This window comes from Apteryx mantelli, chromosome 2 (assembly GCF_036417845.1).
Source record: "Apteryx mantelli isolate bAptMan1 chromosome 2, bAptMan1.hap1, whole genome shotgun sequence".
NCBI lineage: Eukaryota > Metazoa > Chordata > Aves > Apterygiformes > Apterygidae > Apteryx > Apteryx mantelli.
The window spans coordinates 52,709,057-52,853,235 of record NC_089979.1 but is presented as its reverse complement, the minus strand read 5'-3'; the positions used below and the strand labels follow the sequence as shown (position 1 = coordinate 52,853,235).

General features: G+C 39.3%; 4 protein-coding genes and 1 long non-coding RNA gene across 7 annotated transcripts; 3 read left to right on the top strand and 2 right to left on the bottom strand.

Moving 5' to 3' along the window:
• Positions 1–30,727: 30,727 nt before the first annotated feature.
• On the top strand, positions 30,728–82,069 carry YES1 (YES proto-oncogene 1, Src family tyrosine kinase). Of its 3 annotated transcripts, none has more exons than XM_067290671.1 (12): positions 30,728–30,790; positions 64,029–64,301; positions 68,898–68,997; positions 70,022–70,120; positions 73,099–73,202; positions 73,384–73,533; positions 73,751–73,906; positions 74,185–74,364; positions 76,778–76,854; positions 77,192–77,345; positions 77,879–78,010; positions 78,831–82,069. In XM_067290671.1, the coding sequence occupies exons 2-12, from the start codon at positions 64,037–64,039 to the stop codon at positions 79,037–79,039; spliced, it is 1,626 nt and encodes a 541-aa protein (XP_067146772.1). In that variant the 5' UTR covers positions 30,728–30,790; positions 64,029–64,036; the 3' UTR covers positions 79,040–82,069. The 3 variants fall into 3 exon arrangements, with proteins under 3 accessions (XP_067146772.1, XP_067146770.1, XP_067146771.1); XM_067290669.1 differs by lacking the exon at positions 30,728–30,790 and adding an exon at positions 30,986–31,162; XM_067290670.1 differs by lacking the exon at positions 30,728–30,790 and adding an exon at positions 31,648–31,828.
• Positions 82,070–89,188: 7,119 nt separating this feature from the next.
• On the top strand, positions 89,189–107,054 carry ENOSF1 (enolase superfamily member 1). The gene is given in 17 exon segments (XM_067290028.1): positions 89,189–89,225; positions 89,854–89,938; positions 90,005–90,113; positions 90,324–90,410; positions 91,727–91,753; positions 92,274–92,349; positions 92,548–92,586; positions 93,039–93,121; positions 94,188–94,222; positions 97,774–97,855; positions 98,986–99,126; positions 99,760–99,801; positions 103,326–103,455; positions 103,818–103,847; positions 103,850–103,911; positions 106,345–106,431; positions 106,944–107,054. Coding segments are annotated over 17 exon segments (1,263 nt in total).
• Positions 107,055–108,057: 1,003 nt separating this feature from the next.
• Positions 108,058–117,248, bottom strand: TYMS (thymidylate synthetase). Its single transcript, XM_067290668.1, has 7 exons — positions 117,000–117,248; positions 116,543–116,616; positions 115,160–115,334; positions 112,981–113,082; positions 111,616–111,791; positions 109,768–109,839; positions 108,058–108,779 (listed from the first exon to the last, which is right to left on the bottom strand). Exons 1-7 carry the CDS (start codon positions 117,154–117,156, stop codon positions 108,642–108,644), a joined length of 894 nt encoding a protein of 297 aa, XP_067146769.1. The 5' UTR covers positions 117,157–117,248; the 3' UTR covers positions 108,058–108,641.
• LOC136991264 (uncharacterized) lies at positions 117,027–132,113 on the top strand. Its single transcript, XR_010883322.1, has 3 exons — positions 117,027–117,105; positions 131,542–131,629; positions 131,941–132,113. It is a non-coding gene; the product is annotated as an uncharacterized lncRNA (long non-coding RNA).
• On the bottom strand, positions 121,073–134,133 carry CLUL1 (clusterin like 1). Its single transcript, XM_013939777.2, has 7 exons — positions 132,100–134,133; positions 130,636–130,784; positions 128,040–128,207; positions 125,508–125,952; positions 124,139–124,276; positions 122,402–122,616; positions 121,073–121,267 (listed from the first exon to the last, which is right to left on the bottom strand). Exons 1-7 carry the CDS (start codon positions 132,200–132,202, stop codon positions 121,100–121,102), a joined length of 1,386 nt encoding a protein of 461 aa, XP_013795231.2. The 5' UTR covers positions 132,203–134,133; the 3' UTR covers positions 121,073–121,099.
• Between the last annotated feature and the right edge of the window lie 10,046 nt (positions 134,134–144,179).

Here is a 144,179-nt window from a genome sequence, read left to right as displayed (position 1 = left end):
CAAATTTTCGTTTCCCCTATCTCCCTAAGCTCCAAGGCAAACAGTGAGATTGGCAGTAACACCCAGAAGGAGCCAGAACAGAAAGGGCAGGTATCACAGAATCACAGAATCACAGAATTGCTGAGGTTGGAAGGGACCTCTGGAGATCATCTAGTCCAACCCCCCTGCTCAAGCAGGGTCACCTAGAGCACATTGCACAGGATTGCATCCAGGCGCGTTTTGAATATCTCCAGAGAAGGAGACTCCACAACCTCTCGGGGCAATCTGTGCCAGTGCTCCGTCACCCTCACAGTGAAGAAGTTTTTCCTCATGTTCAGATGGAACTGTCTGTGTTTCAGTTTGTGCCCGTTGCCTCGTGTCTTGTTGCTCAGCACCACTGAAAAGAGTCTGGTCCCATCCTCTCGACACCCTCCCTTCAGATACTTGTACACATTGATAAGATCTCCTCTCAGCCTTCTCTTCTGCAGGCTAAACAGGCCCAGCTCTCTCAGCCTTTCCTCATAAGAGAGATGCTCCAGTCCCCTAATCATCTTTGTAGCCCTTCGCTGGACTTGCTCCAGTTGTGCCACATCCCTCTTGTACTGGGGAGCCCAGAACTGGACGCAGTACTCCAGATGTGGCCTGACCAGGGCTGAGTAGAGGGGGAGGATCACCTCCCTCGACCTGCTGGCAACACTCTTCCTGATGCACCCCAGGATACCATTGGCCTTCTTGGCCACAAGGGCACATTGCTGCCTCATGCTTAACTTGGTGTCCACCAGCACTCCCAGGTCCTTCTCAGCAGAGCTGCTTTCCAGCAGGTCAACCCCCAACCTGTACTGGTGCATGGGGTTATTCTTCCCCAGGTGCAGGACCCTGCACTTGCCTTTGTTGAACTTCATGAGGTTCCTCTCCGCCCACTTCTCCAGCCTGTCCAAGTCTCTCTGAATGGCAGCACAGCCCTCTGGTGTATCAGCCACTCCTCCCAGTTTGGTATCGTCAGCAAACTTGCTGAAGGTGCACTCTATCCCTTCATCCAGGTCATTGATGAAGAAGTTGAACAAGACTGGACCCAGGACTGACCCCTGGGGGACACCGCTAGCTACAGGCCTCCAACTAGACTCTGCGCCACTGATCACAACTCTCTGAGCTCTGCCATTCAGCCAGTTCTCAGTCCACCTCACTGTCCACTCATCTAACCCACACTTCCTGAGCTTGCCTAGGAGGATGTTATGGGAGACAGTGTCAGAAGCCTTGCTGAAGTCAAGGTAGACAACATCCACTGCTCTCCCCTCATCTACCCAGCCAGTCATTCCATCAGAGAAGGCTACCAGATTGGTCAAGCATGATTTCCCCTTGGTGAAGCCATGCTGACTACTCCTGATCACCTTCTTTTCCTCCACATGCTTGGAGATGGCCTCCAGGATGAGCTGCTCCATCACCTTTCCAGGGATGCAGGTGAGGCTGACTGGCCTGTAGTTCCCTGGGTCCTCCTTCTTGCCCTTTTTGAAGACTGGGGTGACACTGGCTTTCTTCCAGTCCTCAGGCACCTCTCCTGTCCTCCATGACCTTTCAAAGATGATGGAGAGTGGCTTAGCAATAATGTCCGCCAGCTCCCTCAGCACTCGTGGGTGCATCCCATCAGGGCCCATGGATTTGTGGGTGTCAAGTTTGCTTAAATGATCTCTAACCCGATCCTCCTCGACCAAGGGAAAGTCTTCCTTTCTCCAGACTTTCTCTCTTGCCTCCAGGGTCTGGGGTTCCTGAGGGCTGGCCTGAGCAGTAAAGACTGAAGCAAAGAAGGCATTCAGTAACTCTGCCTTCTCTGCATCCTTCGTCACCAGGGCACCCACCCCATTCAGCAAAGGGCCCACATTTTCCCTAGTCTTCCTCTTGCTACTGATGTATTTGAAGAAGCCCTTCTTGTTGTCCTTGACATCTCTCGCCAGATTTAATTCCAAACGGGCCTTAGCCTTCCTCATCACATCCCTGCATACTCTGACAACGTTCCTATATTCCTCCCAAGTGGCCTGTCCCCCTTTCCACTTTCTGTATACTTCCTTCTTCTGCTTGAGTTTTGCCAGGAGCTCCTTGCTCATCCATGCAGGTCTCCTGCCTCCTTTGCTTGACTTCCTACTCATAGGGATGCACCACTCTTGAGCCTGGAGGAAGTGATGTTTGAATATTAACCAGCTCTCTTGAACACCCTTTCCTTCTAGGGCCCTAACCCATGGGATTCCTCCAAGTAGGTCCCTGAAGAGGCCAAAGTTTGCTCTCCTGAAGTCCAGGGTTGCGATCCTACTCGGTGCCCTGCCTCCTCCTCACAGGATCCTCAACTCCACCATCTCATGGTCACTGCAGCCAAGGCAGCCCCCGATCTTCACATCTTCCACCAGTCCTTCTTTGTTTGTTAGTATGAGGTCCAGCAGCACACCTCTCCTTGTTGGCTCCTCCACCACCTGTGTCAAGAAGTTGTCACCAATGCTCTGCAGGACCCTCCGGGACTGTTTGTGCCTAGCTGTGTTGTCTTTCCAGCAGATATCAGGGTGGTTAAAGTCCCCCATGAGAACCAGGGCTTGGGATCGTGAAGCTACTTCCAGCTGTCTGTAGAAGGCCTCATCGACTTCCTCTTCCTGATCAGGTGGCCTGTAGTAAACACCCACAACAGTGTCACCCATGCTAGCCTGCCCTTTGATCCTTACCCATAAGCTCTTGACTCGCTCTTCATCCACCCCTAGGCACAGCTCAATACATTCCAGTTGCTCTCTCACATAAAGAGCAACTCCACCACCTCGCTTTCCTGGCCTGTCTTTCCTAAAAAGCACGTAGCCATCCATGACAGCACTCCAGTCATGCGAGCTATCCCACCATGTCTCTGTAATGGCAATGAGATCATGGCCCTGCGACCGCACACAGATCTCTAGTTCTTCCTGTTTATTCCCCATGCTGCGTGCATTGGTGTACAGGCATTTCAGAGAGGTGATCGAGCATGCAGGTTTCCCAGGAGGGATGCAAGAGGATCCTCCATAGCCACATCCCATGCGCACTTCCCTGGCTGCATTCACCTGCTGGAGGCATCCTGACTTGAGCAGTCTTTTGCCAACTGCCCTGGCACTATAACTCTCCCTTTCCCCCATCTTTCCTAGTTTAAAGCCCTCCTTACCAGGCTGGCCAGCCTGTTGGCAAAGACACGCGTGCCCCACTTAGTGAGGTAGATCCCATCTCTCGCCAGCAGTTGTCGATCTTCAAACAGGGTCCCATGGTCGTAGAAACCAAAACCCTGTTGCCAACACCAGCGGCGCAGCCAGTCGTTAACCTGGAAAGTCCGTCTCCTCCTCCTCTCATCCATCCCCCTCACTGGCAGGATTGAGGAGAAGATGACCTGGGCTCCCAGACCCTTGACCACCATCCCCAGAGCTCTGAAATCCTGCTTGATGGTCTCCAGTTTGTCCTTGGTGTCATTAGCGCCCACATGGAAGAGCAGCAGTGGGTAATAGTCCGAAGTGTGGACAAGCCTTGGCAGTCTTTGCATGACATCTCTCACGCGAGCCCCTGGCAGGCAACAAACCTCTCTAGACATGAGGTCAGGTCGGCAGATAGATGCCTCCGTCCCCTGCAGCAGGGAGTCCCCCACAACAATCACCCGCCGCTTCTTCCGGGTGTTCCGGCAGGGCACAGGGTCTGTTGTCCCAGGTACTTCCCTTGCAGCCATGCCCATCTCCTCCTCATCCTGGAGGGCACTAAACCTGTTCTTCAGCTTCAGGTCTTCAGGAGGAGTAGGAGCCTTTCTCCTCCCACGAGCAGTGACCAGTTTCCAGTCTTCTTCTACGATGTTATGATGTACTGTTTCACACGGCACAGAGCCCTCTGGCAACTCCACTGCTGTGGGGGGTTGGGACTCCCGAAGCTGCACAGTCTCTGAGAATACCCTGTCTATCTCTTGCTCCGCTTCCCAGATGCTGCGCAGCCTACTGACCTCCTCCTGTAACTCCCTTACCTGACGACACAGCTCGTCAACAGCAGCGCACCTCCTGCAGGAGAGCTGACTGCCAGCCCAGGCCTCCCGGAGAGGCCCCAAGCACTCCCTGCAGCCTGAGACCTGTAGAGCCGCATCTACTGTCAGAGGGTCGGTCTGGGTCGCAGCCTCTGACACAGCAACTCCAACAGCCACTGGGGAACGCGCTGTGCGGCGTGTCACGACCATACTTGAGGAAACCTACCCTCCTGCAGTTGTCCTTGCCTAGCTTCCCCTTTCCTGTTCACAGCAATCACCTGCTAGTTCCTCGGGCGTCCTCAGGAAGCCCACAACTTCCAACAAGATCCTCAAGTTCTAGTCAGAGCCCAAACACTGCTGCGCAAACTGCTGCGTCTGTTCGCTGCCTCTGGGAGCTGCGCTCTGAGGTATGATAGAGGTCAGGCTCAGGTGTGTAGCTGGAGTTTGACTTTACACAACAGATTCTCTTCCCATGTCTAATGAAAGACTAGCACTATTAACTCTCTATCAGAAGTCAGTCAGATGAAAAACAGGCTTAGACTGTTTCCTGTGATTCCTGTGTATTAAAACAGACTTTTTTTGTGAAATCAGGACTTCTTTTGACTATGTTTAATTTAACAGTTGTAAATCACCTTTCATCTAGTACTACCCAATGTATTTTAGGAACCTAATCCAAAACTGACTGTTGTCAAAGAAAAGGTAAATGAATAGATACTGAGAAGTGTCCACCTCCCACTTGGGCATCAGAAAGAAGTACCTAGATTTTCAAGCATTCAGAACTGGGTGCTGAGTTCATTTGAAAATTGGAACGCAAGTACTGCAAAGGTGAATTTCCAAGGTCTTTGAAAATCATTATCTTTTTTAAGGGGGGGAATCTCAATTCTTTTGATAATCTGTCTCTTAATAAGTACATGAAAACTGAAATGTTCAATGACATGTAGAATAAACAGCATGGCAGAAAAGCCAAATTGTAATAAATTGTTAAGTTGTCACCAATGCTCTGCAGGAACCTCCAGGACTGTTTGTGCCTAGCTGTGTTGACTTTCCAGCAGATATCGGGGTGGTTGAAGTCCCGCATGAGAACCAGGGCCTGGGATCGTGAGGCTACTTCCAGCTGTCTGTAGAAGCTAATTTGAGCTAATTAGAGACCTAATTTGACATGGGCATGCACAGAAAACCTCTATGAGTCTTAAGAATCTGAACTGTCAGAAGTTAGCATTACTTTAAAGCTACCTGTTTTATATTAACTACAAAATAAAACCCTATAAAATGTCACAGCAGAGTCGGTTAATATTTGAATGGAAACTATGTATGAAAAAGGTGTAAAGCGTGATAAAACAGAAATGCTTAAAAGGAAATCAGACACTATTAACAAATGAATTCTGTGGGTTTCTGACTAGAAAGGGCACAAAGAAATATTCATGCAGGTTGTGCATATACTTTCAGGAAAACAGATGCTTACAAACTTTAAGATAGGAACCAGCTACTGAAATCCTTCAGATACTATAGTTACTTTGGTACAGTTTGAATGGACCTCAAGTTAGCAGTTTTGAACATGTCAGAGTGATAAATAAAATCCTTAGCAGAATGTAAAACTGTGATAGTTTAAAAAAGGAATTCCTTGAGGAAATCTCAGAGGCAGAACAGATGTTCCACTTACCAGATAAAATATGTTCAACAAACTCATGTATTCACTGTTGTTTAATTGAAGATCATTCCTTCCTCCATTTTCACAAGGTGAAGGAGATGCTTGTTTACTGATGGAAGACAGTTAATGGTTACTCCTTTTTTAATAAATATTTCATTATGTAACTACAAAAAGCGACAAATGAAACCTCCAAATACAAGCTAATAGGTCCAAAGCTTAATGGTTCTTTACAAAGCGAAGGACACATGACAGTTCTTTCCCACATTTGCTTAGAAATGATTAAGCACCACAGTTCCAGGAAAAAAAAAGTCTTATTCTGGTAAATTACTTTTGTGAGATCAGAAAAAAAAATAGACTTATTTGAAGACATACAATAATCTCTAAAGACAAGATATTTATTTTCAAGTAAATGTAAACAACAAGCTTGGAGTTTGGACAATTCCCAGTTCATTTCAACAAACAAAGCCAGAGACGAGAGCAAAAAATAGGAAGTCTCAGCCGACAGTAGACAGTGGCTCACCTTGATTTGGAACTTCAGAAATGTAAGAACCAAGTTTTCAAAGAGGCTCTGCTTTCACCCCGGGGGTGGTATCAGTGTAGTCACAAATGGCTTCCTTCTGCCCCCGCTTTCGTAGGGAATGAAGGACTATGATTCATACCCACATCAGTGGGCAGGAGACACTGTGGCTCTGTTCTTGGCGGTTCTGATCCCCCTCTTTTTTTTTTTTTTTTTAACATATTTGCTGTTTCAGGCCAGAAAGCAGAACTGAATTGTTTGGTTTCACTTCTTCAGTTTCATTTAGTGAACAAGCCAAATATAGAACCAAATAAGTTACGATTTGGTCAAACTTCACTTTTTTTTTGGCCAAATAAACAGATAAGGCCCTTGATTTTGTCGAAAGACATTCAGGAAGAGCAAAACTCATCGTCTCTTCCCACAGGTCCTGGAAAACCCCAAATGCAATTTGACACAACCTAAAAAATTATCCAGGCAGTAAAGAGAAATGTGATGGCCTTCCTCTTATAGCAGGCCATAATCGTCCTGTCTCCAGTGCTCCTCCTTCCATCACGCACTCGCCAGGGAAGAGCCAGGCTGTCCCCACCACACTGCTAGAGGAGACCGACCCTTCAGGCATCACGTGAACCACATTTCTGCCTCAGTTAATTAAACCAGCCCCGCCACGGTCTTGGCCTCGGCCTGGCCCGACCCGGCCCGGCGCCACCAGGATCAATTTCTGCTAGTTTTACCTGAGGAAAGTTGTAGTATACCCTTGAGGTGAACGTTTCTGAGGGGTCCCTGTGCTGCTACTTTGGTGGCACCAGTAACGCATGCGCTTCACTTGAGAAGCATTGAGTCCAGTCCTTCTCTTCTTAAACTTTCAGTTTCACCAACTTAAGAAAATGAGTAAGGAAAAAATGTAGTTATGAAGTTGCTGTCTTCTCTAGAAGGCTAGTTTCAAGCTTTTTTAATATTTGCAAGTCTTTCTGAACCATCTGTCTGATTAAATAAACACTAAGGAATCCCAAGGCCACAGTAAAAGTTGTAAGAAGCAGCAAAATCGAGGAAACTTCTCTGGTCCCTGTTGGTATTTCCACAATGGCTGAAGTCTGCTTAGACTGACCAACCTTCTCAGCATCAGCAGAACTGCACTAGTAGCACTGAGGCAACATATGTCAAGATAAGGCAACCAGAGTCTATTACTGACCCCAAGAGACTTAATGGCCCCAAGAAAGAAGGCTGCATTTACGCAAGGAATAGGGTACAAGCTGTGACATACTATTCAGTAAAATAGGAGTGTTGTTGATGAATCATTTGAAAGAAGGTCAAGAAGAAATTATTTTAATTTTCAGCAAAGATTAGCTAAGTTAGTTATGTGGAGAACTTTCTAACTGGAAAGATAATGAATCTCTGGACCAAGCTGCAGAGAAATGCTGAGGGACCTCCTTCATTCAAGGCACTTAGGAATAATTCGACAAACATTTTTGCCAGTGGCCTAGATATACTTGACCTTGCCTTACACCAAAGTATTAGACTACATGTTTATTGAAGTCCTTAAGGCTGTAGATTTCTATGATTTCTACTTCTATTACTGCTAAAAGCAAGGTATTTTTTCACAGCTATTAAACTATATCTTTTGCATAGCTCTTATGCAGAACCTAAACACATGCCTATTTTGCAGCCTGCCCCCACTGGAAGTCCAAAAAAAAGTGAAATAAAAGCATCTTTTGCTTCTCCCACTCCTAAAAGAAGGACTGTCTCTTATACTTTTGCATTAAAACAAAATTGTGAAGAGCAGAAAATTCTGCAGGCTCTCACCTGCAAAAAAGAAAAAAACAAAAATAAAAAATAAAAACCCAATTGAGAGGTTGGCTTATTCTTCTATTTAAAAGAAGAAAAAAAGGAAGCAGAAATCATCTTTTCTGAAAGTGCTAATCCCAGTAGCATTGTAATAGCTGAAAAATATCTTCTTCAAGTTCTCTATGCAAATAATCTCTATCCACTTTTAGATAACAACATTTGGGTAGAGAAGAATAGATTTCCTGTGGGAATGCTTTTATGTCACATGTGGTATTAGGTTCCTGAAAACATCAATTGATCTGTGAGGGTGAAATCTACTTAAATCATGTTTAACATTACCAGAAATTAGTCCCTCAATAGTTTCTTTCTCAGACAAAGTACCAATAACTAACTAGTTTATTTTCTGTATGTACATAAAACTATATTGCTTTTACTTTGCAGATTTTGTATTTAGCATTTTTCCTATTTTTTAGATGTACAGTTTCATTGGTCTTAGTAGATATAAGCCCATAAAATGAATTTTAACCAAGATTTGTATAACCTATGTGGCCCCAGGCCATGGGTTTTGGCAGTTTTTATGCTGTGTTAGCAAAGGGTCTCTCTTGTTAGCAAAGGTGTTGTGCTCAAACTACACTGTGCTCATGTAATAGCTGTTCACTATGTGCTTGAAAGAAACTATCAGGTGTATTTAAATTTTAATGTAATTAAAGTATGTAGGGAATTGTCAACAGAAAACGGCAGCTGACAAAATCTAAGCTTTCCCTAGTTGAAGACAGAGTTTTGGTGAGAGGAATTTATTGCAGAAACAGTAACAGCAGAGACAACAGTCTCCTGAGATATGAGTTTGAGACCCTGCTCTGACCTTCTTGGAGCACTCTGGCATTTGCTTCTAACAGACATCGAATGAGTTGCACAAGACCTTATAAACAGCATTATTTTCTGTATTTTTTCATGAAAACAGTTCTGCTTAGAATACTTGTGTGAAAATGCATACAGCCCAATATCTGAGGTGTCTGTCTGTCCGCAATGTGGGACACTCAGATTCAAGTCCCTTAGACTACAAGACCTAAGAGATAAGAGTTGTACAGAGCAGAGTTGGGGACGTAAGAGCTATAAAACTGCTGTACTGACTCAGACCAATGAGCATCAAACCTGCTTGCCTACCTCCAACAGCAGCTTCCGGAGTAAGCTTCAGATACTTAGGAAAGAATGCAAGAGCAGGGCAAGCGTATATTGATACTTTCTCCTCATGCACTTCCAGCTTCTGGGTATTTGTGGCTTAAGGAATTATTGAGATATTAAGCATATCAACATTCTGATGTTCTATCATTGTCTGACTTAGCCTTATGAACGTGTCTAATTGCATTTTGAACTTGTTTATACCTTTGACTTCCCTAAGGTCTATGGCAATGAGTTCCACAGCTTAAGTAGGAGCCATGTGCAACCAAGTGTCTGTTCTGGACTGGACTTCCAGGTTTTTTACCCACTCATGTTATTCCAAAGGGATCTCTGGTGTGACTAGAATTCCAAAGTTCAGTGTTTTTCATGAATCATAACTTCTGCATGTTTCATCCTTTTGCTGTGATGTTCTGGTGTATGGGGCAATACAAAATTGCACTTGGTGGATGGCAACCGCATTTTTCACTTGCATATTATTAGCCCTACAGATATGTCCCTCAGATATAACCAGAGCCCACAGTGCAGCTTGGAGGCTGGATAGTGCAGAAGTTGGTGCAGAGCTCACTGCAGGAGCCTGAAGACAAACATGCTCAGAATTGACTGTTGAGCAGGTTTAACTTAAACTACAGTTATGCTGCTGAGGCAGATGGAAAATAACAGAGCAAGTAGCGTCCAGGCTTTACACATTGACCTTGGCTACACCCCTCTTATCAGGCAAGAGGAAGCGATGAGCTAATTGTTTGATCAGCCATAGCATTTTGAGTTAATATTGTGTCAGCAATGCCTGTTTATAAGCAAAATTAAGTCAATATAGTAGCTTAGTAATATTAGTAGCTTAGTAATATAATAATGTGTATGTTTCACAATATATTAATTTATGCATATATTACTACTGTAAGAAAGGGGAGTATTGTTATTCCATTTAAATTCCATGTGATATTTGTCTTTGATATTTATCTTAACACATCTATATAGCTGTATAGCACAGTGACTAAGTAACTTGATATAGATTAGCAGACACTGTAGCAGCACAGAAAACTGAAGCAAAACATCTTAAGTCCAAGGACATGTTTATATTATGGATTTTTGAACCAGTATAGCAACATAGCTGCATACTTTCTTTCTTGCCTAGAATGAAGCTGGACTTGCATTGAGATGATCAAATGTAGTTTGAATACTTAAATTGCCCTGATTATAATACCATTTTACATAGAGCACTATGTTTCTCTGGTCACTTTGCTGATATTATGACCCTAGTATAAAATGTGTCATGTTGACAAGCAGGTCTAGCTTTCATATTTAAGTCCCAAGCAACATTTTCTAGTGGAGCCATGAGTAAACACTTTTGATCTTCTTTGTTTAGGATCTTTTTTTTGCTCTCCTCTTAGGACTTCCTGGGAAAGACTAAGAAAGGGACAGTTTCATCATTACTGAAAAATGATATCCGTTCTACAGGAACAGAGCTAGGAAAGAGGAGAAGAAAGAAAGTAGTTTGGACTGCCAGTTCCTGCCATTCCACCTGTATTCAGCCTAACCTAGCTAGCAATAGCAATGGTGCAGAGCTGCATCCCAGTTATTACATCAGAGGCAATATGTTGTGGCTAGTCTGTGCCCATGAGTCTGCCACCCTGGAGCACTTAAAGGTGCTTCTGAGACACAGGAATTCCCTTCTCATAGTTTACAAGGACTCCATGGCAGGCCCAGAGTTGGTGTAGATCAGTCGACTGTTGGGTAGATGAGAGTGAAGGCTGAAAAAGCCTTTCAGATGTATTAGGCCATCCATTTCAATGTTAGTGCTGGCTAAAAAGAAGACCATGGCCAACAACCATATGGAATGAAACTAAAGAAGAGCCTTCAGGCCACAACTCATCCTCTGCCAGAGCCTGTAGTACAAGTAATTTTTCAGAAGAGTTGGATTTTCCTTTGTACGAGCCCATCTCTTATGTCAGCCATTCCCAGCTGTTTTAAGAACTGAGAGAGGCAAATGCAGCAGAGATTTAAACAAAGGCAGATTTACCCAGCCCCTAGGGCTGCACCAAGCTCCAATGAGATTAGAAGGACCAACCTGTGTTTGTGCCATTTCCCCATCCGCACTCCAAGATGAGATCTTGCCAGAGATACATTGGCTCCCACAAGTAGTTTGCAGTCAGTTATAGAAGGGCTGTTCTTTTCTGAACCAGTGTGTGCAGAGCTTTTAGAGCTGTGTACTGTTGGGCCAAGTATTAATTGTTTTAATTTTCAAGGAAGTGGACAAAATTCAGCTCTGGTAGATCAGTGAGAGCTGGTTAATAGAGCTTGTTGGGAAAACAGTGTTTGAATAAATAATTCACTTCCATTATCATTGACACATTTGCAAAATGGCATAATTTCTCAGCAATTTCATTCAACAAAGGGAAATAAAAGGGAGAAAAGTTGTGAAAATGTTGCAAAATACAACCTTTTTGCAACCTGTGGAAACATCCTGAGTTTTTCTTCAAAAGGATTGTTCATTTAATTTTATATTTTACTATAAAATCTAAAACTGCCATATCTCAAAATGAAATATTCAGGCCGACCTGACATTAATCCTTTGTGAAATACCCTTCTGCACAGAATTTGTGAACTTACTGGTATTGTTGCTAATGAGGACAAGTGTCCAGTCCTTTGCCAAATGGAATTTCCATTTTCTGCAGGGCTCTATCAATAAACTGTGACTTCATGGCAACTGGAAGGTAATGATTTTTTTCACCACACACTTGCAAGAATCAGATTTGCTCACCATGGATAATAGCAGCTTGGGGACAAATGATTACTACATGGTCTCATTACCAGATTGCCTGGCCTGAGACACTTCTGTTGAATGGCTTCTATAGCCAGATAATACACTGTTACCCATCTTCTAGGTTTTACCTTCTGCTGCTGCTACTGTTCCTAACCCTCCTGTCATGGACACTCATTATTTCTCTACTCTCTCACAAGGTTTTTTAATAGCATAGCATGGTACAGTGATAAATTTAGAATTGCATCCATCCTTTTATTATTGTTACCTTGTCTTCCATCCCTCCTATCACAATCCACTTATTTTTCTCATTCATCTGTTCTGTCTTCTCTGATAGCTGATACGCTCTTTGAAGTAAGTACTGTCATTTTCTATACATCTGAATGGCACCTGCCATAGTAAAAAGACCATGCCAGCTGAGAAGTGCTGTAAAGTAATTGTCTAATAATTGTAATTATCATCAAAGAGACAGATTCCTATAACTAATCATAAAACCATTTAAAACAACCTTGTTTTTCTGCCTGCCTATGGTGTTCCTACCATCATTCTTCTTGCTCTTCTTTACCCTTTTTTATCCATTTTTTCTAAAGCAGATTTCTCTAAACAATTGGCTCTCAGCGGAATTCTCTCCTCCGTATTTATTGGGTACTAGTGCTGGGTAGCACTCTAATTCTAAGAATAGCCATAAGTGAGATTTAGGGAATTGGCTGAATGATGTCCATCTGCAGAAGGGGAGCATCACATAAAACAAATATCTTACTGAAGTCAAATATGAATGCAGACTCATTTGTTGTGCTTCACCTCATTTCCCATGCTCTATGGCATACTGCATCAATGCTCCACGCTGGAGAGAAAAGGCTGCAAACACACACAGTGTTAGTAAGGCCATCCCCTCCTCTAAGAAACATCTGACTACAAGCAAGCTGCAGCAGATTTCATAGGTCCTCCCTAGATAGAAGGCCGACAATGTCCCATATGCTGCTTAAAGCCTCCGTAGCTCATTTATGCCCAACTCCACCAGTCTGCCCTAGTTCAAAAATACCCTTCAGACAGATGAATAACTTTCACTTCGCTTATTCCCTGACAGTGAAAATACACCTCCACTTGGGAGGCAGTGAAAGCCTGACTACTATCCTTCGCTGCCTTATCAGAAGAAAGACTATGTACATTGCACAACCAGGTATCTGCACAGTGTGTGTTTTTGCTTTTTGACCACAAGATGTCTCCTGCAAACCATGGAAATAGCAGAGGACTGTACAACAAATGCCATATTTTGGGAACATGGACACGTGCACACAAGTGTAGTGCTGGTTTGTCTTACAGCTGCCTAATAAAAAAATGATTCAGATTCATCCCTTTTGTTCCAGCAATTCCAACAATAAATAATTTGGAGCATAGAAAGGATTTTTTCATTTTATTTTAACTCCCCTATTAGTTTTCAACAAAAGTTTACAAAGGTTACAGAGATTTCAGTCACGAGGCAGTAGTGAATAAGACATGGTAAAAAGAAAGCTTCTCACATCAAGCAGCTTCCAGGAAACTGCATGAGAGGAGCTTCCCAATGAATGTCCCATCTCCCACCCAGTAAGCAATGGCCAACCTTGAAAAACAAGCAATGTCTGCTTAAACTAATCTTTGAAGGGAGAGACTAATTGAAATAAGCTATAAGCATTTTACAGAGATAGTTTAGAAATACCCAGTGTGCAATAAAAGACCAAAAGACGGACTGACACAAGGTGCTAAGAAACTGCTGTGAAAAACAGCAATTTGCACAAAAACAGGAACTTCCTTGAACCATAAGACTGCTGGAATAGAAAGAAGCTTCAACAACAGGCATGAATTAGTCTGTGAGAACATACGGAGTATTTAGCTTTTCTTTCAGCAGAGTATTTTTAAGCTTGGCCGATATCAGTTATTGTCTCCATCCATACTGGAATGGCTGTATGGCTAGACTGTATTCATTGTTTCCTCTTATATACAGAGGCCTTTAGCATGTAGCCAACATTTTAGTTAATGTATGTGTTCATCCATATTCTAACACTGCATCAAAGAACTGACTTGTCCTCAGACTGTTCTGTTTCTAGTATAGGTTCGCCTTTTGGAAATGTGATTTATTGTAACTTGTAATGTAACTGAACTGTCCGCTTTGAGGTTAGATCTAGTCTGCATGCTCAAGAATATTTGTTTCTGCAAACTTGCATTAAAAGACTAATGAAAAAACTCATATTTGAAAACTTAGCAAGTTTTAGTTAAAAAATAAATATATTTACTGATTTTTTTTCAGCTTGAGGTTTGGGGGATTTTTAAAGAAACTGGGCATATCAGAGGCACATATTCCTGAAACAGGCTTTACACCTGAAATCAGTATCAGGGAGGTTGTCATGGTAATTGCTCAAATAGCAAGTGCTGAGGGGAAGGAGCCTTAAAGAATAAGGAGCTCTTTGGGAACGGTGACCTGGAACGTAGCTCTCAAAGGCTGTACTTGAAACTAGAGCCACAGAGAGCAGTATAGATTGTTCCCTTCCCTTCACAAGCTCTATCCTCTTAGTTTGTTAGAGCACTTATCCCAGCAATGTTTCTACTTAACCCAAATATAAAGATGCCTAACCCCCCCCCCCCCCGGTTACTCATTTATCTGCTGTTTAGCTCTACAGGACAAACGTGTGATGCAAATAATAATGAAGGCAAAATTTTGAAGGCAATTCTGAAGGCAAAAGTGTCTATATTGCAGTGGGAAGGAGAGGGGTGTAACTTCACCTGGCTATTTTCCAAGCTACATTCCTTATTATAAAGAGTATGTTCTCTTCAATAGCATTTACTCTCATGAGCAGCTCCATTGAGGTCAGTGAGACTCCTTTATAAGCTGTAAGGTTTAACTTTTGTTGAATATAAGCAGTTACCCAAAAAACACAAAGGAAAAAGCCTATTGGCTTTTGAACAAAGGGCTTATATGAAATCTAAAGGATACCAGGAGCTGTTTTGAGGCATAACGCATAAATTGATTTGAGGTTTCCAGGTAAAATTGAATATATACCTCCAAAGTGTACTATTAAATATTATAATATGACAGAATTGCTCTAAGCACTTTTGTAAATTTCTGTTCTTGAAATATTGATTCTGCAGTTTTGAAGGGCTCCTAGGATTTTCTATAAATACCAAACCAATTTAGCTTCCAAATATATTGTATGATAAGTGCATAATTATTGCATTTCTCCATGCACTGTGCATTATGCAGTTTATTGTTTGTGTGTGATACTTCTTATTGATAATGAATCATTGTTAAAAGAAAAGATAGCTCAGAATGCTTAGAAAAAACGGATGAATGTGTTTTAATTACCAGTTAATTGGGGAAAACATATACATAAATTGGTGATTACTGATGAGTTTTATGATGGTAACTGCAGAACTTCATTAGAATTTAACTGAGTGCTCACCACTGTTTTTGCTAAAATTAAATTGGTAAATTCATTAGAATTTAAATGAGTTGTCACCACTCTTTTTGCTAGAATTGGTAGCTAGGCTTTGAGCTGAAGTATTCTGATTTTCTGAAACTTGCTGGCAGTGATGGTTCAATCCATTGATTTTCTTAGAATCCATACAATTAAACATATATGTGTGTGTGTGTGTATTTTTTATATATATATACATGCATACATATATATATATATACACACACACACATATACATATACCTATGTGCATGTCCTATATGGGATGCTAAGAATGCTGCTTAATGTTGGCTCTGCACACTTTTATATAGGCACAAGCGTGTTTGTTTTTCCTAGTGCTCTTAGCCAGCATATCTGAAATCTGATTAAAACCTTAGAACACTTAAATATTATTTATTGGGGAACTCTCAAAAAGTATGTTCACTCAGAACCCTTTCTAGCTTTAATCTCACCAAAACTGGCTTTGTCCAATCTAATCTCTCCCCTCTACCCCCAAAATACAATAGCTGAACTCCCATTAGTGGCTCCCTTTCTCTCTTGTCAGAGCTGACATGGAAAGAAGCAAACACTAACCAAAATAATCTTAAACCAATCTAATACTTCTCTCACCTTAGCATCTACAACTTCCAAGTTCAGTAGGACTGAATTTTTTAAATAAAAATAAATAATTTTGTACCAACATAGCAAGAAATTAAGCCCTGCTGTTCTTAACCTTAAATATAACCCTAGAACTAAGCATAAATCATTCCTTTGCTTGAAGCAGCTGCTGCACTTAACCTGAAGTAAACTGAGTATTTCAGCCCTCAGTGTCCTAATCCTTACACTTCATCATCATCCAGAAACTCCTAATTGACTCTGAATGAGCCATAAATTATTTGCCAGCACTGGTCAAGTTTTCCTGTAGGTCTTGCAGAATTCAGTAGTAAAATTGAGCCCTTCAGTTCCTGTTTTTCTGAATCCAAAACCTAATCTCAAATCCTTGAAATAAACCTAATTCTATTCTATCCCAGAATAGATCAAGCTATCTAGCTTTTGCTACCCTGAACTTGAATTCAGCCTACCCTTCCTTCACTCCTCATCAAATTCCTACAAGCCTGGGAAGATACTGAATTTTCCTAAATTCTTCAGACTCCCAAGAACTGAACCCTAACATTAACCCTAACCCAACCACAGGGCTTACATATATCTTCTCCAAACCACTCCAGCATGAGCCCAAACAGTGAGCTGTTTTCCCCCAGTTGTGTGAGTCTACCGCCTAACTCTTTGTGCCTCTTGGATTCAGCAATCATTTGACTCTTCAGCCCTCTTAAGTTCTGGGTTTAAGCCAACTTCTAGCCTTAGCTTTTATCAGAGATCAGAATTTAATTTTTGGTTGCGGCTAGCATCTTCATTCCCTGCTATTTTTCTGGATCAACCCTTTCCATTTGGACCTCTAGCTATAACTTAGGCCTTCATTGCAAGGACTCGCATCCGACCCTATCCTGTTACCCAGAAACTGTCCCCTACAGGCAACAGTCCCATTCTAGCTTTAAGGTTTCTGTAAGAATCCACAATAGTCCTGATTTTCATTAAGTTTCTGAATCCAAACCTTTAATTCAACACTAGGCTCAGAACTTACCCTTCTCAGATATGCTGCCACAAACCCTTCACCCTTGCCACCCCCAGCCATCGTCCCATTTCTATGATAGCAGGGCATGAATACATTAGGATCCTGCAATGTCCACCAAGAGAAGACTGGGGTTACTGTGGGAAGGAAGGAAGGAGATGGGGATTACTGGCCCATGATTCAGCCAGGATTATGATTAAAGCTAAAATTTACTAGCAATGCAGAGACCAATGAGTAACATTCATCGGTAGTCCCCGGAAGGTGCATGGTGCTAGGGTAAGAGCTTCTGCCAGGAGGGCCGAGTGACTCATGCAAGGTTTGGGAAGCCTGCACCTAGCAGGGGATGGTTCATGTTCAAGTTAGGTTTTCGGAAGAACCATGCTCAAAAAGAGTTTTGCTAAATGCTGAGTTTTGCAAAGCCCACAGGTCTTGTGCCAGGAACAGCCAATAGCCTATGGTTCACTGAAGTACAAGAAGGGATCTGTGGTTAATGTTTTAGCTGGAGGGAGGGATAGGATTATTGGTAAGATTCAGGCTGCCAATAAATGAAGATCCTGGTTTATATATGGGTTTTCCAAGGCCATAAGTCTTGGGAGAGAGAATAGCATACGCATAGGGGGATTGCTTATGACAAGCTAGGAGAAGTGGAGACCGCTGGTCTGTAGTTATTCCAGGACTGGAATTACGGTTTCTGGGTGGAAAGGACTGAAAATTTTTGTTTCTTGCAGTTCTCAAGCCAAGTACATCCTAAAGCCAAGTTCTGATTAAAGCTAGGGTTAGAAATGGCATTAGGTTTGGAGTATGGGATAAGAAGCTGGGGCCAGGGATGAGGGTTTGTAGCCAATAGAGATGCCTAGGATTATAAAGGGGAATTAACACTAGAAGTTGAAAATGGCTTTTCATTATTTATTGGCCACACACGGACCATTTTAGATACTTGAATTCACTTGTAGATCTTTGGATTTCAGCAACTGGTTTTTCTAAAATGGGACTGGACATGCTCCTTTCCCCAGGGGAGAGTGGAACCAGCTGAAATCATGCAGAGGCATGAGGTATGGCTACAGTGGTGAATTCTGGGTACGTGAGCTTGAAAAAAACTCAGATTACAGAGAACTAGGTAATGTGCCAGGATTTCAGCAGGGAGGTAGCCTCTGTGGCAGGCACCCAGGGATATAGGCAAGCTGGTTCAAGTGGGAAGCAGTGCAGTATGGGATCGTAGCTGAAGCGCTAGGAGTGATATAATTAACTTGAAAGAGGGATGCAGCTGCATAAACTCCGCATTCAAGCTCACTCTAGAGAAGGGGCTAACTCACATGATTCAAGGGTGATAAAGGAGCCCTTCTGCGTTTGGAGGCACAAAGCAATTCATGCTGAGATCCAAGAAGCAGCTTTCCCATATATGTGGGTGCTCATACCCATTTTTGCCCATCCGCCTGTGTGTACTTGCATGCCCTGTGGAAAGACGTAACAAAATTACAATGTCAACAGTCATGAGAGCACTTGACCTGTTTTTTTTTGTTCACCTTTGTGGTAACCCACCGAGTGCTAAGCTGGCTGGGCCGTGTGAGCTGTTCCTTCGAGAGACCTGCAACACTAGCTGTTCCTCCTGGGTCAGCCGGCTCAGGGCCAATCTTACTGCTGCTCTGCATTAAATACACAAAGTAGAGCTATACAGGACAAGTATAACTATCCTACAGAGATATTCAAACTAGGCTTATATCCTTATCTGGTGTAAAGTACCATATTATTGAATATAGAAATTTATACTTCCTAAGGATACCAAAGTGCCAGTTAAAGCACAGAGCAGAAGCACAACAGAAAAGCAAGTAGAAGTACAAACTTCAAATATGGTGATTGGTGTGGGAATATGAAAAGGGCAGAAGCCCTGCCACAAGTAAGACAATGGCAATATTTGACCACAGCTCCTTAAATGCAACTTTTGGAACAGCATTTTGAATTACCCGCCCTGCCCCCCCCCTCCCCCCCCCGGCCGGGTCAATGGGTTCTGTTCCACTGCTCAGTGAAACATGCTGGCAGTGTAAGAACATGTTCAGACATAAAAATGCAAATCAACTTACCTAATTAAATTCTACATAGAGCAGTGGATCAAATTGCTTTATAACCGTTACCTTTTTTTTTAATTAACCGTTTGCAGAGAGTAAGACAAATTCTTCCAGATTTGTTTGAGACAAGACCAGGCTCTGTGTTAACTCTTTGCTCTGAGAAAGAATATCAGCACTGTGCCCCATAATAAACAGCTAGTCCTTAAATGGGAGCTTATTTCATCAGAATTCTTTGTCTATTAAAATTATACAAAATGTTTCAATACTATTTATTTAAAATTTGTCTGTGAAAACTGGTATTTTCACAAATGTTGCTCCTTTTTTGTATTATTACCCTTTTATCAGTGAACATATCTGCTTACGGATGACATGATGAATTATTATTTCAACAAAATTCTGAATTTCCCTGATTTTATCTCTGGCAGAAACTCATTGTTTGCACATAAAAAGAGAGTCTGAGGGCCTTTCATGGGAAAACTGAATTTCCTGTCTACATTTTTTTTTTTAGTAAGGGAAATATTGTATGAATCTCTGTGAGCCCCTATATTGCACGATGGAACTTGGACTTGCCAGTGTGCATCTTCCAAGTTGAAGGAGCTCTTGCTGTTGCTTCCCCCATAATCAGTGCTCAGAGCCCAGAGCTTAAATGCATTCATGAATTTAAATGCACTCATTTTAAATACAGTCTTTGCAGGAATGGCAGAAAAAATGACAGGGTGAGATTTACAAGTTTTCAAAGTTAAACCTTTAACGTGCTGCCTAACCTACTCCCTTCACAAGCACATTTGCATTCAAGAACAAGTGGTGTTTCCATTAGTGTACACAGGGAGACAGATACCAGTGTTCACAGGATTTGCACATAAAGACAATGAATGTAAACTACTTTGCAAGTCTGTGCTGGATACTAACACTGAATTATTGTCCAAGTCAGTTCTAAATGTATAGCTTCGATGCATGTAGCCAAACCAAGTCTGTTTTTCTTGCAGAATATATTGTGATAGAAACTCCCACAAAAGTCAAGGGCAGAGGAGTTCCCCAGGGCGCCTTTGAAAGACTTCCCCACAGATGTTTGTCTTCAGCAGCCGTCAGAGTTCAGACATTCCTAAGCTGCAGCTCATTTTTTGAAGCTCTCCAGGAAGCCTTGTTGCAGTGCGGCCTCAGGGCACTTCTGCTGTTTGCTTTTGTTTCACTTGACCAAAAATATAAACCAGGAGGAGCACCATGAAACCAAAATCATCTACTTACTAGTTACCACAAGAGGGTGCAATTGCATCTAATGCACTTAAAATTCCTTTCAAACCGTAGCAAGATCCATTTGTAATTTGTTTTCTCTGAGCGAGTGAAGAGCCCCAAGTGCGCCAAAGGGAAGTACTCGGCTAAGAAATTCATTCTGCTCTTTTACTTTGGCTTCTCAGACATTCTCAGAAACAGCATGAAGCAAGCCAAGCATTTTCTGCTTTACCAGCATACATCTGCAATGACTTTCTGGGCTTCAATAGTTAACTGTGAATTTATGTGGGTGTGATGAAGTTCAGAATTGTTAGTGATTATTTTGCATCTGTCTGACTAACAAGGGTCATTTACATAATTATATCTCATATTACGAAAGTACCTAATAGACCCACATTGGGGCTAGCATCCCATTTTGAAAATTGTACACAAAGAACAAAGAAATGATAAGTGCCTGCAAGGACTAGAAAAATGATCACGTAATACAGCTGACCAGACGATCCGCGTACCAACAGGCAGTCACGTTCAGATACCAGGCACAGTTCTGATGTAGTTCGTTTCTGCACTCTTCATAGCCCGGTGTCACTGGCTATACTTGTCATTCCCAGAAACCCATGTCGCCCAAGGCAGTGGCTCTCCCTCTCTCAGATCACTTCTGATCAATATGGACACTTTAATACAAGTTCCTGGGCTCAGATGTGGTGTAGCTGGGTGAAGTCTGAGAGGTGGTGATATTCAGAGTGCTTGACTAGCTGATCTGTTAGTCACATCTACTCTTAAATGCAAGGAATTACATTTTTATAATATTCAGCAAAGCACTTGATTAAGTTGGGGAATGGGAAACACAGGCTCTGTCCTGTATCCACTGTTGTCAGGATGAAGCTTGCCCTGATACAAAAGAAGCAGGACAAACTTTGTCATGTTTAAACCAGAAGTTGTCCTGAAATATAGACACTGAGATGGCCATCAATTATAGAAAGTCAGAGGCCTTCTCTTCTACTTTGCAGCCTCCATGTATAGGCAGTGACTCAAGGCCTCTTCTACAAAGCCAGGGAGTACAAAGTGGCCTGGTAGGATATCCTAACTACAAATATCCTAAAACTCTGACCAAAATACATCATCCCACATCTTTCCCCAAAGTACTTACCATTGTTGTTAAAACTGATTTTGTGCCTTTTTTTGGAACTGAATTTAGCAGTATGTTTCTGAATAACAAATAAAAACAAATTTTGCTGTACATTTCTATAGCTAAAAGTAAACAAAGCTTTTGCTCTGTAGTCAGGGATCTTTTTTTTCCAAAAGCAGTGTTCAGAGTTTTTAAAAAATGCCCAGCCTAGCAAAACAGTTGTGAAATCTCATATGTGATTTTTCACCTCAAAGGCCTAAGGCTTCCACATTAGTTCTTTTTACATTTTTTAAACAAACATAGCTTTTGAGTGCCTCTGTGAAACATCATATTTTAAATGTGTTGAAACATACTAAGTCATACCACATGAATTTCATCACGTTACATTCAATGTGTATCAAATATATCTACCTTTATACCTAGTGTAAAATATGGAGGTGATATAAAATTCTTACTGCTAGGTTGGAGCAATCATAATATTCTCTAGGGAGAACATTTTCAAATGTGCTCGGTTTTGGCTTGACTCCTTTTCTTTATTGCTGCTGCAGAATTTTCTGTCCATGTTTTTTAATACAAAAGTGGTTTCTGTAATACTGACTTTTTCCACAGGAAAAAGTTGGTTATGCCAAAACAATGTAATGTCCCTTTGGGAAAATAAAAGAGAATTCAAAATGTTTTGAACTGTCCAAGAGAATCTAAATGTTTTGCTTCAGGATGGTTTGTCATTACTCACCATGAGTTTGTCATGGTTTAGGTCCCTCAATTTCCCTGTCATCTGCGGTCCCTGAATGGATTATGCTTTCCATGAGGAACAATAGAGTCCCTTCTAGTGTGTTACAATGATGCATCGTAGATGTCCCATGCTCACATTTCAAAACCAAATTATTTTGTAACTTTCCGTGTTTTATTTTTCTTCTCAATTAGAAAACAAAAGCAAAAATATGGAAAATTATAGGACAGACGATCTGATTCTCAGTAGGCTCTGTTTTGAAAGAACTAGGAATAGGATATGCAAACTCCTGTGCTTCGGAAAATCCCACTTTAACCAAAAGTGAAAGGAAAAACAAGCAGAAGGAAGCAGCATGTGAGCCACACTAATGTAATCTTCAATGCCATTTATTTTTTTTCATTAATATTTTTCTTCTTTCCTTTACCTACATTTGTTTCTGAATTATTAGCCAACATTGTCCCATTATTATGAGAAGACTGATAAATGTATGTATTTATCCCATCACTTACAATTCATTCTGTGGCCTATGTGATATTGTCTGGCTCCCATAAACCATTAAATGAAATGTAGGAAACAAAGGTAAAGAATTAAATATGATGTTACCTTTAAAAAAATCAAACGCTTAAATATTCCCTGCAAAGTTTTGCAGTTCTCTGAAACAACAGGATCAATTACTTACAAATAAAAACAAATAAATAAATAAACAGAAAGGAATAGCTTCCACCTCCATTTTGTACAATAACGCAAAACTTGGAGAAATGTATGTTGGTAAAAGCCTTTCTTTCTAAAATAAAAAAAGTCCTTTTTATGGCTTTCAGTTCTGAATTCATGGCATGTACTTAGCTTTCTCCTGAACCTTAATAGCAGCATTTTTTCCCCTTTTGAAGACTATAAATAAAAAAGTTCTGAAAAGCAGTGACAGGTATCACCTGTTTAATCATTTGTGCAAGGGAGGTTTGGGTTGGGCTCTGTTCTTGTTTCCCCATTTGAGAATCAGATGCTAGAAAAGCCTGGTGACAAAACAGCAGGATAAATCAGGAGCCCAGAAAATGAAAAGAAAGCAACTCGGAAGTAGGGTTTTCCTTATTTATACATCCCTGTATTTTTTTTTAAGAACGGGTTGGAGGAAGGAATGGCAGCTACTACTTTCCCCCAGTAATTGCTGCATGGTGGGAGGTCTGTTCCAGCCATACGTTCCTATCTAATTGCAAAGAAATTCTGACTTAGTCTTTGAGGACATGTAATGGAGCATCTCCAGTTTATTTGGCAAGTAGGACTTGTGGGAGGATATGAAGACAGAGTTTTTGGAGGACTCGGATAAGTTCTACTAAAACCCTATATGTGACATTAGGCTGTGCAGAGTCTTACTTACCACCAGGTCAAATTTGGATGTATTATTAATAGACACCACAAAAGGCACATTCCGGCCATCAAAGTGGCAGGCTTGCTAAATTTCAAATGACTGCTCCCAGTTTGGAAGAAGTAGTGCTTCTCTACAAAACAGCTGGAAGAGTTACTATTCTCTAACATGAGAAAAGAGCAGATTTTCACATTACAAGTGTTCCAACAGTATGGCAGGCTACTGCCAAGAAAAAAATTAATTGAGGAAGTTGAAGTTGGGTGAAGTTGTAGGTAATTGAAAATTCTTACAAACAGAAGAATTAGGCATCATCGACTGGTGGAAACGGTACCAGCTCTGTTTTTAATAAATCCGTGTTTCCTCCATCTCTTAATGTGTCTTTCACATTTGAAAAATCAGTTTTTCCACAGGTGCATCTTCTACAGTATATGTTACCTCAACTACCTTGTTCATGATTATCTCATTTGTCCCAGCGCAGATTCTCTGTGCAGAATGAAAGAGACCAGGACTGTTTCAGCAGTGCAAAGCAGGTAAAACAATGAGAGAACAAAAGAATATTATTCTGGAGCAGGGTGGGAACTGAAAAAGCTGCATGTAGGGCCAAGTAAAAGTTAAACATCAGGGAACCAGAACCATCTGTCTTCCCTATTCCCCACCACCACTACTGTCTCCTCAGCTATCAATGCAACCACATTTGCATTTCCAAAATTCTGAGGCCTCATTCAGAGTGCTCTGGCTGCAGCTAAAGTGGGGTAAGAAGTCACAGACTTCCTCCATATGCTGTTACTTTTTTCCTCGTATCAGTAGGCACAACTATATATATATCACTCCCTAGAAAAGTTCCATCAACATAATCTAGCTTTTTAGAAAACTGCTATTAGGAAACTTGAACTGACTTAGATCATGCTAACAGAACTACAAAACTACAGGAAAAAAATATGCTTGCCATTATGCTGGCAGATCTGAGGAGACCAAAACTCCAGTTAAAGGAACAGTGATGAGAAAATGGAAGATGGGGGAGAAACAACAGAGAAACAGGCTATGCCAAAAAATAGGCATGACTGACTGCTGTCCAACTTCTCTGAACTGTGCACAACATTTGTGTTTACCTGTAATGGTGAACACAGTGATGGTGAACAGCTCCACCTGAATCTGAAGCTCCAATCCCAGGATTTGCTTGGCATCTTGGACTGAGAGGATGATTTTTTTTTTCCTGGAACTAGTCTGAAAGTAACAAACTTCATCACATTCACCTTTAAGTTAAGAAGGAAGGCTTTCTGGTACCCAAGATTGTCACAGACAATTATCCTCAAACATTATAGCAAGATCAACAACATGGCACATAAAATTCAGAAGGTATCTTAAGGATTAATACATAATAAAGGGTACACAAGCTTGTGGATTCTGTCCGTCCTCAGTCAGAATTGGGGCTCAGAGGAAAGGACCATACACAGCTTTGAGCAACACTAGGTACAAGAACTAGCTACCACCAACGAGAAGGAGGATGAGCAAATAATTTCAGCTGCAGAGTACTAAAGGTGTTCAAAAGACAGAACAAAGTGAAACAGGAGAAACAGGGGGAATACAGCAGGAATGAGAATGATGGAGTGGATGGAGGAAAGGCTGATTAGGAAAGGCTGGTCCCACAGGGCCATCTTAGGACTATGTATGTAGTTAATACATCTTTGTAAAAAGACAGCTGTTGAATTCTGTTTCACTTTGCTCATTTGATGAAGTCATGTATCAAAGCTTGTAATAGCATGTGCATTCAAGAGGTAAAATTCAAGATCCTCTGGAAAAGAACTGAAATTGATGCAGACTGATAGAACAGCTCACACTAAATGTTGTATTAACTTGAATTTTGCAGCTAATAACATTACTAAGCGTGCTTCTTCCACAGTAATTTCTTAGGCAGTCAGCACAATGTACAGGAATACCATAATTACTATAACCAATATGTATATGTGCAAGTCTCCCAAAGTCAGCAGAAATTGCTCCTTTATACTAGCTGCCAAATGAGGTCAGAAGTGTCTTAAAGGGTATGAACAGAATCTAGCATTGATGTTAAAACTAAAGCTAAGACCAGGTCAGCTTTAACACATGTATTTCTTTTTCCTTATTGTTTCTTCTTTTCTTTTCCGAACAAGAGTATATGACCTGCTTTGTGAGGAAGGGAGCATAAGTCCCAACCTCTTAGAAGAACACAGTGGCCCGACTGAAAGCATTACGGTTTTCTGGACATGTATGATTTCACAGGCTTCAGATCTTTCATGTGTGAAATTTAAATGAAAGACCTGTATCTGTGAAGCTTCCAAGTTAAATCATAAAAGAACCAGAGATACAGGATATGCAGCTGCTGGCAAAGCAGGGTTTAGTGTTAAGTGTGCATCATCTATAACATTGCCCTTGAAACAAAAGCAGTAGCTATTTTAAGTGAACATAAGCAATACTCATGTGCAATTCAAAGGAGATCGGATATAAAGAGATAAAGATTAGAGTACAGCAATAGGGCTTCCATTATACAGTGTAATCCCAGTGTGTCTGATACAACTGGATGTGACACAAATGTAAATAGCAACAGGTTTAGAAGTGTGGGGTTTTTCTAGACAAAGTATAACAAGCATTCAAAAACAAGTTCAAATAATTTCAAAAATAATAAGTTGGAATCACTGTGTTTTAAAAAAACCCTCACCACACTTTCTAAAAGTATAATATGCGTAAGTAATTAGTCATGTTTCACAAGATCAGATGGAAATGTTACTTAAGTAAAAATGGAATATTTGATCTTGTAAACAGATGTGAGTAGCAAACAGAAAGATCCCAGCTATTCGGAGATGCTGGATCATTCTAAGGTGAAACTGGACATTTGTGACAAAAACGTTTTAAAGTTTAACATAAAGGTTAAATAAAATGCTTGCTTCAGAATAGGAAACAATGACAAATCCATCACTCAGATGTGTGACTTCACACTCTATCTCCTTACTGAACTACTATATTCATATGTAATTTTCATTACACCCAAGGAAGATGTTTGACTTTTAAAAATCAACTATTTTATTAATAGATTCACTTCTAGGAATTAACATGACAAAACAAAAACTACCCACTTAGTTAACTAACTCTTAGAATAATGAGATTCAAAAAAAAAATCTATGCTTCAATAAGAAGTTTTGCTTAAAAGTAAATATGTGAGTAATACTAATTTAGGGCATGAAGAACTGCTTTTTGTAGTATGATCACACAGTACAATAAGCAGTGGGAACTTGGCCCATGAATTTTAGGAGATGCTGCTATAAAATGCCATTATTTTCCACATCTTTAAAGAGCAAGCGATAGCTAGGACGAGGCCTTAGCTATCATAGTTGTTTATTTCTCAAAATGAAGGAATGAATTTAGGTCCAGCACAACTTCATCAGAAGGAAATTTGTCTCCCTGTCTTGTGCATTCATACTACCATGGGAAATTTTGCATAGCTCTGGCTCATTGGGTTCCTTTTTAAAAATACCTAATACTATCACATAGTGCTCTATACCTAAAGTAATGGAAAAACCCACGCAAATAATTCTATTACTCCAAAGCCACTTTCTACTCCCAAGAAAATATTGTAAAGCATTATTTCTATTTTATTCCATCAGTAACTGTTTTGAAACATTTTGTTGCTGCCTTGCAAATATAGCAAATAAAGAACAAGTAATGTCTCCATTACATAGAGCACGTTTCTACACTCAGTGGAGCATGAAACATAGCTTGCCAATAATTTGTCTTTACAACACTAAATTCATGATTACTTTAAAGCAATATGGAAGTTAGAACTTTTAGGTAAAGAAATGTTATTAGGTCTTCAAGCTTCTTTTACAAATAGCAACAATATATTTAAAAATAAACATAAGCCAAATTTGGTACCTAGGCACACATAGCCACGAAGTGATTTATAATTATTTTCTTTAAAAGAAAAATTTCTTTTAAAGGAACAATGTACCATTACAATATTCTCCTGTTTGTTCCAATTTTTTGGAAAACAAGCCCACCAATTGTTTTCAAGAATCTCTCAATGTTTCCAAGCTACTATATGCCTATAATACGTACCATACATTAACCTTTGACATGCACTGTTAAAGCTCTTCAGAAGCTCAATCCGCCCATCACCTTCAAAATCTCAGGATAAAGTTTCTTCCTCAATCACAAACCACTGAACCCACATCAGTGCCTGAAACATCTTAGTCTGCATTACTCCATCTTTATTTCTCTGCTACTTCTTTCTGCTCATATGCCTGTATTCCTCTCATAACCCTAAAAATACTTCATTTGGCATAACATGTACCTGCTTCTACTGTTCATTAGGTAATCTGAACCCCCAAAAAGTCATTTAGAACTGTATAAGCCTTCTCCAGAAATTCATTCAAAAAATATGCAAATTTTCAGATAACCTACATTTAGGAAGGTATCTTGCTTGTATTATTTGCACGTATCTTTATGGTTTTGTTAATGCCAACCTCAACAGCAGGATGTCTCCTAAGATACTGCAAATGGAATATATTTGACAAGTTAGTGAACACTAAGCCTGTCTAAACTAAACTGCTAGTCAGGCAATTGTATCCATGACTGGCAGTGCTAACCGCTAAAGCAGTAACATCTCAAACCATATTTCAGCCATTTTAAAACATAAGTGCAACTCCTCCACTTCCTTCTTGTGCAAAGTCAAAAATATTACCTGAAAGCAATAGAAAAAAACAGAGAAGAAATTCCTAAAAGCCGGCACTGGTCTTAGCTGACTCTCAACTGTGCGTGCTGCCTGTTACAGCTCATGCCTCCTGAGCAAACGATGAGTGGTTTAAGTTCATCTTTATGGCTTAGCACTGCAACAGATTTTAGAGCCCTCTCAATAATAGCAGAGCAATATGGCAAGAGCTACCATCACCTAGGTAAAATGTGGCGACAGGTTGCAGGCTGACTCACAGGCAGAAGGTGGCAATGACACTCCAGTCCCCTCCAGTGCAGAATTAAACAGATTGAACTACCAGCAGTTTGATGGTTTAAAGTCACGTGTTCGACATTTCCTGACAAAAATTAGGAAGACCCAGACTGTCACTAACAACTGCAAGACAATTTAAGAAGCAGCCAATTTTTCTGCTGAAATGAAAGCATGTCTAGCCTCCAAGACTCCAGACCAGAACCCTAATTTTTTCTTCCACATCCACACGGCATGGGTCTGAGTTTGTTTTCATTTATGAGATTCGTCATCTGGTCTTCTCCCAAATTACTGTGCTACTTTAATCACACTGCGCCTGAAATTAAGCCTGCAAGTCTCCTCGCTATTGAGAAAAGTTGATCACAGGTGCAGCCGCAGTGCTGTTTGTGGGAATATGTCCAGATAGCCAATTGCATAAATACATGTAAGACAGCAAGCTGAGGCCATAGTTAGTTGTTCAGTCTTTGAGAATCCCACCAATTCATTCCTTATATTGATCTTAAGCAGAGAAAGCAATCAGAGAGGTACGATGGATGATGGATGGAGAATCAGTCTTTTGTTCAAGTTTTCCCAGACAACCTTTCAGCACCTCATGGGCACAGCCAGGTGTTGAAAGGTCTGCTATTTAATCCCAGGCCTGCCACCTAGAAGCAAATTACAATGACAGCTGGCAAGACCCAGTCTTTAACTATGAAGCTTTTGCCTACATTTCATACATCTCTTAAAAAATGAGTAACTTTGAAACATATTGAAGATGTTTACATAGTTAGGGCTCAGTCTGTTTTTCAGATGCACAAGTTTTATCACTGTGCTGTAAGAGTAACTATGTAGTAATGCCTGCCTGCGCACAGAAAAACGTGACTGATAGTGGAGGTCCAACTTTGTTCTCACTTAGGCTACTGTAAACCCAGCCAATTCTGTGAAGCAGTGACAGACCCAGAATTTCAACCAGTCCTACTTAAGTAATTCATTCCTCAAGTCAATTTGTAAAACTCGCTGTTGATTTTCAAATTAAAAATCAATTCTGTACAATGTGACAGGACAGGAACATGATAAACTCTAACCATTCTAACAGGATTACATGAATGGGATTTATGGTAAGGAGTCTCAAAACCTAAAACACTTTTGCTTTTTTTATTTTGCTAACTGCTTAATGTATTAATGGCCCAGTAAGAGCAAATACATGTATTTTTTCTATCTTAAATTAAAAATGGCTTTATTCTGCAAACGTTGTCTAGGAGAGAAATTGGACCTCCTGTTTCAAATTTGTTTTAAAGATTAAAAATAAATTGTATTATTAGATTATCATTACTGATTAATACAATTACTGACATTTTATACTCAACCTTTGAACCAAATATAGATGCAACAGATGTAAACGTTACTCTAGGGCCAAATTTGACTATTGGAGAGCTGAAAACAATAAAAGATAATTCTGAACAGCAGTTGCCAGTTTAAATGTGTAAGCTTCAATAACTTTGGTTATTTGGGCTTTTCTTTTTTGGTACACATGCATATCTGTGTAATTTTGAAGGCTGGATGCATTTGAACATGACCTTTCTCTTTGAAGCCCGTCTTGACACAAATTCAATTATTTCCTTTTTTATGATTTCTTTAAATGTGAAACGTTGGCTCCCAGAACCGCAATTAGTGGGCAACCCATAATACGAAATATCACGGAGTTCACATTATGCCACTCATGGGCCTGTGGTTGGTGTGTGCAGTGTTTGGGTGACGGTGTGTTTTGTGGTGCAACACGCAACTTTTTCTGAGCTGCCAGCAGTGCTCCCGCCAGCCGCCGCAGCACGCCATCCATGGCAGGAGCAGGGGGGCTAATGCTTCAGAAAGGGGAGTATTGTCTCGCAGCAGAATTCAGATAAATTCAATATACCAAACCTAAGTCGTGGCCATCTGGCGATGTCTGGCTGAAGAGCTTTAATGTAATTTTGACAGGCCTTTTTGTTTTTTTCACATCACGCCAAAGAGAATCGGTGAAATCCTCTAACTTCGGCTCTTTCGAGAGAAACTCACTGAAGCCATAGACCCTACACAGGGTGAAAGAGAGGGAGAAACGGCTTAGCTCTGATGGCACCTGACGCCCCCCGACGCCTTCCCCCCCGGTAACTTCCCCAAAAAGGGGAAATTATCTCGCAAAAGGGCCTCGCCTCAGCCCCCCGCGCCACGGCTAGCAGGAGCAGCCGGAGGGGAGGCGGCGGCGGCCGTTAACCCGCCCCCGCCCCCCCAACCGCTCCGCCGCCGCCGCTCGCGCGCCTCCACCATGTTGGCTCCATGCGCGCGGCGCAGCGCAAGGGGCCCCGCCGCCGCCAGCCCCGGGGGCGCCCGGCTCCTCCCCGCCGCCGCCGCTGACTCGGGCGGGGAGCCGCCGTCCCCGGCGCGGAGGTGAGGCGAGGCGCGGCGAGGCGCAGCTCGCATGGGGCGGCAGGAGGCGGCGTGAGCGGCGCGGGGCCGCGGGCGCCCGCGGGGGCGGGGGGGAAAGGGCGGCGGGGAAGGAGGCGGGAGGCGCCGGCGGCGGCGGCCCGGCCGTGGGGGCGGGGAGTCTCCTCCTCCCCGCAGTGAGGCGCCGGCTCCCCGCACGCACCGGAGCGCCCGGCTCCCTCCTCCTGTTCCTCTTCCCTCCTCCCTCTCCCTCCTCCTCCCCCCCTTCCCTCCCCGGGTCGCGGCGGCTCCGGGAGGAGCGGGGGGGGCCCCGCTTCCTTCCCTCCCCCCCTTCTTCTCCCACCCTCAGCGCCGGGAGCGCCCGAGCGGAGGCAGGTGAGGACCCGGCCGCGTCGCCGCTCCCCCCCCGCGGGAGAGGCGGCCGCGATGGCGGCGGCGGCGCCCGCAGAGGCGCTAGGCCCGGCCGCCCCCGGCATCTCCCCGCGGGGCGGCCCCGCGCCCGGGGGCGGGCGGAGGGGGGGCCCGGCCGCCCCCCACCCCCCTCCCCCGGTAACGCCTCGCGTTGCGGAAAGTTTCTTGGCAACTTTCTCCCTGCGGGCGGGCGGGAGGGCGGGGGTTGGGCCGCCCCTGCGGCGAGGCCGGCGGGACGGGGCGGCCGGAGCCGCCGGGGCGGGGGTCGGGGCGGCGAAGGAAGCAAGTTTGTGCGAGGCTGCGGCGCTCGTCCCCCCGCCGCTGCATGTGCCTGGCTGGGTCACGCCTCGAGTTTTCCTTGCTTTTTCTGCGTTGTTTTCCCTGTGGTCGCTTCTAACCCGTGGGTATTATTTTGAGGCGTTGCTCTAAGGCTATTTGCCCCCCGACGGTGATTTTTAACTGCTCCGTTTCCTAATGACCGTACACGGTGTAGCCCAGGCCCTGGCTGTTACTCGGTGTATACAACCGAGTGCCAAAGCCCTCTTGTTAAGGCAGCGTTGGGGCTGAAGAATGTAAAAGGACGAAATTCAGGAAACTGATTTCCAAATCAACTCACTTGGCCCGATGCATGTATGTAATTATTTTCTATTTTTCGCTCAGTGTTCTGGTTTGTATCTCTCCATCTAGCAGGAACATGACTACTTTAAATTTCTGACTCATTAATTTAAATATTCAATCATCACACTTCATCAAACCTCCTCATGTTCCTTAGAGTTAAAAAATGTATTGAAAACCCATAGGCCCCCATTCCTGCAGAGACTGTGTGTAACTTTCGGTGCTGTGTAGCCCTGTAGACTTGCCGTGTGTTCAGTTATGCACGAGTTCCTTCAGGCAAAGGCTATTGTATCTTCTTTTTTTGGTGTTATACAATATGACAAATACATGGTTTTACTGCATTTATTCCAAAATGGGCCATTCCAGATGTCTGGAATGGATATGGGCCACTTGGTATGGTAAACTGGAATACAAATACTTCTGAATCTCACGATTCTTAAGGAGACTTATTCAAGTGTACCTAGCAAATTTAAACCTCAGCAGAGGCCGATTGTTAATTAAAAAATAGCTGTTTGAATTTAGTTAATCTGGCAGAATGATCCAAAAACAGTTTAAAGCTTAGAGAGTGTTGCTAAGGAAAATATATTGTTTTTATCTTAATAATTCAGCTGAATGAAATTTCAGATAAATCTTGCAAGCAAAATGCACCTTTAGTCAAAGAAGCAAGATAAGAACTTTACTTAAGAGTATTTTCTTTCTTTCATTTTTTGGAAATTATGACCCTAAAAGAGGAACTTGTAATAAAATTGCTTTGTCAGTTACATTTGTAGTATCTCTGTCCGTATGTAGTATGGTTCTGCTGTTACTACCTGTGTCTGCAGACTTCATAAATTTAAGAATTGATCCTTACCAGATAATAAAGCCATGCGCTTTCAGCTGTTTCCTATGCATGCTTGTAAATTTAGCGACAGGAGGTTCCAGCTGAGTTCATGCTCAGACTATGGGAACGTGAAGACTGTGGGTGTGTTTTGCACAGCTAGGGTGTAAGGGTTAATTTCAGGGTGAGCTAGTATTTGTGACATGAACAGAAAGAGAGCAGCACTGGCACTCAGAGGGACTGTGTTGAATTTCAAAGAAAAATAAACAATACCAGGCATGTAAAACTGACAGTGGTTGGTGACAGCGATTGCTAATGATTCTAGGGGGTTTATTAGCTTTATTTCCTCAAGTAGTACAGCACAAGGGCAACTGCAATGTTTGTGTGTCTGTCATTCCCTCTGATAACTCTCCCAGCTGTTGGCTATTATCAACTAAATTTGACAGCAGAGGTCTCAGAGATGGACAATTTCCACAAAATTTGTGAAAGTGGGGGTGTCAGGTAGAAGAGAGCTGTTACTTGCACACCAGAGAGTTCACATGAACACTCACCTCAAGTCTGAAATTGTTACAGGAAATTAGGCTTCATTGGTTTTGCTGTTCACAGAGCTATTTGAGTACTTTTCAGTAACTTTTTAATATTTAAACCCCAGTTTTACTCTTCATACCATCTGAAGAACTCAATTTGGAATGAGAGTGAGCCCAAAGTACTTTAATTTGTATTTCATATTATAAAATGGGATTTCTTTTGGAATATTTGCCAACTATCCGTCCTTTGTCTATGAAACGAATTAAACTAAAAGTATATTTAAACAGCTAAGTTGCTTGAAATAGCTTAAAAAATACTGTACTTAATAAATCTGTGGTTACTTTGGTGTGCTGCATACTGTGTAACAGAATTATTTCTTGAAAAACTGCAATTTATAATTTACTCTTTTTTTTTTAATCAATATTCTTGTAGCAGAGCAAATAAATACACTTCTGAAGAAAATTCTTTATTTTGATGTTTGCATACTTCCTGCAACCCCAGAAGAACAAATCAGAACTGTGTTCGCTCTGGTAGATGATTGTTGTCATGTGACAACGATGTGAAGGTCTGCGTTGTGGCAAATGTCAGTTCATATGGCCAAAGTTTACTTTACGAACAAAGTGCTGACATGATTTTACTTTTCTTTTACGCCCTATCTGTGGATGAAAGTATATTCAGTAGATAATTCCTTGTGTTCAGACCATTGCCAGTTTGAATAAGCTACCCCAGTGTTAATTTAAAAATTCATGTAAATTAAGAATGCTTGAAGAATACTTTAAGAATGCTTGATTATTCTGCCCTGTCATAGTAAGCATCCTTTTTCAGAGAGGACACCTTCCATTCATGTATAGTCTGTGTGGTTTTTGGGAAGTCTTTGTGAAAGGTTTTGGGCTCCTACCACTGGAAGCTCTCTGTTAGTTGACAGAACTGATTCATTATTGAGGGAGAAATGTAGTTTTTCAAACTACTGTAGCAATATGGTTTAATTTTTGTCCTGGAGGAACCACTTCTGAAGTGAACCACCCACCACAAGAAGACAGACCATTCTTGTATCATTTTCTGTATTTAATTCATTTTTGTCCCCCGTAAGAATGTCAGTGGGATGCTGCTTTATAGTGATGAATTTTTATGGCGTGTCAACCATTTTTTTTTCTTTAAAACGAACTGCCTTACAGTTGCCGTATGGTAACTTCTTTCAATCACTACAGTCTTGGGCTGCTTTCAAACCAATGACTTAGAGCTGCAGAGCTCCAGATTGCATTGCCAATTGCCAGTTTCTGAATGCAAACCTGGACAAATTTCCATGTGTATGCTGAATTTGGTAGGGAAAAAGGTAATATTGAAAAGATACTGTCAACTAACTGTAGGACAAGTTTGATTATAGTTTTTAAGAGGTCATTCTTACTGCTGTTTCTGTCTGTGGGAATATGATTTATTCTTAATGGTGCCAATGCAGCAGAGCAGAAGCTGGCGCCTAAGCAATTCAAACTGAGTGGCACTGCTCCCTCGGGTAAAGTTAGCATGCAAGATTAGGGATCAAGATGATAGTAACATTAACAATAGAAGTAAAGTAAGTAAATGTAATTATTTACATGTGGGTTTTGTTCTCTCTACCTTTAAAAACATGTATTTTTTTATTTTTTTTAAGTATGGGGTAGCTCAAAATAGCGGAATTAGAATAATACAAAGCTTGGCAATACCAAACTTCCATTTCCATCACTTCAGGCAGGTACCTACAGGGAGCACTGAGTCTCACACTGTGTCCCAAAAGTCGATAAATCAAAGTTTCAGTCAGCTGAAATGAGTCCTTGAGTTAAGGGTCTCCCCTGAGGACTGCTAACCTTGGCTTTTATCTTAGCCCTCCAGCCTCCTAGTATGCCCCTGGTGTACCTGGTAGGGACCATCAGTAAGAAAATCCTTATTTGTGTTGACTGTTATGACTAAGACTCAGGTTTTGTTTTGATTTCTTCTTGACTGCAGTGATATATAATGTTACAGGATATGGCTGGGGAGTGCAGGGAAAGTAATGACCACTAAAACCTCAGGCTGGTATTATCTGTTTTTCAATTCCTTGAATAATGTAAGGTGTCACATAGGAAATCAGATAACTTTTTTAATGGCTGATCTCACTCTCTTGTTTGGTTTTTGGAAGGCAAATGTTATATAAGATGTAGATGTTATATATACTTACTAGATTCTCGTAGAAGTTTACTTAAATTTTTGAATTCTGATGGTGCTGCTGAACTTTAAATAATTTGTCTTTTAAATTGGTACTTCGTGGGGGAGAAAAACTCTTGTGGCTTAAGATACATGTTTCCGTGGTTTTCTTCACACCAGAAGTCTAGAGAAGTCTGGGAAAAATAAATGACTCCTCAGAAGCTTTGAGCTACCCTTTCTGTTCAAATTTTAGGATCTGCTGGGCCAGGCTTACACATGTGAATAACTTCATTTAGTTCCAGACAGTGTAGTTGTTGAGTAAACATACTCATGTAAGTAAATTTTCTGTAGGTCAGGGCCTTAAGCTTGTTTCTGGGAAAATTTTTAGAAGCATTTTGTGGTAATCTGATATGTAAAGTTAGTCTTCACATTAGAAGACCTTGGCTCAGTGGGGTTAACTTCCTCTGTCCCCCAAAGCACCTTCTAGTCTTGTACAAATGAGCCCTAATGGTGTGTTAATCACAGTGTGAATGACAGAGCATGAATGCAGTCAGGTCTCAGGTCTGCTTGCAAGGATTGATGGCCTTACAGCAAAAGAAAGTTAGGAAGAGGACAGTAATATTTATGTTTATCCTGTTCTTAATGTTTGTTCTTCATCGTTCAGGCAAAGTTTCTGATGTTTCCACTAAGTGCGTGCAGTGTTCTGCTTTGGGAAGAAGAATACAGTATCTAGGTTAAAGGTTTGAAAAGTTTCAGCCATACTTAATACGCTTACAATTGTAAGAAAAAACAGTGCTTGTTGTGGGGTATTTAAAGATTAATTAGAGGGTACTGTGAATCTCTTGTCTATTGCCATTGTATAGCAGTATAACTGTTTTGGCAGTCAGCCAGGAAGAGAAGACTTAAAACAAATTAATACTGAACAGTCCTATTTTAGATAAGTTGTTTTAAGTATGGTTAGATAACAAAAATAGTATTTATGCCTAGAATTTGACAAAGGAAAACTAGGTCTGAGTTATTACGTATAGTATTTTCCTTCTTTTCAAATACATTTTGTTGGAAACTGAAATCATGACCTGTACTTGTTACCACAGAAAAGATAAAAAACCTCCAAAGTGCTTATGTATACCTTACTCTTCCTTTCTATACTATTTCTGTTTGTGCTTGTTTAGTACCAACCTGGCTTGCTCAGTGCTAGTGTTACATTCCTCTAGCAACAGTACCCCAACATCCAGACGCTAAAAGGACATGCCAAGGGTAGCATTGCCACAGGCATTCTTGGTTCTTGTACTCATTTCCTGAACATCTGCTATTGCCCCCTGTCTCGGATGGTGCAGACTGGTGGTGGACCTCTGGTCTGACTCGGAGAGATGTTTGGCCTTAGATGGACTTTTGGTGTGATTCATGACAGCTGTTCTTTTAGTAGGCTTTACTTAATGAACACGTGTATCAAAGATGAGAAACGTTAAGATTATGGTTTTGGTCAAAGCATGTTCCGTTCAAAAATAAAAATCTACAGTTAAAGTACAGAAAATATTCTAGTTTTGAAAATATCCGTGCCTTGAAAATATACATGCCTGTTAATGTTTTCTTTCCTGCAGTCTGGCAAAAGAATGTTAGAGTCAAGGAGCAATTATTGTGTGGCTGAGGAAGTAAATCGTAACCGAAATGCAAAAGTTCTGTATTTTACTGTGAGCTGCTTAAAATAAAAACAGTAAGTTTAAGAGTACATCTTCAAGGTATTTTTACAGTTCTCTTGTCTCTCTTTGCTTTAATTCTGGTATCATTTTTCTGAATGTCTGCAGTTTGAGATTAAAGCCTTATCTTAGTGGTTTCCAAACTGAGGTCTTCAGAAGCATGTTAACAGGCAAAATTTGTGACATTTCAGTAAAAAGTTTAACAGGGTTAATCTGTGAGAAACTGAGAATTAAGTGGTGTGTAGATCTGAAATATGTTTGAAGACAATCATTTTGTACTATTTTAAAATCAAAAACCTGCGCTAAACCTAACAACAATCTTCACGTTCTTTAGAGAAGTGGCCTTTAAATTCAGGTTAGGAGTAAGCAAGAGTGAGATGAAACAGGAGGAAAGCATGTGGCCATAGTAGTTAGTGTTTAGTGTCTCCTTTGTCATAACTTCTTGAACTGAAAAGAGAAGGTACCAGCAGAATGTTTTACCTTTTAGTCTTTTTACTATTACATAGCATCAGTATTTGTGATTGGCTCTGGTCCAAGTAGTTCAGTTGAAATAGTCTGTGTTTCCTTAGAGCTGCAAATTTATTTTGGCAGTATTATGAGGCCCCAAGCACATGCAAGAGTGTATCTTACACACTTTTAGAGAAAGTATTCAGGTTTTCTTCCAACAGTAGTACCTTAGAATGTAAATGCACTTCCTGGTTTCTGAGGCGTGTAATATTTGGGGGTTTTGCCAAAGTACGGTTATTTGGTTTTTGCTTTTTTTCTCTCCCCTCACCCCCCCCCCCCCCCCCCGCCAAGCTCCAGGGAGAAGATGGATTAATAGAGTGATGAAGTCCTGAAAGCAAAGAGAGGGAGGGATTTGAACTAATTCTGATGTTTAATGTGAAATATCTATTTAAAGGATAACTGAAGGTCGTAATAGTTCTGACCTGATCAGCTCATCTGTACCTAACATGCATTGAAGCGGGGGAAAAGTATACTATTCTCAGTGTGGACACCCAGGTTTAATTCTTTCTTCAGAGCAAGTTAAATGTTCTAATCGGTAACACCTACAGCTTAAAGTACTGTAAAATACTATTCCTTTTGAAAACAGTTATTCATGAAGTAAAGAGAAGAGTAGGGAGAACTAGAATAATTCTTGAGCTGTTACTACTAGGCAATTGTGGAAGTTGTCCTGAGTAATTGCTTTTCTCAGGAGCTGCAGTCTTTCAAGCCTGAAAGCTAAAGAAGTGCAGTATTGCTAAGAGATCCTGTAGGGGATGGAGGAAGGGGTTTGGGATGGGGATTGTTTTGGATGGGTTTTGTTTGGGTTTTTTTTTTTGGAGTTCTGGAGTCTACAAATGAGTGGGCAAAATGAAAAGTACAAAAATCTCATCTCTTAAAATAAGCCACAAAACAAATTAGATCCTTTATCATGGCTTTAGAGACTCAGATACAATGAGAATATTGATGCAATTTGTTTTTTGCATTTAAGTACGGATCTGCACTTAAAATATAACGTGATTCATAAATCATAGTGATTGAGGTTACTCTTATTACCTTAAAAATAGCTTGCTGAATAATTATGTATATTTTGCTAAAGAAATCAATTTCCTTTTTCATTCTAGAAAGTATTTATTAGCCCATACTCTGTAGAAACCTATAGAACCCTGTAGAACTGATTAATTCAAGCCACCATAACTATATGCAGAACATGAGACAAGTGATAGTATATAGATGAAAACTCATTTCCCTGGAAATGTGTGAGTCATTCATAGAAAATATGTATATTTAAATATTTCAGAATTTGCATTTTTATTAAATCTAGGGCTTTTTGATTATCTTTGGGGGAAGGGGTTCTCTATTTACATCACAGCTAACACATCTTTGGAATACTGTTTAAATTTGGTGTGTACATGTTGAAACCATGGCCAAGTTAATACCAGGTGATTTATAAAGTGACTTACATTGACAAGCATGAAGCCTTGATTTTAAAGGATTATTTTTAACCTAGTTTTGCACTTGCACTATTTAGTTATTTTCCTAAAGAAAGAGACTGGGTCTTACTGGTCAGTAATAGTTAAAATATGTTGACTGTAATTAATATATTGGCGTTTAGGCTAATCTAGTTACTTTTTTGCCACTGGCAAGGATACATTAAACGATGCATGCAGTGTAGCAATAACAAAGTGTCTGAATAATTCTTTTAAGCTATATATATATAATTACTAAAGCAATGAAAGCTCAATTTATTTGCTAGATAGGTTTTTCTTCCTAATTTGTCTTTAGTGGCATTTGAATGGAAATTGTGATCGAAATTCATATAAATAACCAGCACTGTATTTTAAGGTACAAGTTAATAATATATTGGCTTTTAGATAAGGATATAGAAGGAGATAGATCTAAAAGAAAACATGTTTTGAGTTTAAAATTACCTGGTTTATTTACAAAAGGGAACACTAGCTTTAATTGGTTAATTATTTTTGGTCACCAAAACTTCTAAGATTTTAGAATGAATAGATTTCATACTTGAAACTTTTTGCTTTCTTCAAGAGTATGAATAAGAATCTCTCCTGCTTCTTTTAACCTCTTACCAGTATGTTTCTCAGATTCTAATGAATTGATATTTAAATAAAATTAGTCTGGGGAGAATTTTCTATCCTTGTAGCATAAGTCGCTGCTTTAAGTATTTTGCATATCAATTTCTGGTTCTAGGTGCATGAGAGTGACTTCTGCCAGTTTGGTTTGAATATATTTAAAATTCTAGCAGCTGACACAGTTTGAATAATTTTTGAATTCAATATAAGTTATCATAATAGTAAGCTTAGGTTTACCCATTAAGAGCTACTTTAAATATTAAAAAAATGCAATCAAAAGGATAACTTTCCATTATAACATGCTATGTGGTCAGTTAGTATGTGACTAAATTTGGCTGGACAGATCTATTTTATTGTTACTGTTACACAAATACTTAGAAGTAAACATTACTTACTGCATTTTACTTAGTATATCCAGGTAACCAATAGTTCAGATGTCTGAATCATCTTGAGGCTGACAGAGTAACCTGACTAACTGTGCCAAAACTTTTGAGCCAGTGGACTACTGACAATCTAAGACATTCTTAAGGATCCTAAACATATGCATGAATATTTGAAAAGTTTTTAAAATGTTATTGCTGCATGGTTCCCACAGCTTGGAAACCATACAATTAAACTGTTGCTGCTTTTAAAATATATTCCTGGACTTGGGGAATCATCAGTTTTTCCCCTCAGTTCCTGTGAAATTGAAAAGACAAGACAGATGCATTAAATAGTAAAATTTTACATTTGGAGTATTTGAATGGAATTAAATTCATTTTTTAAACAACTGTTAAACAACTTTTTACATGCTCTTAACTGAAATGGAAATTAGATTTTTTTCCATTTTTGAATTTTTCATTTAATCAAATCATTTGTATACTTCTTCCACTAATTAGGAAGTGGAAAAATCTGAATGTGTTCTTATGCACAGATATTTTAGCCTTGCTGTTGTAGGACCTGATCCTTTTTCACACTGAAGTCAAGTGTAGAATTCCTCTTGACTTCAGGAGGAGCTGGATTAGCTTTACACAAAAGGACCACGTTGTCCTCTGAGATAAGCGGAGGCAACTCTATTGAAGTAAACTTCATTGGAGTATAAAATGAAGATCAAGTGTTGCCTGCCTTTGCTGGCAATGAAATTGGATCTCTTATCTCAAACAGATAACTTAATTTAGCAGTTGAATCAAAGAAGTTTTCCTTTTTCCGATTAGGTAGTACAATTATGCTAATTCACTTATTAAGCAGTTACTTTAGCTTGTCACTTATTTTTGTGTACAAATATTTTTATTGTATTAATCTTTTAGTGCCTGAAAGCTAGAATCTGTTCATGAATTTTTTTTTGCATGTGACATAATTATCAGAAAAAATATTTTCTAAACTACTAGCAAATGTTATACTTGGCTGAAAGAGTTCTACATATTGTTTACATTTGATATACTTTATGTTACAAGGGTTTTCTTTACAGCAATTTCATGTAGCAGCATCAGGCCAGTCTTCTGAGTGGTTTGCTATAGTCTTGCTAAGGTAGGAAGAGTAAAATTCATTTAAACCAAATGTTGGACAGTGTTTTACCCTATATACTTGCCAGTGAGCATACAGAACAATTCCACTGACTTCTGTAGTAGACAGTAGCCTCTTTGGCTTCTTTTCTTGTGCTTTACACAGTGATATTTATATTGTATACACAAAAGATTAAGAAATAGTATTTGAAAAGTGAACTAAAATATACTGATTACTTATGTAATACAGTCTTATCATTTTTGTACAATTTATCTTATGTATCAAGTTTTGCTGTTTTCTTTCAGTGCTTCTAGTATCTGTTGGGATCATGAATTCAACAGTTTGTGATTATTTTGACTAAGCACAGTATGGCTTTCTTGCACTGTCTATTCAAAGTTTCACAAAGGGAAGAAGGTCTGAAACACTGTAATCTCCTTAAAATAATTTTAGAATGAGTACTTAAATAGTGTTCAGGTTGAGTTTCTTGAATAATATTTCACATGCAAAATAAAAACCCATCAATGGGAAGAATGCAGATGCACAGAATTCTCAGCCAAAAATCTAAAAATAGGTAGCTCTGCCAAAAAAAAAAAAAACAACCCTCAAATCTTTGCTGCTGCTGCAGTATTTAGCTGGTGTGGGGTTAAGAAGCAAAACAAAATTCTGTGAAATGTTTGAGATGCTAAATTTACAAAACAGGACCCAATAATGATTTTAGGATTAGTCATAGTTAGGAAGTTTACTGAAATACCAGCTTCTCCCCAGAAATGTCCTGTGCTTTTATCATCTTCCACTAGCTTCATCTATTCAGAGTCTCACTGCTTTTAGGTTTTTAGAAACTCTTGCTGCAACTTCTTTGTGACTAAAGCACATTGTCAATCAGTCCAGTCCTCTCCATGCCAGCCAACTGTCCCCTTAATGCAGCAATTCAATTGAATGAATAGAGCTCATACTTTAAGGAGACAATTGGCTACCAGAGCGAGTGCCAAGTTGATTTAACTTTGCACAAGTGTGAAAGAGTTTTTAAATGGATGCTGTCAGCCAGTGTTGGCCCAAGGTTTCAGCTGCCTGAAAATTGTTATAATCCAATTGGGAGTATGTCCAAATTTGTTTATAATATTTTAGTCAACCACTTCACTGCAGAGAGTACTGATATCCTCAAAACTATTGTTAGACAATCATCCTTGGTCCACCAGAGCTATAGTAGATGTGTTCTGGCCAAATGTACAACATGGCTTTTAAAATGGATTTTTTTGGCAGTACATCACTAAACTGGTGAGAGAATGGGGGATTCATGTTGTAATCTGCTCTTCCAGTTCAGTTTAATGCCACAGCGTGTGTTTGAATCACTTAGATGTATAATACAGTGTAAAACCACAACTGTAGCCTGCCATTACTGCAAGACTCTGTGTTGAACTGCCATTTAGTCAAACAGCAATTGGATTATCCAATAGCTGGAAATACCTAGGACCAGAGGGAATTTAGGAAAAATACATCATATTTGTTGCCAACATTTTTGGATTTGTTTTTGGTGGAGGTTGAAAAGATACTTACCTTCTAGGTATGTAGATCAGGGAAGAAAGAATGCACGGTACCAAACCCTCTCTGCGTTCAAGTGATGGTGTGAGCATGGGCATTTTTCTAGCACAGTTATGGTCTGATGTATCATCTTCACTGCAGTCTGAAGAGAAGACAGAAGATGAAAAAAGGTAGGCAAAAAATGCGTGAAGATGATGCTCCCTAAAATTCCTAATGTCTCCATTTCAGGGAGGCCAGGAAATCTGGGAAATGAAGCTAATTCTGTCAAGAGCTGGACAAAATATGGAAATTAAACAAGATCTGTAGAAAGGATTCTGTTAATAAAATGCCTAATATAAAGGAGAAGCAAATTCTTACAAGCATGATGGTCAGACAGTATGTCTGGTAAACTTGTCTTCTTTTTCCAACAATATGCAGTGAATTTAGTTGGAGGGGGAGAAAAAAAGGATGTTTTCCTTGCTTCTCTGTGATTGTTAGGCCATTACAGCTGCAACAACATTACTACCAATTTAGATGCATTTGTGGGAGAAAAAAAGAAGCGTTGTTATTTCAGTGCCTAGCTGGAGTAAGTGCTCTGTTAAGCAATGGCATGAGATTGTTAGTTGTTTTAAGGACATCCCAATTAGTAGATGTGCAACTATGAATGAGTCAGCACATTTTTATAGACCAGAAAAAAATATTTAGATAGGTGAAGATGAAGAATAGGAGCTAGAAAGATTTACAAACCTGGAGGACAAGAAGGTGATTGGGAGCTGTCAGCATGGATTTATGAAAAGCAAATCATGCTTAACCAACCTCATAGCCTTCTACGATGAGAAGACTGGCTGAGTGGATGAGGGGAAAGCAGCAGATGTGGTTTATCTCTACTTAAGTAAGACTTTCGACACTGTCTCCCATAACATTCTTGTAGACAAACTGATGAAATAGAGGCTAGGTAAATAGCTTTCAATCCATTTCACAGACAATCTGAACTATGAGGTTCCGAGGGTTGTGATCAGAGGCACAAAGTCTAGTTGGAGGCCAGTCAACAGTGGTGTACCCCAGGGGTTGATACTGGGGCCAGTACTGTCTCACGTTCTCATTAATGGCCTGGACAATGGGACTGAATGCACCATCAGCAAGTTTTCGGAGGATGATAAAGTGGGAGGAGTGGTTGCTACACCAGAGGGTTGTGCTGCCATTTAGAGGGACCTCAACAGGCTGGAAAAATGGGCAGAGAAGAACTTCATGGAGTTCAGCAAAGGGAAATGCCAAGTCCTTTACCTGGAGAGGAATAACCCTATGCACCAGTACACATTGAGGGTGACCAGCTGGAGAGCAGCTTTGCAGAAGAGGACATGGGGGTCCTAGGTGACACCAATTTCAACATAAGCAAGCAGTGGGCCTTTGCCTGAAAGAAAGCCAACAGTGTCCTGGGTTGCATTAGGAAGAGTGTTGAGGGAGGTGATCCTTCCCCCCTACTCAGCACTAGTGAGACCACACCTGAAGTGCTGTGTCCAGTGCTGGGCTCCCCAGTACAAGAGAGACATGGAGCTACTGGAGCTAGTCCAGCAAAGGGCCAAGAAGATGATTAAGGGCTTGGAGCATTTGTCATATGAGGAGAGGTCAAGGAAGCTGGGAATGTTCAGCCTGGAGGAGAAAAGGCTCAGAGGGGACCTGTTTGATCCATGTGCATAAATACCTGATGGGGAAGAGTAAAGAAGACAGAGCCAGGCTCTTCTGAGTGGTATCGAGTGACAGGAAAAGAGGTCATGAACACAAATTGAAATACAGTGTTTTTTACTGTGAGGGTGATCAAACACAGGAACAGGTTGCCCGGATAGATTGTGTTATTCAAAACCCAGCTGGACACAGTCCTGAGTAACCCGCTCTAGTTCACACTGTTTTGAGTGCAGGGATGAACTAGATGATCTCTAGAGGTGCCTTCCAACCTCAGCTATTCTGTGATTCTTTGAAAGGAATGAGGGCTGCAAAATGAAGCGTGGAAGTTAAGATGAAACAAAATTCAGGTTTTCAAAGGCAGATTTTTGTTTGTTTGTTTTGCCAGGCATTTTTGCCAGCTTTCATATGATAGTTTTGAGGGGGGTAGCTCTTTGCAGCTGCATACTTCTCTTGGATTTCTTTCTCTTCCACTTTTTTTCCCCTGTTAGTACAAAGTCTATATATGGCTTCCTTCTCTGTCCTTCCCCTCCTCCACGCCCCAACAGGGTTGCAGGGGAAAGGAGTTGGGTATTGCTAATTTCCCTGCTGCCTGGAACCCTGCGTAGCACCAGAGGTCTTTAAATCAAGATGTTTTCATTTCTTGGAAAAGTGTTTTTTCAACATCTATGGTAGTGTGTTTGTTTTTTTTCCTTAATTCTTTAGTAACTTACAATGTGAACTGTGTACTTGCTTCAACAGCCTCTGTACCACTGGCAATAAGACATTTTTTTATTTTTCTCCGTACATTAGAATAAACATATTGAAATGCTGAACTCATGCTGTTCTGTTGGTGTTAGTATTATGAACTTCTGTTAGTCTAATACAAAACATAGAAGTGAGAAAGGAGCTGGAACAGTTGCATGTGGATTTAAATGCACAATTACATTTATCTTTAACAGACTGAATAGAAATACGGTCACAATGAAACCTAAAATTTGAACTTGCATCACAGAAAGGTATCTGAGTAATTTAGTAAGATGGGATTCATTTTCAACTCTTTGGGTTTGGACTTGTGAGTAGAAAATAAGGTGAAAATCAACATTATGATGAAGAAAAATTGGCTAAACTTGGACTTTAAATTTAGGGGTCATTTAGAAACCTTGTGAAGCAGAGCTGCAATTTCATGCAATTGATAAGGACAAATTTCTCATGTACATTTAAGATTGGCTTGTTTTAGTCCTCGTCTTAAGATGCCTAGTTGGTGGTTATCATTTCTGCAGAAGTTCTCAATTCTAGTCTTCTAGCAAGATGTTAAAAATTATACTTCCTTTTGAACAAAAACTCATTTGCAAATTAATAACTTCATTTTCACCAGTTCGTTTACATTTTCTGGTAATGAAGACAAAAATAGTTGAATTGCTACTACTGCGCTTTTTTTTTTTTTAGGAGCACATATTAATGAAACTGTCACTTGTAGAGTGAAGAGAGTTCTTTTGATACAACTAAAGGTTTATAGTATCGTTAAAGTAAACCTTTATCATGTACCAATCTTCTCAAAGATGCTGCTTAAACATTCTAAGGAAAATAAAAATATTTACATCTTCTCATGATTCACTCTTTAAAGAGGCTTGTATTTATATTTACACCTTAGAAAAAGCATAGCATTCCAATGTGGAAGAAAAATAACCCAAGGATCATTGTCATGTAGAGAGGAAAGCAACAAATACACCCTTTAGTTAAGCTGTAAATTAATTTATGTATGATCTGTAATGTCGTAGCCTGCATGTGACACCAATTTTTAAGAAAAGCCTTCAGGAGAGATCTTGGGAATTACAAATCATTAAGCCTGACATCTGTACCAAGTAAATCAATAAAAATAATAATGAAGAATTATTGTCCACTAGAATTTTGTTCACTGTTGCTCCACAGTATTGTCAAGTAGAATTAGTGAAAAACATGAATAAACATGATATACTGAGGAAGAGTCAAAAGCCTGTTATAAAGGGATGTCCTATTTTGCAAACCCATTAGAGTTATTTGAAGGCATCAGCAAGCACATGGCTAAGGAAGACCTGATAGAAATAGTTTACTTGGATTGCCAATAGGCGTTTGCAAGGGCCCTCACCAAAGAATCTGCAAGAAGCTAAGCAGCTGTAGGATGGGGGAAAGGACATTATGTGGATAAATAATTGACTAAAATATAAGAAGTGGACAGTTGGAGTAAACAGGGTAGAGAGAGGTAGCTAGTAACAGTTTCACGGGGTTCTGTTCATGGGATGTATTCAAGTTCATAAAGGCTGTGGGAGAAAATTTACTGATGGGTAGTAGAGACAAGGGCAGGCTGTAGCACTGCACAAGGACTTTACAGTGCTCAGTGACTGGTGTTAAAATGGCAGATGAAATTCCCCATAAATAGCTTAAAGTGGTGTATTTGGGGGAAGGAAGGAGCAAGGCTTACCTTCACATATCAAAAGATGATATCAAAGCTGACCATTGCCACTCAACACTGAGATCAAAAAAACCACCAAAGGTTAGAAATGGTTAGCAAAGAAAGAAGACTATAATGATTCTACTGTAAAAACAAGATCATTATCCATTTTATGTAGTTCTGTCCCCCCCCCCCCCCCCCCCCCTGCTCACACCCCTATCTTTGTCTCAGAAAGAACATAGTTGAAGTTTTAAGGAAGAGCAGATGTAACTAAAGTTGTGAAGCAATTTCTGTAAGAGGAACAGTGTAAATTCTTTAGGCTGGAAATGGTGCCTGAAAAGAGTGGTGTGGTAGAATTCTGTAAACCGATCAGTAGCAAAGAGGACATAAATAGGGAGTGTTTATTCACTGCCTTTTTTTAGTACACACACACTAAGAGGTATCTAATGAAACTAACAGCTGATGAATTGAAAGACAAAAGGAGGTGGTTCTGAACACAACATGTAATTAAGCTATAGAATTTCTTGCTTCAGGATTTCAAGAAGGCTAAACATTTACATCGGTGCAAAGGGAAACTGCAGTTTCTTGGAAGAAAAGTCATCAAATGCAAAGACCACCTTCTCGTTCAGGAAATCCTGCTGCTGCAGACTGTTGGAGGCTCAGGGAATGTTCTGGGGAAGTGTCACTGTGTATTTGTGCTGTTACACTCTTCTCTAGGTATCTTCTATTGGTTATTGTTAGTGAGAGGGTAGTATTTGGATGAACTTTGGATGGTCTTGTCCAGTACAGCCATTCCTTTGTTGTAAATCTTTTTGTTGTTACTTCCCAGAATCCTTTAGACCAGTGACACTACCAGTGGCACTCAGACTTTCACCCAAAATGGGGCACTAACCTCTTTAGGAGTTGTTTTAGGGTCATGTGCTACTAACTCCGTTTGTGTGACCCCATACCTGCCACGAAAATATAAAAGCTCCGTGAAGCAAGGGGCATGTCCTGGGTAGGGGCAGGACTGCAGGTGCACATCAGGCTGTGACTAAATTTTGAGACTAGTCCGGTTTCTTTTGCTTAATACTTCTTGCTCATACAATGGATGCATCTCCAGTCAAATTTCTCTCACACACTCTCTCACACACCCCTACCCCTTTAGGGAGAGGTATTTTAGGAAAGAGGCATTTTTGAGTGGGTACTGGTCAAACAAACGGGTGGTCTGGGCTGTCCATATGCTGGGTATTCTTGCTTTCCTTGAGACTGCTTTGTGGTGTTTCCGTATTGCTCTTCCCTCCCACAGACATACTAAGCCCCTTGTATCTCTATGTTGTATGTGACCATTTTATCCATGAAAAATATACTTCGTTATGACTATATGAATGACCAAGAGACCTCTGTACTTGTTAATGGGGAGGGTAATATTAAAGAGGACATATCTTGTGCTGGATGGAAATACTGCATTTGAGAAAATTCTTGCTCTTTGAAAGAAGATACTGCTATTTAATATAGCTTTTGTTAGGATGACAGCTGCACAAATCCTAGAAAATTTTTACTATTAATTATTTCAATATAATAATATACTTCACTGTATAAAGCATCACTGGTTTTGATTCCTAAGTCCTCATTTTCTGAAGAAACACTCCTAAAGCTTAGGCTGAGTTTAGATAATTGGCAGTCTTAATACTGTATTTTGAGCCAGTTGTGTATAATTTTATGAAGGTACAAAATTCTGAATAACTTCCTGTATATGGTTGCATTATTTTTAAACAATTCTTTCATAGTCAGTATTTGTTACAATTTGTACAAAGATGTCGGATGGGCTTTTTATTTGACATATGTGCTCATTTTTCCATGAACAAAACTCTAACCACTCCCTGCGTGAGGGGCAAATAGTAGAGCCTGCTAATGTTTACATATAACTTAAACTAATTCCACATGTTAATTTAGGATAGTGCTGTTTCTCACCTTAATGCAGTAAGCTTCCTAGCCTAATTTTTTGGTGATTCAGTAATGTAAGAAGAGCATCAGGCATGCTGTGCAGCTCAAACTGCAGCATTAGTTACTAGGAGGTAGATTGGTGAATGCCAGCTATAGCTGTCTATATATGAGCTAGTTCTGTAGGCTCCCTTAATAGTCAGTGGAGAGAAACAAGCACTTTTACAGCATGATTCATCTCATCCTGAGATAGATATCTAAATTTGGAGGATGAATTCCATCTGAAGTCCATTGCTGAATATAAATGTCATTAGTTTAAGCTAGGGAGTTATTTAAAAGGACACTAGCTTGACTGGGGTGGCAAATGAGTAAAGTCTTCTTTTTTCTCCTCTGAGTTAGTTTTCAGAGATTTAGTATCAGCATCCTGTAGCCTGTTTTGTATTTTGTAATATTTGAAGCTGCTCTGCTTATGCCAGGTTTGAAACTTAACAGATTGTACCTTATTCACATTGCGTGATTTTAGTCACCTACCTCAGGGTATGGCCACCTGAGTAATAGTGTTGCCAGCTGGTTTGATTTTTTATTTATTTATTTTTTTGTTAGACTAGCACAATGAGAAGAGTGGGGCGTATGACATAATCATCCTTCTGCTGTAAACTTCATGTTAAATGATAGAGATGGGGGGTGAAAAATCTTTAGGCCTCCTTTATCATGCTCTGAAGTAGCCTGTGTCTTTCCATTGGTTATGCAGGAAGCCTGTTTAAGACCAGCCTTCCAGTGTTCAGCACCTAGAGTTAGGCAGTGCAGGTAACTTCCTTCACCTTTGTTTCTGCTTGTGTGGAGTTGACACTTGAACGGATAGTATCCTTTTTAAGTACCTGCTGTGCTGTGTCACACTCTCTCGTTCTGCCATGCTTGAAAACTCTAAATTTCTCCCCCTCCTCTTTTTGTTGTCTTCGTTCCCTTCAGCAACAATCTCCTGTTCTCTTTTCCATTTCATTCCTATGGGGATTTCTGTTTTTCACGTCTTCGTTTGTGGCAACTTTTATCTTCTTGATCACACTGATCAAGTCCTGCCATCAGACTCTATTCCAATACCTGAATCAAAGATAAGGAATTATTACAATCCCATTGCCATTGTACCACTTCCACTTTTCTATTGTATTCATTATATTTGTGTTCAGTTACATACCAGAGGCTACTGGGTTTCTATCAAGTTTTATTACATTAAAGTGAGTGTTCCTAATTTCCCATATCAGCCTGAACAGTCTAGGAAGGGAGTTTTAGAGTAGAAAATATTTAAAGCAGTGCCTCAGGTTGTTTTGTATATCAGAGAAAACTGTATTCAAACATTTTCCTTGCTTTCTATGAATTTTAAACCACCAGATGCAGATTGGGATGGGGGGAAAGGGTGCATGTAGAAGAGGAGTTCCTGATTACAAGCTTAGGGGAAAATACTGCTTGGTAACTTGGAACTGAAGGGATCAAGTAGGTTGCAGTGGTTCATAACAGGGAGAACTGGATGCTGTACCAATTTTGTGTAGACTCCTTCCATCTGCCAGTAAGGATGTTAAATAGTTTTTATCTTCCTTACAAAAATAGTAAAAGACAGGAGTCACAACTATAACACATAATGGGAAGATAAGAGGACAGATTAAGTGCATTACCAAGAGCATCTGTTAAATAGAAATTACCAGACATCCTAGAAAAAGTGCCTTCATGCTGCAAGGCGGGACAAGAAAAACCCAATAGTCTCTGCTAATTTGACGTGGCCACAAAATTCCCCCACCCCAAGTCTGGCAATTTAATTCTGGGTGTTGTATGAGCAGGAGATGCAAACCTGAGAGAGAGAGAAAAAAGGAGCAATTGCAAAGGTCTTCACTTGATACAGACAAGGCCTTCGCTCGGGGATGGTATCCCGCCTTCATATGGAGTTACAAGCAGTTATTTAGTAGAAGCATGAAGGGCTGCCTACTCTTTTTTGTTGACTTCTCCAAGGAAGTTACTCCCTTCTGATTCCCTGTTCTTTTTACAGTGTATGTGGGGTGTAGTGCTGTCCTGTGCAGATTTTACCAGTCTTTAGACCAGTTACCATTGAACTCTACCAGTCCTCCTCTGGTGGCTGAAGATGCAGGTATTCCACTCATTCTGCTCAGTCTCAGGGTTATCATGCTATTATGATTCTTTATGACTAGCTCTGAATTGCTTCAAACAACAGAACTTGTTTTTTGCAGTTTCATTTAGTGTTTAGACTAAAAGACAGTGATGTTTAAAAATATGGAAAATTGATTCTTAAAACTAACCTGTGGGATGATAGTATTGCATTGCTTCCTACTTGAAAGATGACATTTAGAAGGATAAAGGAAACTGATGGGGAGGTCAAATTCCTTAATTTGAAGTTTAGAGAGAAATGGGGCTTAGCAAAGAAATCCCATTCCTGCCAGAGAGGGAACACTTCTAACTTCCTCCTCTTTCAGATAGGCAAGCCCTTTATTAAACAACTCCCTGCTTCAGCTTGGAGAGATATGAGAAATACGAGTTTTGAAGTGCTTGTAAACCACCAGTTTAAATTAGTATAACAAGACCTGGAACACTGACATGAATAAGAAAGCCATACAAAAGGACTTTAAAAAAAAAACAAACAACTTTCTTTCCCCTTCTTTCCCCCCTTCCCTCCCCCACAAAGACATGGAACAACATTTTCTTCCCTTTCTTTGGTTTTATGGTAACATGGTTAAAACCGAATTATTTAAAATGCTTGTGTTTTTAGTTTTGTTTCTAATCAGGTTTTTTGGCTTTAGTGAACTTTTCAGTTGGAACTCATATCTGCTGCAAGGTACATGTGTCAGCTCTTTTAAGCATGCTGCTTTTGTTTGAAGATTAGGAGTCCTGTTGTTACAGGAATGTTTTATGCAGCATTAGTTTTCCTTAAATGTTGTTAATCTGTTGTTTTCCTCACTATTACTCATAATATAAATCTTTATGACCTGTGACCAAAATTTAAATTACTCCTGGAAGTTACTGAAGAATAAGTTGACATGCATGTTTTTGCTAAATCCCTAACATTTTCCCCCCACCCTCTAGTGTTTATACCTTTAAAAATTAATTAAAATGAAAATCATCCTTCCTTCTGGTAATACTCCTGCAGTCAAAAGAGTATTTCTAAAAGCTCTGCTTTACCAGTTAGAAACAAGAAAATTTGCTACAAAACAGTAGTTAGTTATTTAGCCTGAAGTGAATCTTAACATACAAATTGTGTACTCCTGGAAACAAGATAACAGAATGATTGAGAACACAAAATGGCCAAAGTGTTTTGCTTACTCATTTAAAAGTGCTGTCTGAACCTATAGATAAAAATTGAAGGATGCTAGAATTGTGACAGAGTATACTTTATTGTAGATTAACAGTATTTGCCTATATGAAATACATACCTCAGAATAAAACTATTTTCTACTGCTCTTTTCTTTGTTCATTGATTACTAATACTCTTTCTGATTCTTTTTTCCTTTCATTTTTAGAGAACCCAAAGCACTCCAGTTTTTACTGTAGTACCTCTTCACATTCTTCTTCACACACTTCTCTCATCTGTTCCTGTTTTCTGCTTGGCAGAACTATCAGTTTTGTTCACTTTGCACACTTTGGAGAACAGTGATTGACAGTGGTTTATGTGCTGCCAGCTAGTTCACACTTGGATTGTGCTGCCTGTGTGGTAGTGAGTCATACGAGCTGGAGAATGCCAAAATAGAGGGAAGGCCTGTTGACTAGTATGAAACACCCTTTAAAAGGATGAATAGAAAATTGATTTAATTTTTAACGTATCTTTAGAAAATGTTCAAAGACTTCAGTGTTTTTTGAGTTGTATTTTATTAAACTTCCTCATAATAGGAAATGCTGAGTTGGTTCCCCTTTGTTTCACTCCATCAAATAAGAACACCCAGGAGGCTTTTGTGTCTCTCAGGAAGTTTGTCTTTTTTCTTTGATATCTTTTTCTGAAATGCTTTTATGAACTTTTTAAAACTCTTTCAGCAACTTTAAATGATAGTCGAAAAATCAGCCGATCTGTGTAAAGGAAAACCAAGAAGAAATGGGAAGTGAACACTATGTGGTTTTCCATTACATACCATCATTGCAGGCTTGGTACACCCCATACATGCCACTCTAATTGCTAGTGCGGAGTTGGAAGGAATTGAGTATTTTGATTCCTTTGGCAAATGAATCAACAGGAGCATGAGGGAAAATGTCACCTTGTTTTTGAAGGCAAAGAAAATTAAGACTTTTTGGTAGTGGTAGCAGGCTCACAAATCGCTTGCCTGCACTCAGAACAAAACTTCTCTAGTAAAGACAGAGGATACTCCTACTTTGTAGGTGACAGCCCTGGCCTAGGACAAGTGACTTTGTAGGTTACAACCTACAAAGGGCCAGTTTTGCCACCTGAGACAAGAGAAAAGTGGGTACTTTTCTTCTGTGGTGTGCTTTCCAAGATGCAGAAGTGTCTTCCTCCCATAGAACCAGCTGAGCTTGGGAGGTGGATGCTCTGCATGCTGAGCTCCATGTGTGCTGCAAAATGTAGTGCTAGGTGCTTGCGGGAAAGGTTATGAATGGGACAGTGGAGGAAGATTTGGAAGTATGCGCAAGAAGCCCTGGGTAGGGTAGCAGTGGGACTCCACTCTTACCATGTCCTATTGGCTCCATTTTCAGCTGATAGATAGCTTTTCCTTTTTTCCAAATTTGTGTCACAATTCCATGAGTGGAGTAATCTGGATTGATTGAAAGTCTGTGAGTTTAATGCAGCAAAATATAATATCATACTTGTAGCAAGAAGAATGTGGGCTATGCTTTTGGGATGAGGGAATTTCTATTCTAGAGCAGTGACTGAAAAAGACCTAAGAATCATAAGGAACAGTGACTACTGCCAGAAGATCTAATTAAATCTTTGGATGCCTCCAAAGGAGAACCTCAAGGAAGGATTAAGAAATATTCCTTTCCTGAAATACTGTATCCACTTCTTGTGGTCACTGTGACCAGGGAGACACTGAAAAAATTGAGGGGATTTAGAGAAGATAAGATTGATGAGTGACTGGAGTCTAGTAAGTCTTATCAAAGGGAAGGTTAAAGAGAGATGTGATCTACGTGCTTATAAAGGGAGTAGAAACTTGATGGTGATAGGCGACTCTTCGACCTAAGGCAAAGGTGTAACAAGATTGTTGGCTGAATGTTGGAAATAAATTCAGATGAGACATGAGGCATTTATTTTTAATGGGTACAGTGTTTAAAATTTAGGACTTGTCCAATGTGGGTGCACTTTCCATAACAGTTAATTTTAAAATGAATGAATTTGAGCTTGTGTCTACTTTCAGAAGCATAAAAAGATAAATTAATTTAGGGAAGTCTTGTGGCCTCTGTACAAGAAGCCTGACTAGCTAATTATGATAATTTCTTCTGGTCTTCTTGTCTATGAATACTATTATAACTCTATCAGTATAGAAAACAATATAACAGCACTAATGATAGCAATTAGGGATAATAATTCTTGTTTAGTTGAAATGTGATCCAGTTCTTCCCATTCAATAAGGGTGTCATCTTTAGCAGGTGTCATCTTACATTTTTTGTTTAATTTTGAATTTCTTTACAATTTAGTTGTACTTTTCACTTGTTTTATGAACAAAGGAAAAAAAAAGCTATTGAATCATGAAGAACAGTGTACTTGTGTGGTTGTAATTGTTTATGCATACTTTAACTTTTTGTTTTAGCAAAAAAGGTTGATGTTTTCCAGCTGGCTTCCTGAAATTCCTGTTGTCCTGAAAAAAACTAATTGCTTAAGGAGATCTGGGGATATGGCCTTTGAATAAATGAGTTGCAAAATTTTATCAGTAATTGGATTTAAATGCTTTAATTACTGATTTTTGTTAACATACTAATCACATCAGTTCTGTTAGGATAAAAGAGCTTGAGCATATAGGGAGATGTACTTTTAACTTAGAGTGACATGGCGAACTAGCTGTGAAAACTCCTCTCTGCAAAGCAGGTATGTGCAAATGCCAGATAACTTTGTGTCAAACACACCAAATTAATTAAGTCTAAGTTTCATGTGATTTCCTAGCAGTGTTCCTGTGATATAATTTGGGTAGATGTAGCAAACATTTAACGCAGGGTCTTTTTTTGGTTCACCTTTAAAGTTGCTGTGACTGTTCATTTCCTTTATATTTTGAAGCTGACTGACACAGACCAAATGAAGCTGTAACTGAAGTAAATCTAGCAGATACTGAGTTCCTCTATTTTGTTGTCCTAAAATAAATTGCCACTTCAGCCGTATGACCCAGATGAGAAGATGTTACTACATAAAAAGTCCTGTGGATTCATATGAATTTGGAGTTATGAACAGAATTCAGGATCTCCAAACTTCTGTGAGCTTGCAAATTTTATAGGCCGTGTTTTATGTGTAGTTCATTGTTGAACTTTGGAAAAAAAATTACTACTTAAATTTTTGTAGAACTTTTGTTCGGAACAAAAATGCTGTAAATTGTTCTTCTACCATGTAAATTTCCCTTTGCTTTAGCAGAGGCATCCCTTGGAAAAGCAGTCGTCGTGCTTCCTGCTATGAAAGCCAGAAAACAGAGTAATTCCTTTATTTACACTATTTAAAAGTTGCTTTTTAAATAACCATTGGGGGCATCCTTTTCAGAGAAAAATATACTTGGATAGAATGGTTGAAAACTGAAGGTATAAAATTATTCTGTGGCACCAGACACACTTTTTGTTCTTGTCCAAATAGGGTTCAGAGAAAACAAAATCTTTCTATTTATAAATCCGTTCATAAATCCTGTCCAAAATAGACTAGATAGCTTTGACAAGTTATGACATGCATGTTACTGTAATCTGAAACAATCTTTTGGACTGGCCTTTTGTATACATCAGGCTTTTAATTTTTGAGAAAATTTTAATCATTTACAGATTAATAAGTATGAACTGCTATTACACTAACTGAAAAAAATTTGAATTGTCCTTTTCTGCTTGCATTTATTTATTGACTGTGCACTTAAATGTTCCAGACAATGGAGCAGCAATAATTCTGTCTAGACAATATATTGAGTATTTTTGTCTGTGGTATCTTCTCTTATCAGAGAAAATTTCTTTGTGTGGTAAAGGCTTGAAATTGTAAGGCTAGACATTGTAACTCTGAATGTTAAAAACGGCCTCGTGTATATTTATTACATATTCCAGCACATAAGATTGCTTTTGCAATTCTGGTATTTTAGTTAATCTCTCCCTTGCAGTCCTGAGTGTTGGAATAAAGAAAATTAATCTGTCAGTGTTGTGTAATTATTTTACGTGATCTGCCTTAGGTTTTTTGGCAGGTTTTTGGTTTGATGTACAAAAAAGCACAAATTATTTTTCCCTCTTTCCTGAATACAAGAAATATTCTGACTTCACTGAAAACTTAGAATTGATCCTGAAAACATTAATGGTCTTAAAATCAAAGTTCTATTTAGCGGTTAGTTGGTTTTTAATATCTAAGCTTAAACATTTAAATCTGATGGAGTGTTTCTCTGCTGTACCCCAAAAGTTAGAAGCAGCTCCCTCTGGCTGTGAGTCAGGTACCCCCATGCAGGCTCTGGGCCTAGTGCAGTGTTTCAGGGGAGTATGGGGGGTTGCTGTTGGGGTGTGTGGTGTTTTGTTTTGTTTTGTTTTCCCCCTCCTCCCAGCATCTGCTTGCTGTCATGCTTTCTGTTACCTTGCTCAAGGTAGGCAGTGGAGATTGCTCATGATAGCAGCGGGAGTGCAAAGATGAAGCCATGCTTTTAGTCAGGCCACTACAGTCGTGCTTGGAAGATCTCAGTCTAGGTCTTGGCTGTGACATGTCTCCTGTGGGTTTCTGAAACCTTGTCTAGAACAGAAAATTATACTGTTTAAATCTATGTAGTTATATTAATCCTTTTCTTTTCTTCGTTATGGTTAATCTGTTTTAAACCATGCAACATAAAATAATTCAATTAAAGACATACTAGAAGGAAATACCTGTGCAACTGTTACATCAACATAACTACGTTAGCTTAAATTCATAAATCAGTTTATACCTGTAGGACTTTTCCCATGTAGGTGAGTCCTTAGTGTCTGTTTGGCTTTGGAATTCCTGAGCTACAAATCACTGAAGGTTTGGAAAGTTTCAGTCTGTGCTTGTCCTGTTCTTGTGTCTTCATAGCCATCTGCTGCTGGTCACTGTTTCTGCAAAAAGCCAACTTTATTTGTTGTCAAAATCCTATCCCAGGCCCATGGTTAAGGAGGAGGTCCTGGTTAGAGGCTAAGGCCACTGTTGAAGACAGGATACTGAGCTAGGTGAGTCTTTTTGGTTAGAAAAGAGGGGTACCAAATCAGTCTTTACTGACAGTATGCTTGCTTTCTTCTACCTCTGGTCTGTCTTTCCTGAACATTTTCTTGTTTGATTGGAAAAGACACCCTTTCTTGCAGTGTTTACATACAATATCTGATAAGAGGAAACACACAATATATTTGAGATAGTGTAGGCAAAACTGTGCTCAAAAGTACAATTTTACAAGCAATAACAGCATATGTTTTGCAGAGCAGATCATGTGTCATCCATAACATGATCTTTTTCTCCAGTATGCTCCTGTGGCGTTTGCTTGCCTTTAAAATAGAAGCAGACAGATACACCTGTCCTAGTACACCATGAGTAGGAGGAGATCCTACATATTTGGTCCTAGGCAGCTGAGAAGGAAAACAGAGTATTTACCTCTCTCTCGACTTTGCCTCATTGCTAATTCTTAATTCCACATTGATTGTTAGAAGTTAGTGTTGCAGTAGTTAATTTTTCCTTTACATCTGGAACAAGAGTGGAACATCCAGTGGGAGCTTGCAGTCAGATGGTAGGGCCTGTTGTTGACTAGGATGTGAGTGAGGGTTGTACTGCCTGCTGGAGCTGGTCCTATCTCCTACCTTCTAGAGCTCCAGCAAAAAACAGTAGGTGTTTCTTCAAGAGAGAAGCCTTTGCCTGAGAAGATTCAAGTGGGAGAATTGGAAATCCTCAATCTCCTTCATAGATATTATGTCCAAAGTCTGACAGAGCTGAGCAAGGCTTCCATGTCTAAGTTGTTCAAGGCTCAGCAGTGCACTTCCATCATCCAACTTCTTGTCTTTCATTTCAAATGTTAGGAAATCAAGGAAGGACATGAAAGGCTGAAGGACTTTATTCTTTCTTATGAAATTCCAGCTTATGCTAATTTTCCAGGTAGTGTTGCAAGATCTGGCATTCCTTCAGAGTACAGTCATTATCATAATCTTGTCAGCCGGGTAACTAGCTCCTGCAGTAGAAGGATCAGTCACCCTCAATAATTAATGTGAATTTTAAATCTGATTTCTGTAGAAAGCATGAGCTAGAACCATAGATGTAATAATTGCAATAGCTTTTAACTCTTTGAAAGGTATTTCAAATATAAAAGCAATTTTATACTCATTTTTTTCCTCTCTCTGTGCCATGTCCTGTTTGCTATACTATTTTTGCTAGCTATAGCATTATTAGCAGCAACAGAATTGCTCCTTGAATATGTTTGTACAGTCATGTTGAAAGCAGGATTTGGTCTGTAGAAACATTAGGATCAAAAATTTCAAATTGTATTAGTGATAAAGGAGGATGTCTCTTTATTGTTAAATATATTTTAGTGTATGGGTAACCTGAAGTCTAATAGTGCTGTTTTATAGTTATTTTTCTGGGTAGAACCACACTTAGATGAGTGCTAAACATTGAAATTCTAATAACCTAAATCCTTCTTTCAGTGTCTTTTTTTATGCTTCTTTCTTTATCTTCACTTTTTGTTCCTTATTTCATCACTAATTACAAGGTCATTGTCTGTTGCACTTTAAATTCATAACAATAGACTAAGGTCTCGTTATGCTAGTTCTATTGCTAATTGTAAAGACTGAATCCAATAGAACGTCATTCTTTGAAATTTCATGGGTTGTTCTTCGTAGAATAAGCAAACTAATTTATGGCAGCTCATAAAAAATAAATTGTATCACATGATAACACATAATTTACAAATAAAAATTGTGTATACTACATAAAGAATGCAAACCACTTTTGCTCATTCTTTAGTGTATTTTCCTTTACGCACATGGTGGATCACTGTCTACAAAAAAAAAAAAATTTCTTTTCAAAGTATTGACTTCTTTAAAAGGTGAACGGAATTAGTTGGATATCATAGTAGTGGCAAAAAGGATTGTTAGTCTCTTTCTGGTTATCTTTGTTGCTTCCCCTCTTGCAGTCTATGTGACTTCTAATAAATGACTTTTAAATACTACTCTCTGAAACCACCTGTTTGACAGATGCTTTGCATTGTTTGCCTAGCTGTACAAAAAGCAAGTATAGGTTGCATGTCTCCAGTGACATACAGAATCAGCTCTGCACTTGTTTAAGCAAATAGTCAGCTGTTAGCTAATGGATCCATTAGTGAACTTTCTGCAAAATATCCTGTCTTCTTTACTGCATGAAATTTTAATAACTTAAAAACATGACTCTGGTTGAAACATAAGTGGACCTTTTATAAAACATTAGTTTCACATTTGCAAACTGAAATGCTTTTTTTTTTCTTTCTGCCAATACTGAGAAGTAAAGGTGGATTAACAATGGAAATTTCTTTTTATTGTCTTTTCATTAGCAATTGGTAAACCGCCAAGGGCATTCTTTTTTATTATTATTATTATGTAGCACAGTTTGTTTTTCATGTGGTAGGATATTTGCAGTCTCGCTTTATTCTTCCGAAGGATGATTTGACTTGCTCATTGTTCATTTGACTTTTCATAGCAAAAATTGAATTATGTGCTCTTTTTGACTGTATAAACACTTTCAATAATTGAAAGGAGGGGAGAAAAGAAATGCCATTTTCTCCCCTTTATTAATTTTTTCCCTTCTCCTACCTATTGCATTTAGTTCTTATATGGTTTAGTACTGGGTTAATCTAGAGGTTGAAAAGAGAAAATTTTTGAGAATGTCCTTGTGTCATGTTAGAGCTTTTGCTCCATGAGGCTGTCACTGCCATACTTTTTTTGATGAGGTCTCCAGAGGGCATCTGAGGACGCGATGAATCATAACAAAAGTGAGAGATGAAAAGAACACCTCCAGCTGGCCCCAGGAAGAAACTCTTCATTCTTCTTGATTTTTGTAGTGAACGGTTTTTGTTATCAAATCTGACAGAAGTGAAACAAGCATGAGGCTCTTCCAGCTTCTGGTCTTCAGGGTTTCAGAGGCTAACCTCTGGCCCTCAGAATCTTGATGCCGATAGGTAGGATCCCCTTTATGGAAAAAATAAGTAGTTTCAGGTTTTTTGAGGCATTGACAGACTGCTTTGCTCTGAGAATGCTAGTTGTAAAAGATTGTCTGAGTTAAAATCACCTCTTTCAGAGAAACCTCTAGCATATTCCTTCAATTCAACAGGAGAACTTTCTTGATGTATTCGGAGAACCCTGTTTTCCAGAGAACCAACAGGTCAACAACTTATGCAACCATTAACTAGTCAGAACAAGGACATTTGCTGGATGAGGGGTCCCTTGCAACACCTGTCCTTCAGCACTGAACAGAGAAGGTCACCAACACTCCTAGTAAACAGTTGCTCAGTATCATAGAATATGATAGCTCTTGCGGAAAAAATTGTATTTCTCAGACTGATAGAGCATCTTTTCTGAAATGAAAGCAGGAAAAAAAATAGCAAAGAGCTTACCAGCCACACTCTTAATCATTGCTGAGCAATGTTTTTTCTCATGGTACTCTGCTATAAAACTGAGTTGGGAAAGAAAAGATGGCAGCGTTGACTTTCTTGGAGCTCTTAGTTAGGCAGAGGGTTTAGGGGGCCTTCCTTATTGTCTGAGGTGTTTGTAGAGTGTTGAATCACATTTGGCATGGGCTTTTCAGAAAAGTCATCCAAAGGCCAAAGTTCAGTTAGGTCACTAAACTCTCATCTGATGACTACCTCCTAGAGTACTCTCTCTCTTCTATTGATTTTTTGGGCATCTGCCTGCTAACCTCAGCCATCCTTCCAGTAATCATTTTAGCTGCTTCTTGTTCTTGAAAACGCTCTAATATTGGATTGTTTTCGTCTAGAAAGCAGATCAAGACATCTGTGCTTTTTGTCCATGCCTCTCAGAACAATTTCCTGATAGACCTCCAGCAAGCTGACTTCCAACCCGCCCACTAGACACATTTGCACAGCAATCAGAATGAACAGAAGAGTATTCATTTCAAAGAAAGAACAAGATACTCTAAGTTATTCAACTAGTTTGTTTCAGACAGCAGACTGAGCTAAAATAATGATTTAACTAATGGGAGTGGAACAGTGGTTTGTGAATAACTTATCTTGGGCCAGCATTTCTTTGAATAGATAGACTTCTACAGAGCAGACAAAAACTTCTCATCTATGTCTTTGCCTCTGAAAAGAGTTCAGTGCTTCAGAAAGAGGGTTGATGAGCTTTGTCACAGAAATGTATTCCTTAGTGTTTTGTTGCTGGTAGGAAAAGGGGGGACGAAACTAGTTGTGAGCTTTTTCAGTAACATAAGTTTTTAATAACAAATAAAGTACTAGAACAACCAAATTTGACACTGTATACTAACTGCTTAGTGTAGGGGGGGCTGCTTTATCCAGTGATATATTGCAAGACTAAACCCTAATAAATCTTTTTTTTCTTTTTTGTACTGTGGGCAATCATTTTTCCCTTTCATACTACTCACCGTTTGCTTCTGTCATCTCCCCTCTCATTCCTCTACTCCCTCCTCGCAAAAGCATGCACAGTATTTTATAGGAACTTTCCATCTATGTTTTTGACTCTTAAAAGCAGTGTTTTGCTTCCCTAAAAAAAATTTTTGTCGGTATGCAGTTGTAAAAGTAGAGCTTCTAGATTTTAGTCTGTTTATTTCTTTGTCTTTGAAGTGCTGATTGAATCTCTGTTGTTAATCTCTCTAACCCCGGGAAGAAGATTATGCTAACAATGTAATGGGTGGGGAGGGGAGATGCCGGGAACGAGACTGTTGACTGTGTTTCTCTAAAACAAATTCACGTTTTCAGTCAGTGCTTGTCTTTGTCTGGTTAAAGTAAACCAATGGTCATATTTTGCTACTAAACATACTGAAGTGTGGGAGTTACCCTAGTTATAGTGGCAGCAGGTGGTAGCATTGACACTGTCCATTTGGTTGAAGGAGCAATTCCATGGGCAGCATCCCGCGGTATGGCCAGGACTGGTGGGTTTGCTTCCATCTTCTGTCATCTTGGAGTCTTGTCAGCTTGTTACAAGTTAACAAATGCCAGAAATGGGGGGGGACGACTGTCTGTGATCAGGACAAAATTATACAAATGTTCATACCTTTCCTTTTTAATCTACTTTATTTACCAAAATAGTGTGGTGGACTTCTGAATCATGTATTATGCTTAACTTTTAACCAACAGTAGGTAAGTCAACTTACATCAGTACTGTTAGCAAACGCATTTTCACAAAGATGATTGGACTTATGTTAACCTTTAGTAGAAAACTGTTGCTTACGGTTGTTTAAAGAGAACCAAAGAAACAGGCCTCAGAGTAAGGGAAAAATTTACCGTAGACTATCACATGGGCAAAAAAATGTGGTTTAAATTATAGTGTTTGTTTTTCAGTGATGGAGAGATTAAAAGGATGTGTTTTGTTACATGATTCACCTGTATCGTGAATTAATAATTAGCTTTTCTACTGTAGATTGTAAGGTTTCTTTTGTAGAGTATTTAGATGCATTAAATTCTTGATTTATGTCTTTGAGTCTCAGTTGCTCTATTAACATTCATGCACAATTAATATGTTGGCAATAATAGTATCAGAAGTAAAAGATTAGATAAGCTGTGCTTCTGTGATTATTCCTAACTCTTCCCTGTAAAACTCAGACAAGATGTGTAAAAATGCAGTTATTTGTCTTCATGGCTGCTAATTTCTGCACCAGTAGTTGTCTGTAGTACTTTACACTGTTAGGGACTGAAGTGGCAGGGTGAATATTCTTAACTTTATGATCAGTAAATGTCATATGGTCACTTATGGTCATTCTTTCCAGAAACTCAGATTCACAGTTCTTGAGGAAATCACAGTATCTTTAATATTGTAATCATAAGTTATATAGAGGAAATCAGAAGACAGTTTGTCCCAGTTTTGTCCCAATGTGAGTATATTAGTATTTGTTTAGTAAGATTTATTTTATTCTGGATGCCTGTGTCTAATAGCCAAGAAGGTAAGAGAGAATTGAAATGGAAAATAAAAATTGGACATAAAATGGGAACCTTTTCCTGATTGTTTATCCTATATTGTTAGTTACAGAATCTGTGAAACTGTCATTGCAGTTATCAAAAACCGTATTTTTAATGCTTTCAAATTGCTGCTGTTTCTGTAACAAATCAGTTAAAAATATTAGTATTGCATCTAGTACAGATTCCTGTTTCCTCCCTGACTTGCGTCCCAGTGGGGGTAAGTCAGAAGAAGCCTACCATCAGTTGTCACCACCTGACAAATGACAGATGGGGACTTCTTAAGCAGCAGTAAATTGTTTGTGGCATATCTCCTCTGATAACTATCACCAGGAACCAGCTACTCCCCCAGTAAACAGCTATTCCCACAGGAATAGTCTGCCTGTAGCAGAAGTTCGTGGCAGTCTTGGGCAGTTAAGGCTAGAAAATTGTCACCTGTCAGGGTGTAGTTCCGTTTCTAAACTGCTATGGACTACTATACTACAAACTACTACTACTAGTTACTCTTGTAAAAATTTTTTTCTAACTATTCTGCTTAGACTCTTGAGCTTAGTCCTGTCCCATGGCAGTGAATATTACAGGTTCATTTGCGAGCTGTATTTGGGGGGAGGAATGGATGAAAACTTCTCTATTTCTTTAAAGCTATCCTTAATTGTAATACAAGCAGCAGATCAGAACCTCATTGCACAGGTGCTTAAAAAAGAAAATAGGAATTGCCCACTTTTTTTCTTGTATAATTGTGTATATTTGTCACCTCTGCTCAGAATTCCTAATCTTTCCGTTCTCCCTTGCTATACAGGTCTTCAGTGTCCCTGGTCCTTTCCTTGCCTGTTGTCTCTCTGACTCTCTTTTCTTTTTACCATGTGCAGTCCACCAAGGAACTGGGATGAAGAATAATCCAAATGTGCTGCCAGTGTGTGTTCTTGTATGGGAAAATAATTGTTCTCTCTAGTCTGAATGCTTTAGATTTTCTTCCAGAACAGTTTTTCACCAGAACGTGTTACCTGCATGTAGTAGCAGTTGCTGGGGGTTGTCGTCATTTTTACTGTTTTTTTCTTTTAACAATAATAAATCAATATTTACAAGAACTTTTTGTGAATCTTCTGTGTTATCTATCAGAAGATGCAACATAAAGATGAACTCCTTTTTTTCCCTTATTGTCACAGAAGCAACCATGGGGTGCATTAAAAGCAAAGAAGACAAAGGTCCAGCCATGAAATACAGAACTGATAATACTCCAGAACCAGTTAGTTCCCATGTCAGCCATTATGGATCAGACTCAAGCCAAGCAACACAATCACCGGCAATAAAGGGATCAGCAGTTAATTTTAATAGTCATTCCATGACTCCTTTTGGAGGACCTTCAGGAATGACACCCTTTGGAGGAGCATCATCTTCATTTTCAACTGTGCCAAGTCCATATCCTAGTACGTTAACGGGTGAGTGTTATATAATTTTTTTTTAACTTATCTGTAAGCTTGACATTTGTCTTTAAGAAATACTATTACCACTTGTCATCCAGAAATAAAATACATATTTAAAATAAGTTGTTCTTTAGAGATTTCTGATTTTCATTATCTTTACTACTCAGATAATAATTCAGCCCTTATCCACCATTTGTGGGGTTGGGAGTTTTGTATCTGTTTTTTTATTTGGGTTTTTGTGTGTTTGGTGGGGGGTTGTTAAGATCAGAGCACAGAGAAATTTAACGTATGTTAAAGGCAGTAATGGGAATAGATGATAAAAGCATGTTAGAAATTCTGAGCTGTTAGAGACACACATGAAGCTTTAAACTTTAGGAGAGAGATGCAAAATGAAAAGGATCTCAAATTTCAGGAAACTGATATTTTAATTTAAACTAATTTTCAGACTTACTTGATTAGCTATAAGTTATTTATATTAGCGCAATATTGAATCTGTTCATTTATAAAGATAATAAGGATATGCAGTGTATGCTTAGTACTATATGAACAATATGAAATGAAAAAGCAGAAATCTCATGTTCATGGTCCTATGAAAACTAAAGCTGAAAATGTTAAAATGTAAAAATTTGCAAGATGCAGAGACCTTCTCAACTGAGATATAAAGTCTCCGCAGGTATGGCATTTTAAAGCAACACACATTTGATGGTGTAAACCCCTTCCCCCTTTATATCAAAATCTTAAAACTTCATTAAAAAAAACTTGATTTGGTGCCCCTGGCCAATCTCAATAGGTGAGCTTTTCTTTGTGTTCACTTAGTTTCACTGAATTTTTTTTTTGAGAGAAGAAAGAGTAATTTATTCTAGAAACTTTGCACAGACACTTCACAAAATACCATAAATAATTCTTTCTTAGTCTATTTCTAGTTTTCCCACAAAACTCTAATGTTAGTACAATTACAGTGCTTTAATGTTTGCTTAGTTACTGTGGCATTTAAAGGCTTTTAAACACAAGAGATTTGAGATCCATGAAAACCCCGGTGACCTTGACATTAAGCAATTTAGGAAACCAAATATGAATTGTCAGATAATGATCACCTCCTATCCCCTTTATGGGAATCCATTAAAAAACAAATAATGAGCATCTATCTTGTCTCAAAATTTTTGAGCCAGCTCTGAATCCCAGTTTTGGATTAACATATGCAGGAATGAAATATGGCAGCATTTCTTTTTATTCATTAGCACTAGTAAGTAGACTTTGGTATGCTTAAAGAAGTCTTCATCTCCACCAAGAACCTCTGTGTATGTCCTCGTACTAGATCTGATTCCTCGTTTACATCAGAATCTCCTGTAGCACATGCAAGCACTCCTGAGCATCACCAGACATCGGGAATGCCACCCCCAAATACCTTAAATCCTTGCTGCAGAGACCAGAAAGGATGTTCGCTTGCCTGTCCCTGTGCCAGTTAGTAGTTAAGCATGTTATATATCTTGGACCAGGATCAACAGGAGAGATTTCTCATGGGAAGATAGTCTTGAATTTCGTCAGTGTGGATTCAGGTATCCTCAGGCAGGCTGATTTGGGTGAATGCCCCATCATTTTGTGATCAGGTAAAAATGATACTGCCTATGTAATCGTTTCTCGTTGTTTTATAAAACCAGCCCACCCACACACAAACCCACACACCTCTCTTTTTCCTTTTCCCTTTTTCTTTTTTTTTATTTCTCCTTCCCCCCCCCCCAATATAAAAAATTCACCAGCAATTATTTGGTAAATTCAGTTCCAATTTTTAGATCCAAGTTGCCTGTTTTTGTGAATGAATAAAATGACTTTGTTTGGCTGTAACAATAATCAAAGCTGTGGGTAGGTATCATACAGCTCAGGACAGTGAACTGGGCCTTCTAGGCTTGCCTGTTCTTGTCATATTATGAACTAGAGTAAGTCTCGATGAGTAATTTGTTTACAGAGGCATCACACACACCACAGCTATCTTTGTGCAGAGATAAGCTTTCTGTAACTGTGACAAATAAAATATTGGATCCTGTTCTGTGGCCTTTTGCTTAGGAAGAGAGAGAATAGATGGGCTTGTCAAACAGAAGGACATAAGTGTCAGTAGTACTTAAACCAGTCCATTAGTGATGCCTGACAAAAGGATGATACGGTTTTCATTGTGGCCTGTAGCTGTAAGGTTGAAGAGAGCTGGGCCATCTTTTATTCCCCTGGAGCAGAAAAAGAGGAGAAATCTATGTAAGACACATTGCTCCTATGTTATACATTCTCTGTCATCAAACACTTAGAATTCATGGGGTATTATTGAAAACAAAAACAGAAAAAGTGACCATCATTCTTCTTCCCTTCCATGAAGCTCTGTGAGCACTAGTGTTCTGTAATCCTCATGCTGAGCAAGAAAGCTTGCTCTTCTCTCCAAAACCACTTCTAGATTAGAAAAAGAAAATGATGCCCTAATCAAAGGATACCCTTTAAGTGAAATGTTAGGTCCATAAACAGCTTTAAAAAACAGATCACCTCAGAGTGATCCACAAAGATGACAGCGGTGAGAGCCTTTGAAAAACGTTTTGAGATGTATCTGTTTGAAATACTCTGTGTTGATGCTGTTGTCCTGAAATCTTTTTATTATTTTTTGTTATAAAATAATTACATTTGTGAGTGAGAATAAAAAGATTTTGTTAGCTGAAGTGTTGAAATCAAAACAAAACTTTACAAGGATTATATACTAGCCTTTTCAGTTCTCTTAAATAATTCAAAGTACACAAATAATCTCTCTTGTTGCGTGGATTATATTTGAATCCATTGTTTCATTTTCTTGAATAGTGTTATGCTGTTTAGAGAAGAATTATTATCTGTCTTGTTCCCATGTTGAATTAATATCTTTCTAGATATAGTACAGTTTATTCTCAAGTGGAGTCTCCCAGTTGCTTTATATGCAATAATATTGTGACTTCAGAGTACTGATTTTCTTCATCTTCTGAACAGCTCAATGGAGATGGTTTATTTCCTTAACATTTGGTTTCCATTTGTGTGAATATGGTATATTATCCCACAATTTCTTTTTGCATGCAGCAGCTTGTGTCATCAGAATAATAATGCAGTAACACACAGGAAAAACTGTAGAACTGTGTTAATTTTTAACTTAGATTAGTTGTTAACTTCTCAGAGATATTCTAACTAAATCTTGATATGTAAATCACATGTTTAAAAAAATCCACCTACTCTAACCTCTTATGGGGATTTTTTTTGTTCTGATTTTCCTAGATGAACTGTAAATTCATTTCCAGTTTTGCCCTGCTGAGGTAGTGTAATCTCAGGAAGACTCTAAATCAAATGAAAATATTTAAGTGACTTGGAACTTTTCTGATAGAAAGTATCCATCATAAAATAGTAACATTAGAAGTAGAAAATATCCATTGCATTATGTATTCTTCCTTTCTGATCACGGGCTGTCATGTTAATTGTAACATCTAAAAATAGAAATAATGTATTTCTGTAGGTCTTCTTCCATGTGTATCTAGGTACACATATACGCATGTTAGAAATGTAATATTATACTTTTGAAAATAAATTATTTTACTGCTTGGTCTATCATTAAGCTTCCTAAACTTCCATTAGACTGTGAAATAGCCTTTCTAGATCTTGAGAAGTCTTTCTGAATTGTCCATGAGCAATTTTTCTATTTTAAATTTCTTCTAGTTATGATATATAGTTATTTTTGCCTTGTACATGGCATATAGCCTGTTCTCCTTTCCCTCCTACTCCTCCTTTAGTCCAGTTTTATAGATTAGGCTTTTTAGGGATAGAAAATGTTTTCCTATAATAAATACAGGACCCTTCTTACCATCCTTCTCTCATACTTGCATCTTGTTCATGGGACATGCAGCAACATGCTGCGCACCAGAAGAGGGGCAGGGGAAGCAAATTCCAAAGAGCTGGTGAAGTGTGAATGCTCATTATATGAAATATCTCTAGCTATTGGTCTCTACAGTAATGCAGTTACGGATCATCCTCAGCAAAGGTCTGCTTCACTGGTTGGGAGACTGGATGGAATTTAAAAAAACATTAGTCCTAGAGCAGTGAAATGTCTTTGTCCCTTGTGGGATACTTCTGTTTCTAGTTTCTTTCCTTGAGTAGACCTTGATGTGTAGCCTCAGAAAGTTGGGAACACATCAGTTAGTTATAGAGAAGTTTAACAAGAAAATTATTTTGTAAAAATTTGTAGTTGATAGTTTAATATGATGCTTTCATGGTGTTGTAGGATCTTCTAGGGTTGCATTTGTTAAAAATAAATTAGCTTAATTGTTAATGTGTTGTCCACGTTTCATTGTATAAGTGCTCTAATTATTAATATACTTCCAATGATTTATCTAGCTGCTTTTTTGGTGTGGAGATAATCTGCTTTTTTAGGGGTATCTGTTCATAGGCCTTCCTCTGTCTTAAGAAATTAGCTGATTATTGATCCAGCTTCTACAGTGAGATGGAACCCAAAGTGTTGATTTGCTTCCAAGTCAAAATTGATGAGTTCTTTTCATGGATTAGTCCTTAAATCAAGTGTTGCAGTATTATTGCTATATCATATGCTTTTTTTTCCCTTTTCCTAAGGTGGTGTTACTGTATTTGTGGCCTTATATGATTATGAAGCTAGAACTACAGATGACCTTTCATTTAAGAAAGGCGAACGGTTCCAGATAATAAACAACACGTAAGTTTTCTCATTCACAGACTTCACTGGGATGTTGTTGGGAATAATACTAACCCGACATTTCTTTAAATCTTTTTCAGTGAAGAGTAAATGGATTTTTTTACTTGAATAAGAGAGTTCAACAGATAAGGGGTAAAAATAGTGATACTGATAAGACAATAACCTGGGGAAGCCCAAAGCCCTCTTCTCCTCTGTTAATAGGGTTATATCCTTTTATTCCCTCCTGTAATGAGGCACAGCTGTCCCTTTTGGGGCTGCAGAGGTGGAAAAGCCTGCTACTGCAGACTCTGCATGTTGCAGGTTCTCTCTTACAGGTAGGTCAGTGTGGGGTGTAGGAGGGAACCGTACTGGGAATGCAGGAGTTGAGCACCCTGGCTCCAGACAAGGAGAGCTCCGAGCAGAAGGGGGTCTTACCAGCCTCCTTTGTAAATCCACACTAGGTTATCTCAGCAGTTTGATATTCTAGTTTAATTGCAGTAATGTTACAGTATTATGATCTGATTTCTGAAAGCCTCTTAAAGAGAAAATTATTTGTTCACCTTGGAGGTTTCTTTACACACAGCTTTTGGCTGTGGTAACAGTTCTAATTCATGCGTGCAGTAGTTTTCATTCATCCAGTTCTCCAATTTTATTAGCTGACTTCCTGTTTCCTTTGTTGCTCACTGTCAACATTCAGGCAGAGGGATCTAAGTTAGGCAGATTAAGGCTAGAGTACTGTGAAGTTTGTTTACAGCTCTACCATAAAACTTTTTGTTACAGACTTGTATTTTGCATATATAGATAAATGCTGCTTTTTATATTAAAAAATATATATATATATAAAATTCCACTAAGAAGCACTCACATAGCTTACAATAAAAACAGAAATAAATTTAGGTGCAGTGCAAATTATTTTGGATGCCTTCTTAATTAAGATAAAATGTTATCTAAAATTTAGCCTGCATTTCATATGTGAGGATGTTACAGCTGTTAGGGAATGATGTATTGTTTATATGTTGAAGAGATAATTGATGTTGCATTGCAGGGAAGGAGACTGGTGGGAAGCCCGATCCATTGCTACAGGAAAAACGGGCTACATCCCAAGCAATTATGTAGCTCCTGCAGACTCCATTCAAGCAGAAGAGTAAGACATTCAGTTTCCTGTCAATCTGTTCTTATTATCTATTCTGCACTTACAGTCCTATGGTGATAGTGTTCTCTTAAGTCACTACATGTAACATTTAATGAAGAAATAGGATAATACTACTAACTCAAGGATAAAAATGCTACTTAGATGGTGTTGGAGGTATAATTATTAATAGGTGTGAGGTGGATACTCACATAAATGTTTTATGCCTGCTTGCTCTGTGTAGGGCTAAAGCAAAAATACATCTTTTTCAGTCAAGAGTTCACACACCCTCAGCTCCAAGTTTTTACATATATTTTTGCTTGGCAAACCCTAATTCAAGGTCAGCTATATCCTTGATAGCATCTAGTCTCACATTCTGAAAAAACATTTGCATGGTCCGTTACTGCTAAGCTATCAGTCTGTAACAACTTTTTGGTACAAAATCCTTAGGCATGCTAAGGACTGATTTGAATTGAGAAAAAAACATTGTTTGCAGTACCAGCACATTCTACATTCATTTATTCCTGCAGCACTTAAAAATTGCATGGAATTATTTGGGGAATTACGAGTTGGGATGCAGTTTCAGGAGGTACTTGTTTCAAGGGATTAATTGCGTTTATTGTACTAGAAACTATAAAACTCCACTGCTCAGTATGCAGGCATGGTGCTGCCAATAAGTGATTCCCTGATACGTGATCTGGGCACTTCTGTGTTTCCTACTGCACTTCTGGGAAAACAGCCCAATTTCCAAGATGTTTCCTGAATCTCAAGCTGCGATTTTAGTATGTTGCTGCTGCGCTCACCTGGCTCTTTACTATTGAAAAGTGATTGTGTCAAAGTCACAGTGTTGCTTAATGTCCTTGAGTTTCAGTTATTTTTAAAATCATGATCTGTAAGTCAAAAATTTGAGATTTTTTTTAAACTATGTGATAAAGACATATTGCCATTAGAGCTGTACTAGTGGTACCAGTAGAAACCATAGTCCTTTGCTAGCTAAGAATGCAGTGTTTCTAGAAGGAAAATATTGCTCCTGAATACTGGCAAAAGGTGGGGAGGGCGATTTGTCCTAGATTTATGTGATGGCTGGAGGTGGGACTAAGAGGCAATGAGTGAGGAATTTTTTTTTTAACTGAACATTTTAAAGAACTAGTGCTAATTTTATTAAATGTTACCACAGCATTTGGAATAGTGTTCATTTGCTTTAAAGTTCACTTGTTAGCCCTTGGCTTTGATAGCATTTATAGATTTTTGTTTTATTATTGCAGCTGGAGTTACAAGTGCAAAAGCAATATACAGCCACAAAATTGTTAGGATTTTCTTTCTTAAGTTGTCTTTTCTAAGCCTGAAGGCATTTATATTGCAAACTACTTGTGACAGGATCCATATTATCCCTTTGCCTTTTGAATGCTGCCATATTATAAATGCTGAATGCTCATAAAAAGGACAAATAGACCCTTCTGTTATTTTATAGGTAGTAAAATAAAATAGCACTTTACAACATAATTTGTAAATTGCCATAGTAGTCTAGGGAAGAGGCATTTTCATGTGAAGTAATTACTGGGGTTGAAGTTTGCTTCAATAAGATTATAGGTTACATCCAAATTGTCCGAAACAGACATACTCCTGTAACTCATTCTAACTTTGCACATCTACTTATACAGTCAAACTGCAAACTTAAGAAAATGTAAAAAAATAAGTTTGATGTTCCTAAATGATTGCATAGGCCATTCTGATCACATGCCAACAAAAAGATCCCTTTTTACCTACCTTTTTTTTTCCCCCCCACAAAATGTTTCCGCCACAAAACCACTGTTTTGCAGTGGGTTTCTGATACTACTTTTCTTCTCCCTGCAGTGCCAGGTTTGCTTGGTACTGTGACAGTCCCAAATGTTTGAAATTTACACTTTGCATCATTTTATGATTTCTGAGGCGCACAGTTCCAATAAAATATGGTTAGAAATAAGTGTTCTTCCAAAGCCTGGAGATTCACTGGAAGCTGGACGATAAAATTAACACTGGCCCAGGACAGAACTTTGTGCATAATGTTTATGAGGATGAGCATGCTTTGGGAGCACAGAAGAAGAAATTCCTTCTGTGAAAGAATTTTAGGCAAGAGAAACAGCACAAAACAGCCAACAAAGATGGACTGTTACACATAGAGCACAGAAGAGAAGTGAGTGATACTTACTACAGGGGTGTTTCTACATGAACAGCAGAGAACAGCGCTGTTTTTACTGCAGTGGACAGCAGGAGGACAAGAGACAATGGACGTAAGCTGAAAAAGGGGAGGTTCCAACTGGAAATAAGGAGAAAAAAAAAATTCACTGCGAGGACAGCCAGGCAGGGGCACAGGTTGCCCAGAGAGGTTGTGTACTTTCCATCCTTGCAGGTTTGTCAAGAACCAGCTGGATGTAGCCCTGAGCAACCTGGTCTGATCTCAGAGCTGACCTTGTTTGGAGCAGGAGGCGGGGCTAGAGACCTCCTAAAGGCCCTTCCTACCCGAATGATTCTGTGATCCAGTGATATTTGTGCACACCCACCTGGTACCAAGCAATGCTTTTTAACACATAACTGAAACGTCTGCAAAAGAAAACGTAGTTAGGGGTGCTGCAGTGCTCTGAGTGTGCGACCACAGTATTTCACTGTCATCTGATTCAGCCTGTCATTCAAACTTCTTAACCACAGAGAGTGTTACTTTAGCTGGTGAATACTGTCGATGTCTATTGTTAACCCATCAGAAAAACATAATATTTGTGGATAGAGGCCTCTTTACGTAGATTTTGAAAACAGTAGAAATTAGAACTGTGTTAGAATAAAAATAGGTCACCTTAGTCTTTCAGTTATATGGGAGTCATAACTTTTGTTGATGTGTAACTGCTTTTGGATATAAGTAGTCCTGTCAGTACTTCAGATTTCTAAATCTTTTTTTCTCTATCTGATTACCCAAGCTTAGGAAGCTTTTATTTACAGATATTTCCTTTAACTTTTTTTAGGTGGTATTTTGGTAAGATGGGCAGGAAAGATGCAGAAAGGCTGCTTTTAAATCCTGGGAACCAGCGTGGTATTTTCTTAGTAAGAGAGAGTGAAACCACTAAAGGTATGTATATTTCTGCATATTTCCTTTCCCCTGCCTGTCCCGGTCCCCTGAATATAATGACCATTTTTATGTCTTATTACGTTATACCTATACACATGTACATGTGTAACAAGACTAGGGGAAATGTATTAAATATGCTTTTCTATTTGGTTCTTCACCAAAAATTTAATTTGTTTTCTAGGTGCTTACTCCCTTTCCATACGTGACTGGGATGAGGTCAGAGGTGATAATGTGAAACACTACAAAATCAGAAAACTTGATAATGGTGGATACTATATCACAACCAGAGCACAATTTGAATCTCTACAGAAGTTAGTAAAGCACTACAGAGGTAAGCCTAAATTCCAGTGTTCCAGTATTGCTTTGTGCCTAATGTGAGGAAGAAAAACTGCATATATAGCTTATTTTTTAAAAATTCACTATTATAAAAATTACTTTTTTACTTTGACAAACAGTAAATTAAATAGTTCTTTTATCAACATTAGCATGTTCCTTTTATTATAGTTTTATCTCTATTTAGCTACAAAACTTACTTTTCCATTTTCTAGAACACGCTGATGGGCTGTGTCATAAGCTGACAACTGTGTGTCCAACTGTGAAACCACAAACCCAGGGACTAGCAAAAGATGCCTGGGAAATTCCTAGAGAATCTTTGAGGCTAGAGGTTAAGTTGGGCCAAGGATGTTTTGGTGAAGTGTGGATGGGTAAGAGCATAATGTAACACCTCTCAATTGTTTGTAAGATTGTTTTAATAATATTTTAGGTAAATCAGTATTAAAATCTGAAAAGATAATTTGATAAAGAATTGAGGGGGAAAATAGTAATTATGATCAATCATGTAAAGTTAAAACTAATTTTCAATATAGTTACTAATTTATAATTATTCTATTAACTGACAAAACAGAAGCAAAAAGCAAATGGTTTTAGTAGGAAAACCTCTTCAGTGTTCTAGCAGAGAATAAAATGTAATTTGGTTCTCTAGGAACATGGAATGGAACCACAAAAGTAGCAATCAAGACACTAAAACCTGGTACAATGATGCCAGAAGCTTTCCTTCAGGAGGCGCAGATCATGAAGAAATTGCGACACGACAAGCTTGTTCCACTGTATGCTGTTGTTTCTGAGGAACCAATCTACATAGTCACTGAATTCATGACGAAAGGTATGTGACTGAATAGCTTTTAGATACTAAATTTAAAAGATTATTTAAAGTCCCAGCAACAAATTAAATGTTTAATTAACATTAGGTTTAAACTGACTTGGAGTATAAATGGTAATTTTGATTAAATTAAAATGAGCAACATTTGACCTACTTGAAGCGGTTCTGATTTAGAGCATGGGTGGAGGCATGATTTTTTTTTTTTTTTTTTTTTGAACATCTGTTTCATCCTTGCTAATCTTTCAAGAGTTTTTTCCTCTCTTTTTTTTTTTTAGTGTGTACTGCCTGTACTTTTCATTTAAATTAGATAGTATAGTTGGGAATACCGTTATGAGAATACACCTACCTATAGCCAGGTCATGTTCACAACCACAGAATCAGTTGGGTTTGTTTTCTCTCTAGTAGAGTAATTGCAAATTTTAAATAGCTTGTTTTTTCCCAGACTCCTTCTTTTCTCTCTTGTTTTCCATTCCTTTCTTCTTCCCTTACTCTACATCATTTCACCCTCCCCATCCCCTCTGGAAAAAGAGATTTAGGCTGAGTGTGGAAGTAAACATTGTAAGCATATTAGTGTTAAGAAGAAGCGGTTTCTCAAATCAGTTATTCCAGTTTTTGAAAAATGCAATCTTCTGCTCACCTCACAGAAAACTTTTACTGTCTTGGTAAGAAGAAGAAATAATGTCAAAGTCAAGGGAGTTGCAATTTATGTTCAGTGCTGTGCCACAAACATTTTTTACTTTTCTGTTGGATGGATTTTTTTTTTTAAGTATTTTTCTAAGGCTGGAAAGGTAGAAAGGAGTAGAAAATGTAAGAAGTTTCTTCTGTGTTGGTTTTATTCCTGAATAAAACAAGACAGTCTCTCTGTCAGACCTTACAGCAGTCATGCAAAATCACTTTGCATTATTCAGAAATCAGGTTTTGGCAAGGCAATCAGGATAGGCAATTGCTTTCGAGCATTCCATCTAAGAAAAAGTAAAGATTAAAATTGGAACAGGGATATTACCTTAAAAAAACAGAAGTAAAGAATTGCAGAAGCCATTGCATGTTCATCTAAATTACAGATCCAAAATGCCATTGCAAGTTTTTTTTCATTTGAAAAAAATGCTTAATTTCCCCAAAAAAGTAAAAAGTACTGGAGCAAAAAAGTATATATTTTTTAATACTTTATAATGATGCCATAAAACATATGGACATACGGTGACACTTGAATTAGGTGGGTCTTATTTGTGTGGCTTTCCCTACTTCTATCCCATGAGGTTTCATATGTTTTCATACCTCAAAGACTGCAACAGTAGAAAAAGGGGGTTTTTTTCTTTTCTTTTTCTTTTTTTCCTCAGGAAAAAAGCTGGGTAGGAACTGTGTAGTACCCCAAAATAATTTTTGCAATGTGGACAGATTGCTGAAGTCTGTGTGAAATCTTTCCTTTTCTGCATTCCTCTGAGCTCATAATCTGAGATGGGGAAAAGTCTGTGCTAAATCCCCAAACAAACATCATCAGCAACATGGATCTGGCCTGTCACACTTTCACTTTTGATGCAAAAGTATAGCAAATGACTAACATATCAGTGATATCTAATTCATGGCTGCTGCAATAAATTCCATTGCAAAATTGCAATTTAGTGACTTTTTTCCCCATGAACACCACACTCTTCATCTTTGTAATTTTGAAAGATTGATTAGTTACTAGTCTTTATTCAGTCTTTACCATTTTCTTAAGAAAAAGATCATGTTCTTGTATCCCTAATGACACCTGTGGAGAAAACTGTTATGTTAGAGACAGAGTTTTACCATACATGTAAAGATTACTATTTTGAAAGGCACACAGGTCCATGGAACGCACTTCAAATACTACTAATGTTGTGATATTCTGGATGCAATTGCATTTTATAATGGGAGAAGATAATACATCTTAAAGAATGGAAGATGCTTTTACTTGCCCTGTGAGAAAGAAAAAGCAACAAAATGAAATCAACAATTTCACAGTCGTTTTTCTAGTATATAGTGGGAGCTGACAGAAAAACTTAGTAACTAGGAAAAATTTAATTTACATCTAGGGATTTTGTTTTGTTTTGTTTTTTAATTACACAACTCATTCTGAAAAAAGTCCAAATAGGAGGGGCATTGAGACCAGGAATACTGGAAAATCCTTATGTACTGCCATATAATCATCAAGTGGCAGTCTATTTTATTAATGTTCAGTTATCTAAATTACTGAAACTGACTCCAAAATGTTTGGATAAAACTTGCACTAACCGATCATAAGGGCAGAGTCAACTATAGGTGTTGATTGGGTTGTGGGTTTTAGTAAATGAGGGTTTTCAAACAGCTTGGGAGCTGAATGTGTAAATCATCATGTCTAGGTCAAGTTTATGATTTTTACCATGTTTTCCCAAAATGTTTGTGTTATCTTTTACAGGCAGCTTGCTAGACTTCCTAAAAGAAGGAGAAGGGAAGTACTTAAAACTCCCACAGCTGGTTGACATGGCTGCACAGGTATATTGTATAAACCAAGAAAAGTGTATTTTGTGCTTAGAGAAGAGACTTGAAAGTATATCAGATACCAACTAGAACGTTATGGCTATTGTTTGCTTTTCTTTACATCTTCTGTTGTAGATTTGTAAGTTGTCGAAAGGAAACTGTCTAGATCCAAATTAGCAAATATTGTATAACCAGACACCCTATAATTCGTATGTGGTCATAAGGTCTTGCTTTGTGATACTTCCCATGCTTATATAAAGAGAATGGAACTAAAAGAAAAGGACATACTTTAATGCTTTGGACAAATTAATATAGTCATCAAAATAATTCTTAATAAAACTTTATTTTTAAGATTGCTGATGGCATGGCTTACATTGAAAGAATGAACTACATCCACAGGGATCTCCGGGCAGCTAACATTCTTGTAGGAGACAATCTTGTGTGTAAAATAGCAGACTTTGGTTTAGCAAGGTTAATAGAGGACAATGAGTACACTGCAAGACAAGGTAAGACTGATTTATTTACTGAATAAATAAAACCAGTTACCTTAAAGTTGTTATGAACTGTCACATTTAGCAGAATGTGTCCATGTGTTCTGTCTATGTGACAAAACTTATGCATATAAGTGTACCTTCACAGTTATGTAAGTTAGATGGCCCCTCTCCTAGCACAGTTTTTGTAAAGTTTTTAATGTTCAAAATTATTTGGCAGATTGCTTATTCTTTCAAAAAAAATTTTTAGTTGTTTTTTTAGGTAATAAGTTGCTAGAGTTTGAAGAGGGCTGAGATTTCAGCGAGGGTGCTCATCACATCCTGAAGATCATTCCCCTTTTTCAACTGCTTAGAAAAATTGTAGCCAGTAGTTGCTGCCCTAATGCTTTTCAGTTTGAAATATTAAGATACTAAATCACCTCAAATTTGGTTCAACAAAAAAAATGTAAAATTTTTTGAGTGCAGTGTTACTTCAAAATATTCTGAAGTGTAAGCAGATGATACACAGGCAAGGGAAAATTAAGTATCTCTCTTTCCAATGTCTTTAGGAGCTAAATTTCCAATTAAATGGACAGCTCCTGAGGCAGCGTTGTACGGTCGGTTTACAATCAAGTCAGATGTGTGGTCATTTGGAATTTTACTGACAGAACTGGTAACAAAGGGGAGAGTGCCATATCCAGGTAAGGGGAAAATTTAATAGATTTTCCTTTTTTGGTTGTTTTTGCTGTGCTTTAGAAGCTTCCTTTTATGCTCTTTAGCTGCATTCAGAGTCCACAGTCAGCAAGCAGAGACAAATACTTAGTCACGCTTCGCTGGTTCTTGTGTTCACAAAGTTACTTGTTTTAATTACAGATTAACTACTGTATAATTAAAGTGTTTTAGGATAACATTTGTAAATGTGACTGATAGGTCATTGCAGACAACTTAGTATCCTTTTATTTTGCTATCCATCAGATTCTGAAATTTCTAATTTTGACATTTTCCCAACTTACAGTATCTGTAGAGCAAACTTGCTAGACCAGTTTTTGAAACCAAACATACGTCACATGTTTTGTTAGGTATTTTGCTGTTTGTGACTGGAATTATAAGACACTTCTGTCAAATATATACTGTCTCTTTCATGGTCTGATTTCAAATTAAGTGGTCCTTGAATGGAATTTAATGCAGGCAGAGGGTATTTGTGCTTGAGTCTCTTTTCTGAAAGAACAGGCCCAAGACAGTGGTAAATGACCTGTAACAAAACATATGAATAAGTATACAAATGGACAAAGGACAAGATATTGAGGAATTGTTGGTATAATGAAATAATTTTCAGAAAATGTATTTAATGGAAAATTTAAAAAATTCATTCAATATGCAGTGTGCCTATTACAGGTTCCATCATGGTAGATTCACATGCATGTCTTAACAGCATTGTGTCTGGAGAAAGAAGACCTGAAAAAAATTTGGCAAACTGTACTTTGTGTAATGTCATTCAAAGATAAAATGCTTTCATTTTAGGGATGGTGAATCGGGAAGTTCTGGAACAAGTGGAACGTGGATATAGGATGCCTTGCCCACAAGGCTGTCCGGAGTCTCTCCATGAGTTAATGAAACTGTGTTGGAAGAAGGACCCTGATGAGAGACCAACATTTGAATATATACAGTCTTTCTTGGAGGACTATTTTACTGCTACAGAACCACAGTACCAGCCTGGAGACAATTTATAAGCCAACAATCTATATAACATGCACAAATCTGCCAAATGTAAAAGACTTGCAAAGAATTCCTGATGTCTTTAAGGAATCAAAGGAAAGAAAATCTTTGCTACTTTGCATGCTTTTAATGGCAAACTGGAATTTTGTAATACAGTTGCACAAAACCACTTTTGAAGTGTTATAATCTAATTTACCAATGATGTGATTTTTTTTTTTTTCTTTTTCCCAACTTATTTCAGGGTCCAAAGGAAGCTTATTGAAAATACGGGATGGTAAAACGAGTGTTGGTGTGAAGAATAGCAGCAAAACCAATGTTTCAAATCCTTTATTTTCCCAGCATTTGATAATCTTTCTACTAAAGAGAGAATTGTCTGGAATTGCAAGTGATCTTGGGGTAGGACATTTTTAAAGCAGAGGAACTTTATGGGACCAAACAATTCTATTCCAGTTCTGTAAAACTTCCTGCATTCAAAATTACATGGGTCTTTTTCCCTTAAAGATGGTACAACCCTATTGATACATAGTCTTGATCTTTAAGCTTCCTCTTGCATGGACTTAATTAGGGTAGGCAGGTTAAAAGAGAAATTGGAACAGTGTATGACAAACTTTGATCTAAATGGTAGACCTCAATAGTGAAATTAGAGAGCATAATGCACTGTGTTAATACATATTATTGATGTAACTGGAAAGTAGCATGAGAGATTTTTCTTATTTTCTTTCTGCATAGCTAATTAAGAATAATGAAGGTAACTAGAAAATGAGGTAATATTTTATAAAGTTACACTGATAAAGTATGATGATATTTGAACTTGAAACTGTATAATAAAATTGGGGTGGGATGAAATCCTTTAATCTTCTAAGCTCCAATCTTACAAAGAGCTTTTGTATGGGAAGACTACCTGAACAAAGCTCACCATGAAAGCAAGACTGAAGCGGTAAATAGCCACTTTTAGTCCATTTTCAGAGACAGATTTGGTACTATTATATGTGGCTTTTATATTGTTAATAAGGGTGGGTGCCACAAATGTAAACTGTCACTAGTTCAGGGATTTGATTGCACTTTTGCTTTTCTTGACTATTAAGACACTCTTACACACAGTTTCTCCTCCCGCTTTTGCCCTTCCTATAGAATTATTTAACTAAAAATAAACAGAAGAAAATGTGAAAGTTTAAAAACTAAAGGGATAAAGTATATTTAATGTTGACCTAATATAGTGACAATGAACTTTTGCTGGCATTCAGCGCAGCTTACACAACATCTAGATTTATTTTCTTCAGCTACTGACATATTAAGCAATAACATCATGTCTTCTATTCAACAATTTGCATGAGGTTTTTGAATTTCCGATCAAGCTTGTATAATTTAATTTTGAAACACTAAACTCAGCTGTTGGGTTGAAATTCATATATTATCATTGTAAAGCTATCCAACAAGTGGATTCCAGAAAAGTTGGTAGTATAGTTCCGGTACTAAACCTAACATTTTTTCATGAGTTTACACTACACTGAATCCAGCTACCAAATGGATCTTTATAAGAACAGTGCCATCATTTTCCATTTTCCCTCATCATCCCCTATCACCTGTACATCTGTGGTTATCAAATTTTAAAAGGGCTTTATGTAAAAAAAAAAAAAAAAAAAAAAAAAGGAATTTTAATTTTTCTAAATATTTTAAAATGAATAACACAATCATACAAGTTTATGTATTAATACAGCTATAACAAAGAATGCCAAAAACTGACACTGGCATTGTCTGGATTTTAATTACCGAATGAAACAGTTCATTGTAGTAACACTTGTATAGTAAAGGAACAAAACACTAACTTAATGAACGTGTTCATTGTAAATGGTTGTGTATTATAAAACTTCTCCAAAAGAGATTGTATGTTTATGAAAATTTATTTGTGTTTCACCTCAAGACCTTGATGTGGTTCTTTCCCTAACAGAGTTTAAAATTCACGTTCACATTTTTTATATAAATAGTAATAAGTTTAATTATGTAACTAAGTATTTTTATAAGTATGGCATTGTTGAACTGCTTTGCAGAATTGGTTCAAAATAAATTTCTCCTTGATTGCATCTGCTTATTTAAAAAAAGGAAACAAAACCAGAGTAGCCTTCTTATGGAGGGCAGGGGGAGGGGAATAAAAGGGAAGCTGAACTTTGTAGCCTCAGTTATCTTGATGAGTTTTTAGGTGTATGTTTTTCCTCTGTAAACTATTTTAATGTACTTTCATAAAAGATGCTGAGTTCATGGTGTGTTACAAACTATTGCTGTGAAAGGGAGACTTTTTCTAGAGCAGTTCAGAAGTCCTTGGCAAGAGCTGGCTAGAACAATTCTGTCTAGACTTAAAACTGCCCCCCAGATGGACGGACAGACAGACTTGGGACTCTTGGGACAAAAATTCCAAAGTAGACCCTCGGTTGGCAATCACTGCCACACCATAGGCAAACACACTTCCTCTCTCTTACTTATCTGGCATTAGCAGTCACTGTTGATTTCTGTGCAATTTTTCAGGGAATTTTATAAATTTGTTCTTGTGGTGGTGGATATTTTTTCTCAACTATGTTGAATGTTATCTATCTCAATGAGCAGTACTTCTCAAATCTCAAATCCCAAATCCTGAAGTGTATATTCAGTGCCGCTGTAGATTAAGCAGCTAGTACTGTCAACATACTGTTTCTGAGTTTCAATAATAACTAATACAGCACTAAAAGAGTTCTTACAGAAGCTGTGAACTGCAAAGTTTACTGTACTTTTAGTATTTCCTGTAATGTAATTAATGTTTTACTATTTTTAATGACAACAATCCTGTAATATTTCTGGTAATCTGTACTCTCCCCATTGTCCATCAGACCTTTGTCATATCCATTTTCTTGTGGTAGGGCTGCAGATTGTTTCTGTCATGCATTGTTTCAAGCTGTAGTATTTGAAAAATATTTTCATATGATTTTTGAGAAAATTTCCAAACATAAAAATGTATATGATCCTACTGTTTAGATAAAATACATCCTTCTTTTAGCATAAAGCATCACAAAGAATCTTATGTGTTCTTAGCCTTGAAAGCATTGAATCTTGTCATTCACTACATTTGCGACTAGCTCTTACCACTGAAAATTAGCCGTGGAAAGGTAATTTGGGGGGGGGGGGGGAATAGTCTCCCATAACTTGCTGATGGTAGAAACAAGCCAGAGTATTATTCTTTCCCTCATTCTTCTAAGATACAGGCAATTCTGAAACGTGATCTACACCATATTGAGAAACCTCAAATGTGGAATGAACATAAACTTAACTAAATTTAATAATGAGCCCCAAACTCTTGTTATTTATTTCAATCTGTTTAATCCAATAAAATTCTCTGTTTTTAACTTTTCTGCGAAGATACTGTAGATGTTTGTACCAACTTTCCCCCAACATGCGAGACTGCTGCAGAGCTATAGTCATGTTAGATACAAACCCCAAAGACCCCCCCTTAAACTAAGCAGCGTGTCATAAACAGCAGAGTCAAATTCTCACACCCCGCTAAGGAATTTAGGGCTAAATTTGAGTAATTGATTTTGGTCTGGGTAGATAACTGCTAAAGCCCCAAATTGTGCTTCATACATTCCCTGCCTGCCTCCTGTCTTTTGCGGTAGGACCTTAAGACTCTTTGTGCAGATGCCTGGAGGTGCAGGTGCCTCCCAGCCCCGCATCTTGCTCCTGCTTCAGCCTGATCAACATGCAGGAACTGAGCTTCATCAGCCTCCTGGGCCCAGCAGGAGGCTTGTGGTCAGTGCAGGAGTGAGAATCCTCATCATGCGCACCTCTGGCCACCGCCTTTTTAAGACAGGTTGGGAAGAGATGCAACAGGAGAATGGACATACCTACCTCTGATACAGCAGCCTTGGGCAGAAAACCTGGGCTCTGATCTAGACTCCTGGATTGCCATTGCATCTTATACAGGTGACTGTTAAGTGTGAAAGAGATTTAGTTGTGGGTGCAAAACCAAGTGTAGGGCTTCATTCACAGCCACAGGCATAAGTATTCACTCTAGAGCAAGGTTCCTTTTTCCCTTGCTTTCTGTCTTCTCTCACGCCACTTATGGGGAGACGATTAGCTGGAAAAATATCAATGGCATCCCAGCTTCTCCCTTAGCATAGGGGAGGGAAAAGGAGAGATTGAGAGTGAAAGATGGAGGTGAGAAGCTGGGATGTTACTTTAAGCACTTAACAGGAAAGAGGGAACAGTTGAGGGGTGTAAAGCAAAGATAGCAGGGATCATCTGTTTTCTTTGTCATATTTTGGAAAAGAGGTAGAAACAGGCATGCAGGGGAACTGATGAGCATCTGCTCCCTTGTGCACAAACATGGGTCAGTGGAAATGAAGCAAAGCTACAGAGAAATGCTCTTTCTGTTCTCTCTGATGGTTCTGTGTCTGCTCAGCTCACCCTCACTGGTTCCTAGCTGAGCCCCTGAATACTGGCTGGGGAGACCCAATATGACAGAAGAACAGCATTCTCTTGCCCTCTAAAAGAGTGAACCTTGATCAGTTCTTTGAAAAACTGATACAGAGGGCCTAACCAGAGAGATACTGGTTCCTGGAGACCACACTGACAGGGTTGTTTGCCTCTGCAGCTTAGCCCCAGAGTGATGCTGTTACAGACACTCTGGCAAGGAGCTTAGCATTTCTTCCCTAGTGGCACTATGTGGATGTAGGATTTGGGATTAGGTTTCCCTCCTCTCCGTGTGTGTACTGAATGCTTAGGAACTTAAAACAGAGTTCAGGCATCCTCTGTGGCACCCATGTTCTTCACTGGACCTAGTCTTTGAGCTTATTTTTCTTGTCAGTTCTGCATGCAAACATTTGCTTTTTGTGTATAGCACTTTGGTTATTCATTTTAAACATTCTTTTTTAATTTAAAGTCATATTTTTGTTAAATTGCAATAACCACCGTTGTTGGGGGGATAAAAGTATTTATAGCACTATGTATTTTTACAGAACATTGTCCATCTTCTATGAGTATTTCACTTATTTTAAATGAGTAGAAACATATGCTGGCCCTTTTGCTGCTTTTGATTTGTTCTTCTTAAAGGAGAAGGGACAATTACCTAATTAATCTTAGCAGGGCCTGAGGAATAGACTGGTAATTTAAAAAAAAAACCTGAATACAAGGTTGTTGATGAATCAGTCATGTACCAACATTGAAGCTAACTGCTGTGAAAGCATTCCTTTTTTTATGAAAAAGCTACTCGCAGTAGGAGCATTCGACCTCTCTTCTTTGTGCCCTACTGCTAGATTAAGTCTCTAGCTGAGACCACTGATACATACATACTATGGCATGGATGGATCAGTGCATCTTACATTTGATCCTGAAAATCCATCCTAAGCATGCTAACGCTCAGGCTTTTTTCCTTGCTGCATCTGCTATTCATTCAATACCCAACATTTACTCACATTTGAGGCAGTCTTCCAGGAGCTCAGTGGCTGATGATCCTTCCCTCTACTTTAATGTTTGGAAGCACGAGAGTTGTATTTTCTGGATAAGCAAGGATTTCTTGCAAAAAGAGGAAAGAATAAATCACAGTTCCAATCTGACTCATGAAAAAAAAATACCATGAATAAGGAGAACATCTAATAATTTGACTGCTTCATCATGGGAACAGTGAGGATGGCTCCCTGCTCCTCCACAGACTGTGGAATATGCCCAGCGAGGAGATGCTGAAGGTTGTTGTCAAAAAGTGAATGACAGTGCTACATTGCAGCCCCTGCTTAATCCTGGCAAGGAGGCCAAACCTGTGAATTGTATCCAAAGGGATTCTGTCTTTTTGAAGAGCTCCCAAGAAAAGGCAAGAGTGGTGGTTCACATGTCTGAGAGTGGAAACTGGGTCCTAAATGACTTACATCCCTTGCTCTCCACACCACCTTCCTCTACTCTCTTTGGCAAGATGTTTATCATTCACTACAATTGATTGGCTTTTATTTCTCCATCATGTGGCTGTGTAGTAATAGCATAAACATGTATGAGAATTCGCAGAATTAAAGATTAGCAGCTTTTAGCAGCTTTATGTACCATCACTTTTTTTTTTTTTTTTTTTTTAAACAGGAGGTGACTGGAAAACTGGGAAGCTAGCTCTATTAGAGCAAGGTCAGATCCAGATCACTTTCACTGAAGTACCCTCTTCACTTCTGGAATGACTGTCTTTTTCATATTGGTTTATGAATAGCATAAATTTATACTCTTTCCTTTGTACTAAAGGACTGCAAATACAATAGAAATAGCTTCAGTATTTACATTTTAATTTAGCGCCATTTGTTAAGGCCCTGGATTTACTTAAAAGGGGGTATTTATGGAAAATTACTGAAAAGCCTGTGGGAATTCTCTGTTGGCTTTCTGGCAATCTTCATGGGGAAATGCCCAACCTGGAAGCAATTAGACATTCTGGATAGTCATATAAGAGCAAGAATTCCCTGTAGCATTGCATCAAAACTGTGCATTTAATCTTCCTGACACATTTGTCAAAGGACAGCCACTTGCAAGGAGAGGGTTTTTTTTTCATATTAAACCAAAGTTCAATCGATAGCTTTGCTGGGTTTAAGGTTATAATAAGTAGATTACTAAAAAGCTAAACATAATCTCTGGCACCACTGTCATTAGAATGGCCTCAGCCTATTCCGACTGCTACTAAGTGTTTTGAAGAGTGAGTGTATGTGTACTTAGCAACAGATATGCTCCTTAAGTTCAACTGATCATTAAGGTGAGTAACACGGAATGACACTCTCTGCAGCTTGAGGTTGACAAATGGCATTGAGGAAGGTAGTGAGAAATATGTCCGCTTTGGCAGGCCAACCTGCTTTGGGAAAATGCTGTTAGATTATCAGCAACATAGCACAACCCTCCTTTGTCCACCCCAAGACAGCCAGTTTACACTTCAGCCAGGCAATGGACAGGAATCTACTGCTACACAACTACTCTCTTCAGGGTTTCCAAGGCATCTGCTGTCTCACTCAACAATCATTCTTACCCAATGTATAGCACTTCTCTCTCTCAAACCCTTCACAAATGAGGTCAGTTTGATAATCTCCTGATGGGAAATCAGGGCAAGGGGAAAACAGGTATCTCACCTCATCCAGAATGAAGTTGGAGACAGCAACAGAGCAGGGGACAGAAGCTAGGGCTTGGTCTGCTAAGAATTACCTTCTGGTGGGCAGCTTTTAACATCTGCCAGCTTGGACTCCTTGTCTTGAAGTTGCAGAGGTCACTTCCCAAGACATGCTTGCTGTAATTTCGCATTATCCACCACAGTGGACACCTGGATAAAACCAGTGGATTGAGTTCAACTACCCCAGGTGCCTCCACAAAGCTAATATATAATCATTATTTGCAGACAGCGTGGAGCTCCAGCTGGGAGACCCTGCCAGCCCCTTGCATGGGGCTGACTCAGGTACTGCTGGGACCCAGCTGACCTGCTATCCAGACAACCTATGCATGGCAAATGCTGGCTGTCCTGTTGGCACCACTTCCAGTGCCACAGCTGTCCTGGGCCATGGCACCCTTTGCCTCCACAACCAAGGTCTGCAAAGCCCCAAGGAGCTCACGTGCAGCCTCACTGGCACCTGTGCAAGTCCCTGGGGCCTGAGCCAACACAAAGGTGAGCAAGTGGCCTTGCACTACGGGACCCCATGCCTTCAACACACTCCTCATGCTCTAAGATCACATCGTTGAGGGAGTATTTGATTGCATCAAGACATCGTCAGATCACAGGATCATTCAGGTAGGAAAGGACCTGCAGATGTCTCTTGTGCCCCCGGTAAGTGGGTCATGTGCTGTCATGGCTTGCAGCTGGTGGGGTGGCCTGTGGCGGTGCTGCTGGTAGCTGGGTACATCTCACCCAACGCTGGAGCCCCATGTGCTGGCATCGCCCTTCCCAAGTGCCGGTTGGGGGGGGGGGGGAAGGGAAGCAAGAGGGTGATGGAGCCCACACCAGCTGGGCTCAGTGCTAATGACAGTCACTGCAACCCACACGACACCCTCACCCATGGAGTGGAGACCAATACCACCACCAGGCTCAGAAGCTACGGACTGACAGTACCCTGGGCAGGGACAGGGAAGTTGGTAAGTTGTTACCCTGCCCAAACTGAAGGAAGAATCCCCAGGTTCACACCTGATACTGCTCCTTGCAAATTCAGTGCAGAGCCCTGTGTAAAGGGGTTTCAGGTCTCAGAGTGATCTAGGTGGCCTGACACCAAAAGTTAAATTTAAGCTATTCCCCCACCTCCCACCACCTCCATGTACCAGCAAATCACTTACCTGAGGTGTGTCTGCAATCCCACTCTGTGCTATGTGTTTATTGATATGTTGCACATGGGTTTCCTTCCAAGCAGGCATGAAAGCACGTGCTGCTTTCCCCTGCCTTGCAGACAGGGGGCCAGTTTGCAAGATCAGAATCACACACATGCTGAAGGAGCACTCCGGAGCTGGTCCAAAGCACTCAGCCGTTTTCAGCTACAGCAACTACAGTTCTTGGGCAACGCAGGGAACATTGTAAAAAAAATTGTGTTCCCTAATTGCACAGCAGGTTTTGTGTCTGTTTTTATTAGGTAAAGCAATTTGTTATGAAAGGATACAGCTGAGATAGCATTCTGCTTGCAAGGCTTAGCAGCAAAAGATCTAGTTTCTCTGTAGTTGTCTTTGCTTCTTTATAATACCGGATTTATCTTCTCTTGTCCTCCTTGGTAATTGTAGCACTTTCTGTTTAAGGGTAGAGCACACTGGCTGTAGGTACAGTAGGTTCAGACTGGTCACTTGCCACAGAGATACAGTGTGAGCTGGGAAATGTGATCCTCTGCCCACCATTAAACCCAGTCTCCCAGATCAATAGCGCTCCAAAGAATAAATACATAAGAATATGGAACTTCTTTTTTTTTTTTTTTTTTTTTACTGTGATCAGAGCAAGGTAAATGGGTTTTCTAAATACTTGATCTGTATATATTTATGTAAGCATCTGTCTTGCTTATACAAAACTCATCTGTACAGTCACTTATTACCTGTCCTGTCCATCAGCTCCAGTTTCTGAGCAGGAGTTAAGGACTGTGCTCCTTGCCTCTTGAATGGGCTAACTGAAGAAGTGATCTCTCCCCTGCACACAAAAGTGGACATTAGCCTCAAGTTAGTAGCCTGGATTCTTGAATTCTGTCCCTTCTCTGCACCCCATGATTAGCACACAGGTCTACCATTTACTCGCAGACTATACTGTGATGAGGAGGCAGAGTTGAGTTGCATGTTGGGTTTTTTTTCCATACAAAATTTGGTATGCAGCAGTGCTTTAGAAGGGATTTCTAAGTGCCCTTTCAGCTAGCAGGTGCCCTAGACCATAGAATGAGCAATTCCTTTTTTGCCATGCAAGTCTGGCGTTTCACTGACACTACTGAAAGTGTTAAAAACCTCTAAGCAATCATTTGAACACCTGCAAAAAGTGTGACCTGATGATATTGTGCCTTTTCCTCCCTTGATTCACTCTGAAATTGTTTCTTATAGAAATATCTTTTTTTTTTTTTAAATTTCACTTAGCAATCTGGCAAGCACTTACTCAGTTATTTTAAGTTTCTTTAAGGATTCACCATTATCTTTAGTCAGGCTGAGATCTGAGCTTGTGTATCACCTGGTCTGATATCTGCAGCTTCAGACCTGGTAATATAAGATGCTGAACACCCTTCAGTCTTCTTGAGACGGAATGTGCTTGGTGCAACCTGCTTGGACACCTAAATGACCTCAGTCACTGTAGTAAGTGATTCATCGTATCCAAGGAAGGTAAGATGGGAAGTTGTCCCCATGGTGCAGATAGGAACAGCAGAAGAATAGAGACACAGATGAGTAAAGTGCCTTGCCCAGAAGCAAGCCAAAAGGTGCTTATGAAACTGAGGTTCAGACACTTGTTTCTCAGATCACAAGCAAAGACCCTGAACAGGGGAGACAGAGAACTGGACTCTCAGTCTCCCATTCAGATTTCTCTCACATTTCTCTTACAAATCTTACAGATTTCTCTCTTTGTTCCATGCTGCTAAAGAAAATGATGGTTGGCACGTGACTTTCTACTGTGTCTGTCCTTTCTCTGACCCTCTGCAGCTTGCTAGACAAGTGTCCATGTAAGGATCTGCTTTCCTGATTCGTATGTGTTGTATTCTATGGTGCTCTGTGGAATTTATGATGAAATGAACAGTGGTATGTGAGACTGGAAAAAACAGAATTCTGCTTCTGCCCGGAATCTTGGGGACATAAAACAGCGGGACTACAACTGCCTTTCTATTATTCCCAGAAACAGAGTCCTTTATTAGGAAATGAGAACTTGAACATGACTGCAAGTACCAAAACTACTCTAGAAGATAGAGCAGCTGCTTGAAGGGGATGGTATGTAAAGGCTCTCCCATTTAAAGAAACACTGTCTTCCTCAGAGGAGATGTGATGTGATAGCCTCTGTCTCTAACATAGTTCTGGGCGACTGATACAGAGTTTACAGTGTGTGTGGGGGGGGGGGGGGTTGTTTTGCTTCCCTCTGAAATGGGAGGTGATACAACAGCAACTCTTCATCTAGAAAGCCTGTTATCGCTATTAAATTTTTGGAGGAATGGCTCAGCACTTGGCAACAGAAAAATATGAGGTGAAACATGACCATACAGCTAGACAGTGGCCACCCAGATCTGGGTGCAAAATGAACGGTTCAACGGTGATACAATTCATGGACTGTCAGAAAAGGCTGCTTCTCTAAATATCAGCTGAAGGACAGGCCCGCAGTAGTTCTGTTACAGGCATTTTGCTGTAATGAGGCAGTAAATTCTGGTATTCTTTGCAGTTGTTTGTGCCATCAAGGCGCTCTCTGTTCAAGTGGTCAATAGACACATGGAAGAAATTGTCAACAACTTTGAGGAGGGGCTGTTGTGAAATGGGTGGTAACAAACATATAAAGAGTGCATTTTCGCAAAACATTGCATTTTCTATTTCAGCTTCTATTTCTATTTCAACTTTTTGGAAATTGAGAACTCATTTGGTGCTAAGGGAAGCCTGTGTGAAGATGACCAGTCAGAGAATTCCAGGTGGGTAGTTGATAGAATGGCATGTTTCAGCATTTCTTTCTTTTATAATTTCTAACCAATACAAATTCCTCTTTTTTTCCAATGCCAATGACTTTTCCCCTTGCTATGTTATCAAGGATTTCTTTTAATATTTAGGGAACAAAATATCATTTACAATAAATTTAGACATTGGTGAGTATCAGACCGCTGTGGATGACACTGGTACAATGTATGTTTGTTTGCTCAATAGATTAGACCAGAGAGGGGTGCTGTGCACTTGGATACAGCTGCTGTCCTGAATGCTCTGTGGGATCTGTGGGCCAACCAAGAGGGAAAGGTAATGCTCATGGGATCCAAATATAAGAACATTCAATTGATCCAGAGAGATTTGCTGCTCCTGGTTGCTCTCTTTTGCACATCTGCTCTTGATTCTGCAGTAATACATACATATGCTTAGCTTTAAAATATCAGATAAAGTACAGGCGCCACTGAGTTCTTGGAGACTGTGCATGTGCTTAATTTTTGCAGGATGGAAAAGTGTAACAACTGCACATTGCTTAGCAGTGAAGTTGATCTGAACATTTCAGAATCACTTTGTGGGAGCTCTAATATTTCTGAGAGAAGACCTTTGACTAGCCCTGCCTATCAGCTGTGTCTGTGTATGCTCTTCTCTTGATTTTGCCTTTCTTATTTGTAGATTTTAGTCCAAGATTTTAATTTTTTAACCACTTCCCTATCATATATGCTGTTGAACCAGGAGCCAAATCATGTAAACTTAGCACATTACTGGATATTAAAAATAACTTATTTGCACAGAAATTGACTTTTTGCTCTTTGAGTATAAAACCCTTGGTATGGTGGAGTCCTAGTCCAGAACGTCAGACTGCTGCAGGAGGGTAGATAATACCAGATACCACGTTGCTGTGGCCATATCTTGATGGGCAGAGTCAGACATGCTTGATCTCTGCAGACCTTCTGATTTAATGGGACAGAAGCAGCAAAAAGCTGTAGCTAGTGGTGGAGCTGCCACATGCACATTCATACACCATGCACCTCGGGGCATCCCACCACACTATTCTGACTGCACAGCTTGCAGGGAAAGCCAGCTTGTGTCCCTCTGGCTTGGGTCTGCCAGCCTCCACCCTCTCTCACTTCTGCTCTGTTGGATTGAGCCTTCAGGTATCCTTCTGTGGGAAAGTAACCAGCAACCTTCAGCTTGCCAAAATCCAAGAGCATAATACTGTCTCAAAAAGCGCATCATCAAAAAATTCACAGCACAGATATCTTAAATATAGAAAAGATATTTTGTATAGTGATAAGTTTCAGCAAGGGGGGTAGACCAGCATTTCAGATAGCTAGTATGAGGCTCACTTTTTTCTTTTTAGTATAAAAATCACACCAGCAATACTGCATCCATAATGAAACCAAGGTAAAAAGGATGCTCCAGTCTTAATTATTTTAAGGGAAAAGTGTTGAATGTTCTTGCTTGGGGTTGAGAACCACATTACTTTAGTGTCAGTAATTAATTCTGAGTGCCAAATGGAAAGACGCTTACACATTCTGACACTTCATCAAGAAGCAAAAACTATGTTCATGATACCTCCTTTATAGCATCCATCTGGTTCTAATTATTTAATACATTTTGTTTTCCAGCCTCTGTGGAAGTTACTAGTTGACATGGTACTGAAATCTTGTTATATTTCCAATATAGAGGTAACCTGACACTCTTGTTTCTGACTGTATTAAAAGAGAACATGTTTTAGCTTGTGTCCAAACTCAGGGGGAGCTCTATTTAATTTTAAGATGCTCTAAAAGAACTTGTTTCTTCTGGGAGCAGAAGTGTGCCAACAGGGATGCACCTCTAAGTTAATTTGACGTCTGGAATTTGAGATGTGGCTTTCCTGTTTATTTTTTTAACTCCTGCCCAGATAGAATTTAAAAGAAAGCTGAAAAGGGCTTATTATCTACTACTTACAGCCATGAACTTAGGCACATGCTTATATCTTTGCCAGTGCAACATAAGTTCAGATGAGGTGGTTGGTGAGGAGCATCTAGAACATGTGCTGCATCCCTACTCGCTGAAGAGAAATGAAGAAAAGATTGATAGCCATGCCTCATGCAGCTAGCATTACTTAATCTTTTGTCATCATACTGTTTTATTATGCTATGCTTTTTATTTTATGGCTTGCTGTTGAATGAGGAGCCCAAGCAATTGCTATCCTGCATAGAATTCAAATATGTTACTGATGTGCTAACAGAAGCAACAGCTTATTTAAGTCTTCTTTCCCTCAAAGCTGGCCTGTCCTCCTTCCTAATCCTTGAATTGCCTCATCAGCTTCGGCAGTAACTCAGGAATACGCCATCAGTCTGTGGGACTAAGACAGGTCAGAGGGGCAATCATAGTGATGAAATCTGGAGGAAGAGGAGAAATTGTTCTTCACTGTAATTTCATATTTATGCTTGTTCCCCTACAGAAATACTCCCAAATGGCCTGCTTGGGAAAAAGGAAAGGGGTGAGCTTAAACTGATCTGTACCTGATTAAAAGCATTACTGTGCATGTCTTAGAGAATGGGAAAGGGACTGTGTGAGGTGAAGCATGTTGTTTGCCAGCATCTTCTCATTCATCTCCAGGACTGCAAAGTCGGACATTTGGTTTATGCTACATTGGTGACTTTTTGCCATATAACTGTTTGTGTCAGGCTAGCAAGGAGATTGTGCTGTTTTCTTCCAAGGATTTTTCTGAGGTGTAATTCTCTTTCATTAAAATAGCTAGGGAGAAGAGGGAGGGGCTTATTCAGCAAAACTGATCTCCTTGATTAAAATTATGGCTTTTAAGGAAAAAAGAAGTCAAAACACCTCTATTCCTTCAGTTTCCACAAAGAACAGTCTTTGACAGACTGTTTAACAAAATAATCTTTTGTTGACTAAAAAACAGCCTGACTTGAGAAAATCCTCATGTTTCAGAAGAGCAAATGTTAAAGCATGGATATCCTGCTTATACAACATCCTGTGCCTGGCTGTGCTCCTCAGACCAACTGTTGAAACAGGTTTGAATGTTTGATGTCTCAAATAGCAAGGTTTTAAATGGTTCGTGCAGTGGGGAAATGTTAACAGAAAATGATCAATGCTCAGTGCTTGCTTCTAAACAAAAGTTTTGCTGGACTGAATAAAAATGTAATGTTGCAGATACATTTGGGGAGCTGAAAGCAGGCCCAATGCCATGATTTTTCCAGTAAGTCAGAGTGCTACAGTCTTGTCTATCGTCAAGGGTAGGTATACCCAAGCGTATGAGTATTGAGAACAAGGTATTAAGGCAGTAACAGAAGTATATTTATGTGGGTGTGTTGTGTCTAACAGAGAGCTTGCATGGGTGTAGCTGTGTCAATTTAAACAAGGAGCTTATGCACATAGCGATAATCAGGAAAGTGGTATGAATTAACCAAAAGTGTGATTCTTAAGAGCATTAATGAAAATGCATTAAATCTGTGCCTGAATGGCTATGTTCAAAAGCCCAGTGTCCATAACCTGCAGTAACTCCATCTCTGAGGAATAAGGATGTGTCCTTTGCAGGTAACATGAATCTCAGAAGTTTGATAACTGTTGGTTTCTTCTGGAACATCTGGTTGCCTCAGCTTTGAGGGATACTTTGCAACTGTCAACAGCAGAAGTGCCCTCAGTTTCATTTGCAGAGCAGCATCCTTCCTGCCAGAAAGAGCTGCCTGTGCAATGGACTTGGTTTTTTTTGTGAAATACTATGAAAGCTTTTGACAGTTTATGGGTGTCAGATTTACCTAATGCAACTGGGGTTTATCTTCCAGGAAATGTATCCCTTAGTGAATCTAGAAGTAGCACTGCTGAGTCATGGGATGTTCACAGCTGTATTAGAAAAAGTTATCATACGTTACGGTTTAGCTAGGTTGAGCAATTTCATTCCCTTTTCTCAGCTGGATGTTATTCACATGTCTGATCTCATTTTCCTGATGAGTTTCTGCTGCTTCCTAGGAAGCAACTGAAAGTTTATTCTGATTTTGAAAATGTGTAAATTAATATTATTATAGATGCATTGTAGTAAAGTTATTTGGAGATTTATAATAGGTGTAACTTTACTTGCAGTTATGCACAGAGGCTTTGAAAGAGGGCTGGACAAAGTACAGTAAACACTTGTCTTGAATATTCCCCTTATGTGTTTTGTGCTTTGATGAACAGATAGACTAGATCTTGGCTAACTCTTTCATGTCTATGATATGGACAGTCACATCTTTGTTTCTGTATACCTCTTGGACATGTCCCCTCTTTCTACTGCTGCATAATCACAGAATCACAGAATCACAGAATCGCTGAGGTTGGAAGGGACCTCTGGAGATCATCTAGTCCAACCCCCCTGCTCAAGCAGGGTCACCTAGAGCACATTGCACAGGATCGCATCCAGGCGGGTTTTGAATATCTCCGGAGAAGGAGACTCCACCACCTCTCGGGGCAACCTGTTCCAGTGCTCTGTCACCCTCACAGTGAAAAAGTTTTTCCTCATGTTCAGATGGAAGTGTCTGTGTTTCAGTTTGTGCCCGTTGCCTCGCGTCCTGTCGCTGGGCACCACTGAAAAGAGTCTGGCTCCATCCTCTTGACACCCTCCCTTCAGATACTTGTACACGTTGATAAGATCTCCTCTCAGCCTTCTCTTCTCCAGGCTAAACAGGCCCAGCTCCCTCAGCCTTTCCTCATAAGAGAGATGCTCCAGTCCCCTAATCATCTTTGTAGCCCTTCGCTGGACTTGCTCCAGTAGTGCCACATCCCTCTTGTACTGGGGAGCCCAGAACTGGACGCAGTACTCCAGATGTGGCCTCACCAGGGCTGAGTAGAGGGGGAGAATCACCTCCCTCGACCTGCTGGCAACACTCTTCCTAATGCACCCCAGGATACCATTGGCCTTCTTGGCCACAAGGGCACATTGCTGCCTCATGCTTAACTTGGTGTCCACCAGCACTCCCAGGTCCTTCTCAGCAGAGCTGCTTTCCAGCAGGTCAACCCCCAACCTGTCCTGGTGCATGGGGTTATTCTTCCCCAGGTGCAGGACCCTGCACTTGCCTTTGTTGAACTTCATGAGGTTCCTCTCCGCCCACTTCTCCAGCCTGTCCAAGTCTCTCTGAATGGCAGCACAGCCCTCTGGCGTATCAGCCACTCCTCCCAGTTTGGTATCGTCAGCAAACTTGCTGAGGGTGCACTCTGTCCCTTCATCCAGGTCACTGATGAAGAAGTTGAACAAGACTGGACCCAGTACTGACCCCTGGGGGACACCGCTAGCTACAGGCCTCCAACTAGACTCTGCGCCACTGATCACAACTCTCTGAGCTCTGCCATTCAGCCAGTTCTCAATCCACCTCACTGTCCACTCATCTAACCCACACTTCCTGAGCTTGTCTATGAGGATGTTATGGGAGACAGTGTCGAAAGCCTCGCTGAAGTCAAGGTAGACAACATCCCCTGCTCTCCCCTCATCTACCCAGCCGGTCATTCCATCAGAGAAGGCTACCAGATTGGTTAAGCATGATTCCCCCTTGGTGAAGCCATGCTGACTACTCCTGATCACTTTCTTGTCCTCCACATGCTTGGAGATGGCCTCCAGGATGAGCTGCTCCATCACCTTTCCAGGGATGCAGGTGAGGCTGACTGGCCTGTAGTTCCCTCGGTCCTCCTTCTTGCCCTTTTTGAAGACTGGGGTGACACTGGCTTTCTTCCAGTCCTCAGGCACCTCTCCTGTCCTCCATGACCTTTCAAAGATGATGGAGAATGGCTTAGCAATAACGTCCGCCAGCTCCCTCAGCACTCGTGGGTGCATCCCATCGGGGCCCATGGATTTGTGGGTGTCAAGTTTGCTTAAATGATCTCTAACCCGATCCTCCTCGACCAAGGGAAAGTCTTCCTTTCTCCAGACTTTCTCTCTTGCCTCCAGGGTCTGGGGTTCCTGAGGGCTGGCCTGAGCAGTAAAGACTGAAGCAAAGAAGGCATTCAGTAACTCTGCCTTCTCTGCATCCTTCGTCACCAGGGCACCCACCCCATTCGGCAACAGGCCCATATTTTCCCTAGTCTTCCTCTTGCTCCTGATGTATTTGAAGAAGCCCTTCTTGTTGTTCTTGACATCTCTTGCCAGATTTAATTACAAATGGGCCTTAGCCTTCCTCATCGCATCCCTGCATACTCTGACAACGTTCCTATATTCCTCCCAAGTGGCCTGTCCCCCTTTCCACTTTCTGTATACTTCCTTCTTCTGCTTGAGTTTTGCCAGGAGCTCCTTGCTCATCCATGCAGGTCTCCTGCCTCCTTTGCTTGACTTCCTACTCATAGGGATGCACCGCTCTTGAGCCTGGAGGAAGTGATGTTTGAATATTAACCAGCTCTCTTGAACACCCTTTCCTTCTAGGGCCCTAACCCATGGGATTCCTCCAAGTAGGTCCCTGAAGAGGCCAAAGTTTGCTCTCCTGAAGTCCAGGGTTGCGATCCTACTCGGTGCCCTGCCTCCTCCTCACAGGATCCTCAACTCCACCATCTCATGGTCACTGCAGCCAAGGCAGCCCCCGACCTTCACATCTTCCACCAGTCCTTCTTTGTTTGTTAGTATGAGGTCCAGCAGCACACCTCTCCTTGTTGGCTCCTCCACCACCTGTGTCAAGAAGTTGTCACCAATGCTCTGCAGAAGCCTCTGGGACTGTTTGTGCCTAGCTGTGTTGTCTTTCCAGCAGATATCGGGGTGGTTGAAGTCCCCCATGAGAACCAGGGCCTGGGATCGTGAGGCTACTTCCAGCTGTCTGTAGAAGGCCTCATCGACTTCCTCTTCCTGATCAGGTGGCCTGTAGTAAACACCCACAACAGTGTCACCCATGCTAGCCTGCCCTTTGATCCTTACCCATAAGCTCTTGACTCGCTCTTCATCCACCCCTAGGCACAGCTCAATACATTCCAGTTGCTCTCTCACATAAAGAGCAACTCCACCACCTCGCTTTCCTGGCCTGTCTTTCCTAAAAAGCACGTAGCCATCCATGACAGCACTCCAGTCATGCGAGCTATCCCACCATGTCTCTGTAATGGCAATGAGATCATGGCCCTGCGACCGCACACAGATCTCTAGTTCTTCCTGTTTGTTCCCCATGCTGCGTGCATTGGTGTACAGGCATTTCAGGGAGGTGATCGAGCATGCAGGTTTCCCAGGAGGGATGCAAGAGGATCCTCCATAGCCACATCCCATGCGCACTTCCCTGGCTGCATTCACCTGCTGGAGGCGTCCCGACTTGAGCCGTCTTTTGCCAACTACCCTGTCACTATAATTCTCCCCTTCCCCCGTCTTTCCTAGTTTAAAGCCCTCCTTACCAGGCTGGCCAACCTGTTGGCAAAGACACGTGTGCCCCGCTTAGTGAGGCAGAAATATAAACATAATACTGCATTGCAGGAAAAGAGGAATGGTATGGCAAAGCTGAGGGCTGATGGCAAATGAAAATAACAATGTTTCCACTGATCTATGAAAAAAAACATTTGCTGTTTTATTTTCACAGTAGGATGAAGTCTGCTTGTAAGGGAAGAGAAATAATAAAAAAAATTCTTTCTATAAGACAGTAATGCTGAAATTGTAAAATCTAGTTTATGTGTTCCTATATACTGTTACATTAATCATTCAGAAGTGATCTATATCTTGTTCCAAACGTGCGTCTAGGTTCAAAGTAAAGGTGGGTGCAGATCTGAAGGACAATATTCATAGACTCAGATTTATACAAAAAATGATTGGCCCTGACAAAATAATGATGAATATCACTTTCTGCTACTGTAGGAAGTCATTTTATATTTAAAACTCTGAGATGAAAGATCTCCCATTATGTACATTTATTGGCAAAGAGTTCCTTTCCTTCCTGAAATCCTGAATAATGATGCCAACAAATGTTGACATACACCGGCAAAGAGCAATATACATGACCAAGTATATCTATGACTAAGAATTTCATCCTATATTTCATGTGCCAGAACTTCCATTCAAGTCTGGAGGGGAACCCCACTTGCAGCATTGCCTTCTAAAAGATTTAGAGTGCCTTTTATATCCAGAAAGGCTTCTGGAGGAAAACTTGTTAATATTTTTTCTCCAGTGTTTGGCCAAAGGTAAACTGGAAAACAAAAATTTCCAACTGAAACCACTTGAATGAAAAGAAATAATTCGATGCAAGTCATGCATTTAGAATTGGAAATGTCTGCTTGACTTCATTAACTGCTATACACTGGATCCTTTGCCCCATGTTTTCCGTGACATGCCACAGTTGTCCATCTGCTCTGAGTGTTGCAGTGCAGCATGGGACTTTCGAGGGTGCCATACATCATGAAATGCCTAATGAGGAACTCTGTGAACACAGGACGGCAGGGACCTGAGAACCTGAAAAGGAACCATGGTGTCATTTCCAGATCAAAATTAATAATTTTCAGATGTTCCATTTTTTGAAGGGTTGGGGGACAGGGGGAATTGCCCTTCTGTTGGAGCTAACTGCTGCTTGTGAAACACGTCTTACTTACATGTTATGTTTTCTGTCAAAAAGGTTTTCTGCTGAAAATTTCAGACAGCCATGTCCGTGTTTAGGGTGTTTTACTCCAGTATATGCTGACAAGACACTTTGATTCCCTCAGAAGACCCTTCTGTCCTTGCTACAGCTCCTGATCTGTCGTGTTCAAACCTAGCTTGGGTATTGCTATAGTCATTGCAAGCTCCTAGCATAAGCATGGCCAAAAGCGTATGATTCAGACAGAATGTGAATCTCAGCTTTTAATTTCCTTTCAATATCCTGGATTTTCATCAGTTCATGTCAATTATTCAGTTCCTTTTATTAGATTCTGACAGAAAAAGTCAATAGAATCCTGAAGTGCATTTGATTTTTATTTTCCTTACCCCCAGATGCTGGATGCAAACAAGTGATGGGAAATAAAGGAAGCAGTAGAGTAGGTCACTGAACTAGCTGAATTTAAACCCTTATGGACTGAGGAGCCAACTTCTCCAGATGATATTTTGGGACATGCAACCATTGCAAAGGTTGGAAGGGTTATTTTTTTTATTTCAGTAATGATATAGTGGCTCCAGTCTAGAAAACTGTAATATATTGTTTATACTGCTTCTTGATATACTCAGAGTTCAGGCTGAACTAGTTATTCAGAGTCTCATTGAATATATTTGTTACAAGACCTTGACTCACATTGTGCACCTGTATTACCTTAAGTTTAAAGGAATTGTTTGTTTGTTCCTAAAAAATATGTAAAAGGACTGTCATGCCTGCATGAGGAAGGCAGCCAACATTTAGTTTAAAATGTGCATGGACTTGTTCTAAAACTCATAACTTAATATTTCAATGAAGTTGGAAGTATATTGGTTCAGAGGCTGCACTCACAACATGATGTACTTAGCGGCACTGTTAAAGCCCCACATGTACAGCATGTGCATTTCTTTGCTGCTCCGCACACCTTGCTCTATAATTCTTTATATGTTTGTGTAGCAGAAAAAGCAGAAAATTATCAATAAAAATTTTTATAGCATGTGTAACATTTTCTATAAAATAAGTAGCAAACATTACACTGAATCAACTGTTATTCCATCCTTTATGCTACTGAGTAACTCTATTGGGAATTAAAAACCAGAAGCAAGTCTTGAATGTTTACTATTTCCTTGCAGGCCTTAGCACTGCTAGGAATTGGTGTGGCAACAGGAGAACATGTGAGTATGTGTTTAAGTGTTTTTGGCTTTTTCCTAATTACTGTTTATTTAATGCAACTACTACATAACCTTTGGGAGCTGGTGCCAAAACTGTCTTGCATTTCTCACTAGGGAGTTGAATACTACAAATGAAAATTACTTGATATCTGTTTCAGCTATTCCCTAACAAGGGTGCCTGCCTTTACCTTCTTTCCCTGATTCCTTTTTTCCCATACACAATTTCTATGAACCACCTGGAAATACCTGCTGGGTTTTTTTATTATTTTTATTAGGAGAGTAACTGCTAACTTTTTGTATTCTCCGAGCAGCGAGCAATATGAACAAATGCATCTGTGGTCATGGTTGCCCATGTAACAGCTAGAGAAGGAAGACACAAAGATAAGTCCATGCTGCTCAATAGAACATGCTGTGGCTGCATGAGATATCTTAAAAGTCACCAGAAAGATCTGTGCAGCACAAGTCTGGACAATATGGTCTGTACAGAGCTGCAGGGCTCCTGACCCATGATATCCCCTTTAGCTCAAGGGTAATTAGCACAGCTCCCAGTTTGCTCTGTGGCTCTGGAGTCAATGAGAGTGTTTTGCTCAGTACTGCCCTGTGTGTGTAGATATTACCTCCCTGCGACTACATGACGGAGTGTTTATTAGAATGAAGAGGTTCCTGGCTCCTATTCCCATATCACCGCTATTTGTGCTACACTAACTCAGCTGTAAAGATTACAATCTCTGAAGATTATTCTGTTAGCAAGTTGTAGTTTATCCTCCTATTTCTGACAGGGATCTGTACAGTATTCCTCTGAGAAATATTCACAAATAAACAACTCAAACATTGGAAACAGGAAGTTATTTCAGGCTCCTTCTGTTTAGGTCTCAGCTCAGTCATTATTAGGGGCCCAGTCCTAGGGTGTCCTCGATATCCAGCACTTCTGTAGAAACTAAAGACTCTGTCTTCAGCTGGCATCACCTGGGCAGACTCAAGTCTCTTGAAGACCCCAAAGAAATCTAACCTGGCCATCACAATACATAGGTTCGACTCATGCTCACTGCTCAAAACAAAAGCAGTGGTTGAAATCTTTCCACCAACTGCCACATCCCCCATTTGGCTTCTCTGCCCAGTTTTGCTCAGGGGACGCCTAGCAGCGCAGAGGGCTTCAACAGACGGGCCCTGTGGCCTCACACTGGCTCCCAACCCACCATGCCTGCTCATCCCTTAGGCACAGGTGGCACCTGGGTGCACTGGTCAGGGTCTGGATCGATGCAGGGAAGGCCATGGCCAGGCACAGCTGCAGCACAGTTGGAAACAGGCATGCCTGGGACATAGCTCCAGCCAGGACTACGGGCCCCAGACTGAGCTGAAATGGGGCTCCTGGGTTGGCTGGGGCCAGTAAGGCCTGTCAGCACCCTGAGGGCCCTGAGAGCAGCCCCCCTCTCCAGCGAGGTGCATTCTCACACCTTACAGAGCTGTGCTCAGATGTGGAGGGGTTTAGTTGCTGTGGGGAACGCAGAGCCAGGGCAGGGTGGGGAACTGGGCATGGTTCCACCATCTCCGTGGTGGAGAGACAGCTCCAAGGTCAAGCTGGGAGCACCAGCCAGCAAGTCAGGGTGAGGATGAGGCCCAGTGATGATAACTGGAGTCAGGCACAGTCCAGTGATCAGCAGGCAGGTCCGCGGTAATGAGGCCAGCCTGTGGCCAGGCATAGGCACAGCTGCAATGCCAGGTTGCACCAACAGCATAGCTCGGGCAGGGACTGAAGGTCCATGGGGCAGCATGTAGTCCCAGGTGGGACTGGCAGGAGTGAGACCTATTAGAGTACTTGGGGCCCTTGCAGGTTTTGTTCAGAGCAAAGTTGTTCTGCTCCATTTTTGGATGTTACATATACAGCTATTTTATAAGGTTTTTAAGTAACCTTTCCTTTTGGCCAACAAAACTCCTTACTAGCATTAGTAGCAAGTCATTGCCATCAGCTGTATTTAAATACTTTTCCCATTAAATACTTTTAATGAGTCCAAAGACCTATTTCCAAAACTACTTCCTGGATACATCATCAATAGTGAGGTGTCAATAGACAGAATGGTACCTTTTAGAATACCAGTCTACAACCTAAAGTTGTTTTTTATTGCACCTATCTTCCTGCCAAGTCTTGACACTAAATCTACAAAACCAAGCAATGTGAATTAACAAACTCTCAGTTCTCTGGAGCAACTGGAGAGAAATACTGCATTAGCATAGTTTCTCTGTTGCCAGTTTCTCACGCCAAGCCCTGCTATCTACATATTTCATAGCGCTTCTTGCTTTCAGCTGTTGTCTGCCAGTAGACAGTACACTCTGTATGGGGGAGGGGGTTTTGTATAATGACCATCTATCAGGATGGGTTTGAATTACCCATTAGAATAGCCCTGCTTTATAAAGGCCAATTCCTGAATGTAGGCTTTGCTTTAAGGTTTGAAAACCTTTTTTCTTCTTTTCACCATAACCTCTAAGAATCACATAGGCATCTAATATATTTATCCGCAGAACTCCCCTGTGAATAAGGTGAGTGGTGTTATCCTTACTTCAGACATGGAAAATTGATGTGAGGCCTGAACTGACTGAACAACATAGCCAAGATCCAAGCAGAAAATCTGCAGCACAGCTAGAAATGCAATCCTGACTCTTATCTAAGCATCTTGTCTACAAGGCTATCCCTCATCTGGCTGTACTGGTCTGCAGGAGAAGGAATGATAGCAAATGACAGCAGAATCACTGCTATATTCACTCCAGCTGCCTCAAAATAGGAATGGCTGTTCATTCACATGAACATCCCAATAGTACAGTGCTGAGTGAGCATGCTTAACTGTGGTCAAGACGGTTCAGTCCCCTGTGACATCTGAAGTCCCTCCCTGCCTGCAAACACGGAGGCTGCTGCAGTTGGTTAGGTAACCAGAAGGGGTTGAGTTGGCTGGTAAAGGAGCCTCACTCCTAAAAAGACTGTGAGGCAAAATGCTCTGAAAGTTTGAGTGGTGCAGGAAGTTTCTGATCTCAGACAGCTGCAACATCAGCTTTACATAACACATCTACTACAAAAGTGAGCCATGTTTGCTCAGGCTAAGCCCACTAACTTTGTTCCTAGACTGGAAGAACCATTTTCCCTTGGTATTTTCGCTTCGCTTTCACTTATGTGGGTCAAAATCCAGTTAAGGGGTAGTAATTTCTAAACTCACTCCAGGAAGCCTGGGCTGTTAGGCACACAGTGATTTTTTTCAGTCTGCCTCTGTTCATCCACACTTAGGTCAGATGCAACCCTCTTAGTAGTTTAACTTTACAAGCGTAGGCTAATTCTTTTAATATTGGCAGCATCCTTGAACTTCTCTTCATACAAATTCTTGTGCAATGTTTCATATAAATATAGTAATTAAAATAATTTGGATTTATTGAGAAACACAGGAGGGACACTGTACAAATGTTTTGATGTTAGTTGCCAGCAGCTCTTGTAGTATGTTAATTCTAGAGACTTCAGGTCTTGACTTTTTATTTTTCCCTTACAGTGCCAAAAGAGAGTGATATTTAAACAGCTCCTACAAGCTAAGGCCCTGACTTATTTCCAAATTGACAGCTGCAGACTGGGAAGTGTGAATGAAAACTTGTCTGTGTTGCTGATGGCCAAAAAGTTTCAGAGTAAGGCTCTGCAAAACGCTGCAGGAGTGAGAACATCTTTCTCTCTCTCCCCCAACCCACCCCAACTAGTATGATTAGTTTCTTCATGCTTTTAATTTCTGGGCACAAGTTTGTATGCACTACTGTAATTTCGTTTTTTTGGTGTTGTACTATAGGGCTGCACCAGGACACTTTTGATCTCTCAGCATTGGGCAACATCTTTCTCTAGTGAACTTGGGGGGGAAGAGTTTCTGTGACTGTTTGACAGGAGCATTGTTAAAATGCCATGAAAGAATGGTGACATCGTTGATCTTAATCATTTAGTCATTTCCCCCATGTTCTTAACTTAATTAAGTACAGAGATTGTTCTGTTTTGTTTTCAGTTTCTGTTTGCCCTGGTGGTGGGGGAATTGGCCTTGTGAATTAGTCCAGCACTTGAAAGTATTTGATTATATCTCAGTATCTGGAAGTCTTGAAAGAATACTACCATAGCAATTGACCATGGCAATGGTCACCTTTTTTTCTGACATTGCTACATGGCAATTCCACCATGCATTTGCCTTGTTATCCCAGTGGGCTACAAAGGGAAGTTAGAAGTGTGGATTAAAGTTCAAGCAGGTAAAAGTGAACAGTCAGTAGTGTTTTTGAAAAAGCTACTTGAGAACTGGGCTGTGTTCTGTCCCCAGACATTTCACAGCTCCCAGTCAATAGAGTGGCAAACTCACCAGGACAGATTAACGAACAGGCTGTAGATTTTGATGGCAGATCAGGTGTTTGTCTCAAAATTCAGAAACAGTTCCTTCTCTTCTGACCCCTAATCTATCATGATGATGATTCATATTCTCAGTGGTATTGAAGTAAGGCCAATTTTGCAACATACTGTAACACATAAAAATAATGTGGGTTATAAAAGTTTGTCTAAGAAGCTAGAACATAGAGGGAGTTAGTATCTAAGCAAAGTGGTAAGAAATTTATCTTTGCTAGCTGATTGAATTTTCTCTAGGAAGTAGGGAAAAAAGTGATAGAAGCATGCATTTAGAGGAGGAATGACAGATGAGGAGAAACTCTACAAGGCCAAATTGTGAGGCAGAATAAGCGCAGCAGTCAGCAGGGCAAAATGTTATGGATATGCAGAGCTAGTAAGGAACTGAGACTTTATTGCTACCTGTAGAGCTCCTCAAGTCATCAGCTGGGAAGTGCGAGGGACAGGAAAATGCTGGGACAACTTATTCATCAGGCAGTAAGTCCAAGAACACCCCCTTCTTTCAATTGGCTTATGGGTTCCTTATACCCATAAGGATCTAACAATGTCCCTAACATGTTTTGTTTAAAATATTGCTCTGAATACAGTCAGCCTGCAGTCCTACTAGTCATCTTTGCCAGCAGTAAACAATCTTTTCACATTTGGCATATTCACATTTCTTTGCTTGAAAACATAGAAGTCTCATACCTATAAATGTTAAATATGTAGACTTTCAACTTTCCTCACATTAATATCTGCTGTATAATAAACCATCTCTACTCTTTTAAATCTTTCTGATCTCTCAAGCAGAGGGATAAATAAATAATAAACTGTCTTGGACTTTGTTGTTTAAGGTACAAGCTTCATTTCTACCATTGCTGTCAGTAGTAAATTGTGCTGATACAGGGGAACAATTATGTTTAGTTAATTCATATACTGAGAAGCAGCAGCCCCTCCAGAGCTATATGTATTAGTCTATTGCTTACCATGATTAAGTATGCTCTGTATGCCCATACACTAATGTGAGACTGGACCATTTGTCGCGTTGCATAAGGGCAATACTTTAAAAGTTTTTTTTTTTTTAATTTTCCTTATGACTCGACTAACTCTTTCTTATTTTATGAAAAGAAGTAAATGATTCCCCTTCTAAATTCTTTCTCTTTGGTGGTAAGTATTCCTGTTCTGGTTAATTTCTTTGAGATTGCTAATTCCCATTAGCCAAACCCTGAGACCACCACTTTGTTTCCTGCCCTCTCTAGCTACACTTGCTAAAATGCTCTGCAGATTCCAGCTTATTTGAAGTGTTACATAAAGTGGTTTCCAGCAAAAGGAACTTAACTTGCTAAGTGCAGGCACAATTGTTAGGTGAATTTGCAACCTAATCGGGTTTTTTGTACCTTAGAGGTCTGTAAATACACACAGAATCCTTAATTTACAGAAGTGCACACATGATAATAAGGTTGCTGTCAACCTAAACCTGTGATATATCATTAATACAGACGGCACCTGGAATATCAAAACTAGACTAGACTACTAGAGATGGGATGAAAATTACTGTAAGGAACATATGACCTGGCTTTCAAGTCTAGTAACAAGAATATTTGCTACTGTCTGTGAGCTCAGTATTTGAAAGAAGACAAGACACGAGTTTGTTACTTAGTTACACATTGGCTCCTGAGCATCCACTTGATGAAGCCTCAAAAAAAGATAGGTTTGATCTTCCATGTATCAAGCAAGGTTCTGGTATGATCTCAGCCGAAACAGCATGTACAGTCTCATCATCTCTGTTAAAGGAAGATGAACTGAGTAGGTACTGAGGAGAACCTGTCTAACAAGCAGTCGCTTATTTACAGTTGATGTACTTAGAGAAGGTAATGATAGCCTCTTTCTGCAATTTTCTTGTGCTGGACTAAATGTTGGAACAACAATTTAAGCTTTAAAAGTCCTGCTGGTTAGAATTTAGAATAAAATTTGTCTTCTAGGATTAATTTCCTGAGTGCATTTTCAGTAGTATCCAAAGGCAGAAAGACATTAGCTCTACAGTAAAGGTTGACTGCTCTATGTAAGGAGGTATAGGAAACTGTTGCCTGGGGTAGCAGGGATTAGACTGGTGCCTGAAGAGCATCCTTCAGCTGTGACATACTTGAGCTCCATTGTTTGTTTTTTTTTCCAGGATGTGTGAATTTGTAGACCACCTTCATAAACACTTCAAATATCCTACCGTAGTCAAGAATGCTTCCTACATGCCACCTCAGGTATGCTGTCTTAACTGTACACACAAAGGAAAGTATCTCCATCACAAACAATGAAAGACTGAAAATCTTAAAATATAAAGCAAATGTTTCACATGGTCTTCAGTACTCTTACACTGAAAAAAGGGATGGTGGATGCATTATTACACTGAACTATTAATTATACCTTCTAAATGCAAAGTGTAAAACTGAAAAGTGTTCTGAAAGGAGCATAACCCTAGTCAGAATTGTCGTAGGAATGTCTCCAGGTCTAATAGTTTCTGTTGCTCACTTACCTAGCAGACACATAAACGTATTAAGAATGTGCCCTCAACATCTGTTATCCCTGTAACTCTAACCAGACGATAGGGATAGGGTAAGACTGGGAAGATGACTCCCACTGGCCTTTTCCATAGGCTCAAAGAAGGATACAAACTCATACTCTAATCTTGAGCAGCAAAAGAAAATTGTTACCCAGCTGCAAAATATATCCTCAGTTCCTACCCAATGTCTAAAAAATATTCTGATCTGTGAAGGATGCTGGCTATCCCACTGAAATGAAAGAAAATTCTGCAAGAAACTACCAGTTTCCAGAAGGAGAAGTTTGGCAGGAACACCTTTCAAGCCAAAAGGCGCAGCAGCATTGAATACTTAATCCCCCCAAGATTTTAGTTGAAAGATAAATTCCTCAAACTTACTTTTAGAGCACACAGAATCAACAAGGTGGTGCTACAAAAAAATTCATCTGAAGATAAGTGCTTCTGTATAGTGAAGGGATTTGCAAATAACTTTGATGCAAAAAATGCTTCTGAAAGTTGTGATCAGTTAAGAAAAATGCAACAATCCTCTTATATTCAAGCCCCTGAATGAACTGAATCAAAACCCAGTTTATTAAATTCTTAGAATTAACTCAAATCAAACAACCTTGCAATGATATTTGTCATTATTTACTGACTCTAAAAATTAATCAACAGAGATTTTGAATAAAAATTACTAGGCATTCCTCCATGTGTTAAAATATATACTGATTATGCCATGTCTGAATATTAACTGTAATCTATCCACAACTGAATTTCTGAAGAGGAATTTTGTATGGACTGAAGTTACTGCAAAGGTTGCAAGGATAAGAAGAGAGAAAAGCTGAATTCTGTTAAGATTTAATCTATAGGCTCAAATCCTACAAGCACTTCTACTGCTAAACTTTTACTGCTCCAGGATGTAAAATTAGTTTGTATGTTTAAGGGATCTGGACTTGAATGATGAGTGATGTGGCTTATTCATCATTCGTATACATACAGATGGTTTGCTGCAAGGCAGACAGATTGTTGCTAATGCTACCTGTAACCTAGGTTTAACTACAGCTCTGATTGATTTGTATCAAATTCATCATTCATGTAGGATTGAGGAATGAAAAATGCTGATACATAGATGTTATGAGGAGATTCTATTTCAGACACAGCTCCATTAAGACCTTTTCCCTTCCTGCTTGGTTCACCTACCAAGACCATGGTAAGTCTGGATTTGTTTTTCCTTGCTAAATCTCACTTTCCAAGGTCCTAAAGTAAAACAGAATTTACCTTTGCTTTCCAACTCTTAATTTATTACTAGCTATAAACAAACATCATACTAAAATTAAATATGCATCATCCCTTTCAAAAGACATTTTTTAAAAAGCTTTATTAAACATTATATGCATCTTAAAGAGCTTTTCAATCTTGAAAGAGTCCTCTATTATAAACTTTCTTATTTTCAGTACAAAATAAAGCATATAAACAAGTACTACACAGTAGAAGTCTGCATTTCCCTATGGTGGTAACTGAAGCAGCCACTGGTAACTGATGCAAGGTGTAGGAAATTATCTCACTAACAATTTAAAACTATGTTAGCATCTGTATAGTATATGTACTGCCTACAAAACAGGAATAAATAATCCAAACTCACACAGAAGCTAAAGTCTGCCCTGCTTTGTTAACATTGGAAAAAAACAGCACCACTTTCCATGCCTAAAAATCAGTTCTGTATGACAGCTTGATACAGAAGGCAACACCGCTCTATTAGTATCTACTTTTTCAATAATAAAATTAGTTTCTTTTGAAGTAGTTGCTTTCTAGAACAGGACCATCTCCATATAAATTAACTAAGGTTTTCTGTTAAAGAAAAAAAGCATAACAAAGTACTGAGAAAGCCAGATAGCTTAGTTAGATTTCCATGTTAATAGAAGCTGGTTTACAGTATTAAAGAGCCATCTCCATTTTAATAGGTGGATGGGGATTATAATCTTCAATCTGAAAGTCTTCTGCCTTAAAGTCACTGATGTCTTCAATCTTACGAAGAATTCTGAGTTTGGGGAAAGGTCTTGGTTCCCTCTGAAGCTGAAATAAAAACATGTCCCAAGTTTACTGTACAAAGCTAATATTTGGAGGATAAGATTAAGGATGTGCTGCTTCTGTAATTTCACAATTAAAGTTAGATCTCATTAATCAATTCAGATTACACTATGTAGATTCTCCCTCCTCCCCAGGAAGACTTATACTCAAAAAAAAAAAAAAAGTATAACAGAGCTAGGTGGAACATACTTCAGGGTTCTGACTGATTCTGACTGAGAGCAGCAGCACAATTTTGAAGTGGATTCCGTGATCATCCAAACGCACTGCAAGCAGTGTCAAGTTTTGCAGAGCAATTCTGGTGGTTGCAAATCAGATTCCTTCCAGAGGAAACTAAATTGGAAACTCTGACCCAGGTGTGCACCAAATATGCTGCAGTTTCTAATGGGGATATTAGAGCCCAAACCAATGACTGGTACTTTGGGTGGTTTTGAACCATATGCATGGTGACGATATTCAGTCCAACCTAAGTCTAGTCAAATAAAATTCTGATTTGCTTCAACTGCATCTAATTACCTCCTGAAGAAAATATAGCCATATTCAGCCAAATAGTAGTTCTGATTAACTATTGTCAATTGATGTTATTCTTTACTAATACACCCCAAAGGTATTTTATTTTACCTGTATTAGGCAGAATTGTTTTCTAAGGTTTTGTAATGATGAAGTCAAAAGGGTACAGATTCTGGATCTCTGACTTAGACCTAGAACAGTAGCAATCTGTCTCTAATTTGATATATAATTCAATCATATTTCTATTACATTTCTGTTTTAACCAGGGTTAGGCATAGGTTAAATGCTAATACATTACCCACTTCAAGTACTACGGTTATTAAGGGAGAAATGAGAAGAAAAGACATACAAACTATTATTTGCAAAATAATATTCAGAGTATGAAGTCTGATTGCAAAAGATAACTTTGTATTGAATGAGCACAGTGGAAGATAAAAGGATACAAGGATATAGAGAAAGTACTTACTTGCACTTTCAGAGGTTCCACATGATTCAGATATATGTGAGCATCTCCTAATGTGTGTATGAACTCTCCAGGCTGAAGAGAAAGAAGAATACATGTGGTCTTCAAATAGTCAGCTTTCAAGAAAGCAAAACATTACAATGCTTACAGTATGGATTCTTAGCATCTATTGCAGAATTGCAACTTCTGTATTGACTTAGCTTATCAAGACATCCTTGCAAGCTTCCAAGTACTCTCTCTTCCCAGACTAATGCATAATTAATAAATAATATATTAAATTTCCTAACTTACAGAAGTATCTTTGAAATCCTGCTAGGATAATAGCGACTGTGACTGAATGGAGCACTACTAATGAGCTAACACAGATGGAAACAGATGAGGCAGTGACGAATACAACTTTTCCACTCCACATCCATTAAGTAGGACTTGCCAAAGCTGGCTTAAACTAACTACCTTGACAACATAGTTTGTGGCAGTGCAACTCTCAGTCATAGGTTAGACCCCAAAGCATCCAGATGGGTTTTGCAAGTTTGCAAGTTCTGCTACTTAGCAACCCCTGAGCAATTTAAAGCCAGCTTAGATAAGTTTTATCAGCTATAAGTAAATCTCTGACCAAAGTGCAGACCAGCCCTTGGATATACCATGCTAAAATGATGTACACCTGACACTCAAAGATTGGACTGCTACAGTACAGAAGGGGTTAGGAGAATATTCCTTGCATTTACTTCAAACACCTACCTTGCGTGGCCTAAATGTCTGTCTTCAGAGGCTGCATTTCTTCTCAGCTAATGTCATTTAGTGCAAAAAACATTCAAACAGTGTAAAAATTATCACTACCCAATATAAATATATACTAAATATCTACTTTGTGATTTTACGCAAACCATACTTATTCAGAGTTCTGCATCAGACAACATCTCATTGTAGTAATTCACAGTACGCTGGATCTTAAAAGCAAAGATTTGTGGACCTCTCCACGGGGCAGGGAAGGAACCACCAAAGCTGTGAGAGGAAATGGCTGGGGGCAGGTGAACAGCTACATTATAGACATAATGTTAAACTTCATTTTCTTTGATCCCTTGGCCTAAGTTTTATACATACATCTGCACTTGCTCTGAAGTCTGATTCTTCCCCACTTTTCAATTTTATCCAAGTTCCCTTCATGTTGCTGCTAATAGCAGCAGGATCAGGCTCAAATGGCCTTGCTAATATATTTTTAAATGCTCTAAAGAGAAGGGTTTTTCACTTGTATAAGATTGTACTGCATGTAATTTACTCTGTCAAATTATAAAATACAGCTCTTTAGAGACAGTGCAGCAGCTGTCTGAGCACATACTACCACTCCACATAACCATTTACAATAGGAAATGAAAAAAAAAAACCCAACTGCAATTACAGCAGAAAGTTAGGTGGGCAGAATATCCAATTGAAATCTTGAAAGCAACCACTGAGCTAATCTTCACCTCCAGTAAAAAACAGATGCTACGGAATTTTTAATAACTTGTATTGTATACTTGTTATTATCACCATAACGACAAGTGCTCGGTTCAGACTTTTAGGAAGTAAACTCGTGAAACAGGTCAGTTTTGACATGTTCAGTTAAAAAGATCTGGTGGATCTCCTGCCTGTTTGCCCTGAATTTAAGAATTTTTACATTGCTGATCCCAACTGTCAATATAGATAAGAAACAACTCATGTTAAATTCATGGGGCCCTTTCTTACACATATTTCAGTACAGATGTTGAACACTACACTGATTCCAGTTCTTCCTATATATGATATGAGAGTCTATTTTTTTAGTCCCTCACTGTTCAGACAAGATTAAGTAAAATGATTAAACAGCCCACCTACCTTGAGCCCTGTGACATGGGCTATCATGTATGTGAGCAGTGAATAGCTGGCAATATTGAAGGGCACTCCTAGTCCCATATCTCCAGACCTCTGATAGAGCTGGCAGGACAATTCACCATTTAGAACATAGAACTGACAAAGAGCATGGCAAGGAGGCAAAGCCATCAGAGAAATATCTGAAAAATTGCAATATAGGAAGAAAGAGAAATAAAAAAACAAAACAGCGTTAGTGTATAAATATAAAAGATGCACAAACTGGATAAGCACTATATGAGATACAGCAGACACCAAAATCGAACTGCACTATCATTCTGTTGCTTTTTCTCTACTTTTTAAAAGCACCTGATGTCTAAGCAATTAAGATTGGGTCATAACAAGCTGTCTCCTGAGCTGTAGAACCAGAAGAGTCATAAGCAGATATTGCACAGAACAGATTTATGCCATAATGCTGCACAGCTTAGTTTTACTCAGCTAGGTGAACCAGTTCACTTCCCTGAAGGAAGACATTAAGAGAAAAATTAAGCATGTACCCTAAAGCATTTCTGACTACCTTTACTGCTTGATGAGGTATAAAACTGACTAATGATCAGGAAAAAAAAAAATAACACCAGAAAACAAAAGATCTGGGTGTTTATCTACAAGTGTATTCACAGCTAGACAGGTAACCCTTTAACCAGCTGCTGATATTTGAGAATATTTAACCTTACAATAGCTGTAATAGCATGTGGCACACCCTTTTAGAGACATTACTGGAAAATGCTGGAGCATCTTGTTTGTGCACAGTTCTACTAATGCCAAACATTTTCTAGCACTAGCTCTCAGCTAGAGGTAGCCCTACAGAGTAAACAGATATTTAGACAACCTATGTCCAAGGAAAATGATTATAACACAAGTAACGTTTTTGTTGTCTAGTTACAAGTTTTTTTGTAAGTTTGTAATTTCATATATGGTTAAAAATAGACACACACTGTTTTGTTTGCTTTTGGGGGGGGGGGTTTAAACCTTTTTAAAAGAAGAACATGAATGGAAGCTGAATGTACTGTCTTTCAACAGAGATTGCATGTCAAAGACAGTGGTAGGCACATACTGTACACTCCTCACTTTAACCTAGAGAGAAAAAACTTTGAAGCAATAGTCAAAAACTTTGAGGTCTGAACACAAGAATTAAATAGAAGGGAGAATCAAGCTTATACTCCATGGCCATTTTTACTGCAGGCAAATAGCTACAGTCCTCGTAGTTTTCTAAAGATGAAGCAAAGCCACCAACATGGAACTGACTATTGACAATGGATTTAGAAATCACACAACTTAGCATACAGCAAGGTAACATGCAACCACATTCATTTGAAGTGTGCTGTTCAATACCTTTTGGATTCCAAGCACACATAATGATTCTTCTGTCATCTGGATTGTTTCGGATCATTTCAATGACTTTTTGCAGCTGATCAACTCCTTGGTTGGAGTAATCTGAAGAAAGATACCAAGTAAGATCTAAGTCAGACAGATTCAAGTCATTAAATTTTTTTAAAGCCCAGCCATTTTCCCACTGAAACACTGAAACATGATACCCAAATGACATCCTCTGAAGATTTTATCATAATTTTGAATGTGATAAATTTATCATTTGGCACACTCCAAATGTGACCTATTCTTTGCTGCTCTTCCTTAGGGTGTTCTAAGGTTTGCAAAACGGCAATGATGGTATTTACAGTATATCCCCCTGTCTCTTCGGTGGGCTTTGAGTACTTTTAGCACTCACTGAAATGGGACTGTTCCCATTTAGAACATTTTCTTCCCAGCCTCAACAACTAGAGCTCTTTTAAGACCAAATAAGAAGTCTGAGTAAAAACTACATCCCAGGAAATAAAGCTTGAAATACAAAAAATTAATTGGAACAAGCTCGTCACCTTATCACTCATAATGACTTACTATCTAACAGGTCAAAAGCTGTGCTGGAATGGGCAACAAGGTATTTATATGCTACAGTGCTGCTGCTGCTTTAAAAAAAAATAATTATGGGGTGCCAGTAACATGGCGTGCCACAATTCTTTTATGCTCAGCAGGAGAAAGTTTCTGACAGATGAGTATACACATCCATATAGCACTCACAAGGTCATTTATGAAAACTAAGTTCCCATGGAGTTCAATGCCAGAAGGAAACTTTAATCACATATAGCACAGCATATTACATTTCCCACAATGATCCCCATAGGCTGATTTTTAGGCCCAATATTAATTATATCAAAAATTCACTGGAATTAACAGAACAGGTAGAATAAATTTGAGAGTAAAAGAGTCATTAGTTGTTATTCATTATTGTGACTCATGCCAGTGAATCAGCATGCTTGGTAACACAATTTTGACTAGTAACTCTTGTTGCAAAGCAAAAGCAAATTATGGTTACAGGGAGAGACCCAAGCAGTCAAATAAGGTGGTGATATGTAATTACCATCTCAGGGATTTCTTCTGTCAGTAGCATCATGCCAGAAAGCCTCTTCAGATGGTTATGTTAGCTCCTGAAGCTAATTACCTATCCATTAGTAATGCTACTTAAGGTAATTTATTTTGTTCATTTTTGCCAAGCTATGTTATGCTTCAGACTTTTCTAAATTCAGGAATGCTACAACTTTTTAGTAAGGGTTTTTAGACCTGTCAGTTCTCCATTTGTGTTAGCATAAAACTATATTCTGGTAGCTGTCTGCATATATGTTAGCAGTATAAAGTCCAACATCTGTAACTAATGTCAACTTTGAGACTGTATTAACAAAGAACAAGAAATAAAAATACAATTAACCATGCTATCAATCTACCTGAGTTAAAAATCACACCAACCAGACAGGAACAATCTTTTTTAGACATTTTTTTTTTAAATGGCAGTCCTCTAAAATTTTTGTGCATCCTCTCCCTCAGTGATTTACAAAAGAGTGGCCAAGACATCCGAGAGTAAATTTAATGGACTAGTTGAACTGAAAATGGTATCAACAGATTCTGCATCACATCCTAATTTATTATAGCTACTCTGTCCACAGCATCATCTGCTATGGATACATCCTACTTTGTTCCAATTGCAGAGTGGAATACCTTTCTCCTCCACAATTCCCAATGAATGTAGTGCACTAACATCAGTTCCTGCTAACACAACTGCATCATGGAATTAGGATCCTGGGTTGGTATTCAGAGATTGCAGTCTGGTTTCCACCACTATCAAAACTGAGCGAGCTCATGGTTCTGGAATGCAATACAGACATATTTTTCCATCTATCAGTGACCATACCAGCTCCAGATTACAGTAAAATAATGCATGGCTTATGATTCAGCTGTTCTACAAATGTCAAGCTACAATATACAAAGCCACATCTTCCAGGATAATTAGGTTCAGTTAAAATAATGAAATTCAGCCTTTCAAACAGATAATTTATTCTGGCTTTCAGTTCATAGTGTGAACAGTATCTTTAACAATCGGACATCCCACCCACAGACCTCTAAAACAGAGGAATTACAGTCATCTGACTAAGCATCAAAGGTGATATTTTTATGTCCTCACCTGTGTGCATGTCTTTGTATTCTGCTCCAAAATGCCTCCACTGGAAACCATAAACAGGTCCCAAGTCCCCCTCTTCTCTGTTGCAGAAACCCTGCTTATCCAGGAACTCACGTGACCCATTGGCATCCCAAATCTTCACACCCTTTGCAGAGAGTTCTTTGGCATTTGTAGAACCCTACAAAATACAGGCAGTAAGAAGTCTACTTCCTAATTATTAGCAAGATAGAGGACATGATTTGAAATAGTTGAATTACGCTTTAGTAGCTAAGGCATTTCTCCACTTATAAAGGACAAACAGTCTGCTTGTCCTTGCACGTGGTCCGAATACAACTTATCATGAGCTAAGACTAGGCTAAGATTTGAAGTGCCACGCTCCTGTTATTTAACTCAAGGTTCTTCTAACCTTGTGAACTCAACAACAGTACAGTCTCAAGGTCAACTGTGCTGTATCACTTTGTACACACATCTGCAGAGAACAGGATTTTACTTTTCAGATGAATAAAAGTAGAAAAACAAAAAACTTGCAGCCTAGACATTGTCTTTCCCAAGCCACCTATAATAAGTTTTAAGTGAACGTTCTTAAAAATCCTTTTGATAAAATGAAAAATAACCCAGAGAAATTTCATTTAGTTCTGCTCCAAGTCCAAATCAGTAGACTCAAAAATCCAACATGAAAAGTGTTCAGTTTTGGGGAGCATCTAGTCCTTTATCTTTAAAAAAGAAATACTTAAAAAAAAAAAAGTGCATTCGAGCCCTGCTATCTAGCAAACGGTTAGATATACCCTTCCCATACTAGTATTTGTCACAGCATATCAAGAGACACATATATTTGAATTTTACTACTCTAACTAAAGCTATGAGGTCTGAAATTTTCTGCTACTAAAAAGCTTACTGTTTACATCAGTCCTACTGCATCTGTGGTTCCTCATTGCCAGTTTTGGTTCAAATCAATAAAGGCTATCTCAATAATAAAAAGCAGACAATTAAACCGCCCACAGTCTACTTCATATTATTATTTCATATTCAAACGTTAATAAAAGAGACTTTATTAGGCTTTTTATCTATGGCATATAGTTAAAACAGTAAAACTCTTTATTATTTCATAGTTCCCTTAAAGAAAAAAAAAAACAGAATAAAAATCCTTCTGATTTGTAACAACGTGAGAGTCTTCACTAGAATGGATGGAATGTCTTGAAGATAATGGACTTCTGCATGCCTTAAAAACATTAGGTTGTTGTGCTTTTTTCTGTTTTGCTGTATGAACAGAAGCATCAGCAGTTGCCCCAGATTTTGAAATCCATTCCACACTACCCCATTCTACGTATATTAATCTCAGGCACACGTGTATCTCAGGCATGGACAAGAGACATCCAAATACTGAACCCTGATAAACCACAGCAGCTCCTCCAGCACTCCTTTCCAGAATACCCTCTTTGTTGTCAGCAGCGGAAACTGATCTGAAAAAAAAAAAAACAGTTTAAAAGCGTCAGAGATGATGAGTAATATTTTGTTAGCGTGAACCGAGCCGTGTTTTACTCTACATAGAGGAGAACGGCCCCGGCGGGGAAAAAAATATAAATAAATAAACAAATAAATAAACAAAACAGGCCTGGGGGGGGGGGATTTCTGAGTTGCCACAGGGTGGAAGGCGGGAAGAGGGCGAAGGGACGGCCGGGAAAACCCGCCGCGCGAGCGCCGAGCCCGCCCGCCGCCGCCACGGAGGGAAGATGGCGCTGCTCGTCCCAACGGCCGCGAGCGAGCAGCGGGCAGCACCCGGCGCGGCGGCAGCCGCGGGGCCGCTCGTATGGCCCGGCGCGGAGCCCGGCGCGGCGGTGCCGACCTCTGAGGCAGTAGCGCGCCTGCATGCCGAAGACGGAGATGGTGCCGGTGCCGGTGCGATCCTCCTTCCTGTGCCCGTGCTGCAGGATGTGCCGGACCTGCCGCAGGTACTGCGGCTCGCCCAGCTCCGCGCTGCGCAGCTCCCCGTCGGCCAGCATGGCGGGGCCAGGAGGGGCGCGGGGCCGGCTCTCCGCGGGGCTGCGCTGCCCGCCGCTCCCCAGCCAAAGCCCTTCCTTTGCCGCCAAGCGGCGCCGGGGGGGCGGGCGGAGCGCGCCGCCACCGCCTCCCTCCCCTTCTGCCCGCCCCGCCGCGCCGCGCCGCCGCGCTCCGAGGCCAGGCCGGGCCGGGCCGGGCGGCCCCGCCGCCCGGTGAGGGGAAGCCGAGCTGGAACGGGGCGCCTGTGCCCGTAGGAAGACGCTCGCCTGGCTTCCCCTGGAAATGCCCCACAGCAGCAGGGCCTGGCCTCCGCCAGCGCTGCCGCCGACAAGGGCCTTCCCTGGCCTCAGTCCGCGCTCCAGACTAACGATTTTCCCTCTCCTTCCCCAAGGGCAAAATAATTTGCTTCTGGGCCCCTTTGCAACAGGCAGAGCTGGGAGTTGGTGGTGGCGGTGTTTGTCCTCTTCCTACCGCCTGCCACCTCAAGCTTCCCTTTTCTAAACTAAACAAAGCAAAAGGCCTCAGCTTGTCCGGGTGGGCCGTACGTCTCCCGAGGGATCTCTCTGGTCGGAATATCCCGCTGTGCCGAGGCCCCGCGTGCAGCAGGGTATCCGCCTGGTCCGTCCACAGCGCGGCTTTCCTGCAGTGCAATCGATGCCCCGCACGCGGCCTTGCCTGAGACTGTCCCGCTCTTCGAGAGCTGAGATCCTGCCAGGCAGCACCTCCTCACTTGCCCCCTCTTTGGCATTTTCATTCACATGTTTGCGCTCTGCCTGAGGGTAGTAGTTGGTACTTGCTTTTATTGAGTTTCCTCTTGTTGATCTCATCCTGTGTCTCTGATTTTTCAAGGGCGTTTTCAATTCTGACCTGTATCTTCCAAAGTGGTTGCAACTGCTCCCAACTTGGTGCCATCTGAAATTTTTGTAAATATGCTCTCCATTGGTCACACAACAAATTGACTCTTCTCTGAACATTTCGTCATTAGTGTATCCTACCTTATAAAAGTTGAGCTAAGCATTTTGTAAGAGACACTTGTCTCTCAGACCCAGCTTTCTGACAATGGGTGTGACTACAGGAGTTAAGACTGTTAATCTCTCAAGATTAGGATATGGTAATACAGGAATATATAATGGAGGTGGACCAGAAGAGAGGACTGTGGGTTAGGAAATGCTGCTTCCCTGTACTGCAGGCCAGGAAACGTATTCTCCCCAGTAACTAGCCCTTTTGTGTAAATGCGTACAATTATTTTGTGTGTAAGTAGAAGTACAGGAAAAGGTATGGTATAGTTAGAGTATGGTTATTTTTCTACATTAATATCTAACACATAATTTTGTATGCTTCGAAATGAATACAACTGATTTAGCAAAGATACAATCGGAAATGGTAAATATTACTGTGTGCAAAGAATACTCAGAGGTGCCAGGCACAGCAAACAAAATCAACAACACCTAGAATTCTGCTTATCACTCAGAGATGTATCAGTCCTTAACCTTTATTATAATTTGCAGGTACAATTTAGGAGAAACACACATCTTTCCTGATAAAGGGTGCCCTGTTATCATGTAACTCTAGATGCAAACTACGAGTAAGAAATACCAAAGGCAGAAGATTACTGCATATTGAGAAAAATCATTTAATGTACATGATAAATATCAAAAGCAACTGGAAGAAGCAATGGAACATTTTCTTTGGAAAGTACTGTATTGCATGCATATTGATACCTGGTTGACTCAGGTTTAGCTGAATGTGCAAAATCTATAGGGACCAATCTTGAAAAGGCTTAAGAATGTGCTTGAATTTAAATATGCAAATAGGAATTATTTGAAGGCTTACAGCTGATTATTTCCTTAAATCTTTATAAAACCAGGCCTATAGCTGGCTATCAAAGATTAGGTAATATACAACATGCATAACATTTTATTTAAACAAATGAATATTACAATGGGTTCGAATTTGTTTTTCAGTTAAAAGATTGCTACAGTGTTGAGTTGCTAGCTCATACATCACAATATTTATTAGGCAAAATTTTATATATGTGCAACTATTTTAACTCTAGACATTTAACAATTAGCCATCTTCATCTAAGGACTTCATCTAAGGAGAGTATAATGGATTTCAGGAAGAAGGACTTCACACATCTTCTTCCCTAGAGGAAAAAAAGATTTTTGATTAAATATTTTATTTTTGGACTGAGAAAAAAATGTTAGAAAAACAAGTATACGGGGAAGCTATCACTGTCCTGCCAAAGAAATACACACAACATACAAAACAGACTGAAGCAATTATTTTTCTCTTTTTCCCTTTTGTACAAAATATTCCTGTTGTTTTTTTACTTACTGCTTTCATTATACATTCATGTACCCCAACCCTTGCGCAAACTGAACATATAATGGTATTGTGATTTGCAAATTAATGCATTTTACTTTTCTCTGGTGTAAGATGGCTACACAAGGTAGGCTGCACAGGAGAATCAGACAAAGATTCAAACTAAAAATCATAATCGGAATAAGGGGATTAATATTGTTATCATTAGGCCTTGAAGATTATTCTTATGTGAACCAAAGGAGTATATATTATTGATAACTGTGTATGGATTACAAAGAATTTTGAAGGAAAACTGTAGAGACTGTGCTGAGCATTTTATTTTATATGCATATAATATTAAAAATATTTGTACTTTTTAATATACATGTAATTTCACCAATATAAACCTAATCAAAGTTCATGGTGAGGCCTATGTTCTATGGTCCTCTCTTGTGGGAGAGATTTCTCTCATCTGTCCAAAGATTTTGAGTATGACCTCAGAAGATTAAAGACAGTCAATTAAAAACTACCAAAATTTTCTTTTATTCATTTATTTTGTTAATGTTGAATCTGTTTTACATGTCTTCTGAGACTTTTTTGTCCCTCCAGGTCATGTTTCTCAGCTTTATTTGCTGAGATAAAGATGTCAGACACCCATGACCTAAAGAGGAGCCTTTTTCCAAATCTAGTGACTCCTCAGAAGATCAGTGGGACACTGCTGTGATTTGCCTGTACATCTTGTGCCTGTTAGAGCTTTGTCCCCTTCTGTGAGAATCTGAAGCCACTGGAGCTGTGTTTCTGGGAGCCCCCTGTTTTTCCCTGGGTGGCTGGCTAGCCCCACAGCAGAGTAATACCACCTGGAATGGTCACATCTTTCCTGCAGATTCTCCATGGGGTTAGAAAATACGAGGTATTGTTTTTCCCTGCTGCTCTGTCTGGTTCTTCCCTAGTCCCCATTCCTTCCCATGTGGAGCTCTCTGAGCATGGAGACAGGCCTGTATGAGCCCCTTCTACAGAAATGATTAGAAGTATGTAAGAAGGATCCCTTTTATGCATGTACCTACAAGTTACACTACACAGAATCTGGTAACAGAGCACTGTTAATCTGAGCAGAGCACTACTGATCTGAACATTTTATGGTAAAACTGAGCTCTTTCGAGTAATGGTGCTGATTTTGACTTTGTATTCTTTCATGGTTGAAGATAATATGGAGCATACCATTAAACATCACCTAAAATAAAAACATAATCAGTAGTGGTAATTCCAGACCATACTTGATTAATGAACACAAAGACATGGTACCCAATGCCAAAGCTCTGGTCTGTGGTTGTGAGGCAATTCTTTTCTCATGGAATTTTTGTCATTGCATTATCTCATCCCAGATGTTACTTAAAGATCAAGGGTTTCACATTTAAATGAGTCTTTTAATATTATCATGACTGTATTTTGCAGGCTAGAACATTTGTTTTTGTTTTCCATAACACTTTTATCTATGTCTCTATGAATCTATGTGTCATTTATGAGGAGACAGTCTTGGATATACTGTGACTGAATCCTGTTCCAACTAAAGTTTATTGCAGTGTAAACATCTCTTATGAAAAATTATGTTCTCTATGAAAGAAGAGATAACTAACTTACCACTTAAAAATTCTGTTTATAAAGTTGCAGCGCTTTCCCAGCTATGTATTCAATGAATTCAGCACTCTTTGGGTCTAAATTGGGAGGAACTTTAATGGTGAAAGTAGGTGAAGTCAGAATATTGACGTCTACCACTGTTTGGCTTGTACCAGAGAAATCCCCAGGTACCACCTAGAAGAAAACAAATCAGTACTTTAGGTACTAGAATCTGATGTTCTATCAGTTTTGTTTGTATCTACTGTGCCTACCATTATTAATGAGGAAAAATTACATAGAAGAATATTTTAAATTTGTCTACTTTCTTTAAATTACTTCCTTCTGAGAAGACAGCACGTGTCTGAATTCATGCTAAAATTTATCATAGGCTGTGGGAAGAGGTGACATGGCACTGCAAGACCATATTAAAGATCTGCATGTTAATATTTATTCACAAACTACATTTATAAAGAGCATCTGATCTCTTAACAAAAACTTGTTTGTGAGTTGTCCCACTATTTTCAAGAGAAAGGCTGTGTGCTTTAAGTTAATGATTCTTTGCGTTTTTCTAAACCAATCTTAGTTCTGTATCTTTATTTTTCCAAAGCAGATAACACAGATTCAGTTGGGAAATTGTGCTTAAATACTGCCTGTCCCTGTGTTCTTGATTTTGCAGTGCTTTTTTGGTGGCTTGCACAATCATTTCATATAAAGTTCTTGTAGTAATAGCAGTAAACTGGATGTCTGAGTTGGGAGGGAGAAGAGGATTTGTCCCTAGTCCAGTAAAATTAATTAAATTTACCTTGGATGTATTCTCGTGTGTGAGATATAGTTAGTCATGATGTATTTACCGGAATATTGACAGATGCTGTTTATGATATGCAGATCCACTGCGATAACCTGCATAACATTTGTTTTCTTGGAACTCTGGAATATATAGGTACAGATATAGACATATAGGTCTATATTCAGTATTCTGATAAGGATATATTACTGATTGGCACAGTGCAATTTATGAGGGAAGGTAATCTGAGGCCAGTTAAACCTGCTAGTGTCAATTTACTTAGGTTAGACAATGATTCAGGTTGGCCTATCAGGCATTCATCAGACTAAAAGGATTTAGAGGAAAATATTTTCTAATCTCTGGAGTTTCAGCTCATCAAGGGATGATCAAGCATACATAAATTCAACCTGAGTAGGAACTTCATGTTCTAAAGACCAAAAATTACACATAAGGAAATATTCACAATCCACAAGAGCATAAGTATGAGCAAAGCACATATTAAGGACAGCATTGTGCAATAGATCCTTTCGGGAGATAACCTTTACCTTAACTATATTGAAAATGTTTTCTGGTCCGATGGTCGTCTTGGATAATTCAGACACCCACCCAAATCTTTCTTTCATTTTGTTCAACAAGTAGGAAGTGTCTTCTGTATGACGCTGAACCATCTGGAGAATCTGCTCATACTGCTCACCTGAGAGATTAACCAGCTTAAAGGCTTCATCAAACTTTATGTGTAGTTCAGGAACGTTTGGGCAATCTGTTTAGAAAGACAACCAGCATGACGATTATAGGAAAGTATTATGTCTTGCACTTGGTCTTTTCTATCTGAAGCACAGAAACCTAAAAAATTTTTTTAAAAATCTAGCAAGGGAGTGTATTTTTGGTTTGGTGTTTAAATAATGCTAACAAAAAAAAAAAAAGAATAATTCTTACTGACCCATTTTGGTGGATTTAGTTTAGATCATAATGACTAAATGGATTAATTATCCCATTTGCTGTATTACGATGATTTACCAAGTAATTTGAGGTTTATGTCATATTTCATGGCAATTGATTTTCTGGTATGCTAAGTAAGAACTGGTGGTTGTTACATATAGCGACTTCTTAATCTCCTTATACATTATATATATATATATTTATTGCTGATATTTCTTTATCTGTCCATCCCAAGTGTATAGGTTTTACAGGAAAGCGTGTAGTGCATGCTGTTAGCATTGCAGTTGAGTGCTAAGGCTTAATTTTACTTTATCTAACTAGACATTAGTGTATGAGTAGCAACATCTGCTGTGAATTCAGAACTGAAGATTTCTGTTTTTTCTTTACCAAAATATGGGTTTAAAGAAGAACATTACATTATTCCTACAGGCAAATTGTCATGGACACATTCAATTTAATTCTCTCTCAAATAGCACAAATAGCAAGGGATACCTTCAGGTTGATAGTACAGTGACTGCAGATCAAACTGTATGTGCAATACACAGCTATAAAAAAAAGACATTTTTAGTGAGATGGAAATGATCTGATACTCTTTTCAAAATGTGTCATTGGATCATTAACATTTGTCACGCTGGAGACATACTGAAGGTATTTGGTAAGGATACACTGTGGCTTTGGAGACATAAGTAATTCTGAAAGCAGCAGAGACCCTGTGCTGTAGCAGGAGTCCCGAGAGCAGTTCTAGGTGATGCAGCTTGAATTCTCTCCAGGTGCCCATGGAGAGTGTATGGGAGAGCTTTGCCTTCTTGGTACATGTTGACAAGCACTCCCCTCTTTGCTCTTCAGTCAACCCTATTTTTGGCATGGTTCAACAAAGAGGTATTACAGGCTGTGCGGCCCTTGCTTTCCTTTTGAGGAGCAGAATGCTCTCTGACGTTAGGTCTGGTTTTCTGCAGGAATACCTCAGGAGTTCTAGCTTCTCCTCACTTCCTGCTCAGCACTTCTGCTCCAGGCAGGATTGGTTACTATCTGATCTGCTCCTTGGCATCTCTAACAAAATATATAGATACTTTCTTATGGAGTCTGGAACTTCTCTCTTTGGGCCTACAGTAATATGTTAACAACTGAGTTATACTGACACTATGTGGAGACAGTGGGGAAAGGTAATTGAAATCATCTGGAATGACTAATAGTGTTTGAATCTATAGTAGTTACAGTAAAAATTCAGCAGCTGAAAGTCAATTCCCAAAATATGGAAAAAGCACAGTGCAAAATGAGAGCATCAAAATCTACAAATGAATGGCCAACACATTACAGAAATAAGTGAGAAAATAACTATTTACCATGCAAAAGATTATCTTGACATTTCTGACATCTCTCATGGAACTGCAGGCATCCTGATGAATTCTCACGAAGCTCTTTGCACAAAGTTCTTTGATGTCCAGATAAAATTTTTGAGAACATGCCACTTCTGTCAGAATCTAGAATGAAGGTACAGTATTTTTAGAATGACACTAAGCTTAAGGTCTTGCTAAATATACTTGTTTGTTGCTTACCCTTTGTATTAGAATATAACTTCTTGCCTTGAAACCAAAATATCTGGCATAAATCCAAAATAATACAAATAAAATATTGAAAAGTAGAAATCAAGAGAAGATACAAATCATGTTTTCTTTCAAGGAATTCATGTCGCTATAGCATATTCCCTTTTAAAGGCATACTAGTGTATTCCCCACTAATAGCCAAATGATTACTAATGTTATTACACATTATTTCCACAACATATGACTTCTTATGAGACCTTTTTGACCCTTAGAAGTCAAGATGTTTCAATCATGTACAGCTAGATGAGAGCACAGTACCAAAGCTCATTTCTGAGGTAACATCAGTCATGATACCGGAATAATTAAAAGTAACTATTGTAGAATAGCTTAGCTTTATATTTCCTGACTACCATATAGATAGATTATATCACCTACCACTCAGAATTATTGCATATCAGGCACCAGCATATATTTCAGTGATGATTGTTTTTCCATTTTCATTAGTAAGATATGAAGGATAAAGCTTATGTGTATTCTAAAAGTTGCCCAAGGAGTAAGTGTTTCTTCCATCCATTAAGAATTATCACCTGAAACCAAAGTTATGCCCAGAATTTGTCTTGTTATTGAAAAATTTAATGACTGGTTTGTATTTGATTGATACATGACTTTGCTGCAATAGCTTAGACCAGGGCTTGTAGCTGTCTGGCAGACCTTAATGTCATTTGGCAAGGACAGGGATATGCCTTGACATCTCACAGAATTATCCTAATTTTTTCCAATTGGAGACATGCCAATATGATATGATGTCTTCCTGACAAATGCTGAAATCAGATCTGTCAGCCTTATGAAAAGCTATGTCTGTCATGAATTCAAGAGCTTCTGAGGAACTCCCAAAAATGCATTGGGAACTGTTGTGAGAATCAGGCTGTGTAGGATCAGTAAGTGTCAGTGCAATATTTATAGGAGATTTCTAAAAGATTTCTACCTTTTAATTTAACTAATAAAGTTAGTGTGACCCACACCTGTTTAACCAAGAAGGCCTCCAGAGGTTCCATAACATATCTTACACTAATATACCACAAACCAAGTCATTAACCATAGTTTAGCAGTCCTGTGAAGTTTGATGTCATTGACAGTGAGGTTTATTTTCATGTCTTCTGACACTTGCCTTTGGCTTGTTCTGGCAAATCTCTTCTATTATCTGTGTATCCATCGAACACTTCAGTAATTGCCTCACTGACACCTTCAAATACTGTCTTACTGAAATCAAAAAATATCTGTAAGAAGCCAGGTATACCCCAGTCTTTCTGTAAGCCAACATTTCTATTAGTATCCTCAGGGAAAGCAGGCATGCTGGAGGACTCATTTAAATCCAGATCAGACATGAAATATGTTTGAAAAGACTGGTCAAATTCTTTTTGCATCTGCTTGAAAAAAACAAAACTTCTGTCAAATATTGAGCCCATGTCCGATAATAGCTGACTAAATAAATCTTCCATTTTTATTAGCTGAGTATCCTCTTTCTCAGGCTTTTCATTAAACTGTATATCTTTTCCTTTATCCTCATGAAATGTAAATATGAGTGTAGGTATTTTCCTCAAAAAATCTTCAACCTGTGTGTAAGAAAGAGATAGATCAGCTTCCGGGCAATTTATCAGTTTTTCATCTCTCAGGGAAGTGGCTCTAAATATATTTTTTTCAAATACATATAAAAGTAATGCACTTTCAATACCCAAAGTACAAATCACAGCATATTCTCTAAAGTAACTTAAGACATTAGACTCAAAAAGAGTGGAAGCATATTTGATCTAAATCTTTAGCTCCAGATCAGATCTGGAGTAAAAGGGTTGCCAGTTGGCCTTTAATCTGTTGAGGCTCAAAGTTAGTATTGGCATACATGTTTTATCCAACAAACAGTTTGGACTTTATCTTGGAAACATTTCTGCGGTCATTATGTGGCAATGCAGAGAACAGAAGGCAATTGTTCCCGCCCTGATCTGTGAGCACCCCAGCCTCTCTCACCAGTGGCCAACTGCTCAGATTCTTGTGCAAACTGAAACCAATTACAATCAATGAAACAGCGTCTTTGAGTCCGTGGTTTGGTGATGCAAGAGATTTAGTGACAATTCTGCTTTATGGAGTTCCCCTTCCTTAGGTCTGAACCACTCATTCCCTGCTTCAGGCTTTAACACACTACCTACGCCTGAGCGTATACAATGCTTTCTGGAGCCACGCTGTTTGTGGCATTAGGAAATTGGTAAGCGTTAAGAAACACACTGCCAAATACATAAGCGTCTGTGTGTGTGTGTATTTACAAAAGTTAAAAAAAAAAAATCAGATCATGTATTTGATCTCATCCATAGTGCAGTGCCCACATTGACAGATATTTTGGCAGAACTAAGGGGAAGGTAGATTCACTGCACTGCAGGAGCAGCTTACGCCAGTATTGCCCTGATGCCTCTGTGTCATCAGCCACAGCTATTGTCTTTGTTCTCTTTTATTTTCTTTTTTCTTTTATTTTCTTTTCTTTTTTTTAACAATTTAGGTCCAAAAACATTTCTCACTTCAAACTGAAAAAACGAGTGCTTCAATTAAATCATATAGCTCATTGACAAAATTATTAAGAGGGTCAAAGACAGTGCAGTATATATGCGTTACTGCAGTGATTTCAACCTGACATCCACAGGTCCCTGAAAAGAGATACTTCTGAGGAATGCATGAAAGATATCTAAAAAGCCAGCAGTATCACCAATAGGCTTAAATTTAATACATTCCACACTTATATTTGAATAATTTTAGGAATATGCACAAATGTTAAGCACCTTTATTCCAAGGCTTGTCATTTATGAAATATACCATGTTTAAACTCTAAGTTCTTATCTTATTTTTCAGTGCCAGTGACACCAAATTTGCTTATTTTAGCCAGGAAAAAGTAAAGAGTAGTACTGTAAACTTGCCTGAGGATGTGAAAGCTAGGTAGTCAGAGTAAAATTTCAGTAAGAGTAATTGTGCAGGATCTGTAGATAAGTTGCAGTTAAAGCATATGCCCTCCCCCCTTCCCCCCACCCCCCCACAAAATGCTATTAAAATTTTGGTAAATCTTTTAGTAAAAATGCACAAGCCAGGAAAGCATATTTTCTTTCTGGTAGAATTGGGGGTATCTCTTCTGCTAACAGTTTCCTCTGTTAACAGCACTAAAACATGTTGAAGCTATTTTTGTTGTTTAAAGAGTAGATATGAAATAAAATAAATACAGGAAAGACTGATGTTGTGTATGTAGGTGGATTTTTTTCTATGGAATTTTGTTAACTATAGCTACACTTCTGACTGCTGTTTTTCGAAAGGAACATAAAGAATCTGTGTGGTATTTTTCACAAATAGTTATTGAGCATCTTAATGCAAGTCATACTGTGAGATACATCATTGTATATCTGGAGAGACTCCACTGGAGTCAGGGGAATAATCGGTTTCCAAGCAGTCACACCACGGTGCAACAGAACTGATTTTGGCTCAGTGTTCAGTGAAAAAAGTCAAATGTAATCTGTTCCATATAACTTCACATTTCCAGACCACCAAATCAAATTCATTTTGATAACATCATATAAATGGTGGAGCTGGCTATCGAGAAAATCAGATGTGCTCTCTGTAAAACTGTTAGATGAATTCCAGAGTATTTCCCAAATACAAAATTTCTCCCTACCTTTCTTTTAAATGTTGATAAACCATGTGTGCAAGTTGTATAAAATCTCATGCAGGTACTTTCTAAACAGGATTTACATTCATCCCATACATTTTTCAAGGATATTTGACATTGTCTTTCTTCTTCTTCTAATCTTTCCTTTACCTCATCCATAAGTCGCAGAGCTTCCTAAATAAGAAAAAAATTCAGTTGATGGCATTTTTCAGATTAGTATTCTAAATACTTATCCCAGTGTTGATCACCCATTTTGGCTATTCATAGTTCCTTTTCTTTTAATCCCCAACCATGGATAGGTTATTTGCTCAGCTGCAATCACATATGGAGAGAACTGAAAATCAAAAAATTACTCCTTGTATAGTTTTTCTGAGGTCTTTCTCAGAGAGGACAGCCTAAAAAAGCAAACAGATCTCTATAGCGTACCTGGATCTCTGAGGTTATGAAAAGACCACAAAGCTTTCTGTGCAAGAAGCATTTAGTCCCTCACAAGATCATGTGCACAACTCATATCTTTTTCCCCATATCATATCTGCAGCATTCATCTATTCCACAAATACCCTTTTTTTGCTGCTCTTCTCCATTTTTTAAATGGGCCAAAATTTCATGAGGCTAAATCTTTGCCATACACAAATTCTTTCTCTAATTCAGAAATATGCAAAAATTTCCCTTGTTTTGGATTATACTAAACAAGACTGTAGTGAAGAGTTTTCTTCCCAATCATGTGGAAGTGTGAGGCACTCCTTCCACACTGAAGAGGGACAGGATGCATTTTGCAGTGCTTCCCCTAATTACTGGATTAGTCTTCATTGGGTAGGGCACAAAGCCAAGCCATGATTAGAAGAGGCATTAGAATAGACTTGAGAATCTAAAAGACAGAAAAGTTCTTCACATTGAAGTAGATTGGGCATTGTGAACTACTTTCTGCAAGTACGACATGTTTTAATACTTTTAAGTTTCAAGACATTCGTAAGTATGACAGAAATCTTTTAATTAGTCTGTCTTGTTCCTTTCTGTCAGCATTTCATTTCAGAGGAGAACAGGCTTACAGAAATGAAAACTGCTGTCAGAGTGTGCTTAGTGGCAATAGTAAATCTGGTATTCATAGCCCAAGTTTAATTATTTTTTGCTCTTTCTAAATATATTTATTCAGTGCTTTATGAACCCTTGTGGTAGGGAATAAGTTCTGCGTAATTCAAATCATCCAGTGAGAACTAGCAATGGAGGAGTAAAGATTTCAGAAAGCTATCAGGTACCTTTTTGGCTTGCTAATACATATAGTTTAAAGATGTGGGCTCAAGGTGGAATTTTCCATCAAGTTGGTTGAAAGTACTTTTTTTTTTTTGAAATATACCTTACACTCTACTTCTCAGGATCATTGGAGCACATTGCATTGAGCCTGGGTATTGCAGGAGGACATTAGCAATTCCCTTGATCCCCTGTACTTTTTCTGCAGCACATGGTAATTTCTGGGTTTTGATCTTTTTTCTGAAAGTCTGAAGTTTGTAAAGCAAGCTGGGAAGCGTTCTATGACCTGTGGTGCATAAGGGCATGTGGAGCTGAGCTACTGGACCTTCTGCACTAAAGATCTTCTGTACAGTTACTTGAAGTTGCCTGAGTCTGAATTCAATGAAGCAGGTGAGAAATGAGTAAAATGTGATGCTTCATTCAGCATAGTGCTGTTACAGCGGCTCTGGCTTGTGGATGTTACAAACTGAAGTTCTCTCTCCAGAGTAAGGTTTGCATCCACATACAGAATTTAATGGCTCCTTTTACTGCAGATCTTCCTTATTTCCACTTGGTGGTCACCATCAGCTTGACTATGTCTAGGCTTTTCCTGGTTACTTCACAATTGCAGGATAAAATGAGAAAGCTCAGATCAAGGATGATGGTGTCAGATAACATGTTCTACCTCACAGCTGGGAGGAGCTGAGGGAAGGTAAATGTTAACCCAGGGTAACTGTGTTTTGTCAAATGCTCCTCTTCTAGTTGCTTTTTTAAAATAGTTCAGACATTCGACCACAGGGAGAAATTGGCAGTACATGTCTTGGCTAGAAAGTTATGTTTTTGAGCAAAGATGGAAACTCTTCATCTCTAGCTTTTGAAAGAGCAGTGTGCAATTTGGAAAAGGTAACAGTGAGGTAAGCAGTGCTGCTGTTCAGTGCCTCAGTGTGCTAGGTTCTTTGCAAACACATGCTCTTTCTTAAGAAACTGACAAATACAAACTAATATTTTAACTTCTGAAATGTAAACATCCAGGTTTATAATAGGCTAGATAGTACATCTGTTGGCTCAACTTCTGCTTCTAGGACACAGAGACAGAGAAGTTGTATAGAGCTGCTGTGGGAGGTTTCTCTGCTAGTTACAGAAAGGGGCAGAAGCAAACAAAGATTTCATGTTACTCCTGGCTTTGCTGTGTGACCACATGAAGAGATGTATGCTGCTCAGAGCATACATACAATATGTTTTACATTCTTGCAGAAAAGGGGAGACTCCAAGAGTTCTCTTCTAGATTGCTTATTGGCCTAAGCACAATGGTGTTTAATTTTTGATTAAAAATAGTCACAACTTAATAAAAGAAAATCAGTTGTGCTTCAGTTACCTTTTTTTCTTCACTGCTCTTCTTCAAGGCTTTCATCAGATCTACATGTTTATCTTCATTTCTTTCCATCATAATTTTCATCTGCTTAATACCAGTCAAAGCTTTCTTTACCTCTTCATCTACATATTTCTCTCCGACTTCTGATAATACTGAAAAAAAGCAAATTACAAGTGACTTAATCAGATTTTGAAAGTGGCACAAACTGTCATGCACTGATGACAAAGGAAAATGAAACAGCTGTGTTTTCCTACAGTTATAGAGCAAAATCTTGAGACAGTGAACGTTGTAACATGGAGCCAAGACAATTTCTGTCAGACAAAAATGTGGTCCAGAGCCTTTGCCAGTGATCAGTTGTGTATACTAACCCTCAACTGCCCTACTTGGCATTACAGGATCACAGAACAGTTGAAGTTGGAAGGGACCCCTGCAGATCGTTTTGTCCAACCCCTCTGCTCAATGCATGGTCAACTAGAGCAGGTTGCTCAGGACCTCATCTAGTTGGGTTTCAAATATCTCCAAGGGTTATTTTTCAGTTTCCTAATGACATATCCTATATATTTATCTTCAGTCTGAGAGCAAACTATGACAGTTTCCCTTAACGTTTTGAAAATGTAGATTACAGGAGCCTTCAGCTTTCTTTCATAAAAATACAGTTTTTAGACTTCCTATGTGGCAATGACCATAGATTTTTGGTGAAAACCTAAGTTCACCCACACTTTGCACCTTGTAGCTCTGCATATCCTTTATCTGCATTTGTTTCCTGCACAGAAATATCAGGAATATCACTGGAAGTATACAAAAGAAGTGAAAAATATGTCACCACAAGATCATCAAAAGCATTTCATATATCATTCATTTCTCTATTCATATCTTTCTTCCTCTCCCCTAACTTTTTGTTTGCCACAGAAATACTGTAAAGTAGACTGAAGCAAAAGAGTGTTTCATGGCTGATCCTCTTGGGATTCCTACCCACAGAATAAAGCCATGCTGAAAGGTGAGTATATGCAGAATAGCTACTTTCTCTAAATTAAGTCATTTTATTTCAATTATTTGTAATAAACACCTTTTCCAGCTAAGTATACAATTCTAAAATAAGCATTTGTAAAAGTTATTTAAATGAGCAAAATAAATCTGTTGGATTACATTTTGTTTTCAGTTTATACTCTACAATCTATGAAAGACCAAATAGTACATGAAAATGCTGTAAATACTTTTTTGAAGAGGGAGGCTTATCTATTAATCCTTTGACTTTCTCATCTTGTTTTTTATTATCTCCCTGTTGCATGTGTGGATGCTTTGCTTCAGCCAAAATCGGCCATAGTTTCTAAGCTTCACACATGACAGTGGATCCTCTTGACTCCAACAAGGCACCTGTGTGGACCTCGGAGAGCACTGAAGCAAGCCCCACCACAGACCTGGGCCCAGGAGCTCCCAGCACACCACTCATAAGAAAAGCATACATACTCTTCAGGTTTTCCCGGAGATTCATTTCCTCCTGCTTTGTCGGTGCACACTGATGACCATTCAGCCATAGCATGTATATTATAAATAACCAACAGGACTTCATGTTGTCTCTGTTAAAGAAGCAGGTTGATGCCGTTACATGTCAGCATTTTCATGATGAGTTTCAAATGCCTAGGTGTAATAGCTACTGAGTATAATACAAATATCATTGGTTTCAACTTTTATTATGGTTTCTGTGACCTATAATATGCACCTAAAAGCTACTGTTAGTGAAAACACATGAAGAAGAAGCCTGACATCATTTCTAATGTGTCAGTTCAGACTAACTAGATAATTCTGCTGAGTTTACACAGTGGTATAATAGAATCGGATATATATCTATAAAACTGAGAGTTTATGCTCTACCTCTTTTCTACCTTATCAAATGCACATAAATACTGATCTCATACTAAATAACTTTCACTTTTTCTGTTAGTTCATAATATCAATATATACGTACATTTATATGTACATTATATACATACATTATTGCCAAATTTACAAAAGAAAATTTCTAGAATGTTGTTCCTTTCCGTGTCTCCAAACATATGACTCCTTTCATTGTTTTTCAAAACAATACTTAATATAGTAAAGGTAACAACAGGTGTGCCAAGAAATTGGCAAATAAATCAATTTTTTAAATAAACACATCAGCAATTGGAAGAAGTTCCTACAAAATAAGAGAAATAAATGCCGTTTGCTTTATTTCCCTCTCAAGAGCAGTTAGAGGAGAGAGGTTTGTATTTTAGAAGTCACACAACTACGCTTTATAATTCTCATCTGATTAAGTGAACACAGTATTTACATTCCTACCCGTTAGCCAGTATAGCCTTCTTGAAGACACAGTTATTAGTTGCAAATGTGCATGCAAATTAAGAGCCTGGATTTATTTATAAACTGGATTTACTTCTAGATTTACTGGCACATTGTACTTTTACATGTCTAGCAAAAGACCAATTAACTTTGTAAAGAAACACAAACCAATTACCAAAGAAAAGTGAAAAACAACATATTTACCACTAATACTGAAACACCTCCTCTGTAAAATTGTTCCCAGCGTCAGGAAGGAATCAGACTGTGTTCTGATCTAATTGCTATGAATGTCAGGGATTTTACCATGTTCTACTTATCTGATGACAAGGTACTTAATCCTATTAACAGGACATTTTGTCATTAGGCTAGAGGATTTCTGAGTGTATGGGACTTCATACTCATCCATATAAGCAAAACCACTAGGGGGAGTGTTGGACATTATTACATAATAGAATGTAGTACGGATTTTTTTTTTTCTGTAGTCAGAAGCTTTTTTTCTTAATAGCTCTTCAGTCATCTTGATTTTTACCTTAGGGGGCATCTGCAGCTTATGTTTTTAGGGAAATTATTACAATTAGTTTGGCTAAAATTAGCTTCGAACACTTAATCTCTTCAGTGTAATTTTAATTTGCTATTAAAAAACACTGGATTATGTAACAACCTTCTTCATATACCTTCTGAAGATACAGAAATCAAAAGAATTCAGCAAGCCAGATACAGGCCTGCATCCGAATAGAGTCTGAAATGAGATAAGGAAATCTTGGTACTTTGTACGTCATTAAACTTGTTAATGTTTGGGGGTTTTGCCCCCTCAATGATTCTCTTCTGTTAATCCATGTGTGTGCATGCAATATGTCTGGAATCTGAACCTGCATGAATTTTTAGATACTGTGAAATGAAATATTTAAATAGTAACAGATGCCTGATGTTAAATATACACAGTATTGTTATTAGGTCATATCCCACCTTGTGATGTTCAGCAATAATACTCCCTTGAGGTCAAAGAGAAGATGTATGTAGCTCCTGGTGTGTAACATTAATTTTAAAATATCCTGATTTTTTTTGTTTACCTCATAGTCCATAAGAACTGATTGATTATTGATGGTTAAGATCCAGCATAATTAATGTTGCTTAGGCAAGAGCTTTGGGGGGTTGTTTTTAGACACATATCAGGAAGAGTTCAGAACCTGTAACTAATGGGAACTTCAAGTCCTCAACTCCTTTGAAAATCTAGTTTGACAGATACAAATTAAGATAGCTCCACTCTCATTTTCTGAAAATGATGGGGTTGAGGGGGAATATGTTTTTTGTTTTCATATATATGTTACTGGTTTACTGAAATATTGCCTGCTTCTTGACCGAGATTAATTACTACACAAAACCTTTCAAGTTCTCTTTTGTGAGAATACCGAGAAAAGAGCCCTCGCAGACTTTGTAATCCATTGGCCAGGAGTAGCCCTAACAGACCTATCTGTTAAGCAACTCTGGCACTTTGGCTGAAATAAAAGGGGAAATCTCTCTTGCTGACACTGCCTGGGCCTTATGCTTGGCTCAGGATAGCCAGTAAATGGAAAATATATTTGTACAAAAGAAGAGAATCTGGAACAGACACTTCTGAAATGCATATGATTAGCCTACATGTGTAATGAATCCTAACAAAGACTTCAGTCTTTCACTGCAAGTGAATGTATGTATTGAAAAAAAAATGTGGAAACAGTTTGAAAATAGTTTCAGTAAAATAGGCTTTTGGCAAGATATTGATAAATTCAAACTGAAATAATTGTAATGATTCAGATACACATTAAGCTTTTAACCTAACTGAACTTTAGTGATGGGAGTTGTAGATGGTCTGTGGAGTTTCCTGCCGTCCCATTGGATAACCTCCCCAAGTGTATAACTTTTTTTTTTTACTGTGACTTCTCCCTTTTTGTTGATCCATTCCACCTGGCAGGATTAAGAATCAAGAAATATGTTGAAATGGAATTTCCTGTGTTATACATCAGCTGTAGGATTTTTTCCAGCTATATGTTTATATAATTATTTGCTGTTTGAAAGCGTTGTTTCCTACTACGTATTTTCACATTTCTATCTGAGATAGGCTAGTCATATAATGATGAGGTTGAAATACCTATACATATTTACAAACTCTATGAGTCATGCAGTGCTATATATTGATATTAAATTTCTTATTACTTTATGAAATAGTCCCCAGTTCTACAGAATCTTAATTAGCTTTATTCATAAGCATATCATTAGTTCCTCTGCTTTCAGTTGAAATTAAATCCTCGTGAGGACTTATTGCATGGGGGTTTATGGCTAATCTTAAGCATGCACAAAACTTTGCTAACAATTAGTATGGTTCTTAAGGCTATAGGAATTAAGTTATGTTCCTCTTGAACGGAAACCCTTGAGTGGTTTCCACTTTCTGTATTTCAAAGGCTATCAGAGCCCTCCTTCAGTTTGTATTCTGTCTGTCTCTGAGCTTTACCTGAGTAGCAGGAGTTAGGAACCAAGGCTCCTTCTTTAGTCCGTAGAGGCAAGCTCCGAAGACACTCTGAATCATGCTGGAAGACTTATGACTAAGGAGCTTAGGTAACCTAAGTTAGCTAGCTGGAGTTAGTCTAAGCTACATACCATACGAAAGAGAGAAAATTAATTGTAACTGGGCTGGTATATTCACAGAGAGTTGTGCAGCAGCATGCAAAGATAACAGCTGAGATCTCAAAAGTAGCACAGCTGTGTTAGCATGACACCATACCAAAGTTCACAAGCCCGGCAGCTCAGTGCCAAGGTGATACAATTATACAGTCTGGAGGTAGGTCAGGCAGGCAATGCCAGATCGGGGTTGTCTGCACTGTGCTCCACGTAAACATGAAACCAACTGAGGGCATGAAACCAGTGTGCCTAACTTACAGCATCACGCTGAGATTTAGCGTGCCTTTATTTGGAACTATTAAGCTACAGCTTTTGAGGTTAGAGAAACCATCTTCACAAGGCTTAACATGCTTTAAAATGTATGAACCTTTTCTGATTTCCTTTTGCTTGTCTCATGCATGACTGTCTCATGCATGGACACTCAGGAAGACTGTTAGGTGTGGAAAAAATCTTCCACTTCTCTGCTGAACTTTTTTCCCCAAGCCCTTCAGGGCTTTGACATGCCATTTTAAATACCAGTCCCAGCAGTAAAGTGACAACTGTTACTCACCAGGGTATGCAAAGTTTCTTAATATCTCATCCAAAGCTGTTAAATGAAAAGAAGGGACCCATTGTGCCTGTAAGTGGTAGCAAAATACTGCACACCATATTTGGGAAAGCAAATCTATAAAGTAAAGGTGTTTAAATAATTTTAAGGAGCAGAGAATTAAAACTTTAGAATTTGAATGTAAGACAATAGGAAGCTGAAACCTGAAAACTAGGCAGTCGTCTTCAGAATTTGTGCCTGGGATATCAGCTAACTATTGAACTTGGAGTAGCACTATTACTGATGTTGTGTTATCAGCAGGAGATATCAAAGTCAGTGCAAGGATAACAAAATGAGTTAGAAACAATTTATTATAAAGCTATGAAGCAAATCTGCATGGTACAGTTACACAAACAGATTTCAGGAAACATTTAATATTAAAATGCTGAAGTTTTCAACCAGATGTTTTGCAAGGATTTAGTTTCAAGCTTCCCTAGGAACATTAAAACAAAAAAGTTTTATTGCATGCAGACATGTAATATATCAGCTTTCAGCCTGACACTGAAAGGAACAGGGTTCCTTATGTGTTTTCATCTGGTTTGCTTAAAAAGATCTTCATCATTCAGTTCTAGATCAGCTAGTTAAAGAGTGGTTGCTTATTGGAAACAACTCTGGAGTTTAATGAAATTAAGATGACTGAATAGTAGTGCATAGTCTCTGAGGTGCTTAACAATTCTTGAAGATGCTGCTAACTACCCTTATCTGCTGTTTTCTTGAAAAGTAATTGAAGGCATTCAGGATAGGGCCTTGATAATATTCAGTAAAGAAACTGGAAATTGCTTTGGGAGGGAGGGAGAATAATCCTCTGGCTGGAAACTTAGCCTCTGCCTTCTGCTCCATTTAGAGTGGAACCTGCTCCAGTGCCTGAGGGTTAGAAAGCTCCAAGAGGGATGTCTGAAGATAAAGCTTCCTCAATATAGCCAATAAGAAGACCCCTTGCTTGTGGTAGCACAGAAATGGAATTGTTTCAGGAAGCTGCCTGAAGCTGACTTTTTCTCTATTTCAAATATTAGGAACAATTTCTGAGAAAAGCCTTACTGCAATTAGAATTAATGACTTCATGCTTCTAAAAGTTCTTGCTTAATTGCCATCGTACATGTTTTTACAGCTGTCTTTTTATATAACTAGTACACTGTCCAGTGCATCTGCCTCAGTATTCAAAGCTTTTAGAGCTCTGTGAAAAAACAACATTAGTTACGGAGACCTGACAAATGGGAGGAGAATAAAAAAGAAATACTGAGTAAAGAGCAAATGAGAAGCAGAAATGAGACAGCAAAGGAAAGATATGGAAGACCACCAAGTACAAGAACGTCAGAGGAGATATTGATGAGAGCAGTCTCTCCAATTGGAAGTATATGAAGTACACTTCCGTATCACTTGTCTTCAGATAATTAGTTCACGCAAGCAACAATGTAGGAAGACCATGAGGATGCACATATGGCAGAACAGGACAACTACATAACCCTTGAAATCCTTTCGCTGTCCTCCTGTTTCCTTCCATTCTGGTATGAAGCCATTCTGACAAAATCAGGGCAGTTCCATGAGCTTCAAGTTGCTTAATACATTTGTTAACGCTATGAAATACTAAGCACTAAGAAAAGAATATGGACACAAAGTTGGAATTTGTTAATCCAGATTTAAGTGTGTGTGATGTGGTCACCTGAGCAAGTGATCATGGTTTTCTTAGTAGCCAATGGAGAGCTATAGTCTAAGCTGCAATTTAACTGACCTGCTGTAGACCTTGACCTCAGAATTAGATGATTCATGCTTTGGAAGACCCTGTTTTTCTCCCCTAACTAGAAAGTGAACATAGCAGACTAACCTAAATGTGTTTACCCTGTAGATGTCTAAAACTGGGATAGATGAATCCCACTGATACAACACGCAATTTCAGCATGACCTGGATTGTTTGTGTTTATGCTTGTAATATACAGGCCAAAACAGGGTTCATATAGTCTGCCAAATATGGATACGTGCAGCTTCTAGCATGCATGGAAGTTGGCAGATTCTGAGCATCCTGCACACTTGAAGGACAACCAAATTAGAAATTACTTCAGGCTGTAGAGAATCCTGTCTACCATTTCCTAGCACAATCTGCCAAGATGGCAGCTACCATGTTTAAATCATTATCTTCCTGAAAACTTGAATCAAAATGTTAAAGTCGTGAAAGATGAAGGAAAACTCCTCCAGAGCACAACATAACATAATAATTTACTTCAAAATTAGACTCTAATACATCAAAATCTTGCTAGATTTTCATTTAGGTTTTGGGTTAGCTACATAAACTAGTGTGCAGCACAGGATCAGACATCCTAATTTCTGTGCAATGGCTAGTAGGGATTCCTGATGCTGATATGTTTATTTTGTTTCCTTCAGATAAAGGATGTAAAAAAAATTCTTGGAGGACAGGCTCATTGTGTTTAATTAACACAATGAGGTAAATGCTGTCTCTAGCTGAAGAAGTCCATACACTTCTACCTGCTGGAAGGATATTCAGGCTAGGCTCCTATTTATGCATTTACATGGAAGACACTTGTTTTCTCACAAAAATGCTAGAGCAAGATGCCTCACTGTTTTTCAGTGGTATAGATATTTTCTATGACTTTGCTTGTCTGATCCAGCACTTGCATCAAGCTGTTATTCTGGAGACTGGTGGAGTGACCCTCTTCACTCTTAGAGGCTCTCATTATAGTGGAGTCCTGCCTTTACCGAACTTCTGAAAAACTAAGCTGCCTCCTGTGCAAATTAAGGCTATTTTGCACCTCTACCTTGAGATTTAAAACTTTCATAAAATTTGAGGGTGTAGAATAAAAATTTCAGCTCCACTCAAACTGGAAATTGGGGGGGAAAATATTGTAACTGTTTGCTCATTCATGTTGAGTTTTATTTACTTTAAGAATTGGGTCTGTTATGTAAAATATAGTTAGTATATAAAAATTACTACTAGGTGATTTTATGAAAAAAATGTTTTACTCTGGAATACTGACAAAAATCTGGAATATTGGGGTTGTACTGTATGTTAAGGAGTACTTGCATTGTATATTCTGGGCACCTTATAGACAGGATTAGGCTCCCCCTCTGGTCGACAGAGAGGTATAGAAACCTTCAGAAAGTAATTGAAAGCATAAGAGTTAGACAGTACTTAACTTACTAACTCAGTTGATCTGAAATGGTCACTTCACACTGTCTGCAAGAGGAGCCAGAGACCGTGGTCATGAATATATGAGACTTAGGAATGATCATTGCTTAATACTAAAAATACAGAAATAAAGCAGGTTATTTGAAACACCTAAGTCCTAGAAAGCTTTAAGAGGAACATAGTACATATATGATAATGTTATAAGCATTTCTTAACTCTATCTCCCACCACTGTTGATGGTGGGAGACAATATCTTATTAATTTTTTTCCCATGAATCTCCAGTTCTTCTATACTTGATCTTAGGAAGAAAAAAGCTTTAATTTCACTCTTTTGCCCTTGCATTTCTAATAAGTTATCTCATATCCCACAAACAGGTTGTTGAAGGCCTGTTCATCTATCTAGGCCTTATATGTTTAACTGCACATATACACACATTTATATATAAACAAAGTAGACAACAGGTCAGATCCTTAGCTGATGTAAATAAGCATAGCTCCCTCATTTCTGCGAACAGCACTGATTCATACCAGCTGAAGACCAGTGCATTTTCCCTAGGTCTGGATTCAGTAAACCACACACACACACAGTGCAAAGCAGGCTATTGTTTGAAGGAAACCTTTCTTGTTTGGGGCACTGCTGAACAAATAAACTAGGCAGCAGAGGGAATTAGCAAAAATGAAGAGCATTAGTTCCTCAGAGAAAATAACATCAGAAAAGCCATTGGTATCCATCAGTCAGGATTCCTTTAGCTCTAGACAAAAGCTGCAATGAAAATTGCTGGGTTGTAACCTACGTGATCCCATGCTGAACTATTTACTTGAAATGCTGTGTTTCCAACACATTGTACAGATCAAGTATCATGAGCAAGGAATGAAAGTAAATGAGAAATTAAGAAGAATTTAAATGTTATTCAAGCAAAACACTTAACCACACATTTAACTTTTAGCCTGAGAATAGTCCAGTTGAAGTCAATGGGATTGCTTAGGTACTTAAAGTAAATCATGCACTTAAATGGTCCTCTGGATCAGGATTTTAAAAATCTGAGTGGCTATTACTTAAAAATGGATACAGTACAACAGGGGAAGGGAACGAGAAAAATCTGTTTTCTATCCTCTGTTTCAAGTGTGCTGAGAAAGGCATGATAAGATCTAGCACCGGGAAGTTAGAGTTGGAAAAATCCAGCCTTGAAATAAGACATTTCCTCATAGCTGTGAGGAAAATATTGAGACATCTTATGAGAAGGAAGCGGATTTACCCTCACACAGAGTCTTTATAATGAGATTAAATAAATTAAAAGAAAAAGGGGTTTAATCCAGATTCTGGGAGCAAACTCGATAGATTCAAAAAAAGTAGGCAGTTACTGGAGGAGAGACCCCTCCACAGATTATTATACAGTATAATGATCTAATTCCAACCTCAGTTCAAGAGACTGTAATCCACTGATTATGAGAAGAGTGGTTTTGTATTGCCCTGGGATTTTTTGAATTTTTTTTGAAAGCATCTGCTGCTATTGGAAGCAGTACTGGGTTAGACATATCTTTGATTTAACCAACAACAACCATTCTTATTTTTGGTATTATGTTATGTGTCCACACACATAGCTACATACACAGTTAGGCTGGGCAGTGATTTTAGTTTTCTCTGGCTCTGAAAGATGTCAGCCTGACTTCTGCATATCACTTGTTTGTAAGTTTGATAGGATGGATAGCATGAATTAATTTTCCTTTAGTAGTCCTATGATATGTGCAGTTTTGCATCAAGGTAATAGTTATGATCAAGCTTCACCCTTCTGCATTTCTGTGAATTTCTTTCAGGATTGAGGAAGGGAATTTGTATAGCGCTTGGCAGTCAGCCACACAGCCATGACTGGCAATGGAGCGGGGAGAAAGTGGGCTTGTGCCATCAGGTGGCAGATAACCTTCTTAGATACACAGCAACCTTCTTGGGGGTCCAGAAGAAATTCTCCCCTAGATTTGGTGACAAGAACCTTAGGCTATTCTGATTTTATTTTCCTTTCTGGGCTGAACAGAATAGTGGTTTTGCTAGAATCACCTGGGAATAGCTCACCTAATCAGGTCCCAGCAGTCTGGGTACCCTGCAGTGATGAAGGCACCTCAGTTTCTCCTCTTCATGGCACACACTTGTTAGTCTCCTGAGGGATGCAATGTTACTTCAGTACTGGCATGTCTGGGCAAAACTTGCGTGTCTTGTATTTAACTGGAGATCAGACCAGATGATCTCATTTGGTTTTTACTGGCTTTAAATACTATACTCTTGTCCTGGGCTTGGGCCCATCAAAGCCCATCAGAGTTACTAGAAATGCTCCTGTTGACTTCACTATGCAAGGATGGGACTTCAAATCGATCTACAGTATATGTCAGAGTCAATGGGAATATAAGAAGACTGCAGCTCAGCTTGCAGTAAGTACATATAACTATATGATCACAAATAGAGCTATTCAGAAAGGACTGGTAAGGACTTCACAGGAATTAAATGTGTGAACACTCAATCAGATAAATATATCTTCAGAATATATTCTTCTCAGCTTTCTCAGTGAAAAGTCTGTTAAAGGTAAAAGTGTTGAAAGTTACTTATAGGAGAGAGATTTATCATGGGTTAGACCCCTGCAGAATTAAAGCACTGGAGAAAAGCTATTTCACCACAGTGTGTCCATTTCCTGAAACAAAATTGAGATCAGCCCACATAGTTTACATGTGTATTGGCAAGATTTTAAATGAGAAAAAAAAACATGTTTAGGGCCAGAAGCACAGCTGGTGTAACCCCAAGGATCCAGTTCATAGCAGTAATATTTTTCTGCAGTTTTAAGCCAGACCTCCTGCAAATTTCAGTATGACAGCTCTTAGTTTTAGCCCCAACACATAACAGAATGCTGGGAGCAATTAAGCATGCACCTTCCTGAAATTATCACAGTTTAAGACACCTGTGTCCTTCATAACCCTGAGGTGATCCTAGTTTAAATGTTAAGCTTTTTGCTAAATACTAAGCTGTAATTTTTCTATCCTTGTTTATGAAATGATATTTGATCAATGATAAATAGATGCATATTTGCATATAAAATAAGTCAACATTGTAATAAGACAGTGTGGTTTATGTGGTAGAATTTATGTGGTTGGCATTTAAATATTCCCGTTTAAATAATAAGATGTTTAGGAAAGTTAGTTGATGAATGAGGAATATTTCACTCTTTCACAAATTTCAATAACACAAACATCTAGACAACTTCCTTTTGCAACATTATTATCTTTATGCATAGTCAGAAGCAGCAAGATTTGCATCTAATGTTTTTGTGTATTTGTGAGCAGATTTGTCTTCTGCACTTTCCATCTTTTGAATATAAATGCTCAGGACTTTCTGAGGCAAAAGTAATTTGAGATAAAACTTTGCTCTACTTGGCAATTCAAAATTCCCATAGACAAGATCAAAAATTTTAAAGTGTATAAGGATTAGGGTCAATTTGCTCTATATGGGTTTATTAAGCTAGGGAGGAACCTGGTTAATCAGGCATGATGACAAAGGGCCTGTTTTTCAGATGTGCTAACCACCCAAAATTTCCTTTCCGGAGCCTAGATCTCCTTGGCTAGATCTCTTCTGTCTTTGTTAGTCATGTCAAAATTCAGACTTTAATTTGCTGAATTGTGTAGCTCAAAAGGCTTGTTTCTACACTGTCTGGAGGAGAGGGCCATTTCCTCCCATGTTCCTGAATTTTTCTAGTTGTGAGCTTACCAGCTTGCTTTGGTTGCTAACCAGAGCTTGAATGGTCATGCAGGCAGTGTGGACAATCTGGTATTCAGGCTTGAGCACCAGCTTGACCCCCGAATTAACAGGTGCTTAGTAGAGATGTACCCAGCATTGTTTTCTGCTGTCTGCCCTTGGGCCAAACAGAAGGTGAAGATGAGTAACCTAAAATTATTTGTGGGGTTTACAACACCAGATAGCACACAGAACTGAAGATCTCACTCAGCCTCTTGCACTAGTAAGCAGAGGAGACCACATTCAGGCACTTGGATATGCTTGAGTGAGTGAGCAAGGGAAAACATGAAGCACAAAGTATGTATACATGAACTTAAAATACTGTAGCTGATCAGATAGCAGGGCTATGTGTGTTTGAGAGAGATGACTGTTCTGGAAAATTTAACTGTGGCTAAGAAAATAACCTGCTTTCCTAAGACAGGGAATTTTTCCCCCACTTGTTTATGAGTTTTGCTTTGTTTGCATTTGTTTTCAATTATATTATTTGTAACTGTTCCCCTTCCTTAAAATATATATCTTTGGCACATAGGATTGAAAGCCAGTTTTCATGTATATCAGGTATGCACACAAGACCATTAGAAGTGGTATGTTTGATTTTTAATAGGAAATAATCTGGCACAGGCAAATTATATTGGTAAAAAATTCCGGAGAAGGCTGACTTTGCTATATGATATATTTTAGAAATGCCTTAAAATTCTCCAAACTGCAAAAACTATGCTTGTCCTTTCAAAATACTCTGGGGAAAGACAGGTGACTCCCACTTTTAATTGTGAAATGGTAGGCAGAGTTTCATGCATTTGGGGGAATGTAAAATATTTCTAGTATTCTTTTTTCCTTTCTCCTGATTATTGCTTCCTCTGTCTCTCCTTTTCCTCCCACTACTCAAAACAACATTTAGGACTGGAAAAGCATTTATCAGGAATACATATGAAAAGCTTTCACATAGAGTCCATTCAAAAATATATATTGATTGAGGGCTAGGGGAACAGCCTTTTTCAAGGAAAGGCTTTACCAGAGAAATTGAGCATTTGATACAAGAGTGTAGAGTGAAATGTTGGAACAACGCCATTGGGCTT

What these genes read in the sequence shown, in the direction of transcription:
- TYMS (XM_067290668.1), bottom strand. Translation starts at nt 117,156, where the DNA reads ATGCTGGCCGACGGGGAGCTGCGCAGCGCGGAGCTGGGCGAGCCGCAG. An exon ending in ATACAAAGACATGCACACAG is followed by an intron (nt 113,083 to 115,159) that starts GTGAGGACATAA and finishes ATCTTTCTTCAG; the next exon opens with ATTACTCCAACCAAGGAGTT. An exon ending in CCCATGTCACAGGGCTCAAG is followed by an intron (nt 109,840 to 111,615) that starts GTAGGTGGGCTG and finishes CTTTCTCTTCAG; the next exon opens with CCTGGAGAGTTCATACACAC.
- CLUL1 (XM_013939777.2), bottom strand. Translation starts at nt 132,202, where the DNA reads ATGAAGTCCTGTTGGTTATTTATAATATACATGCTATGGCTGAATGGT. An exon ending in TATCAACATTTAAAAGAAAG is followed by an intron (nt 125,953 to 128,039) that starts GTAGGGAGAAAT and finishes TCTTACACACAG; the next exon opens with GTTGAAGATTTTTTGAGGAA. An exon ending in TCAAGATAATCTTTTGCATG is followed by an intron (nt 122,617 to 124,138) that starts GTAAATAGTTAT and finishes CTTTCTAAACAG; the next exon opens with ATTGCCCAAACGTTCCTGAA.
- YES1 (XM_067290671.1), top strand. Translation starts at nt 64,037, where the DNA reads ATGGGGTGCATTAAAAGCAAAGAAGACAAAGGTCCAGCCATGAAATAC. An exon ending in TTCCAGATAATAAACAACAC is followed by an intron (nt 68,998 to 70,021) that starts GTAAGTTTTCTC and finishes GTTGCATTGCAG; the next exon opens with GGAAGGAGACTGGTGGGAAG. An exon ending in TGAGTACACTGCAAGACAAG is followed by an intron (nt 77,346 to 77,878) that starts GTAAGACTGATT and finishes CAATGTCTTTAG; the next exon opens with GAGCTAAATTTCCAATTAAA.